Genomic DNA, 144,179 nt, shown 5'->3' with positions numbered 1-144,179 from the left:
AGGGGTCGATCCTTGATCTAGCCGAGATGATGAGGCTGTTGGAAGAGTAGTGGCGGACGGAGGAGACTGACTCTTCTTCTTCTTCTTCTTCTTTGGAACTTTGAGAAGAACCGACTTGTAAGTGGGAATGAAATTAAGCAACAAGGGGGCTCTCCATTTGTGGACTGGCAAATCCAATAGCTTCTTCAAGTCTTTGCTGGGGAAGAAAGACTGGCGAAAGTCCTTTGGTGGTTGAGGAAGAACTGCAAAAAGGAGGGCACAGACATTAGAACAAAGTATTGAGAACTTTAGAAAATAGAGTAAGAAAAAGTGACACTTAGCCCTTACCATCTCCTTCCCTGAAAACTGTTCGGCTTAGGGGATCAAGGTGGAGGTCATCGTTGGGCTGAAATTCCCAGTTTCCCGAGACGATGAAGTAGTCGTCTCCAGCACCCTTGTTTGAGTCTGGGAGGTCGGCGATGAGCTTGTGTTCAGTGGACCTCGGCTTGAGGTAATAGATATGGCCTTTTTCCGATTTCAGGCGACACATAGTGTAACAGTACTGGAAATCGGCAAGAGTAACCCTAGCATTCTCTTGTTTGACTAAGGCTATTGCACCGTTGATAACTCGATAAGAATTGATGGCAAATTGCATTGGGTTCAATTTATAGTAAAGAAGGACTTCTCGAAAAAAGGTGTCAAGTGGAAACTTAAGTCCACACTTGATAAAGTCCACTACTGGAAACGGCATGAGGTTCACATCGGGCATGATGGAGTCATCCTCCCCAGCCAACCTCAGATGAACGTCGGCTGGGATGTCAAACTCTTGCCTAAAGTGTTCTAACTTGGTCGGGGTATCTACCCTATGCTTCCACATACCCATGATGTCGGCTTGAGGAGAAGGTGAAGGATTTCGGAAGAAAGTGTTTTGTAATGGTTTTTAAAAGACCTCGGCTAAAACCTAAATGTGAGCTGGGGTAAGAATTTGTGGGGATTGTTTCAGTTTTTCCTAAAAATTTGTGGGTTCTACAAGCAAATCCCAAACCTAGATCTATGGAAACGAAGATTGAAGGCACGAATCTGGAAAGGAAACAGAAAACATGAATATAATTCAGAATCAAGAACAGTGATGGATCATCAAGAAACAGAAGACAAAAGTTTGCGCAGGTGTGCTAGGTCAAGAACAATGACAAAAACCAACAAGTGTGTGAACAGTGTGAATTCAAAAAACAGAATCATGAGACAAATATGTAGCGAAAAACAAGATACGAGTTGAAATATCAAAGATATGAGCAGGATTGAAGAGGCAGAGCAGTGGAGTTCAGTAAAGCAAAAAAGAAACTGAAACAAGAAGTTAAATCGAGAAGAAACAGTAACTCATCGAAGAAAAGAAGCCGGTATTGAGTTCGCCGAAGTTAGACGAGCGAAAGCAGCAGAAAAGACTAGCAAGAGCCTCGCCGGATGGGGTGAATGGTGGTGGTAGCAGAACTTGAAAGCTTTGAAACAATGGAGGATTTGAGAAAGTAAGAGAGAGAGTTTAAACAAAAACGATGATAAGTGAAAAGACGAGGACAGAAGAAACGAGTTTTGTCAAAAACTTGAAAAGGCGGCAAAAAGAAATTAATGAGTCTAGAACAACGTATATGTCAGACGAGGCAGGCAGGCGCAAAACGACTTGAATAGTGCGTATCGGACACAGTCCAGTAGGGGACAGACGCGTGGTAGAAACGGTTGAACTATTGTGCGTGATAGCTCATATGCGTAACAAAACTCTTGGAGTTCTTGGTTTAATGAAGCAGTGACCTTGGCCGTAAGGAATATGTCGGCTAAACGAAACTCGAATAAAACTAAGTTATTGGTTCTAAAAAGCTTGATGAGACAAACTACAGGACCTGGTTGTAAGAAGCTGGTGTATTATGACCTCGGTAAATTTATGATAGCCGGCATGAACGATATAGGTTCCATCACCTCAGGATGCTGAGGTAATAGAACCTAGGGGGCAGTTGTGGGGATATATTTTCTGAGTAGCAACACGTGGCCAAGGTGATGCCGACGTGTCATCCGAGGTGCCACGTGTCCTGGTCGTGACGTCGATGTAATCTCGGCTAGGCCGAGGTTATCTCCGCAGATATCGGAATCCGGGATAAGCGGATAAGGGACAAGAGTCCTAGAATGAGGAAGGACTTCAGCCTGGATAAGGATAAAGCTCTTGGGAGTTTATCTTTATCTATGGGAGAGTCCAAGATAAGCATTGAGCAGAAGTCCATTGAAGCTAGGCTTCTATTCAGGCTAAGATTGAGTTAAGTATAAAAGAGAGGCACCCCCATAGGTCTAAGGGACGCAATTTATATTCTGAACAGAGAGTTAAGCACTTGATTTATCTTTGAGAGATAACTGACTTGATCGTTGGAGTGCCCCTGGGTGGACGAACCACTGCCGGAATCTCTTCTTTCTGTTGTAGGCCAGTCAAGCGCCATCTATTCTGTCAGTGCTCTCTACTGAGTTGGCAGTGTAGTCAGAAATTCACTCACACAGCTTTTTAGTCTAATAAGACAAAATATCACATCCAACCTATAATCATTTCATTCTTTCTCTCATAAAAAAGTCAAAAAAGTCGAAAAAGCTTAAAGCCCTTTCCAAACTAGGTTTTTTAGCCCCAGGCTAAAATAGTAAAAAAAGTCAAAAAGCCAACCCACTTCCGAAACGACACGTAAAAATGAATATTTGATTTTTGGGTATTCTGTTGTTATTGTTGTTGTTTGTTTGTTTTTTTTTTTTTTTTTTTTTTTTTGGCTTTTTTGGTGACTTTTGACTGTTAGGCTATTTTTTTTTTAGTTGCAAACAATCCCTTACAACTACTTCTAAGTATGCTGTCATCCTCTTATCAAGATCTCTACTCGTCATGGCCCTGATAGCAATCAATAACTAATACATCAAGGTGATCTAAGTATGAATGATGTGTGAGTGGTTTTGCAAGATGAACGATTAGAGAAGAGTTTTATATTGGTGACCAAACTAATGTAATATGTTTATGCAACTTTACTCAAAGATTGGATTGAAGCACACATCGTTTTGTCAAAGGACACAAAATTTTAAAATTTGCATATGCTTACTGACATCTTCAATATTCAAACACTTGGAACACAAACTTCTACACCTAACATAAACAATTAGCACATGCTTTGTATGCGGAAATTACAAACAGACTAAATCCAATTCCAGTAACAACATTAATTAACAAGATTAAGCCTAAAGAAACAAATTGGTCTCCAATTGCTAAAAAATAAAAATTCTATCAACTTACTTATTGTCATGCATTTCAAAGAACTATATTTATCAACTCCTTTAATCATAGATATCAAAGCAATATAAGTTAACCTATGGGGTTTACATTTCTTTCTTTCCTTTTTTAAAAAAAATAAAATAAAATTGATGCAATATATACATCTGCAATGCAATATTAATCTGTTTCAGGGGGCCCTTCGAAACGGATATAGTCATACATGATTCCTTTGAAAGGGCTTGAACCTCTCGACTGTGTTAGATAGATTGTGTTGGTTTCGGAAACCAGTTGAGATCCTGATATTTCCACACTGTACAACCAATACAAACCATGAATCCCATGTCTTGCAATAGCATTGTCCTTGCCTATGAACCCCGTTGTAAAGTGAGGAGGCATTGCATCTGGATCATTGATCCGAACCTTTCCAATGTGAAAATTTAGAAGCAAAATGTTAATGAACACGATCATAACAAGGTTGTGTAATTTTGTAAAGAACCAAAATATCAAATGATCATACTTTGAAGGGGAAATTATATCATTTGTCCTCATAGTTTGATTGAGTTTAAAACTACTTGAACCCTCTTCTTTAAATATCAATTATCACTAATATTTATAACAATACGCGCTAAGCTAAAAAGACCAAAGTGAAATTCGATATAAATTATAGTGATCACTGATATAATTTATTCATTTTTAGTACTTTTAAATTCTCAAGTGAGTTGCCTGTGGCCTTTTCCAAAATGGTAACGACAGATAACAATTGACCACATTAAAATGTAAATAGATGTGCAAGATTTAAATTGATAAAATTGAATTTACAGAAACTAAAACTTTACTCAAACTAGAGGGACCAATAGTATAATTTGCCATACTTTAAAATGTATGGAATAAGTAGATGCATTTAAGTTATCAATATGCTTCAAGAGCTTGTTTCAATTGAGAGGTTTGATGATAAAAGAAATAGGAAGTGTTCAGATGATTAAAAATGTGAGAAAAGGTTAGAAAAAGAAATATCTTGAAACCTGTATCTTGTTTCTCACCCAGAATTGGTGAATTTGGTGAGAAATAAAGTTGTTCAACATAAATTTTTCAAAATATCTCATTGCCTATCTAAATACAAAGTATTAAAACTAAAAAGATACATATCTTTTATTTCTTATTCATTGATTACACAGACACTACTAGAAAACTGGTTTTTTGACATGGAACTTTTTGAGGAATTCACACTTTTTCATAACCAGCTTTCTATGTCAACTTATCTCCTATTCATTGACTTCTTAATTCATTGGAAGGTTTGGACTGCCTGCATTAATTGGTGGGGAATTCAAGCATTCAGTTCTATCAAATCTTTACTCTCAAGGTGGCAGGGGACATCAATAAAAAAGGACAGAGAGATCTGAGAGGTAATACCTGTTGCAGTCATTTGGACAATCTGAGAAATAAAATTTTGTTTGAGAATGTTTAACCTAATTGGGTGCTCATAACCAAATTGATTATGACTAGAGTGGCTCAATGGGTCAAACAAAAGCCTAAGTTTGAGGATTCTTCCATTCATGATGTGGTGTGGATAAGAGCTATGAAGTATCGACACTTCAAAACAAGTGCCGTATTCATATCGGATACAATGACACTTCAGGGACACGTGGACACTTCTAAGACACGTATGAGACACACCACATGGCGTGTCCCCCTTATTTAATTAATTTATTTTCATGAGACAGTTCGAGGACACATTAAGGGCATGCCAAGTTGTCTTTTCCCCACATTTTGTTTAGTCCTTTTGATGAATATTAAATGTTTATTATTTTTTTCTTAGATTTAAATACTAAATAGATCATCTATAAAAAATATATATAAACTAAAAGTGTTTTAAAAAAAATAAAAATAAATAGAATTAGAGTTAGTTTTTGTTAATATTGATTGTGTATGGATATAATATTAATCTAGATAGCAAATAAAAATATATCAAAACATATTTTGTTGCCGTGTCCCGTGTCTACATCCATGTCCGTGTCCACATTCGTATCCGTGTCCGTGCTTCTTAGGATACGAGCAAGCCTAAGTTTAAGGTTTAAACAATCAATGACAATCATTTTAATTTGCAGCAGATCAAAGGTGTCTTCTAAGGATTTTGATGATTAACAATTGGATGGGTTCATTTGTTTTAGCCAAGGATTTAGATTCTTACTTCTTTGGTTTTGCTCATTAGCTGATCAGTAAGAGTATGTGGCAGGGGGGCTGCTAATGGGAGGGTGTCATAGTATTCTAGAGGCTGATTTTGCTGTCGTTTATTAAATGATTGCACAGTGCCTCTTGTGCCAACCTAGTTGAGATGAGTTGAATTTGCTATGATGCATTCATGCACCTTCCTTTATCTCCTTTATTGATGTATTTACAGTTGATTGCATTAATAAAAGTTGTTTTTCTCTGATCCAAAAATAAATAAATAATAATAATAATAATCACAAATATCTTTTTAAAACCATAATATTCTTATTTCTTTTCTCACCTAGTTTACCAACTGACAAGAAATGCATAGTGGAAATTAAAGAAAGACAATAGAGTAAAAATAACAAAAAGAGAAGAAAAAAGAAAGTCATACTTCGAGCTCAGCTTCATGTGCTGATGCTAATGCTAATTGGAGTGTATAAGTTGCAGTCTCGCGCACATTGTCGAGATCAAATATGATTCGCCATGTGGTTGGTTCATATGTTTTATTTCCTATGTTCCTACAATGCAATGCCAGAACCAACAGTTGCAAAACTAACAAGCTTGACTGGTCGAAACATTGAAAAAAAGAAAAGAAGGAAACAAACACCTGTTAACATGAGCAAAGAACCAATCTGTTTGATAATTGCTAATGCCCACGGTGTAGCTGAGATCCTCATCAGGATAAACTTCTGTGTATCGATCCCACAATCCATATTGCCTAAATCTGTTACTCAAAAATGATTCATAGTGAACAAGTTTAAAGAATTAAGGAGCGTTTGTGTGATTGAGAGAGCTCACTTGTCTGGAAGGTTGACGTATAATTGGTTCATTAGAGTGGGGTTCGGGTCAGGCACATAGAATTCAGCAGCAGTGCGATCTGGGATGCCTATCTCCCATAGGGTAGGGCCTTCTCTTGGAGGGTCAAAAACAAGAACACCCAATCTGATGTGTCTTCCTGCTCATTATAAATGCACCCCATAAACTATTTCACATTGACTAAATTCGGCTTGCCTTCTCTCCTGTCACAGGATGGTCCACTCCAAGGGCTACTCTTGTAAGGGGTGGATCTCATAACAGCCTCATGGCATCATGTGGGGCCCACTCCTTACGAAAGCAACCACTGGGCTTGGTTGTCCAATAACTAGAGAGAAGTCTGAATCAAAACATTTCTTTAAACCTTCAAATTTCCGTCTCCTACAAATCGAAGCAATGAATTAAGTGTTGATACATAGATAAGTAAAAACCTGGTGTTATGTTGAGATAAACATCGTATCTATAATCCCCAACAATGCTAGGGACCCATGCATACAGGCAGTAATTTCCAGCTCGGACACCTTTGATCAAGAAGTACCCTTCACCATCAGCTTGAGTCCAATATTGATAACCCTACAAATATTTTTTTCAACGTTAATCTTTGTTGATTCATTCTCATTAATATTTCGTAGTTTGTTGACTAAAAATATATGAAAGCAGCAAAAAAAAAAAAAAAAAACCTTGTTTTCTCTTTGCCATGATCCAACATTTCCTGGTGCAGCCAACCCCACAAAAGCAAAGTTTGCGGTCATAAGTTGTTCATTAATGTACCTAAAACAAAATTTTTATATCAGATTCAATATCATTATACACTTGATAATGATGAAGAAGATAGTGTAGTTGAGCTAGTAGAGGGAGTTACTTGTCACGGACTAGTAATCGGCCACTAACTGTACCCCGTTGATCAGCATGAGGGAAGTCTTCTGAAAGAGGGAAATCATATGGCCAACTTTGGGTTTCTATCAGCATCTGAATATATGCATATGAGATGAGATTGTTAATTTTGTTTGTACTAATTAGATTTTATGTTGTCAAAAATTTCATGCCCAAAGTAGTACCTGTTCTTTGGCATCTTCCCAAAGTGTTAAGGCATCCTCTTCGACTGAAACTGAGTTTAGATAGATCAAAACAGGGCCAAACACCTTCTTCCATGGCTCGCCATCTCGTAATTTTATTGTCAGATTGTCCCCAGCATAATGAGTGCTGAAAAACATCTGAAGATAAATAACACAATCCTTTAACATTAACATCTAGTAGTTAGGAAATTTGTAAAAATTTATTTATATATAACATTTTCCATTTATTGAAAGTGCAAGGTTGTGCCTCAATAGGATAGATTTAAGTAGAAGGCTATGTGCTTAACAGGAAAGTTATGCTCTTCTCCATCAATTCCTTTTTCAGTCCAATTGTTGTGAAGTAGTTTTTCCTATGGATGTCATCATTATAATACAAAACAATGTTTGTTCTTTTAATTGATCAAGAATTTGCATCTACATATATTACTTTTTTCGTTTTTTTTTTTTTTTTTCCTTCTTGTCATGAAATTCATTTTGTAAATGAGCCACTATGTTGGGCCAGTGAATAAAATTGATGCCATTTGCAAGAGGTCACTCAATAGCAATGGATTGTGCAAAGGGAACAATATCGGATACTTACAGATAAAGTGGTTGGGCCAACATGCGAGGTGAGATCTTGCTTGACAGGGCCACCTGTACGGAACTCATCGCTGGGTGTGATCATCCAGAATCCAACAGCCGGGTTGGAGCATATCCACCCATGAACCCGATTGTCTTTGTCATCACATGAATATTGGTACTTATCATCCACCTACATGACACAACATCAAAAAAGAAAAAAAACTAGCATATCTAACTACACAAATACAATCTTTCCTCTTGTGATTGTCAAATCTTCATGAAGTAACGAAAATATCAACAAGTTAACACTCTTGATGAATCACACAAGGGCATTTTTGTCAATTCACAAAACCATTACCACAAAACTTAGGAAATAGGACTGTCTTAGCAATAACTAGTAGGTGAATGAAAAATGGTCAAGCTTACCTCCCCAGTGAGCTCTGGATTGCTTGGATTTGTCAACAGAACAGCTTCAGGGTAGTCAAGGACTAGGCCGGTTTCACGGTCCTGTGGTGTTGGCATGATCCTTTGCCTTTCATCCGATACAGCCATGTACTGAAACCTAGTCATGTATCATATCAAGATTAAATTTTCCTTAAATTACTCTGTTCATGTCAAACCTAGTCAACAATTTAGAATAACATAACCATAACAATCATATATGTCTTACAGGCTTTCTTCAAGCTTGAATACAATCCTCCCTTGGTAGATGTTAATGTCAGGCCATCCCTCGGAGTGTTCAAGTATTGCATACGAGTAGAAACCGGGGTATCCACGCAGCATTATAAACCTGCAAATAATGTTTACAAAATCAACGTTGACAGATTAAAAATAAGCAGAACTTGCTAAGATCTGTTTGGCTGCAAATTAAGCTGATGCTAAATGCTTTCAATGAACCTTTTGTCTACATTCAGGGGCATTCCTGTGTCATTTAGGGATGAATCCCATGTTCTTGTAAAAGAAATCTCTATTTGATTTTCATCTTCCATTACAACACTATAACTTGTCCCTTCTAGCCTGCATGAAAGCAGTTCAAGTGGTTTAATTCATCTTTAGTGTAGGGTTATATTGTTTTACATAACAGGTCTAATCTACTTAAGGAAAAAAAAAAATTACCAGTCATATTTGCCACCAAGATGTGCTGGATCGTCCCAAACGACATCCCAATACCTAAACTCAGTTTAATCCAATCAAACAGAGTGCAAATGAAGATTTTGAGTTAATTGTCCTTGATTAAATGCAGTAAAAGAGCTAATCTAAAGAACCAACTACAAAAAAAATTTACGCGTGTACAATCAGTGTAATTTCGTTCCTTTCACCATAAAACAGAGTTCTTTTGTCTAAGAGTTCAATGTGTTAATCCATATTGGGTCTAGAAGATATAATTGTTGTAGAATAAGGGCTGGAAACAAATCAAACTGTTCATAGCTCAAGGTCAATTCGTTTGAAGTTTGTTTGAATTCTGCTCCTTTGCATTCGTATGTGAAGCAGAATCTCAAAATCTTAACTGACAATGTCATATTAAAGTAAAGAGCTACAAAAAATAAAAACATGTAAATGTACTTACCCTCTTTTTCTTCCTTTGTTGACTTCCATTAATAAATTGTCAATTCCATTGTATTGTATTCCTGTGACCATACCCTGTGGGGTAGACAATGTGACATTGACTAGGCCATTGTCCATCACAACCTGAAAATATATGTGTAGATATTTTGAGTAAAAGTTATTTAAAAGGGGTTTGAGAGTTTAAACCTCTTGACTATCAAGAATCCAAATGAGCAACAAAGAATCTATATTGGAGTTTTGGATAAATGTTGGACAACTATTAAATATAAAGAGTAAGAGGAATTTTAAATGCAGTTTTACATGCTGATCCAGTAATTGTAGATGAACTGGTGGATACAACAATAGATCTTCACTGTTCATGCTTCCTGGAAATCTTCTGCAATTGAACCAAAAAATTTACAAAAAAAATAAAATAAAGAATGTTAATTGTTGGGTTACCAATTTAGAGAGTGTGCAAGACTGTGTCCCCAGAACTGGCCCTGGCTAAGGCTATTGAGGTCTGTACCTTATGCCTCCCAAAAATTGGCTTAAAATAGGACTTCCAAATTTAAAAAAGTATTGTAATATATTACAAATATAAATAGACCGAAATTATTTTTGTTGTTTTAGGATTAATCTAAAAGACCCAAAAATATTCAGTTGAACACATATTTGTTTATAAGTGTGTTTTGCCCCAATTGAAATTAAAATATATATAAAATGTTGGTGGCCTTTGAATGATAAACACTATATGCACATACAAAATGTTAGTGGCCCAAAATAGGACCCCTAATTTTTTTTTATTTTCTTTCTTTATCAGATTTTAGTATAATAAATAAATTTGTCCTAATTTTTTTTTTGCTTTTCTTGTTTATCAGATTTTAGTAGAATAAACAATTAATTCAATTTCAATCACATTCATAAACAACACATTCAATAAACAACAATGCAACCACACTCAACCACACTCATAAACAAAATATTTAATAAACAACAATAAATTCAATACATATCCAATACATTTTAATTGAATAAAGTTTTCCTAATTTTGGTAACTTTTTTTCTTTTTTTTTTTTTGTGTGAATACATTTTGATATCTATTTTGGTATCAATCGACGGTAGTAATACGAAATAAGGTGATTTTTTTCTTCTTTATAAATATAGACCTCTGTTTTTATTTCACCTTAGACCCCAAAACTCAGGCCCAACCCTGTGTGTCCCTATTTGTTGGGGATATATCTATCTCCATGCTGAGCTCAATAATTAAAAGCGGCCCCGCAGGTTGGATTGTCCAAGGTTAGAGCAAAATGGCTTTGCTGACGAGAGAAATTGACTTGTGATTAATTTGTGTACTCGTCATAAAGAAAATAATGGCACAAAGTTAGGTAGTGAATTGCCTAAATCGTGACCTATGTTACATGAATTCAGATACGGGTGCAGGTGTAGGTGTGCCTATTTAGAGAGCAGATGTATCAAATCTTAAATTTAAATTCTTCACGGACTTGACAAAAAAGAATTATATTTTTATATTTTTAATCTATTAACCTACAACATAAAAAATAAAAAAATATTTTATAGTAATTACATAACAAATGATACATAATATGTATAAGATAATGTTAAATACAAATATATGAGAAGTGTCCAATGAAGTATCAGACACATATGTCATACTATAGTGTCCGATATAGTTTTTCGATTTATTTTAAAGAATTCATATAATATAGATCATGACTTAAAAAATCTTGTACTCCGGCTCCGGCTCCGGCTCCGGCTCCGGCTCCGACTTGTTTTGGAAGCAAATATATAAGAAGAATGAAATTCCTATTTTTATTGGCAGGTGGAATGATTTGTTACAGGGTCTCAAGAATCACATGACCCATCCAAATAGTTTGTATTTTGTTGGTTTCTCCTCATTTTGTTTGTTTCTTTTCTTGGTGGATCACATTAAAAAAAGGATCTTCAATAATGTTTTTGGAGAGTTTGAGATCTCAGAATTAGAGTCTCAGAATTTACTCAGAATAGATATGTATGGTGGAGATTAAATTGATGAAGTGTGAGGTCCACGGGCGAAATAAATTTAAATCATTAATTGTTATTTTAAAATAAATTCTGAATTTATAATATTGCTGATATTTTTTTTTTTTTTTTTTTTTTTTTAAGAGCTCTCCTTCCTCTTAGGATAGTTTGATGTCAGAGATTCTTGGATGTAAAGAAAAACTACCACAGTTACGGATTATATAAACAAGCATTATACCAATCCATACAAGTTAAGAATATATGAAGCAAGAGTAACACATTTTCTACATGTATATAGCTCGAGTTATTTTGGAGATGCAACAATACAATAAATAGTGTTTGGTGTAATTTAGTTAAAAATTCACAATTTGAAAGTGGAAAATGAGTGAGAGCACTAATTAGTGCTACCACTAATGATGTGGCAGTGAGCCCCACCATGAATGATTTGATGTTTTGACCTTAGTGTTGTATTTTTTTTCTTTTTTTATTCAGTGTCATGTCATTAGTAATCTTTTTAGAGCTCTAAAATTAGTGGTCTCTATCATTGTTGTTTGAAAGTAAAAGCTATAAGTATTTGGGTGATGATACATAGCTCTAATATTAGAGCTCGGAGCTCTAGTGAGGTGGAAGAGAGATAGATAAAGGAGTGTGGGTCTCACCTTCACATGAGCACTCTCCATATCATTAGAGCTGCATTAGAACTCTCAAGGTGATGATATATAGCTCTAATACTAAAATTCTAAATGGAGCTCTAGTGAAATAGAAGAGAGTAGAGAGAGATAGATAAAGGAGTGTGGACCCCACCTTCACATGAGTACTCTCCAGAAAACAACTATTTTCAATTATTTTTAACTTATATATTATAAACAAAAACTCTACTAAATAATCCAACACACAGATTCTCAAAATAAAAAATTTAAAACTAATCAAATAAAGTACTTTAAACAATCCCAATAGCAGGAAGAAGTTCCATTAAAATTGAAGCATCTAATTTTTTGCAAGGACATGGTCACATGTATGCATTGCTAGGCGTGAAATGTTCTCTAGGCTACGGCTATTCTGTTCTCACTTTCAGATAAGCACGGGACAAATCTTTTTTTTTTTTGACTTTTTGATTTTTTTTTTGGGGGGTTTATATTGTAGAGTGTTGCTAATAGTATTACCTTGTTTGTTTTCACTTTTTAAAAAATACTTTTTAGAAAATTTTACTTTCTTATTTTTTGTGTTTTTTTGTTTTTATTGAATTTTTTTAATATTTTAAGTAATTTTTTTACTTTTTAGACACACCTAACATAAATACACCTAAAAAGTAAAAAAAATGTAAAAAAAATCTTTTAAAAATTCACTAAATACTAAAAATACAAAAAAAAATACAAGAATTCAGTACATTTTTTGTATTTTTATGTATTTATTAATTTTTTAAATATTTTTTCACAAATTTTTTACTTTTTAGATACATCTAAGTAAGGTGCATCTAAAAAAGTAAAAAAAACTGTTTAAAATTTAAAAAATATTCACTAAAAACAAAAAACACGAAAACCAAAAAAGTCAATTTTCAAAAAACTTAATCCAGAAAACTCAAACCAAACACACTGAATAGTACTTTACTTTTTTTTTTTTTAATGAATTTGTATCCTTTTAATTTCTTTATTATAATTTTATTTCATTATAAAATTTTAATTTTATTCCTTACTTCTCAAACTTTAATCCAAACCTTATTCCAACTCCAGCCACCCTCCCTTCCTTGCCACCTCTGCCACCCCCACCCTGACTTCATAAACAAATTGAATTTAAAAATTAAGTGGAAAATAACTTCCATTTGAGAATTAAATTTCAATACAACTCATGGTTAGATTAATAATTTCAACTTCATCTTCATTTAGAATTATCGGTCTATGATCTAAATTTGTTTCATATATGACTCCACACAATACTATTTCAATCTACATCACGCAATTATTTTCTGGGAAAAAATCTGATAAACTAGATAAATCTTGGTAACTAAGATTTCTTTTATCTTCGTATTCCCATGATTGCAGGCTATTTTTTTTAATTACCAAATCAGTTTTGGCCATTGTCAAAAAGAAGAATGTTAGCCCAGTGAGTGGTATGACACATGAATTACGGCGAAAAGAAAATTCACCTGGGTGCGCATGGCTAACATTATGCTATGCCTCCTATTGTAAAGTAAAACATATATTATTGGGGTACTTCCGTGTAGGTCTTAATAAGTAAATTTATTGTCTAATAGATCTTATGAAAAAAATTTGTCATAAAAAAGTCACTAATTAAAAATTTTAATGATAATTTATAAAAATCATATCCAAAAAAAGTCATTAGCTGTCATTTTTTAACGACGTATGTAAAAAATTGTCACAACAAAATTATTTTTAGTAACAATTTTATCAAGACTTATTTTCAATAGGACTTAATGTGAATTAAGTCTAACTATTAAGACCTATTGGTAGTTTACCCTATATTTTTATATTTATATACTCCTAATTAATTCATGGTACCTTACTATATTTTGCGGACTTTAATCGTATCCATTTTATGTGTGATGGAGAATTTTCATTACAAATTTAATCGCTATGAAGTACGAATAATTGTTTTAAATTAAAAAAAAAAAAAAAAAAAAAAATCATCACATTCACTACTAGATGATGTAATAAAATCTCACCATTATAAATATTACAATCTATATTTTGCTTCAATATAATTAGTTTATATGGAAAGCCTATCGTATTATTCATATTAATATTTTTATAATTTAGGATTTAGGATATTGGTCAGATTATATCTTATTTATATCTAATAATCTTTTCATTTTTAGGACCTCCCAATACGTAAGAATTTGTAAACAGTCTGCAAAGATAGAGGGAAAGGTTTCTTTGTGAGTTGGAGGCAGGTGTTGTTGGGTTTTGCGGAGCTCACCACAGTTCCACTCGGATTATCTGACTAATTGATTTTTGTTCAATTATGTTTAGAGATTATTTATTAAAAAAATAATTAATCTGATAACAATAGCCACATCTTTTGTTGATATTTGTTTACAAAAAACTAGACGACGAAAATAATTTTTAAAATGAACCATACGTTGCTTTGTAGACAAATTCAATAAAATTATGAATTATGATTATCAAATTAACTTTATTTTTTTTTTATTTATGAATGATTTACACATATAATTGAATAAATAAATATTCTATATCATCAAAATAGGGCTCATGGACCCCACCCACAGTACTCAACAGCAGAAGCCCATCCCTATATCCAAAAAATATGAAAAACGAAGTAAATGAGGGTATTTTGAGAAAAATATAGGACACAGAGTTGGATTCAAGCTAGAATGGTTTAAACACTACCCATCCCAAACAATATTTGAGTTTTAAATTTCTCTTTAAAACATATACACCCTTTTTAAAGCTGCCAAAGGACAAACCGGGTTCATTAACTAGAGAAACCGTAAGTGGGCTGTGGGATTGGTACCTCGGGATTAGTCGAGATACACATAAGTTGGCCTAAACACTCGGTTATCACCAAAAAAAAAAATAAATAAATAAAAAAAAGTTGCCTTCTTGTCAATCCTTAGGCTAATATGCATGAGTTCACTAATTTTCATAAGTTTTTTAGGATGTTAAAGCATAATCATTAGATGGTTTAAAAATAATTTAATCTTACAATAATTGTAATTTGTAGTCTTAAACTAGCTTTGCAAGATTATTATAAACTAGATAGTGAAACAAAGAAGCTTTGATGTTTGAACAATACCATGAAAATAAGACAAAATAACGAACATAAGACAACAATAGATTAGCACATAAAAGCCCAGTCTAGTCCATTCCAAAAGCTTCCAAACCGAAAAATAAAAATTTGTGTTTAATTTGCTTCTCACAATCGGCTGCCATGTTCCATTGACAAACAAACTGTAGCATCCCATGAACCAAAAACAAAAAAATGTACAAAAATTATTCATTTATTTTTTTGTCAAAATCTCAAAAAATAAAAATAAAAATAAAAATAAAATAAAAAAAATAAAAGAAACGTCTTCTTCACAATTTACTTTTTGTAAAAGATGGGAATAAAATGTACAAAGTGCATAGTAGACATATAAATCTCTTGTGGTGTGAATGCATTTAATTTTTTGTGCACAATTTCTGTGTTGGATTGCAGGATATCCACACAAAGATCAGTTGGATTTATCTTTTACACAGGTATGCAAGTTCAGGCACAATCAAATTTGCGTTTCACATAACTACTTACATGGCACCACATGAAAATGAGAGAGAGAGAGAGAGAGAGAGAGAGAGAGAGAGAGAGAACCTAAATGGGGTCTTCACAGAACTCTCTGCAAGCAAGAACATCTGAATAACAACTCCAAACCACCCCACCACCAAATCCCATTGCCTCTTCCATTCCACCCTCTGCATAGCTCAATCAATTCATATATAAACCTGCAAATCAACAACAATTGAGGAGAACATGGTAAAACAAAACCCCCACAACTATATATATATATAAGGACAGTCTCAGTACACAATGCTTAACTACTTCAGGGTTTAACACGGGTCAGATATACACAATTTTTCCCCAAAACACATCCAAATAGTAAGAGAAAAGAAAGAACAAAACAATACAACACAACATGCATACCAAAAATTGGGTAAGAAGGAACACTGACGGACATACCTTACTCTGTAAACCAAGGTATGTGCTTTGTAGAGTTGTATAAGGTTCTTGTTTCCTATATACTAATTTCTTGGGATTGTTTTGTTTAATCATATATCAGTATGATTCTATTAGCCTATCCAACTGTGACATTTGGGAAACAAACTTTAAAAATTGAGAAAGGTAAAGCGGCTCTTGAAAATATGGGAAGTGGAAGCACAAAGGGGGGCATGTGGGTTTTGGGCCTTTTGGATGTTCTTCTCTTTGGCTAACCGTTACTTAATCCTAGTCAATGAGTTTATTGCAGTTAACTTCGGACTTTCAAAAGAGGCATATAATAATATTGTGTATATATAGATATACAAAAGTAAGTGAAACTTTAATTAATAGTTCTTCTAAAATTTATTATCTGGATTGTGGGTTACTTGCTGGGCTAGTATTAGGTAAATTTTGGTTCACTTAAATATATATATATATATATTCCGCTATAAGCGCAGAAAAGCAATGACTATTATGACTTGCTCATCTACCATTGGAGTAGTTGTGTGGATTGTGGGGGTGGTTACATCTTTCATGAAGAATATCTTCTTGTCATGGACCTCAGAGCATCTCTATTGGTTTTTTTCCTTTTTATAGTATAAAAATAATTATATTTTACCATATTACATTGAAAAATGTCTCGTAGCTCAAATTTTGTGGCTCAAAAGTGGCTCAAATGGCCAAAACGACGTCGTTTTGAGGCGGAAAGCAATACATACAGAATGGAGGAGATGGATTAACGAAATCAAAATAAGAACATCCGATTAAAGCATAATCAAAACATTTTTAATAAAAACATACATTTTTAATAACAGAAAATAACTTACAATCGATTAAAGCATAATCAAAACATTTTTAATAAAAACATACATTTTTAATAACAGAAAATAACTTACAATTACAATTGTAGCAACTGCAAGGATCTTAACTAGATGCAAAGGGAAAATCTGAAAGAGCACTCAGCACACTCTGGTTTTTCTTACAACAATGAAGGGGAAGAAAAGTTTTCGAATCTGCTGAATGCTTACAATTGATTACAATATATAGAAATAAAAGCAAAACAGTGAGCATGTGACTGAAGAAAGCAGCTGGCAGAGCATGGGACAAAGTAGATGCTGTCGGTTGCTTTCGGTGGAGTGATTGCACAGATGATCAGCCTTTAGCAAAAGTTGATTAGTTGAATAGTGACGGTGAACAGTAAAAGTGAACAGTAACTTTTACTATTCATCACTTTTGGTGGAGCATGTGAATAATGGAATCAATATAAATACAAATTGGCAGCTTTTCTCAAAAGAGTATTGATTGAAGCTAATTTGTATCTATATGGAATCCAATGTTGATTAGACAAATGGATCCTGAGCATCTTGAAACTCGGGTCCTGAATGCTGATTAGTTGATTCTTCAGAGGAATGGATCTGATCTGAATCGTCTTCTGAACTGGTGGATTGGGTTTTAGCTTGTTCTAAAAGTCGATGGGCTAACTGGATCATGTCTTCTTTGGATGATTGGGCGTTACCTTTGGACTTGCCTTTGGGCTGAACAGGAGGTGGAATGGACTTTGCCTTGACTTTGGACTTTGATTTAGACTTTGATTGGACTGGCTGAGCAGCAACAGCTTTGGACTTGGATTTGGATGATTTGGGTTTGGAACCACTAGATGAGGGGCTTCCAAGGTTGACTGGAGGAAGACTGGGCTGACTTCCTTGAGTAACTGTAGCAGTTGGGTTCTGCTGGGCTTTAGCAAGAGCAGGAGTTGGAGCACATTGATCAAGTGGGAATTCGTCTTGAACAATTTCAAGAATTCGGGGAACATTATACTTGACCCACCATTTGACTGTATGTTGGCGAATGATGATGTTATCATCAATCCCATAGTGCCATTTGAATATCCAGGGAATTTTGTATTTGGCAATAAATATGAGGAATAAAGGAAATTGCCGTTGGTGAGTAGAAAATGGGTAAACAGAAGCAAAATAATGAATTATGTTACTAAGATCATCAGGGAGAATGTTTGAAATGGCGCCATAGTGAGTCCACCATCTCAGAAACCAAGTAGGTAACTCAGATTTGAATTTTTGATCAAATGAGATGAACCAAGAATGACTGAAAGTTTCATTTTGGTATAAGAAAATCTTGAACCAAGCATCAACGTAATCATGGTAATTATATTGAATAGAATGGCCAGGTAAATCTCGAAGTTGGTTAGGGTTTCCCCATTCAGCCATAGAAACAATATTATGAATATAAATGGAATGGTATAGGACCTTATAAGCATAGGTGCGATCTTGGATTGGCTTAATCAAAATGGAATGGTGATTGATTAGAATATCCTTGTAGTAGGCTAGGGTTTTCTCTGGATGGGAAAGGGTGAAATGGCATCCAGAGCCAAAATGGAATTTAGCAATGTCATTAATGGTTTGATTTCTTGGGTGACTGGGTTCTTTATAGAACAGGTTGGTAACATGAGAATTGGTGTATTCAGACCTAGATGATTTAACTGGGTTAACTGGGAATGGAGTAACTGAAACTGATTGGCTAGATACAAAAGGATCAGAGGCCAATGCAGATGAATAATCAGGGCGATGAATAGTACCAAGGGTTTGGTAACGGTTAATGAGGTCGAGTGAATAAGAGGGGGTAACTGACTCCAAAGGAGGAGGGACAATAAGTTGATTTGGTTTATTGGAAGAGGAGGCCAAAGCCTTTGAAGGAGGCCTTGGACGAGACATCTGTGAAATAATAAACAGTGATTAGCAACCAGAAAGAAGATCTAGATAATCTTGGTGATGATGTAAAGAATTATAGTTGTGAGCAAGTAAACTGCGGCGAGCTTAAATCTGTTGGTAATTGATGTATTGGGCTCTTTTGGTAGTTGGTCTAGCTAATTTGAGGCGGTGAATGCGATGAGTAAGTTGGTTGATGAGGGTTTTGAAATAGGTGATTCGGGATTTATGGTAAGCAGTAAATGGTGTAGTCATCTCTTACCTCCCTGTAAAAATTCCCGGGTGAGAAAATCAGGAAGGGAATTTTGACAACCAGGGATATAAGTAATATCAAAATCAAAAATACTTAAAATAGCTTGCCAACGAGCAAAAATTTGTTTACTAGCAAGATTGTGGACATCTTTTTCTAAAATAAATTTAGCAGATTTGCAATCAATACGAAGTAAAAATTTTTGGTTTAAAATATCATCCTGAAATTTTTGAATACATAAAACAGTAGATAAAATTTCTTTTTTAATAGTACTATAATTTAATTGTGCTTTATTCCAGACACCAGAATGAAAACGAACAATTTGTTCAGATGATCGAGGAGTAAGTTGCTGAAGTAGAATGCCCCCATAACCGATGTCGGAGGCATCAGTTTGAATGATTTTAAATGAATTTTCAGTAGGGATACCAAGACAAGGAAGAGACTTGACATATTGTTTGACTTGTTTGACAATAGAAGTATGAACAGAAGACCAAGGAGGAGGATTATCCCGTAGCCTATCAAATAGGGGTTGACAAGTTTTCCTAAGGTCTTGATAAAATTCAGCAATGTAATTGAGGGATTCTAAGAACCTTTGTAATTGGGTTTTATCAAGAATTTCATCAGGAAATTTGGATGCAAATTCAATGGATCGACTAATGGGTAGGATAGTATTATGATGAATATCATATCCTAAAAAGCGAACTTTAGTTTGAAATAATTTAATTTTGGGAGCAGAAATAACAAGACCATGACTTTTAATGGTGTAAAAGAATGCAGTTAAATGTTTCCAGTGTTCGCTAAGTGATTTTGAAAAGATTAATATGTCATCAATGTAAACAATGGAAAAATGACTAAAGGGGTTGAATATGTCATTCATAATATGTTGAAATTCACTAGGAGCATTTTTTAAACCGAATGGCATGACATTCCATTCATATTGACCAAAGGGAGTATTAAATGCAGTCTTGTATCGGTCTTTAGGATGAATTTAGATTTGCCAAAACCCACTTTTTAAATCAAATTTACTAAAAATAACAGCGTGACTAAGTCGTTTAATTAAATCTTTTTTATTAGGAATAGGATACCGAATCCATTCTAAAACAGCATTCAATGGTTTGTAATTGATAACTAACCGAGGGACACCTCGTTCTAATTCAGCATTTTTATTAACATAAAAAGCAGGACAGGACCAAGGTGATTTACTTGGGCTAATGATGCGATTTCTTAATAATTCATTAATTTCTTTTTTGCACATTTCAAGTAATTCATGATTCATTTGAGTAGGTCGAGATTTAGTAGGAATTTGTGATTCATTAAAATTCTTAATATAGGGTAAGGTAACGACATGTTTTTTCCTATGCCAGAAAGCAGTAGGTAATGTAGAACAAACAGTTGATTCAAGTTTTAATTTGAAATCATTAATTTGGGAAACAAGAACTGGATTAGTTAATTGTTGGTCAATGCGTTTGTGATTTATTTCTTCTTTAAGAAATTTTAAATGTCGAGTCAGGCGGTTAATCTGATGAGAAATAGAACAATCTTTTATTGGTTTAAGTGTAATAGTTCAGGAGGCGATAAAAATTTGAACGTAACAGGTTGTCCTAAAACATGTGTAGTTATTCCTGTACTAGATGTAGTAAAAGGATATAATAAATATATAAATGGAGATCCTAAAATAATTTTATCAGTCATATTGGTAACTAGGACAAAAGAAGTTTTAAAACATACATTGTCTTGGCAAACATGGACTTTTGGTAATTTATATTTGATATGCATTTTAGTACCATTAGCAAAAGTTAATTTTTCTTGACATTTTTCATAATATGTAGTAGGAAGTAAACCTTCTTGTATACAATTTAAATCAGCACCAGTATCAATTAAGGCAATTAATTCTAATTCAAAGTCATTAACAATTATTTTGATTTTAGAATACCACTTTTGAATGTAAAGTTTGTTGATTAGACTTAATCGTTTTTCGTCAGGATTGTTGGATTGAGAGTGGTGTGATTGTTTGTCAAATATCAAATTATCAGGATTAGTGGGATCAGATTCATGTTCAGATTCATGTGGGGATTCGTGTTTATTAGTTTGGAAATTATCTAAACTTTTATCAAGTTTTAGAGCAATAATTTCATCTTCGAGTGTTTTATCTTTACATTGTAATGCTTTGATTGTTTGTTTAATCTGATTGATCTCTTGTTGTAAATCTTGTAATGTGACTTCTTTTTGTTTAGTTTTAAATCTTTCTAGAGTTTTGGATAGACTGATTATTGGTTTATCAAACTTTGGTTTGGTATCCGAATGGATTAATAGGGATTTCAATTTATCAGTATATTTTTGTTTTAACTTGGGATCATCTAACTTACTAATTAGATCGATTAGAGCGGATTCTTCTTGAGTAGTTTTGGTGAGAACGGTAATTTGTTTAACTGGTTTACAACAAATATCATTACATCCTATATTAATATTATTATCAGAATCATCACTAGGGGATTGGTAGTCAGATGAAGTATTAGGATGATCGGAAGAAGAAGTACTACTGATAGTTTGATTTAATTGAAAGATTTCATATAATTGATTTTTGGAATTATCATCAAGTGAGAGTTGGTTAACTCTGTCTTTTAATTTTTGTTTGTCTTTACATTTATTTGAATAATGTCCTTTTTTACCACAATTATAACAAGTAACATCTTTAGTTGATTTAGATTTTGGATGGGATTTGGATTTATAGTATTTCTTTTTGGGTTTAGTATAGAATGTATCCTTGGATTTGGAAGGTGTATAGTCCTTCTTATACTTATATTTATTGGAATGTTTGGATGAGGATTTATGTTTGGAATATTTGTGTGATTTCCTATGAGAGGGTGCAACAGGTGGTAAACCATATTGTTCACAGAAATTGCCTAATTCATATTTAGCTTTATGTTTATCTTTATTAGCTTTCTAAGTAAGTTTAAGATCAATACACATTTTTAATCCTTCTTTTTGAATAGTGCTAATTATATCACCATATGTTAAATTATCATATTCAATAATACCAGTAGGTTGACTAAGAACATCTCTAATTTTGTGAGCAAATAAACTAGGTAAGCCATTAATAAATTTCTCTTTCCAGAAGGGTTTAGTACAGTCGTCGCGTAACATGACTCTAGAGGTGAATACATCTTTATACCATCGAAAATCAATTAAGGTTGGACAGTTTAGATTACTTAGTTGATCATGGATTCGAGAATAAATATTCGTAGGCGTACCAATAAAATGTCGAACTATGGTATATATTAGTTGATTAATACCATCAGGGTGACAACATCCAATAGATTCATCAAAAATAGGGAGACCATTTTCATCAGTTTGATTAGCATAGATGATTGTATCACGTTGTTCTTCAGTAAGGTATTTTTCCCACCAAGATTTGAGCATACCAGTAAAACCAGAGGTGAGTAAGGAAACAATTTTAGGTTGAGAATATTGGGGATAATTACTAAGGTAACTGTTGGCGACCATAGATAAATGATTTAATTTTTGCAGGATTTGATCTTCACTTTGACCATCAATATTCCATTCATATAACCTTTTAGCAGAAACAGAAAATTGATTACTAATATTAGTTTCTTCAAATTGGAGGTCAGGTGGAGTAGGTCGGGAATACCAATTTTTAGTAGTTTGGGGATTAACTTTAGGATAATGAATTTTATTAAGAGTAGAAGATTGAAACTGTTGGGCTAATTGATTTATTTCATTATCAGTAGTGTCAGTGTCAGATTGATCAGATACAGGATTGGTAATAGGTTGTTGATTCAAAACAATAAGACCTTTATCTTTAGATGTAGAAGTATCATTAGGAGCTAATTTAGTAAATAACTGTTCAATAGCTTTGACAGTAGATTGATCATTAGTAACTAGACTAGTTCGTTTAGAACGATGACTAGGGAGATTAAGTAAAGGTTGATCTAAGGTTTTAGTAGGTCTCGTAGATTGTTCTTCGAGATTAACTTCTAATTTATCTAATTGTTTACCAATTGTTTTTAAACATTGATTAGTATAATTATTTTGTTCAATAACTTTTTTGATTTCAGGATCAGTGCCAGGTAGTTTAAAAGGCGAGGCTGGGACTTCAGAACCTTGGTGATCAATAATGATATTTTCTAATGGAGGATGATTAGAGCTAACAGAAGTATTAGGAGAAGTTTTCCACTTATGTTTGGTGATTGTATTAATCTTTTTGTAATATTGATCCATATAATCAAAGAAAGATAATTCAAAACCATATTGAACCATAAAATCATACCATTTTCTAGTTATTCGAGATTGTTGAGCAGAATCATATTTAGCACGATAGGCATGTCGTTTAGTCCTATTATCTTTGGATCTAAAATCAATAAGTAATTTATCTAGATCAGGAGTAAAATCCTTTTTGATTGTCATGAGTTGGGGATTTACTGGTTGTATAAATTCTTCGAAATCAATTTGAGTTGGAGAATTATTAGAAGCAATATCTTCTTCTGGTAAATGTGTGGGAGTAGTATAAACAGGTTTACTTATTTGAGAAGTTGTAGAATTATCAATTCCTTTTAGTTTATGCTGGGAAGGTTGGTTAATTGGACCAAGATGGATTTGACTATTTTTTTGAAATAAAGGAGTATTAAAGATTTCATCTTCAGTAGTTGTAATTTCAGAAGGGACACTAGATGTACTATGTCGAGAGGATTGACTTCGATTAAATTTTATACTAACTGAGCCATCAATATATTGTTGGATATTTTGAATATCTTGGATTGAAGATTGCTGTTGATTATGTTTGTAATTTTCATTAACAGTAACCCATTGTTCAGGTAAATTAATATCTTTCCATTCAATCATGTGAGGAATATTAATATTTGATTCATTAGTACTACTGCTTTGAATTAATAAGGTTTTATCTTTAGGGCTTTTGTGTAAAGCATGAACATTTAAATTAGTTTGCATACATTTATAATGAACACGATATATTAAAGCAATATTATGTGAAGAATCTAACATTTCAGTGAATGTACCATGTAATTGAATGTTTAATGTTAATGCTTTGAGAATAAGTGGATCTCGTAAACTTAATGTAAAATCAGGAAAACAATTAAAATGTACGGGACCTTTATTAAGACCAGTTTCCATCATTCCCATTAAACTAGCATTGTAATTAAGAAAACGAGCATCACGTAAACATAGTAAAACAGAAGTATTTTGACCGACCATTGTTAATGGATTAACACCTATTTGAATTAAACCAATATGCATAAAATTGTAACCATGATCTAGACGTCGTTTGATTAATTTTTTATCAAATAGTTGACAGGTTTCTCTAGGTTTTTCCGACGTCGTTTTGGCCATTTGAGCCACTTTTGAGCCACAAAATTTGAGTTACATAGTATTGTCGTATTACATTATCTATAATGTGATGTTTCACAAGCCTACTGAAATTGTACCAATATCATTTTCTTTTTGTATTTTTTTATTTTTTTTTTCCTTCTTCCTTACACAGTGATAAATTTAGATATTGTTTGTGTGCCTCATCATAACACAATAGAGTGAAGAGCCTTAATCTGGCAAGTTATACTGAATACAACAATGATTGAGACCTTTTTTTTTTTTTTTTGAGACCCCCACAACCCCTTTTAGATCTCAACCATTGATAGTGTGGGCCCCACAAATATATGAGTGAGTCTCACATATACATCAATGGTTGCCCCTTTTAGATCTCAACCATTGATGGTGTGGGCCCCACAAATACATGAGTGGGTCTCACATATACATCAATGGTTGCCCTTTTTAGATCTCAACCATTGATGGTGTGGGGCCCATAAATACATGAGTGGATCTCACATATACATCAATGGTTTTCCTTTTTAGATCTCAACCATTGATGGTGTGGGCCCCACAAATACATGAGTGGGTCTCACATATACATCAATGATTGAAATCTAAAAAGAGTTGTAGGGTCTTTAAAAAAGGAAGTTCCAAACATTTTTCTATTGAATATTGCTGTCGAATTATTTATTTATTTATTTATTTATTTTAAACTCAATTATTACATTTTGACATTAGGAGGTGAAATAACATATACCATTGGAGATGTTCTAATCATCCAGTAATGTTATTGTGAAATTTGAGATATCATCTGTGTCAGTAATGTATTAAGAGTGTTATCTCTTGATTTTGGGATATCATGTATGTCATTGATTTATTAAGAGTGTTATCTCTTGAATTTGGGATACCATTTATATCATTAATGTATTAGTGTTATCTATTGAATTTGGGATATCATCCGCCATCAAAATATTTATCAAACACTAACAAAGTATACATCTCTCATGCGCCAAAAATAAATTAATACTACGGTGATATCACATTATTCTCAACATGTGCTACCACCATCTAATAACAAATCACCGTATAAGCATAATACATATGCAAAAATTATTATTACTGGATTGTTTTCGATCAAATAGTTACACTGGAATAACGAGCTTACCATTTCATATGTTGTTTTATTTTTTATTGATGACATCTTGTGTTAATAATGAAGTGGTAATCACCATTATGCATAATGCCTACTCATCTGTCATATACTTGGTTTGGCAACAAATTAAAAAAAGTTAAAAAGTTAGTATAAGTTATCACATCTTTTTTTACTTTTCTATATATCTTTTCGTAAAAAATCAAAAAATCAATTAAAATAGTTAATTCCTAAACCAACAATCATCTTATTGATGTGTCATTCAATAATATCATTTTAGAATAAGAGACAAGACCTACATCAATAATTGATATGGGATACATGAAAAATTTCTTATCCATGTGGACTTGATGAGAGAACTTGAGAGGTTTGTGGGGTCCACCATGAGTCTTATTTCGATAATCTGATCCGTTTATTTTGTAGGATTCTTTGTGTGTATCACTCATAAAAAAAAAAATTAAGTTTATATGATAATCGTAAATTTTTATCATATGGTGTTTGAATTCAAAAAATGAATAGTCTATTTTTTAAAATATATCCGTTGTTCATTTTTTTCAGAATCAAACGTGATAAAATAAAAATATTACCATTATTAAATTGACCTTATTTTTTATATTAATAATATACACTAAGTCCCTACAAAATGAACGATTTAAATTATCAAAACAAAATGTCATAAGAAACCTCGCCGACCCTCAATTTCTCAACTCTTTTTAAATTTTGTTAGTTTGTAAAATATTACTCTTCACAATTTGTATCTTGGTAAGAAGTCAATCAGTAATGGATGTGGGATGGATGTATTTTCCATCGAAACAAAGCCTGCTAGTTCGTCTGCTCTACTGTTTTCTTCTCGGCCGATTTGCTCTATCCGCACTACGTCGAATTTCATGATTTCCTTTCTGACTAACTCTTGGTACTTAGCCATCCTCTCATCTTTCACCTCATAGTCGCCTGAAATTTGGTTTACTACCAGCTAGGAGTCACTGTAAACCATTAGCTTGGTGGCCTTCATGAAGAGTGTTGATTTTAGGCCTGCTAAAAGCAGCTTCATACTCTGCTTCATTGTTTGATGCTAAGAAGCCAAGGTTGACTGTTTGTTCCACTATTAGTCCATCTAGTGAGATGAGGACTATGCCAAGTCCTGCACCGTGCCTGATGGATGCTCCATCCACGAAGAGTTTCCACATCTCTCCAACAAATAGTTTCTGGCAAGTAGATGGATCGGATGATGTTTTGGGATCGTGAATGTTATCGGTGTTTTCCTCCAAGTCCACGCCGGCTGTAGGTGTTGTATCTTCACTGTCAGACTGCCTCCAATCTTTGCTTTTTGATGACTCCTCACTGGGAATGGCTTGGTTTGTTTCTTTCTCCCTTTCTTCAATCCGATATGCCTTGGGATGTGGCTAGGCATCTTGTTTTGAGGGCTGCGTAATTCCTGCGGCACTTTCCATCCCCTTTTTTGTTGTACCAGTTAAGTCAACTGGGCAGATGTGATGACTTCCTGGTGTGAACTCTGCCACAAAGTCTGCCAAAGCTTGGGCTTTTATTGCGGCTTTGGGTTGAAACTTGATATCAAATTGTCCCAATTCCACCGCCCACTTCAAGATTCGCCCTGAAAAGTTCGCCCTCTCAAACAAAGCTTTTAATGAAAAAACTGTTAGGACGATTATGGTGTGGGCGTGAAAATAATGCGACAGCTTTCTTGAGGCCATCGTCAAGGCTAAGGCCAGTTTCTCCAATGGTAAGTACTTGGTTTCTGCGCCCAGCAAGGTTTTGCTAACATAAAAGGTGGGCAGGTGTTGGATTCCTTCCGCTCTAACCAACACTGCACTGACTGCGTGCTGTGAAACTGCTAAGTACAAAAAGAGCTCTTCACCAAGTATTGGGGTTACTAGCAACGGTGGAGAAGACATGTACTCGTTCAAGCTTTCTAGGGCGCGGTCGCATTCTTCATCCCACTCAAACTTGGCATTTAATGCTTGAAAAAATGGTCGACATCTGTTTGACGACCAACTTATGAACCGGTTGAGCGTGACTGCTAGGCCGGTGAGATGCTGTACCTCTTTGACTATGTTGGGCCTCTCAAGATCCTGGATTGCTTTGATCTGAGAAGGGTCTGCTTCTATACCTCGGTTGGTCACCAGAAAACCTAGGAATTTGCCTGACCCTACACCGAATGCACACTTGGATGCATTTAGGCGCAACTTGTTCTTCTTTAGAATCTGGAACATTTCACCTAGGTCCCTGAGATGGTCCTTCTCATCCTTGCTCTTGACCACCATGGCATCTATGTAAGCCTCCATTGTTCTGCCTAACAATGGTTCAAACATCTTGGTGACCATCCGTTGGAATGTTGCCCCTGCGTTTTTTAGGCCAAAGGGTATGACCTTGTAACAATACAATCCTCTAGGCGTTGTAAAGGATGTGACCTCCTGATCTGGTTCATACATAGCGATCTGATAGTAACCTCTATACGCATTAAGGAAGCTAAGTCAATTGTGTCCTGCCGTCAAGTTTACCAGTTGGTCTATCTGTGGTAGGGGAAAACTGTCCTTTGGGCATGCCTTGTTTACTGTTTTGTAGTCTACACAGACACGCCATTTTCCGTTCTTCTTTGGCACTACTATGGTATTGGAGATCCACCTGGGATAGTGCACTTCTCTGATAGCTCCTGCCTCCAGCAAGTTTTCCACTTCTTCCGTCACTATCTCGGCATGGTGGAGTGCTGATCTGCGAGTGCGCTGTATAACTAGCCTGGCAGTTGGGTGGATGTTCAGTTGGTGACAGATGAAGTTTGGGTCAATGCCAGGCATGTCATGCGGTGTCCAGGCAAACACTTTGATGTTAGAGGTTAAGAATTCCATAACCTCTATTCTCTCAGTGCTGGACAAAGACGAGCCGAGCAAAAAGAACTTTTCTGGGTCTTTTTCATCTATCCTTACCTGTACCAAGTCTTCCACTGCCTTCTGTTCAGCTGCCTTGCTAACATCTACAAATAGTTCATTGTTCTCAGGTTCTTCCACCATCTATACATACCCTTTTGGCAGCGCAGCTGCCATTTACTTTGACGAAGCACTGTTTGGACATAATTTGGTCTCCAAAGACCTCTTCAATTACTTCGGCTTCATTGGGGAACCGCAATACTTGATGATAGGTTGACGCTACCGAACGCATGGCGTGCAACCATGTCCTTCGCAAGATTATGTTGTAAGTGGAATGAACTTTTAACACCCAGAATTCCACCTGTTTCGTCATGGTTCCTGCCTTGACTGGGAGGATTATCTTGCCCACTGGCCACTCTGGCATTAAGTTGAATTCGATTAGGGAAGATATTGCAGGTGCCAAGTCTTTGTCTTCCAGTTTCAGTTGTTTGAAGGTTTCGTAATACATTATCTCACATGTGCTTCCTTGGTCAATCAAAATCCGTTTGATGTCGAAATTCTTGACGCGTAGAGTGATAACCAGTGCATCATTGTGAGAGCAATATATTCTTGCTAAATCTTTGTTTGAAAAAGATATGACATTTGTGGCCTCTGTTCTCTCATTTTTGATGGCAGGTTGTGCACTTAATACCTCCCTTAAATGCTCAGCCTTTTTGATCATCCCCTTGAGCTCACATACCCGCTCAAGTTCGAATATCCCATGTATTACATTAATTACGCCTTGAGGTGGAGCGTCGACTGGCATCTCGTTTGGGTTGTTGTGGTTCTGGGGTGCTAGCTGTGTTCCTCCTTCTATGTACTGGTCCAAGTGCCCAGCTGCCACTAACTCCTCCAAATGCTGCCTTAACAGCGTGCAATTTTTAGTGCGGTGCCCTCTTTCATCATGGAAGGTGCACCGGGACCTCTCGTCATAGTCTTTTTGTGCTTCTCCCAACTTAGCTGGCCATCGGACGAAAGGTTCATTGCGTATCTCACTGAGAATTCGGTAGATTGGTTTTTTGAACACTGTGGTAATGACAGTGCGAAATCTTAATCTCCTTTTGTCTGGGTCCTCTCTGTTGGCCCGCCTGCCTCGCCCATTCCTGTTAGGTTGCTCTACCGTGTTGACTTTTACTGTAGTCTTTTTATCTGGCATTGCTGTTGTGCCAGATTTTGCCTTAGCACGGGCGCTATCTTCCTCCACGTGAATATGTTGGTGCACTCTCTCCATTAAGGCCTCCATCGTGACGGGTGGCGTCATAGTAATTGAGTCCCTCAATTTGTTACCGACTGGTAGACCCCGTTTGTATTGTGCAATGGCGAGGTTTGTAGGGCAATCCCTAATCTGGTTGAAGGTTTCCCAGTAGCGACTGTTGTAGGACCTTAACGTCTCTTTTTCACCCATGTCAATGGAGAGTAGCTGGTCGATCTCCACTGGTGTCTTGGTGTTTGTCCTGAATCTAGTCACGAATGCTTCTGCCAACTGCACCTATGAGGCAATGCTGCCCTCTGGTAGCCTTTCGAACCAGGTTAAACCTAGGTCGCCAAGACTGGATGGAAATAGGATGCACATTAAAGTCTCGTTTCGCTGATATACTGCCATAACCTGGCGAAAGTGACTTAAGTGGGTCGTGCGCCCTAGTATCCTCCTTCCATCGGGTCCTTTCTTCAAGCACAGTACGCAAGTCAGATGATCTAGGTAACTCCGTGTGCCTAGATGACGTCTGGTGCGTGTGCGAGGGCCGATAGGTGCTTCCCTCAGTATATGACCTCTCAGTTCTCGTTCTCTCAGACCTGGAGTAATGAGTCCTAGAAGTCCTTGATTGAGTGTCACATGTTCTAAGACTTCTACTTTCTACTTGCGATGGTGTGGTACGCCTATCTCGATCCTCCGAGTGGCGAGGGGGCGTATTGCCTTTACACCCTTCTCTTGTCGCCACCCATTTTCCTTTTATCTGGCGCTTCATTGACTCCATGTCTGGCGCCATCCTCCTTATTAACTCGTCTTGTTCCTTCACGCGATCCTCCAGAACTTGAGGGTCCATCATTCGCCTCTATCTTTCAAGACTTTAAGATCGATGGGGGCTGCTGCCCCGTCTCCCCCTTGCATCCCTCCTGGGGTTCTATCGCTGGGGTTCTAAATCAGCCATGGGAGGGATAGAAGACAAACCTTCACGCCTCCCACCCCCCTCCGAGGTTTGCCCATCAATGGCTGATTGCGGCAAGTCTTCATTGTGCACCATTGCTTCTAACTAGAGAGGAAAGCTTGATCAACAGGTTTTGTTCTTTGTGGAATTCCCACAGACGGCGCCAATTGTATGAGCACGAAATAATGTTCTCGTATAATCCTGTTGATCAAGTCTGCACTCCTCCAAACGTCGTCGCTTTACTCCCTGAAAATACAAACGTGAGCTAGCCGGTGGGTGTGTGGCGGATACCTCTCCGATGCCTAAGTCAGCAAAATAGACAAATAGACAAAAGCTCTGTGTATTCGGGAATCAAAGTTGTGATACCTGTACATAGGTTCTGTTAGGGGCTTTTATAGTTTTTACCTGGCACAATCCTAGTAGGACTCTTATTTCTTCATGTAGAGTCTTCCTATGAATTACACTCCTGAAAGATAATGCTTATCCTTCAACACCCTCCTTACTGCTTGAACTAAGTGAGATGATTTTTACCATGGTTGGATAACAAAGTAACCGGGCTAACATTAACCCTTTGTCATAATCAAATCTGGTGCTTTCATACGCAACACCTTGCTCGGCCCTTATTCTCTTGTACCTCAATTTTGTTTGTTTAAACCAAGCTAACTGCAGCCGTCTCTGACCGAGCTAACAAGGACGAGGTCTAACTTGCGAAGCCCAAATACCCCGGCCCACAGCTCGGTCCGAACTTCATCTGGCCCAACTTTGTTAGTTTTTCTACCGAGCTACAGCAACTCTTATCTCGGTCCAACGCGTGGCCTAACTTCCAAAGAAACCTTTAGCTCGGCCCAATTTACTTATAAATTACCCTCTCATATAAAGGAAAAAAGTGTTAAGCCCAGATCGTTGGACCGTGCTAAGTATAAAGGCAAAAATAAATGTAAGCCTAGCTCGGCTACGTGGGATACTATCCGTTCTTAGTTCGGTTGGAGCGAAGGACTTTAGCTCGGCTAAATGAAACGAAAGGTTCTTAGTCCGGTTGAAACTTAAGGTGTGGCGTGAAGTTTTAGTTCGGTTATTATGAGAGTTATCTAGTTTGGCTGAGTGCACACCTAACAAGTTCCTAGTTCGATTGAAGTATTATTTTGGATCAAAACGATTTTCATAACAGATTGTGAATTTGGTGAAAGATCTATCACATGGTTTCTAGGACTAAGAGGTTCATCCCCATTGTTATTGGAACTATATTAATGTGTTTTGAAGAACATATATATATTATGCTATGTATTGCTACATTATACAGAATAAACGAGGAGGAAACAAGTTTAGAGTACTTACAGTTTAAAGATCAAGGGATGAAGATCAAAACGGTGAAGATGCCAGGTTAGAGCACGAGCGTTGCAGGTGCTGTGGTTGTGAAAATGGAGGTTCAGAGGAAGAGAGCGAAGGTGAACAGTAGAAGTGCCAAGTTAAAAAACTAGGGTTTTCGTATAAGGCAGAGAAAAGACGGAACTGTTTAAAATTTTCGGAGTACGAGGGCGGCGGCGACAGTTATACTTGACCAGTAGGAGCCAGTCACGTGTCCACATGAATAGGAAACGATTTAGATGTACAGAAGTGAAAGGACGTTTATGAACCAGACTAATCGGTTAGAGAAGAGTAATCCCAAATCATGTTGTGCAGATGGAATTAAGGGGCTATTGAGAGGGTAATTTATAAGTAAATTGGGCTGAGCTAAAGGCTTCTTTGGGAGTTAGACCACGCGTTGGACCGAGATAAGAGTTGTTGTAGCTCGGTAGAAAAGCTAACAAAGTTGGGCCAGATAAAGTTCAGATCGATCTGTGGGCCGGGGTATTTGGGCTTCGCAAGTTAGACCTCGTCCTTGTTAGCTCGGTCAAAGACGGCTGCAGTTAGCTCGATTTAAACAAACAAAACCGAGGTACAAGAGAATAAGGGCCGAGCTAGGTGTTGCGTATGAAAGCACCAGATTTGATTATGACAAAGGGTTAATGTTAGCCTGGTTGCTTTGTTATCCAACCGTGGTAAAAACAATCTCACTTGGTTCAAGCAGTGAGGAGGGTGTTGAAGGATAAGTATTATCTTTCAGGAATGTGATTCCTAAGAGGACTCTACATGGAGAAATAAGAGTCGTACTAGGATTGTGCCAGACAAAAACTATAAAAGCTCACAACAGAACCTATGTACATGTATCACAATTTTGATTATCGAATACACAGAACTTTTGTCTATTTGTTTATTTTGCTGACTTAGGCATCGGAGAGGTGTCCGACACACACCCGCCGGCTGGTTCACGTTTGTGTTTTCAGGGAGTAAAGCGATGATGTTTGGAGGAATATAGACTTGATCAACAAGATTATACGAGAACATTATTTCGTGCTCGTACAGATAGTTGTGCCAAATTTGGACATTAGTAGCCAATCTATATATCGTTCCAATTATTTATTTATTTTATATTTATATATATACACAGTTAAATCTTTTCAATTCTCGCGAGAACAATGGGTCTGCATATATATGATTTAAGTGGAGACTAAACGTTACAAGTGTATGTGGACAAAATTTAAGAGATCCAATGATGAGTCCGTCTCTTAAGCCATATTCATGCCCAGCTGAGTTGGGTTTGGTGTGCAAGTAATTTAATCGTGAGTAACAAATACTAATGCTAATAAATAAATAAACTTAGACCGCTGTTATACATCATTTATTTTTATTTACCATTTTATATTACTTATACATTCAATATATTATTTATCTTCATTCCGTCCTTAATTATTCGTTTTATACAAAGAATTAATCATGACTAACTATACAGTGATACAAAATGGTGACAAAATATACGTGACATTTGTGGCATGAGATTGTGAGTTTTCAAATTTTATTAAAAAAAAAAAATTTGATATTTTTGGTAATGCTTGTTTCTAATTTATTTAAAAGGTTTATTTTCTCTGAAGTTTGGGCTATGTTTTTTTTTTTTTTTGGGCCATATTGTGGAGTTAGTAGATTATAACGAAACCATAGTAGTCGCTTCATCAATTCGAATATTAAATCTACGACCTTCTCAATATCCCAAGAGATAACTAGATAGATCACTAAGCCAATTGAATATTAAATCTACGACCTTCTCAATATCCCAAGAGATAACTAGATAGATCACTAAGCCAATTGAGTTGTCTCTTGAACTATATTGTTTGCTTTAGTAAATGTTAACTTATTAATTACTTTTAAATATGTTAATTATTCAATTTGGCATAATATTTTGTATATTAATAATTACTTATATGCTGTGGGGGAAAAAACGATGTCAAAACTCTACTAATAAAATTTTAATAAAATATTTAAAGTCAATAATATTTGTAAAAATGTTTAAGGGTATTAAAAGTAAAGTTCTAATGAAAGTTCTATTTATGTGGTAGTGGGTCTCACTCATGAATAATTTAATATATGTGTTTTGTTTTGTTTTTTTTTTTTTCTGTTCCATGCTACATCATTAAATTATTGTTAGAATTCTAGATTTAGAACTATAAATTATTGCTCATAATATTTTAGTAATTTGACAGAAAATTCAATAAAATATTCACGAAGTTTTAACATTTTTGGAGTGTTTTGAATAGATGGTTAAAAATTATTTTTTGATTTTTTTTAAAAAAAATTTTATAAAAAAAAATAATGAATTAAAAGTTAATAAAATAATCCTGGTTCATGGGAAGCCACTCTCGTGATGCACTTTCTGAGTTGTGTCGTGACAGCGATTACTGTGAATGTTAGCATGACGTGACTCTCTCTCTCTTTCTCTCTCTCTCTCTCTCTCTCTCTCTCTATAGAAGGTCATGTCATGTGATACTCAAATTCCTTCCTACCAAACAATGAAAAAGAGAAGGGCCCTCCCAAGGGAGCAACACAACAATAACCTCCCGTGACCTTTACTATTTTTACATCCTTTTCCTTCCATTATATAAACCTATTTTTCTGATGGGTAAACTATTAATAGGAGATAAAATTTTATTGAAAATAAATTTTAATAAATTTGTCATTAAAAATAATATTTTGTAACGATTTTTATATGTGTCACAAAAATATGACAATCAATAATTTTTTTTGTCACGATTTTTATAAATTAACACTAAAATTTATAATTAGTAACATTTTTTGTAATGAAATTTTCAAACTCTCGTTGAAAATTAAAAATTAATAACGTTTTTTTATGATGATTTTTTTAAACTATCGCTAAAACTTATAATTAGTGATATTTTTTGTGACAAAATTTTTAAACTATCGTTGAAAATTAATAATTAGAGACATTTTTTAATAGTGTTTGATAAAAACATCATTAATTGTCACAGGATCCGTTAGACAATAAATTCACCTATTAAGATCTACACGTAAGTCTCATTTTTTTTTTTTTTGGTCAATAGGAAAAAGGGTAAATTATATCCACTGTCTATAATTTATCCTTTATATTATTTTAATCTCTATCATTTTAATTGATTCAAATTAATTTTTAATTTTATTTTGCTGATAAAAAATATGTAATTTTTAATTTTAGATTTTATGTTAATTTGGTCTAATTAATAAAAGGGGAGACTTACGTGTAGGTCCTAATAAGTGGACATATTGTCCAATAAGTCCAATAATAATTAATGATATTTTTCATTAAACATTATTAACAAAATGTCACTAATTATTAATTTTTAACGACAATATAAAAATATTGTCACAAAAAATGTCACTAATTATAAGTTTTAGCGGCAATTTAAAAAAATCGTCACAAAAAAGTGTCATTAATTCACAACTTTTAGCGACAATTTGAAAAATTCGTCACAGAAAAACGTCACTAATTGTAAGTTTTAGCGACAATTTATAAAAATCATGACAACAAAGAGTCACTAATTGTCAATTTTTAGCGACATATGTAAAAAATTGTCACAAAAAAATTATTTTTAATGACAATTTTACAAAGATTTATTTTCAGTAGGACTTGATAGGAATTAAGTTTAACTATTAGGATCTATTAGTAGTTTACCCTTAATAAAATTGTTATGGTTTTTTTATGGAAAAATTTAGTCAAAATCCCTACATTGGACCTTTATTTGGTGAAAATGACAATCCAATAGTTTTGCTTCATGAATTCCATAAGGAAGATGCATAATTGAGCAAGGATAGGGCAAATTTTCATTTTTTTTTCTTGGACAATATTACCCATGCACACACATATATATATATATATATAAATATACCTCACAAAAGTCATTCGATAATGAACACTTTTATTGTCACGCCCCAAGTTTTATTACTTGAAAATATAACCAAAACCTTCCGTACAAGTCCAGTTGTCATGCCCCAAGTTTTATTACTCGAAAATATAACCAAAACCTTCCGTACAAGTCCATTTTATTAACTACAATTATAATTACAACTACTCATTATATGGAGTAACAATAATATTATTCCTTCTCGAATAAATCCCATTGAATTACACAAGAGTCCCTCATTACAACAAACATCTCTCATTTACACTATGACAAATAAGAGAGAATAAACTCTTCAATCCTCAATCTAGCGTTCCAAACTTCGTTCTTGAAAAATGGTTAAAATAATTGGGATAAACACGAAGTGCAGTAGGAATCTTCCTTGATTCTAAACAATAAGATCCCTAGATACATGTGATAATAAAATGCTAAAGAGTGATATAAATATAAATTCGTTGTGTTCTTTTCATACACAAATTGCAATATATATAGATAATACCATTCTCATAAAAAAATTCATGAAAACTTTTCAAAGAAAAACCCCTTTTGTTTGTTTTTGTATCAGTCAAATATATTTTTCAAAAAAAAAAGTCTTCTCAAGAATCCCTTGTTAACTTTACCTAAAAGTATAAACATATCTACGAGTTATTTTCCTACATATCACAACCCATTATAATCCACATAAAAAAAAAAAAAAAAAAAACCATGCAATTCCATATATTCGACTTTACCCAATCAAGATTATTCACTTTCCATTATCTCAAACACAAGTACAAATCTCGTTATAATCATTCCATACAATCCAAATTTGACACCGGCTCCATTACCAAGCCTTAACATCATACCACATGCTTTACCGGTCACAAGCCGGAAGGAACGCGGAATCTCACGCTTTACCGGTCACAAGCCGGAAGGAACGCGGAACCTTTACACATTTCATCAACCCACACGCTTTACCGGGCGCTACTCCGGAAGGAAGGCAGAACCTTTATTAAGCGTCACGCTTTGCTGGCTCAAATACAGCTGGAAACGGACCCCAAGGCAACATTACAATCCATCAATTTCTTAAGTCATTGCTCGTTATGAATTGTGGGCAAAGCCAACACATTCATTCATCATTTCCATTACTTATTAGCTCAAGAACACGTACTCATTATTTTCCACCATTCTCTAGTATTCATCAAGTTATTCGTTGTTACAATCCCAACAAAACCAACAATGACATTCATTATTTTTTATCATAAAATTCATCCACTAAGAGCATTTGGCGCATTTTTAGAAGCATTTTCAGTTCTTATATTTCAATGGGCTTTTAACTTTTCCACAAAATTATCAAATCTTCCCACTCAATTTCATAACACAATAATCATCATAAATTATCCCCAATTAATTGATTTAAATACTCTTCTTAATTTCTTCAAAATAATCTTTCTATACAATAGTTATTTTCCAACCATTATTCATCATTATCTATTCTCATGTCTACAAAACATAAACTTAATTTCATAAATCAAATGTCAATTGAAGCTTTCTTCATTCCCAATATAGATTTCATAACTAGGGTTAAACATAAATTAGGATTTTTTACTATTTGACACAAAACCACATTCTTATAACCCAAACATTTTTATATTTCACTTAAATCATCAATTCAACTTCCATAAATTAAAAACCCTAGCTTCCTTCACATGTCTTTTATAAAAATCTCCTCAAAATGAGGGTTTTATGCAATAGAAATTATCACACATCTATCCACAAAATATTATTGAAGAGAAGTAAGGAAAATCCCTACCTTAAGCAAGGAGAGAGAGAAAAGCCAAAGTTTCAACTTCAACGAAAACACGATCCGCTTAGATGGATTGAAAGCCCTTGGCGCGCTCTACAACCTTCCTCAAGGGACCTAGGTGAGAAGATGCTTCTAGATGAGTAGATCTAGCAATCTAAGTGGGAAAAAGTTGTGTTTAGAGAGAGATGAAAGAGGCTCACGGTTTGAGAGAGAGGAAGGAGGAGAAAAGTGAAACGAAACCATGCTTGGAGCCTATTTATAGTAGTAGAGAAGTAGCCCTAAGGTCAAAAAAATAATAGGCCCAAAACCCCCCAAAGGTAGGGCCCATTTGAATCCCAAAATCTAAAAAAAACACGCAGGGATCGATCCTTCAGGCAAGGGGGTCGACCTTTTAGGTAGAAAAGATAATTTGACACAAGCAAGGGAAGGTCGACCCTTAGACAATAGGGGGTCGATCCTATTTTCCAGCAGCCAACACAAAAATTCAGCAACATAAGAGGGTTGACCCTTCCCAGACTGGTGTCGATCCTATAGAAAACTAGTAAAAACACTAAGAATTCAAACAGGTATAATTCTCTCGTTCAGATTCCGTTTTAAGTCATTTTTGTGTCCAAATTGAAGCCCGGAAAACAAGCTTTCCAATGGTTCTAGCCTCACATCCAAATTCAAAGTATGGAAAAATAAAAGGGCAAAAGAGTGAAGGCTGGTCAAAAACAAAAACTCAAATTTGGGGCTTTTGATCTAATCTTGCCTAACACTTTGTTAAGGCTTCAATCAAGGTTCCAAACATCACCCAAGAATCCTCAATTATAAGATTTAAAGTTCACTTGCCAACCCATCAATACCAATCTGATATGAACTAGAATTCGAGTCATTACATTTATTTCATTTTATACAAGTTTAAAATGTTGTGTATGTGTATTTTTAATTAGTTCATCTAGTATGTATTTTGTTTATTGTAATAGTAAAATGTTACTGTGAATCAAACTAACATATTACTGTCAAACAGAAAAAAATTTATTGGGCAATCTTCACTGTATTTAATGAAATAAATCATGTTTGTGTACTAAACAACAAACGGAATATAAAAGAAAAAATAGAAAATGAGAGATATTGTTTGATTACAAAAATTAAACCAGAAAATAAAATAAAATAAATAAAACAAATTTTTATTTTGTTACAAAAACAAAACGAAAATCTGAAATAGAAAAATAAAAAAAGCAAAAAATAAATTAATTACTTACCAAATTAATTTTCTTGAACAAATTTTCTGATCAAGTTCAGTGTTTAACACTGTGTCCTTAAGACAGATTCGTCCCCTCCACGGTGCTTTCTGAATATGTAGACGTCTATCTCCCAAGATAAAATGATCAACAGCAAACAATATCAGCACTACAAATTGTTTACACAACGAACACATTAAAGTGTTTACACTCTTTCTTACAGAAATTTAATGTAGCAAAATGCAAAGAATTATTACAGAGGAGAAGTACGAAAAATTGTGAAATGAAAAATCAATAGAGGGTCTATCTATTTATAAGAGAAAAAGTGGCTATTTGGTTTGAACTAAACAGGTGCAAACCTGTTCAGTTTAAATTGAACAGATATGGCACTGTGGGTTTGAATTTGAACAAATATTGAACTGTTCCGGTTTAAATTCAAACAGATAAAAATCAGGCAGAATTTTGGTAGAAGGGAAAACCAGACAGATTTTTTGGGGAATTAATTTGAAATTTGGATAGAAATTTTATTTTACCAAAAAATAAAATTAAATTCAAATATTTTTTACCCAAAAAGATAGGTATTGAGCTGGACAAGCCCAACCCAACCTCACATCAAGCACCCAAGCCCAAGCTCAACCCGCCCAGACAGATGGCGGCGGCGGTGCGTAAGCGTGTAGTTATTTTTTAGGCCAATAGGTCTAGCCCATTTTGCCCATAACCTCTCCATTCTACAAACTTGGGGTGCCACTTGGGGCCCTCCCCAAGTTATAATTCCAAGCTTTATAAACCTATAAATTTCTTCCCACCAAACCAATGTGGGATAAGCCTTTATTCAAACCTTTAAGAATTTTCCACCAAAACTCCATTTCCATGGAGCATACTTTGGCTTCAATTTTCCATTCACCCGATAATGGTTTTGAGCAACCAAATATACCACGTGAATCACGATGCGGCATAGAACGCGTTAACACTTTGACCCGCGAAATTCAGCACATGGGTCCCACCTAAAAAATAGACCAAAGTTTAGAAAAAATTCCGTTTTTCTAGATTTTTTCAAAACCATTTCTAACAATCCCCCACATGAATGGAATTTGATGATAACGGAAATGCAACAATATGCAGAACTTGTCGAAAGAGTATAAATCGAATGTATCTTGCATCAGGATATGTAGCTTTCGGCCTTGAACCTTCCATAGTGATAATTTATCGAACTTACTAGCTAACCAATGAACGCGATGCCTTGAATTGTTCAGCCGTTTGTGTAAGCTAAGACAATAGATTTCACACAAAATAGCTTCTGACACATCGTGGTTCTCACGGTTGTGTTCATTTTAGCCTTGAACGCTCCTGGTCGTTCATGAGTGCTTCTAGAGAATTTAGCCTCTTCATTCTCATAGAACCGGCTCCAGTTCGATACTCATATAGGTGATTCTTATTGTGAGTATCTCTTATACTCGTCTTGATTTTATGCCTAAATTAAGATATAAGTAATCATTAAAAGCAAAGCTTATCCTTAAACTGCTGTATACCACACATGTTGCAGATATCACTTTCATCATAGGAATGGATAAGGAATTTAATCCCTTGGTGATTTCTGGCGAGCCACACATAACTTAGTTGTCCATTTGAACTTAGTTCTTGGGATCTCCATTCATATAAGTAGGGTTACCATTATGATGACTCTTATGTAATAGGCTTTAATCCCATCCCCTTCGATGAACTATACACTTGCTCTTTTGTCAAACCTTTTGTTAACAGATCTGCAATATTCTCTTTAGATTTTATATAATCTATTGAGATTATTCCACTTGAGAGCAATTGCCTTACAGTAATATGTCGACGACGAATATGTCGTGACTTACCATTATACATATGATTTTGTGCCTTGCCTATTGCAGATTGTCTATCACAATGAATGCAGATAACTGGCATAGGTTTTGGCCACATTGGAATGTCTTCTAAGAAGTAGCGAAGTCATTCTGCTTCTTCTTCTGCTTTGTCTAAAGCAATGAACTCAAATTCCATTGTGGATCGTGTAATGCATGTTTGTTTCTTGAATTTCCAAGAAACAGCAGCGCCTTCCAGAATAAAGACATATCCACTAGTGGATTTTGAATCTTTAGTATCCGATATCCAATTAACATCATAATAACCTTCGAGTACTGTTGGATATCGAGTAAAGTTCAAACCATGATCACAGGTAAATCTTAGATATCTAATAACCCAAATGATCACTTTCTAATGGTCTTCTCTGGGGTTACTAGTGTACCTACTCAATTTACTGACTGCATAAGCTATGTCAGGACGAGTACAATTCATTAGGTACATTAGGCTTCCAATGATTTGAGAGTATTTTAACTGAGACACCGTATCACCTTTATTTTTTGATAAATAAAGACTAATGTCTACAGGTGTTCTAGCTATATTCATATCATCCTTGATAAATTTACCAAGAATTTTCTCAATATAATGTGATTGAGATAATACATATCCGTCAGATGTTTTAGTAATTTTCATTCCTAATATAACATCTGCAACCCCCATATCTTTCATATCAAATCTTCTATTAAGCATTTGCTTAATTAATTTGATCATATTTTGACTGCTTCCAATGATAAGCATGTCATCCACATAAAGACAAACTATGACATATCCTTGGTTAGTGTTTTTAACATAGACGTACTTGTTACATTCGTTTATCTTAAACCCATTAGTAAGCATTGCATGATCAAATTTTTCATGCCATTGCTTAGGTGTTTGTTTTAGTCCATAAAGAGATTTTACAAGCCAACAAACTTTCTTTTCTTGTCTTGATACTATAAATCCTTCGGGTTGCTCCATATAGATCTCTTCATTTAGATCACTGTTTAAGAAAGCTGTCTTAACATCCATTTGATGTATTTCTAAATTAAACAACGCTGTTATGGTAATAAGAATGCGGATGGATGTTATTCTTATCATAGGAGAATATGTGTCAAAATAGTCCAGACCTTCCTTTTGTCTGTAACCTTTTACTACAAATCTTACTTTATACTTGTCTATTGAACCATCTGCTTTCATTTTTCTCTTGAATATCCACTTATATCCAAGAGGTTTAGAACCAGGTGGAAGATCTACCAATTTCTAAGTATGATTTTGCATAATGGATTCAATTTCATTATTAACAGTCTCTTTCGACAAAGCTGCTTCAGGACCTGTCATTACTTCCTTAAAGCTTTGAGGTTCATTTTCTAATAGGTACGTCAGAAAATCTGGATCAAAGGATTTTGATATTCTTGCTCTCTTACTTCGTCTTGGTTCATCATCAGTTAAATCCTATTGGTCGAGACTATTATTAGTCTCTTGTGTTTGATTGTCATTAGTCTCTTGACTTTGTGTACAATCATGAGTTCTTTTCTGTGAACTTAATTCCTATTCTTTCTTGTAAGGAAAGACATGTTCAAAAAATACAGCATTCCTAGACTTTATAATAGTATTCACATTTATATTAGGTATTTCTGATTTATAAGTCAGAAAACCGATATGCACTACTATTCTGAGCATAACCAATAAACACACAATTTACTGTTTTTGGTCCTATCTTAGTCTTTTTAGGAATATGAACTTCAACTTTTGCCAAACACTCCCACACTTTTAAGTATTTGTAGGAAGGTGGTCGACGTTTCTACAATTCAAAAGGAGTGCTGTTAGTTTTCTTGTGGGGTATTCTGTTAAGAATATAATTAGCAGACAATATTGCTTCCCCCCCCACAAGTTTTGCGGTAAGCCTAAACTTAGTAACATGACATTCATCATTTCTTTAAGGGTTCTATTCTTACTTTCTGTAATTCCATTTTGCTGTGGAGAATAGGGTGCTGTAGTTTGGTGAATAATGCCATGTTGTGCACAAAATACATTTAATAGTGGATCATATTCACCACCACTATCACTTCTTACTATTTTAATGATTTTTCCAAGTTGATTTTCAACTTCAGTTTTGTAGAGTTTAAACATTTCTAGGGCTTCATCTTTACTTCTAAGTAAGTATACATAACAATATCTTGTGCAATCATCGATAAATGTTATGAAATGCTTTTTACCTCTTCTAGTTTGAATAAATTTAAGATCACATACATCTGTATGAATTTATTTTAGAGGTTCGTTTTTTCTTTCAACCGATTTAAATGGAGCCTTAGTTAGTTTCGCTTCTACACAAATCTCACATTTGTGATTAGGATCAATTTCAAACTTTGGTATATAATCCAAACCAATTAATCTACGCAAAGCATCAAAATTCACATGTCCTAATCTATCATGCCATAAATTCGACACAAGAATATAAGCAAAAGATGTGTTATTCTTATTCATAACAAGTTTTGGTACAACCGTCATTACATTCAATTTGAAAAGACCATCACTCATGTATCGCTTACTAACATATATACCACTCTTTGTTAATATAAATTTATTAGACTCAAAGACAAGCCTAAAGCTATTTTTACTTAACAAAGAACTAGATACCAAATTCTTCCAGATGTTAGGTACATGTAGTACGTTGTTGAGGGTCAGTTCCTTCCCTGATGTCATCTTCAAGATCACATTTCCTTGTCCAACCACAGTAGAAGTAGAAGAATTTTTCATGAAAAGTTATTCACCATTTGCAGCCTCTTTGTAGGTAGTGAACATCTTCTTGTCCGCACAAATGTGACAAGTTGCCCCAGTGTCAACCCATAATTCCTTGGCATTTCCAACCAAATTAACCTCAGACACCACAACAGAGAGATTGATTTCATTTACCCCGTTAGAAATGTAATCTAATTCTGTCACATTGGCTTGATTGATGGTCTTCTTGCTTGTACTTCCACGATCCTTCTTAGGGTAGTGGCAATCAGAAGCTCGATGTCTGGTCTTGCCATAGTTATAGCATTTACCTTTGAACTTTTTATTGCCATTGTTGTCGCCTTATTTAGGACCATCTCCAGTAAATTCCTCTTTTTGTTATATGGTTTGTGCACTTGTTCAACCACATTAGCTTTAGACTCAATGAGATTTTTTCCATTCCTCTTTTCAGCCTTGCAGTTATCTTCCTCAATTCTCAATCTTACAATTAATTCATCCATGGTCATTTCTTTGCGTTTATATTTTAAATAATTTTTAAAATCTTTCTAAGGCGGTGGTAATTTTTCCACTAAAGCAACGACTAGGAAAGACTCGCTAAGAGACATACCTTCATAATGAATATCATGCAAAATTATTTGAAAATTTTGAACTTGAGAAATTACCGTTTGGGAGTCTACCATAACAAAGTCTAGAAATTTACCGACAACAAATTTCTTCGTGCCGGCATCTTCTATCTTGTATTTTGTTCTCCAAAGAATCCCGCAATTCTTTTGCTGATTTCAGAGGGCTGTAAACATTATACAACACGTTGTCAAGACCATTGAGGACGTAGTTTCTGCACAGAAAATTTGAATGTTTCCAAGCATCTACAACAGCAACAATTTGCCGATCACTTTCATCATCTCTAAGTACTGGAGCCTCTTCACGGAGAAACCGGGTCAAATTTAGAGTTGTAAGATAAAACAATATTTTCTACTGCCATCTCTTAAACTCATTACTGTTAAATTTTTCTGTTTTTTCTCCATGATTTATTAAAACTTGAACATGGTTCTGGATAGGGACCGAAGTTGGTGTAACAATTGGAGTACCACTTCCAGTTATAGTAGTCATAATATTTGATTACAAAAATTAGAAAAAACCAAAATACAAATTAATTTTCTAGTTACTAAAATCAGAAAATAAATTATAACACAAAATAATTTTATTTTTCTTGTTACTAAAACTAGAAAAATAAAATGCCACAATAATTTTCTGTAACACAAATTAATATTCTGCAATTGTTATTGACACCAGTATATTACTACTAGTTGTCAAAGAAAATAAACAGTATATTACTATTATTTGTCAAACAGTATATTACTACTATTTGTATTTTCCAACCAGAATATCACTTTGTGAAATCACAAAAAAATTAAATACAATGAAGACACAAAAAAATATTATTTCTTAAGATTGTTGGGCAATTTTCATTGTATTTAATGAAATAAATCATGTTTGTATACTAAACAACAAACGGAATACAAAAGAAAAAATAGAAAAGGAGAGAGATTGTTTGATTACAAAAATTAAACCAGAAAATAAAATAAAATAAATAAAACAGATTTTTATTTTGTTACAAAAACAAAATGAAAATCTGAAATAGAAAAATAAAAAAGCAGAAAATAAATTAATTACTTACCAAATTAATTTTCTTGAACAAATTTTCTAATCAAGTCCAGTGTTTAACACTGTGTCCTTAAGACAGATTCGTCCTCTCCACGGTACTTTCTGAATATGTGGACGTCTATCTCCCAGGATAAAATAATCAACAACAAACAATAGCAACACTACAAATTGTTCGTACAACAAACACACTAAGTATTTACACTCTTTCTTACAGAAATTTAATGCAGCAAAATGCAGAGAATTATTATAGAGGAGAAGTATGAAAAATTGTGAAATGAAAAATCAATAGAGGGTCTGTCTATTTACAGGAGAAAAAGTAGCTGTTTGGTTTGAACTAAACAGGTGCAAACCTGTTCAGTTTAAATTGAACATATATGGCACTGTTTGGGTTTGAATTTGAACATATATTGAAACTGTTTCGATTAAATTTAAACAGATAAAAATCGGGCAGAATTTTGGTAGAGGGGAAAATCAGACATGAATTCTAGATAGAAATTTTATTTTACCAAAAAATAAAATTAAATTCAAATATTTTTTGCCCAAAAAGATAGGTATTGGGCCGGACAAGCCCAACCCAGCCTCACACCACGCACTCGTGCCTAAGCCTAGCACGGATGGCGGCACGCACGTGTTGTTATTTTTCAATCCAATGAGTCTAGCCCAAATTGCCCATAACCTCTCCCTTCTACAAACTTGGGGTGCCCCTTGAGGCCCTTCCCAAGTTGTAATTCCAAGCTTTATAAACCCATAAATTTCTTTCCACCAAACCAATGTGGGACAAGTCTTTATTCAAACCTTTAAAGATTTTTCACAAAAACTCTATTTCCATGAAACACACTTTGACTTCAATTTTCCATTCACCCGATAATAGTTTTGAGCAATCAAATATACCACGTGAATCACAACGCGGTATAGAACGCGTTACCACTTTGACCCGCGAAATTCGGCGCATAGGTCCCACCTAAAAAATAGACCAAAGTTTAGAAAAAATTTCTGTTTTTCCAAATTTTTTCAAAACAATTTCTAACAAAATGTTATTGTTTATAAATTTTATTAAAAACTGACATCTAGATCAAACGTTATATTATTTTAAAATTTAAAATATTAAATTGCTCATTAAGTATATTTTGATACAACCGTGCTGGGGACCCCCAGTGGGGGGTGACCCCCAGCACCCCCACTCCACGTGGGGCTCTGTGATTGCCAGACAGAGAAAAAAAAAATATATTTCAGCCAGTAAGAAAATAGTGGGGGTGGTGGAGGTCACCCCCACTGGAGGTCCAATGCATTTTTCATTTTGATAATAGTGATATGTGTTGAATTTTTCAAAAAGAAACTTTTGGTGCTTGTCCTTAATGCATTAAAGATTTATTATGAGTGGACCTTGACTAAATCATAATTTTTTATGAAAAACGATCGCTAAGGTGTTTAAAATTAAAGTTACTGAATTGATTAAGTTTATAAATTTTTTTCCAAAAAAATGACACATGCTGCTCATGTGTGCTTTTGTCATAAAAAAAAAAATATTAACAATTAGAATCAATTGAATCAATTTGATACAAAATAAAAAAAATTAAATCAAAATCAAGCAAATTGATATTGCAATAACCAAAATAATACAAGGGCCAAATACAAAGAGTACTAGTAGTGTAATTTGCCCATGGAAAAATGATAAAATGAATTTGTTTGTTCGTTTGTTGGATATATATATATATATATATTTTTTTTTTTTGAAAGAATGCATAAGGAGGTTTACATTTAGGGACCTTCCTAAAAAATAGTTTGGTGAATAAAATATATAAAAACTCGTTTTTTTGAAATTATTTTCTCTTTTTAATGTGAATTTTTTTTTTTTTTTTTAAGAATATATTCTCTGCATGTAATTTTTGTCAAATTAAGTTCTCTATTTTTAAAAGAAAAGCAGATTTCATTATTCTTTGGGCAAATAAATTAATTTATCTATTATTTGGGCAAATTTTACTTTATACACCTATAGTTTACTCTATGTGTGGTTTAATCTCTTGTTATTTAGAAATAAACACATAATCACATTGTGGTTTATGAATTAAAATACATAGTAAGACATTTCATTCAAATTAACAGTAACTGTGAAACGTATATGTCAAATAATATCCTAGATAATCATATTATTCCGTCCAAATAAATAATAAATTGACAATGCACTTCAATTTACAAATCATATAAATGTTATGTGTTTCATTCTAATAACAGGAGGTTAATCACAGATAAATCAAACCATAAAGGATAAAGTTAGATTTTTTTCCCCCTCATTCTTTTACTAGTTACATTAGTGAGAAAAAAATGATAGCATGAAAGTTGTAAAGATTAGATTTCAACAAAAAATTAGAGTTTATAACAAAAATCACGAGGGCAGCAGCCTCATGTTATAAACTTGCCCCATAAAAGATGAAACGTACAAACCATGAAAAGTGTGAATGTGACATAGACCTAAATAAATAATAAATGAAAGAGGAGGGCCATTTTAATCATGGGGAAAGTGGTTTTAGCTGCTCCAATTCAATTAAACTGGCGTCAATATTGACTTATTAGTTTGAAAAATGAATAAGCGAGGCGTTATAGTCAAATGTGATGAGTTTGCTTAGAAAATGTTATCCATGAATTTGTGACACAAATTCTTGTTTAAAAATGAAGTGAATGATATGAATTTTATTAGACTTAAATTCACATCAGTTATTAAATTATTTAAATTTAATTAATATAATGCAAGAATCTCTTTATTGTTTGCCAATTGATTTTGAGTTAAATATTTCAATATGATATCAGAGTTGAGTTTTAAATGGCCTCTTACATCATATGGTATAAACGGTTTATCTCTCAATCACTTCCACGCTCTCTCGGGCAACACATGAGAGGAAGTGTTAGGCTTAAACTCACATCGCTTATCTAAGCTACACAACCTTGATTAATATAATGTAAGAGTTTATCCATTCATTGTCAATTGATTTTGAATTGAATGTTTTAACAAATTTAAAATTGATGAGATTGTGGTCCATATATGTCTTTTCAGCAATTTTTTATTTTTTATTTTTTATTTTTTAAGAATTCGTAGTATTGTTGGTTTTGGTTGACAGCAAGAGGGACCAGAGGACTTGAAAAACAAATGGTATCTTTTGCACTTGAATTTTTTTTTTTAATGCAATGGGATTCATCTCTAATACAACAATGTCATTATAGTATATTGAATTTCGCGGATGTAATAGTTATTGAATTGTAGATAATATTAGTTATATTTAAATAATGGGGTTCAATTAAGGGCCACTATACAGCCATTGGTGTTGATCCCTCGAATTTATTTATTTATTTATTTACATATCTATATATAATTCATCTTGAACACTTAGACTCATTTTTCTGGACACCCCGCCAACACTTAGCCCATGAACACTCAACCCAACCCAGCCTGGCACATAGCTCTTAATCAATATATATGATTTGTGAAGTAAATGCACAACATGTTTTCGAGTTTTGCTTCCTTAGTCTGTGCTAAGTACCTCTTTGACAAAATTATGTGATTTTGCAATTCTTAACAAGTGTATCACTTGACCAATTAAAAGCTTATTTTATAACTTACTGTACAGATCAACCATAGAGAAATCAAACTCTACAAGAATAAAAAAATAAAAAATCTCATTTTTTAAACAAAATATATTTATGTAAAATTTTGTATCTATGTTTTATTTTTGGAAACAATGATATCAATATATTAGAACTTTATTTTATTTTATTTATTTGTGTGATTTGATAAGTCTAAAAAAATTAAATTTTTGAATGTCTACCCTAAAAAATTTATTAGAGTACCCATTGTGAACACCTTGAGAAAAATTTCTGGAGTCACCATTGGGTTGAACCTAGTTGTCTTGTATCGACCAAAATGTTAAATTTAATTGGTTTTTCCATAAGGCATAGTCTGTTTTGATTTTTAAAAAAAGTTTACACTAATACATGTCAAATTAATTGCAAAAATTATATTTAAGTATTAGTAATATTTTGACTTTTTGAGCATTGTTATTTTTAGAAGATACATGATCAATAATACTAGGGCTGAGTAAGGAATCCATGAAATTCGTAATTCGATCCAATCCAGTCCAGTCCAATCCGATAGATTTGAATTGGTTTTTTTAATCTGTGATGCAGTTCCGGATTGAAAAATTAAAAATTCATAATTCACGGACCGGTTCCGGATTGAACCCCACGGTTCTGGATTGGAATCGATCTGGACAGTATGCAAATACCCTATATTTATATTATACACATTTCTGCATAATATCTTCTCGTATTCCATATAAAACGTAAATCCAAACCTAAACCCACATAGTGTTTTCTTTTATGACTTTTTTTTGTTGATTTTTAGTTTTAATTTATAATAATCTAAATATTTATCGTAAAACCAATTTTCTTATGATTATTTAAATTCTAGAATAGTATATCGTTATTATGGAACTAATATGATGCTATGTTTATATTTTTATGAAATTAAAATGTTCTATATTTTTTTTTTTGTTATTTAATTATGTGAATCTGTGGTCCTAAACTGATCCAATCCGTATTTGAATGGATTGGTTCGGATTGGTTCCACGATATAAACGGATTGGATTAGTTTCAATTTTTTAGAAACCGTAAATAACGGATTGGTCCTGATTTTATCCCAATTCGAACCAATCCGGACCATGCTCACCCCTAAATAATACACATATTGTAATAAAGATTAGTAAGATACATTTATAGAATGAGAAGTTATTTAGTAAGGTTGAAATTTATCAGAGAAACTATTTTTACATATGCCAATATACTTCGAAAGGTAAATCAAGATTGTGATTCTACAAGTTCCTGTAAAATTTTAAAAATTCTTTTGAATCCCTTTTTCATACTAAATTGAAAACTAGCAAAAATCGAGTTGTAGCATGTTGTCAATTTTAGCTCCTCAAACAACAAAACCAAATGGTTCAATTATATGCTAAACTTTTCTCCAGAACTAAACTAATTATATCAATACATATGATAATTTATTATTAGATAATGATACAACGTGTTAGTGATGATATTACATCATTGTTCAATAGTTCTACACAAATGTGGATCATATTCTAAAATATTTTTTTTAGAATGCATAAAATTATTCAATTATTATCCACCCAAAAACATTATTCAATTATTATCCACCCTTCTCATGAAAAAACTAATCTCACCATGCTGGGAGTAGTCATAATTCCCTTTTATTTTTGTCAACAAAGCATAAACTATGTAAAACTCATAATTGGTAGTTGAATCCCCACCTATGGAGCATGACCTAAAGAGTATGCATGTGGACATCAGCTTTTGATGCAATTGCACATAATGAAGCACAAATTATGAGGCCAACATTACAAATAAGACAGAGATCACAGGTCAAATATGGGGTCACATGGCATCAAAGTGTTACATTCTCTACTTTTTAAAGTGGTGTCCAAAAAGAATGCTCAATTTTCTATTCAATAAATATCATTATCCTTCTAGAGATGGTTTTTTTTTTTTTTTTTTGATAAATTACAGTGACGCTACTGAAGTTTTTGCTCAATATAATTTTTTTTTTATATTTAAAAAATTATACTTACCCTTTGTCAAATTAAAATGGTATATTTATCCCTAGCCTTTATACCTATAAAATAATAAAATAATATAAAGATTTTGTTCATGTCATTTTAAGGGAAATAACAATCATCTTCTTTGGTTTAACTCACACAAATTTTTTTTTTTTAAAAAAAAAAAGAAAAATTTCTATCTTTTTTGTTTTTACTAAATTTTTTTAATATCTTAAAAAAAATTTATTTTTATTTTTTAGATATACCTAATCTAGATATGTTTAAGAAGTATAATATTTTGTGATTTTTTTTTTAAATTCACCAAATACAAAAAAAAAAAAAAACGAAAATTAAAAAAATCAATACATTATCTTATTTTGTTGTACTTATAGAATTTTTTTTTTAAAAAAATTTTTGTACAAATTTTATACTTTTTAAATATGTCTAAACTATATTGATCTAATCTAGGTATAATGGTTGAAAAAAAAATTATATTCATATATAAAAATTTATTAAAAAAAATTATAAAAATGTTGTGATAGTAATATTGTTGTAAATAAAAATCATATTTATGGGTGTTTGTTTTAAAGTGAAAGATCACCAGTATATTATATCATTGTGTTTGAAAATTCTATATAAAATTTATGTTTATATATCATCACTCAATAAAAATATGTTCAAGTAGAATTTAATAATGAAAAGTTGTAGAATGAAATTATGATGATAGAAAAAAGAAATTATAAAAAAAATCGTAAAATGATAATTTAAAAAATTTTAGGGAATGACATTAGCAATCCAAGAACAATTTATAATGAGATTATAAACCTTAGAAAGAAAAATATAATTTTTTAAATGTGAGAGATGATTTATATTAAATATAAATGTCAAAGGTGTTAGTATAATTCATCTTTTTTTTTTATTATTATTATTTCTTTCTTTTTATTTTTTAATGTTTCCGTGCAATCAAAGAAAGGAACACATTGAAAAATAGAATAACGACCACGTAACTTTTGCTCGGAGGTGACAACAAACGGAGATTCCTTTTACGCGGTTGCTTGAGAAATTTGAAAAGAAATTTAAAAAGAAAATAAGAAAATATATGTAAAGTGTGAATAAAATATATTTATATTTTGTATAATTTTACACATTTTTTCTTTTTTTCTCTCTAAATTTCTTAATTAAACACAACATTAGTGTCTCTTTAAATATGAAAATCACAATAAATAAATAAATAAATAAATAAAAGAAAAAGAGAAAAAGGGAAAGAAGAAGATAGAAAGAAGTAATAAAATTTCTTTAAGAAAGAAGTATATGTTCTTGCAGCGGCTGGATAAGGCTAGAGTAAACCATTCTTTTTACCTTTACTAGTGTTATATAGGCCCTATTTAGTAGGGCTTATTTTCAGTTTATTTTAGTTTTTAACTTAATTTAAGTTATTTGATATGTTTGGTTCAGCTTAATAGTACAGCTTATAATTTTTTGTAAGTCAAAAATCGACTTATTCTTTGAGTGGGAGAGGAGAAACTTAATTTATAAGTCAAAAATCAATTTATGTTCACAGTTATAAGCTATAAGCTGTTAAGGTATAAGTTATAATCACTTTCCCACAACTCTACCAAACGGGGCCATAAACAACTAAAATTTGCAAAATTTTCTTATAAATGAATTTATCAATTATCATCTTAGCAAATTGGATATTATTTCTCATTCTATAAAATTTAAAATTACATGGCATATCTGGTAAATGAAATTTGTTTGTGTACCATAACTCCTAAGGGAGGTATGATGAAGTTTAACACAAAATTAAATGGTTGAATCATGTGAATTCACCTCAAATCTTCGGGTTTTTTTTTTTTTTTTTTCCCAAAAACATAAAACAAAATTGATAGGTAAGTCATAAGTTCGATACAAAAAATAAGAATATATAATGAGGTTCAATATACTCTATAAGGAACTAGAAAGAGGAAGCCATCAAAGCAAAGCAATCAAATTAATGCCTAGCACTAAATTAAAACTCTTACAACTTGAGAGTAAGGGTGAGCAGCGGATATATCGATCCGTCAAAACCGACCGAATCGAACCGATCCGTCGCATTTTGGACGGATGCGTGATGACGAGCGGGCGGTTGCGGATTGATTTTCTCCAATCCGCCAATTTGGCGGACGGATGACGGATTTAAGGTCCCTTTTCGCCGCAACCGAACCACCAAACCGCGAGCACCCTTAATAATTTATAAGACTTTGTGTTTTCAATTTGTTTAAATATTTTGTTTGTGTTTTTAATTGAAAAAGAGTTTAAATATTCTGTTGAAAAAAAGTTTCAACTTAAATATATTTTTTGAATTGAAAAAAATAAACGTATTATTTATTTATATTTTTTGGTTTTTAAATCTAACTCTAAAAGTAATAAATAGAAAATAGATATATGCTGGTTGATTTTTATTTTCAAAAACATATATAAATGTAATAATATAGAGACATACAATCTCTACTACTGCTATGTTCATGGTTTTGGTGGTTTGAATTGTTTTTATATTTTAAGAACCACATATTGTAATACTTTATCTGGGTAAGGCATGCTGTGATTGTAATATGTGGATGAGGCATACAGTAATTTTGATATGCTAAAGTTTCAAACTTTCTTTCTTTGGATGAGGCATACAGTAATTGTAATACTTTTTTAAGGCATTGACGTAATACTTTTTTTTTTTTTTGAGGAAGTGTACAAGTTGAACTATGTTGAAATTTATAAAATTTCAAACCGCCAAACTGATTCGCATCCATTCGCCAAACCGCCAAACCGCTCAATCCACATCCGCCGGATTGGCGGACGGATGCGGATTGATTTTCTCCAATCCGCCAATCTGACGGACGGATGGCGGATTGGAGGTTCCATAGCCGCAACCGACCCGCGCCCACCCCTACTTGAGAGGCAGGCTACAACAAACCCTAGATAAAATTGAAATACAAGAGTACAATAATCTTGACATTGAATATTCTGAATCTAGTTGTCTCAAAACATATATAAATAAGACTATTGTCAACTAATGAAGAAATAGCCTTTTAATTTTGAAAATATTACATTGAACTGTCCCGCACTAACCACAAATTTAACAATGCTAATGGAGATAATAAAATTACTTTACTACTTTAGTGTGGGGACATATTTTCTGAATACCAACACGTGGCATGGTGACGCCGACGTGTCAGCCGAGGTGCCACATGCCCTGGTAGTTAAGCCGAGGTAATCTCGGAGAAGCCGAGGTCATCTCCGAAGATGTCGGAATCCGAAGATAAGGGACAAGAGTCCTGAAGCAAAGAGGGGACTTAATTAAGATAAGGATAAAACTCTTAGGGAGTTTATCTCTATCTCCTAAAGAGTCCAGAGTAAGCACTAAGATTGGAGTTCATAGAAGTCATACTTCTAGTGGGACTTGGATTGAGTATATTATAAAAGAGAGGTACCCCGTGGGTCTAAGGTATGCAATTTATGTTTTGAGTATTCAGTTTAGTACTTGATTATCTTTGAGAGATATACTGACTTGATCGTCGGAGTGCCCCCGGGTGGAAGAACCACCGCCGGAGCTTTTTCTTTCTGTTACAGGTCACCAAAGCCATCTATTCTGCCTGTGCTTTCCTGCTGATCACTAAACGGGCAGTGTGATCAGATTTTTACCCACACATTTAGATATTTTGTATTTATTTATGCATCAATATCAAATAATAGAATTACTTATTTTTCACTTAACGATTTTACCTTAATCATGTCATATAAACGTGATTGTCTTGATGCATATGACGTTCACACAAAAATAATGGTGACACCACCAATTTTTATCGTTTGACTAACGCATGACCAATTGTATGGGTTAAAAATATTAAGGAATTTATATTTAAGGGAGCATAATATAAATATATCAAAATTATGAGACTTATTATAATTTCTTCATTACTCAAAGAATGTTAGTGCAATTTATTTAGAAGCTTGGTAAAATATATATGTGAATTTATTTTATTTAGAGTAAATTACACTTTACTTCATTTATATTTGGTCATTTTTTCACTTTGGTCATTGAAGTTTTTTTTCCTCCACTTTGGTCCATCATATTTCAAGTCTTTTCTAATTTACCCCAAAAGTAAACTTATGTCCCAAATTAGACACAAAATGACACATTGACAACCATGTGTCATAAAAATATTTTATTATACATAACTCATACATCTAACATAAACTCGAAAAAAAATGCTAGAGACCCAAAAGTTTTATTTAAATTTCTACTAAATGTTTCATATGAGGTGTGGATCCCACACCTATGTGAAACATTTGATAATAATTTTGATAAAACTTTCAAGATTTTTAGCATTACTCAAACTCGAATTCTAATATAATAATTTGTTTTATGTAATATGGCAACTAACGTGCCATTTTTATATCATTTTTAGGGATGGCAATGGATAACCTATCCTGTGGGTATCCATGGAGACCCAACCCAAATACATGGGTTTTTCCCTCTTTTTCTTATCCATTGGGTAGGGTAGGTGATATTCTTTAAATATCCACAGGGGATGGGTTGGGGATGGGTACCCACTAATTTCCCCATATGTTTTTTTTTTTTTTTTTTTTTTTTTTTTTTTTTTTTTAAATTTAAATTCACAACTAAAACTAAATATACATTCAATCTTTTTTTCTATTTTTTATTTATTTATTTTTTCAGATTCACAACCAATTTTTTTTTTTTTTTTTTTTTTTTTAAAGATCCACAACCAAAGCTAAATATATCTCCAATCTTTTTATTTTTATTTTTAAGGTTCACAACCATTTTTTTTTTTAATTTTTAAGATTCACAACCAAAGCTAAATATACATTTAATCTTTTTTCTTTTTTTAATTTTTTTTTAAGGCTCACAACCAAATTTTTTTATTTTTTTTTTTTAAGATTCACAACCAAAGTTAAATATACATTTAATTTTTTTTTATTTTTTTTAAATTTTTTTTTTTAAGGTTCACAACCATTTTTTTTTTTTTAAGATTCACAACCAAAGCTATACATTCAATCTTATTTTATTTTATTTGGCTCAACAATAAAATCAAATACACATTAATTAACATTGTCACACTATTCTTGTCAAATTTTATGCATATCTAGAATTTTTTAAATTTATTTAAAAAAAATTAAGGACACTGTCTAGTGTAGGTTTCGGTTTGCTTTTCTATGTTATTTTATTTTGTTGTGTATTGTAATTTTCAGAATGGTTTGCTTGTTCTGAAATTTCAATTAACGAATATGAATCTATTTGTTTTATGTTATCACACAATTTATACAACATATATATATATATATATATGAATGTATTTGAAAATAAGGAAATTGTAGAGAATCAAAACAAGCATGAGTTGTGATTGGTTAGAAATGATGGGTACATAGATTTATTTGCTAGAAAAACAAAAAGAGGATACAAAGTCATACTAAATAATTTTTTTTAAATTAAAAGAATTTTTCTTAGTTATGAACAGATTTAACTGAAATCAGCTTGTTTCCCAATGTTATGCTTCATTTATTTAGATAGAAAATATTTTTTAATGAAAAATATTTTTTATAAAAAAAATTCAAAATATATTTTTTTATATTTGGTGGTGGTGGTGATGGAACGAAGGTGAAAGTAGAAATTGTTACATAGTGGTGGGGTGATGGCGGCAGTGATGATGGTAGTGGTTATGGTGATGGTAGTGTGACAGTGAAAGTGAGAATAGTGGTGATGGTGTTGTGAAATTAGTAAAAATTTAAAAGTAATAAACAACAAAATTCGTGGGGGACTAAAGGAAGAAGATGGAGGATGGATTGGGTGTGGTAATGCATAGATATCTTAAAATGAGTGGTTCAGATTTGTTAAAGGTATAATTAAATTTTGGATAAATTAAAATGAATTGTTCAAATTTGCTAAGAGAAAGATGGTTTAACGTCTAAATTGTCCGTGGCTAACAATTCCTTATTTATGTCCTGATGCAATTTAATATGAGTCTTATAACACTTTCTTCAAACAAACTTTTTGATTGTCTCAAAATTATATATTTGATTATTATAAAACAAACTTTTTAATTAATTAATTAATGTGTATTTGATTTTGTTGTTGAACCAAATAAAATAAAATAAGATTGAATGTATATTTAGCTTTTGTTGTGAACCTTAAAAAAATAAAAAAATAAATAAAAAAATAAGTTGTTAACATTAAATATATTAAAAAAGAAAAAAAAAGATTGAAGGTATATTTAACTAAAACCTTTATAAAAAAAAGACAAAATAAAAACAAGAAGGTTGTTAACATTAAATATATTAAAAAAGAAAGAAAAAAGATTGAAGGTATATTTAACTTTTGTTGTGAACCTTAAAAAAAAAAAAAAAAAAAAATGTTAACATTAAATATATTAAAAAAGAAAGAAAAAAGATTGAAGGTATATTTAACTTTTGTTGTGAACCTTAAATAAATAAATAAATAAATAAAAATTGTTAACATTAAATATATTAAAAAAGAAAGAAAAAAGATTGAAGGTATATTTAACTTTTGTTGTGAACATTAAAAAAATAAAAAATAAAAATAAAAAAATGTTAACATTAAATATATTTAAAAAGAAAGAAAAAAGATTGAAGGTATATTTAGTTTTTGTTGTGAACCTTAAAAAAAAAAAAAAAAAAAAAAAAAAAAAAAAAAAAAAAAAAAAGTGGTTGTTAACATTAAATATAAAAAATAAAAATGGGGATTAAAGTGGGTTGGGGAAAATCCATACCCATTAAAAAATGGGGAGGGTGGTACCTATGGGGAATGGGGAATGGGGAAAATTTATTATAGGGGAATGGGGATGGGGAATTAATATCCACCCCATTACCCCCATTGCCATTCCTAATCATTTTAAACTTAAAATTAGTTGTAAGAGTAAATTGAAAAAAAAAATAAATAAATAAATAAATATCAAGGATAAAGTGAATTTTTTTTTTCAAAAACCAAGATGAAAAAATAGTAAAACATAAAGAGGCAAAGTGTAATTTACTCTTCTAATTTTACCACACAGCCCATATGCAAGTTCCCATCTTTTTAAAATCCTATTTTAGTGGTGACTGTTAGCCCAACAATTCTGTGAAGGCACTAAACCCAACCTGTAATTTATTGGACGATAGGCCTGAAAGATTGGGCTGGCCAGAAACTTTTGGTTGGTTTATATTTTCGGCCCAAAGATTGTTTCTACACAAAGTATGGACAGTATTTTAGATGACCAGCCCAACTCCATAAGTTTTCTATCCATTCTTCTCTTTTCAATTGTCCCTCATCCTCATCCACCTAACATTGCAAGATAAAATATTCATTGATGGAGATTAGACAAATACAATACCCCTAGGGCGGCGAGTCGTAAACTTGGGGCTCTTCATTTATAAATAATAAAAAAATTATTTATTTAAATTTTTTCCTCTAAAGGTATATAATATAAATCTAAAATTAGTATAATGTGAATATACCTAGGATAAAATCTATAAATATATATTTTTTTAATTTGCATTTTAAGAGAGAAACATTTTCTTTTATTCAATTTAGAATTCATCATATTTGAATTTGATGAAATTTAAAAAGATATTGAAGAAATTTTTTTTCCCACCAAAATTGATGAAAAGGGAAATTTTGAATATGAAGAGAATTTTTAGAAAGATTTTCATCAAAATTTGATTTAGTTAGAGTAATTCATATGAAATCAAGTTTTTTACTCAAATCTATAATCAAATTAAATCGGAAAAAAATGAATAATTGGAGATGCTTTAAAAACCTTTAATTTAGATTGTGAAATTATGAGTTGGTTTGGACTTTTATTTCTAAATCTACTAATACCATAAGAGTTAAAATTACTTAGGAACGGTTAAGATTTGCCAAAATTTGGGGGACCAAGGCAGCAGCCTTGGGTTAGGGCCGGCTCAATCAATAATGTAAAGGTGTTAATGTGTTCAAATTGTAAAATTGGATAGAGATTTAAAAAGGAAAAAAAAAAATATCGGTAATGACAATATGAATTAAATATAAGTTAAGTTCTCCTCCCCCCCCCCTCCTCTATTTCTCACTCATTCTCTTTCCAAATTTGTATCCAAAACTATAATCCAAACTTATTCAAATATATAATCCAAACACAGGTTAAAATTTGCTTAATAAGCTTTTGGCGACAAAGGAGTAAATCTCACGTTTGAACTCACCAAGTTTGGGGGCCTCTCCATTTTTTAGGAATGGTATGGATGCCATCCCAAAGAAAGCCCAATGAATCTCCACAGAATCTCCAACGGAAATGTGACTCAATTCATCTTTCACAGCTTCGGCTAATTCCAGAGAATTTTCAGCACTGTTAGATTGTCTCTCCATCATAGGCAGCCCAATATATACACATGACATAAATTCCTTAAATAAATAAATTGATGATTTTTTTTTTCTTATCCTATTCATAATTTAATTTTCTAACATCTAAATTTATTAACTAATTATGCTTCTGTATAAAAATTTCCTTGTACTATTCTTGACCCTACCTAAAATGAAATCCTAGCCTCATCCCTCAACGGAGATGATATTTTGTAATTTTCATTTTACTTTTGAGAAAAATGGTTACAATACATGGATATATATACATATATATATATATATATATATTGATTTACAAGAACATGCATCTAATTAATTACGTGTATCAACGTGTAATATAATGATTATTCCCACGATGACTTTTGATCTAATCCATGAATTGATATGTAAATGCATAACCTTTCAATACACCGATTAATGTACTAACTAGTGTATCAATTGATGACGTTGCATAATTTAAGATGTTTTTTATATTTGTAATGTGATTAACGAGTGAGATTATTAATAATGTCATAACTAGTGCTGATACACTAGTTAGTATACTAATTGGTACATGTAACACTATCGTGCGAATAATAATGTAGACGCACAAGTTCACTCTCCAACAATGGATTCAATCGTGACATTAAGAAACAACACGTGTTTATTCATGATTCATGAACCAAAATTAGATAGGAAATTAAAACACATTCATATACCATTGATATCTTTAATGTAATTACAAGGCATACAATACAATACTGTATAAATATTTTTTAAGTTGTTCTATTTAGGACCTTCTAAACGAATGTATTCGTGCATGACACCTTGAAAGGGGCTTGACGCTCTTGACTGCATTAGAAAGATTGTGTTTTTGCCATTGTAAAGCTGACTTCCCGGTACACTTATGCTGAACAACCGGTACAAACCATGAATGCCATGCCTTGCTATCGCATTGTCTTTGCCGATCAACCCACTGCTGAAGTTAGGAGCACCAGTTTGATTGTTGGTTCGGACCTCACAAGGGACTGGCAAAGAATCTTTTGTTTGGAGTGATATTCTGAGTGTGTTAAGGGCTAATGCTGAGCTTTTTGAATTTTTTACGTCTAATTGCAAGCTTGTGATAGGATATGGGTGTAGGATTCACTTTTGGCATGATAAGTGGCTGTTGAATGTTTAATTGAAGGTAGAGTTCCCAAGGTTGTTTAGATTATCTGTGGATAAAGAGGGGAATCTGAGCTCTTTCATGCAGAGGAGGGATATCTCAGGAAATTGGAGGTTTCTGTTTTCAAGATCACTTCTTGCTTGGGAGGAAGAGGAGGTTCAAAGGCTGCAAGACTTGACTGGAGATGCTCCCAGGATAATGAGGAGCTGCCAGACTTAGTCAGGTGGACTGCATCTCCTTCAGGTCAATTCACTGTGGCATCAATGAGGAAATGGTATGAGGTGATTCAAGGCCCAAAATTGCAGGTTCCCAATCTGTTATGGAGAGGTGTGGCCCCTACAAAAGCTCAATTTTTGAGCTGGTTGGCATGGAGGGGCAGGGTTAAAACCATTAGTCTTTTACAGAGGTTTAGGGCCTTAAGTAGTAATGTGGAGAATCTGTCCTTTTCTGCAAGATGGAACCAGAGTCCGTGGATCATTTGTTCCTGCAATGCTCGGAGATTTGGAAGGTTTGGTCATCTTTGCTTCAATGGTGGGGAGTATCTTGGGTCATTCCTACTACAGTTGATGGTGTGCTGTTATGGTGGCTGGGAACAAAATTTAAAAAGTCAGTTGTGAGGATTTGGAGGCTTGTTCTAATTGCAATGTTATGGTCACTATGGAGGTTAAGAAATGAGTGTGTTTTTAAAGGAAATTAGCCTAATATGGATGAGCTTGGTGAAATAGTGAAAGTTAGGGTTGGGTTGTGGGCCAAGTCTGGGCTGCCAGAGTTTCACTATTTAGTGCATGATGTAGTGGCTAATCTGAATCAGGTGACTTGTTGTTTATAGGGATTTGCTGCTGGGTGTATGTGCTTCTGGGGTGTGTGTGCTTGGTATGTTGCCCTCTATGTAGTCTGCTTGATGCTAGATGAGGTGTGTATGCTTCTGCTCTAGTCTGCTTTAATCAGGGTAATCTGCTTTAATCAGGGTATGTTGCTGGCAGATCTGTTTGAATCAGGTATGATCAAAGGAAGTCTGCCTTATGCTGTGTAGCCAGGTATGAATCTAGGAAGTTTGCTACTGGTTTGCTGCTGTTTGTTGCTTCTATGCTGTTGTTGGTTTGGCTGTAGGCTAATTCGGGTGTGACAAGCTGTAGTAGTGTAACTCTGTTCTGTGTTCTTTTCTTTTCTATTCTCTTTTGTTTCCTTTATTGGTTTCTCACCAATTTAGGGTCTTGTGCTATCTGCTCTTCTCTCTTTGTTGATGTTAGTTTTGTATGTTATACTTTCTTTATCAATAAAGTTTTCTTTTGTTGATCAAAAAGTTATAACCCACACAAACTTCATCAGCATAAATATTCCACCAAACAAAATGTTTGATTGATAGGGCATGCAGCACTTGAGGAAAAACGGCTTCTAGTGACCTCAAATTTAGGTTAGAGAAGTGCTTAATTTTGTTTATTTTTATCTCAAAAAAAATTATGAGCTTTTAGTGATGAGGATAATTGTTTAATATTTATGGAGTTCCAACACATCACATAGACTTGTTGCTTATCAGACTAATAAGGGCAATAGTTATGGAATAAGTGGAGCCGACCTAATTAGTCTTTTGATTGAAAGACAAGTACAGCTCCATCCATTCCTTTTGTGCTCTTTCATAGGTTCAAGAGCATTACATTCACATGCTACGGTGGTGCTCCCAAACTGTTAACAAAAATGTTGGAAAAAGTTATTGTAATTTAAAATATGTGAATCAAATAAATTAATATATCCAATATGTGGCCCAAAGTCACGCAAAATTAAAATCTAAATTCTATCTGTTTTTTTCCCCCTTCAATTTAATCACTAGTTTAATGAAGTCATTAGTTGGAATTGGTATGTCTTGCTATGATACTTTTTGCACTCATTTCTTTTCCTTTCTTAATATAATGATTTCTTTATTCATCAATAAAGATATTTTGCCGATTAAAAAAATAAAATAAAAAATGAAGTCATTAGTAGCAATTATTCCTGAAGCTGCATCCAGATGGACTAAAAACAATTAAAAAATAATGGTAATGGAATAAATGAAAGTTGAAAATTCTTTACATGCAATTCAGCTTCATGCGCCGACGCCAACGGAGTGTATAATTTGCAGCCTTATTAACAGTCTTGATGTCAAATAAGATTTACCATGTAGTTGCTTGGTATGCTTTATTTCCAGCATTCCTGCATTGCAAATGCAATACCTCTATTAGATCAATAAACAAAGGACTTGCAAAATTATAGACAAACAGACAGACAAACAAACACCTGGTAACATGAGCGAAAAACCAATCTCGCTTATAGTTACTGACTCCTACAGTGTACACGAGGTCTTGGCGAGGATATATTTCTGTGTAGTGGTTCCACAACCCGTATTGCCTAAACCTGCAATCCAAACATATATGTACATTTTATTGATGTGTTTGAGCATGTAGTTGTATGGATTGAAGCCAACTATGGTGTGTTCAAGAGCTCTAAACTTGTCAAAGCCATTGTACAAATGGTTCACCAACGATGGGTTGGGATCAGGGATGAAGAACTCAGTTGCTCCACGGTCTGCAATGCCTATCTCCCATACAGTTGGACCGGCCCTTGGTGCCTTGTACACCAGATTATTCAGTTTTATATTAGATCCTGCATTTGAACATGAAATAATAATAATAATTTTAAAAAATAAATAAATAAAGGTACTTATTCAAATGGGTTAATTGGTAAAAAGTGCAAATCCTATGGGGTTATATGTTATTTGGTGATAAGGACATGAGTTGAAAGTCGCCGACACTAGGAAAGTCACTGGAAAGTTTCCAAATGAACAGCGGTAGTTGGTGGAGGTGACATCAACAAATAAGTGAATAGGTAGTTGACAATTGGATAGATATGTGATATTTGGACATAAAAAAAAAAAATGTTACATTTGAATAGATAGACAAATAAGTAAGTTTTATAGACAAATGTATGTCCATTTAAACATATAATATCATTTTGGCCTAAAAAAATTTAAAAATGCTAGGAATCTATCTTATGAACCCATAACTTATCCCGAATGTATTTATGTACTGAAAATCAAATTGATGAAGTGTGACGTATACGAGTAAAATGAATTTGAACCATTAACTTTTTTTTCTAAGTAAATTTTAGGTTGATAAGGATGAATTTGTAGTGTTGTTGAAAAAAAAAATTAACTCAATATTTCAAAAATGAACCTCCAAGTCTGATTGCTCTTTTCAAATTGCGTTTATAATGTAGAATATAAGGCGCTATACTTGGAGTTCTTTGAGTGTTTGGATTGACAAAGAAAAAAAACAAAACCCCAAGTTTATGGGCTTTGATAAAAAAAAAAAAAGTTACTTGGGTCGATCGCTAGAATTGGATTCGAATATGATAGTCCAATCCAATAAGGTCCAACTAGAAAAACTCGTTTTGGGCTGAATTCCAACATTCAAGGCCTAGAATTGTTGTTTTTATTATATTTCGAATGTTTTGATTAGTTATCTTTATACGCGAGTATATGATGCTGATGCCATTTATTTTGGCATTTTAAAAAAAATATTTAGGGTAAATTACATTTATCTCTCTTAAGGTTTCTGACAAATACATGGATATTTCTTGTAATTTGAATAATTACAGTAACTTCTACTTCTTTACCTGACAATATCAAAATTCCCCCCTGTTATCAAAAATCACTAAACGGTGTTACTTTTTCCTTAGGAAATTACCTTATTGTCCTTCTCTTGAAAATATTAAAAAATGTTTTTGAATTGGAGGGTAGGTTTGGAGTGTTTGGAACAATATTTTTGGATTTATTTTTTTAAAATATTAAAAAATATTTAATAAAAAATTATTTTTTATTTTAAATATATAATTTTTATTTAAATATTTTATTTTATTTTGTAAATATTTTAATTTATTAATTTTAATATTTTAAACTCAAAACACAATTTCATACTCAAATCGTAACCAAACACATAACTCAAAACTCAATTCAAAAATTATTTTCAAACCTCATAACCAAACACATAACTTGACACTCCACACTACTTTCAAAACTCTACATTCAAATCGTAATCAAACGCATAACAAAAAAAATTAAAATATTTAAAAATATATTTATAAAATAAAATAAAATATTTAAAATAAAACTATATATTCAAAATAAAAATAAAAATTTTAAAATTTTTTAATATTTAAAAAATATATTTAAAATATTTAAAAAAATACAACACATAGATGTATGAAATATAATGCACATTAAAATAAATAAACAAATAAATATTTAAAATATAAAATATTTACCCTAAAAAAATAAATTCAAGAAATTATTTCTAATTGAATTGTGATTCTATGAGTTTTGAAAAGATTTTTGAAAATTTCTAATTGGAATTGTGTAATTGGTTAACACTCTATGAGTTTTGAATTTTTTTTTGAAAATTTCTAATTGGAATTGCGATTCTAAAAGAGAACCAAACATGTTTCTAAAAAAATCTTTTTTCGGAACATGTTTTTACTCAAAACTCAATTCAAAAATTATTTTCAAAACTCATAACCAAACACAAACTTAAAACTCAATTCAAAACTTTTTTTAAAACTCAAAACTCTTTCCAAAACTCAAAACTAAACATTTTCAAAAACTCTATTTTAAAAGAAAAAAAATTTCAAAAAAAGTTTATTTTATTTTTTAAAATTATTTTTAGAATCATGATTTGAGTGTGGAGTCGTATTTTGAGTTATGAGCTTTGAAAAGAAAAAAATTGTTTGGTTATAAATTTTGAAATTTTTTGAATTTATTTTTTTAGGGTAAATATTTTATATTTTAAATATTTATTTATTTATTTTAATGTGCATTATATTTCATACAACTATGTGTTGTATTTTTTTTTTTAATATTTTAAATATTAAAAAAATTTTAAATTTTTATTTTAATTTTAAATATATAGTTTCTATTTAAAATATTTTATTTTATTTTATAAACATATTTTTAAATATTTTATTTTTTTGTTATGCGTTTGGTTACGATTTGAATGTAGAATTTTGAAAGTAGTATGGAGTGTTGAGTTATGTGTTTGGTTATGAGATTTAAAAATAATTTTTGAATTGAGTTTTGAGTTATGTGTTTGGTTACGATTTGAGTGTGAAATTGTGTTTTGAGTTTAAAATATTAAAATTAAAAAATTAAAATATTTACAAAATAAAATAAAATATTTAAATAAAAAATATATATTTAAAATAATTATTTTAAAACATTTTTTAATATTTTAAAAAAATAAATCCAAAAATACTGTTCCAAACACTCTAAACCTATCCTCCGATCCAAAAATATTTTTTAATATTTTTAAAGGAAAGGGCAATAAAGTAATTTCTTAAGGAAAAAGTAACACCGTTTAGTGATTTTTGACAGCATGGGCGAATCTTGATATTGTCAGGTAAAGTAAGGGAGGTTACTGTAATTATTCAAACCACAGGGGAAGTCCCTGTATTTGTTAGAAACCTCAGGGGAGGTAAATGTAATTTACCCAAATATTTATTACCCAATTTTGAATTTATCTCAAATTTGCTACAATTTTTTTCTATTTCTTTATCATTTCGAGTCGGTTACAAATATGACTATTGTATTGTATATAGGACTGTATTCTTGTATTTTGATTAATTCAAAACTAAACTAATATTATCAGTTTCTCTTTTATGGATTGAAGGGTTTCTACTGCCAGAACTGGCAATTTTCGTTGGTTTTTTTGAAAAATTAAATTAAAAGAAGTAATTATTAGCAATAAAAACCTGGAGAGATGTTGATAGAAGGAACATATTTGTAATCTCCAATAGTTCCAGGGACCCAAGCAAACAAATTATAATTTCCAGGTCGTACTCCTTTTATCCAGAAATTCCCTTCACCATCAGCATGACTCCAGAATTGATAACCCTGTTACCAAACACAAAATATATTTCTTTTCTTCTTCACTAGAGCTTTACTATTATTATTCATTGATGGTTTACAAAAAAAATTAATACTAACCTTGTTTTCATATTGCCATGATCCTTCATTTCCTGGTGGTGCCAAACCCACTTGAGCATGAGCTGCTGGCATGGAATTTTGCCCACTACAATTAGAAAATAATTTATTTCAATTACGAGTAAAATTTGATTAATTTTTCTAAGTATATAACACAACTGGTAATAGAAAGTGTACCCATCACGAACAAGTAATTGACCACTGACAGAGCCCCGTTGGTTGGAATGAGGGAAATCTGGTGATTGTGGAAAATTGTATGGCCAGCTTCCAATTTCTTTCAACATCTAATGAATATCAAATGTGAATGCAATTAATGGATATTATCTTTCATTAAATTGTTAATTGTCAATTCATCTAAAAGTTTAAGTCCTGAAAAAAGTTTATAAAAACACGGCACATGTCCATTTATGTGCATTTTGGATCCAATTCTTGACAGATTTCTGTGTTCATAGTAGAACTGTTTGGTTCCCTATAGACGGATTCTCTCTTCCATAAACGAGTTAAATACGTGTACATATAATAAAAATGTAAACACAATTTAAAAACTTGAATTGAGTTGAGTTGATTGTCAACTATTAATCATTAATAATTTGCATTGCTCTGACTTAGATAAAAGATGTAAACAAATACCTGTGATTTTGCATTTTGCCAAAGTGCAGATTTCTGGTTGTTAGAAGCAGAGTTGAGATATATAAAAACAGGGCCGAAAACCTTTTTCCCTTGCTCTCCAGCTTTAAATTTCATCCCCACATCTTTCCTAGCATAATGGGTACTAACAAACATCTGTACACAGTTCACCCTCAAATATAATAATCACACACATACAAATAAATAGGAGTCAAATGAGAGCCAGCATCACTTTGGACAAATTTATGTTCAAAATTTCTGCCATAGTGTTCCCAGAAAGTACCTAAAAAATTACTCAATAACACAAAATATCTGAATCAAAATATTTATTTTGACCGTAACTCATACCACGTCAAAGTTAATTGATGCCATGTATATCATTTTAGTGGTTTATTTTTTTATTTTTGAAGGACACTTTTTTTGGCGCATATAAATTTTCTATAAAATTTTGGTTTTGCAATAACAATACAAACACATAAAATAATTCAAGATTGGCCTACACTCCATCCAGAAAAATGTGAAGCGATAAAGGCAATATTATATGTTTTTCTAAAAAAAAAAAATATGCTCAGTTTAATTAACATGATTAATAGTAAAAAAATAAATAATTAATAAAATTAGTGTAATTTTAATTATTTAACTAAATTAATACAATAAATAATTTTATTTCATTCACGTTTATAATACATATAAAGAATATATTAATTCAAATTATATATATTTTTATTTTGCATTATTATGGATGAGATTAATAATAATTTGTGAATTTGGATCCTCGGTCGCACTCCCCTGCCGTCCTCCCTGTCGCCCTCCAAAACGACGTCATTTTGAAAGTTTTTTTTTTTTTTTCTTTTTGCCTTCTTCTTTCTCTTGACCCTCCTCTCCAACACAGAACCAACCCATTTTTGCTCTGAATTGCACAGCTATGATTTGAACCCATTGCAATACCTTCAAATTCGAATGGTAAATGAGAAGGAACATCAAGCTGTCCACTTGAATTGCTTCCTTTGCAAATCAAAATCCCAGTCTGTGTCAATCCACAAGCATGAGACACCCCAGCTGTCCACTTGTTGGGTTGTCGGAAATCCAACTTGATTATCTTTGTATTCACATGAGTATTGATACTTGTCGTCCACCTACATCAAGATCACTATTACAAATGACACAAGCAATTTCTTTACTTGAGTTACAAATTTAAATAAAACTAACAAATAAGTTTTACAATTAGAAAAATGCTTTGGAACTCTAATTTTTGAGCTCTAAAGGTAGCTCTAATGAGTTGGCAGTGAGCTCCACCCACAATGATGTGATGATTTGGTCTTGGTTTGTTTTTATTTTTATTTTTTTTGTTTATTTCCATATCATTAGTGCTCCATTAGAGCACCAAAATTAGTGGTCTGAATCATTACTGTTACAATTACAGTTTAAGTTCCAATTAAATACAATACAATACATATTATTAACAATTATTAAAAAAATATTTTAAAAAAAATATGTAAATTAAATTTATTTTAAATGTGACCGCACTGCATTTATAGTCGGCCTCGAGGAACATTAAACTCCCCAATTATAAGAAAAATTTAAGAGATTTCAAATAATTTAAACCTTTATAATATATAATAGGTTAAAAAATGATGTATCAAATTTATTAGAGAACTGCTATATATTATTTTTTGTTTTAAACATTTTTTTATATCACTGATCAATACATGCATGTTAAATATAATATAATCTATTAGTATTTGCTTTTTCTAATACTTATCTCTAAATAAAAACGATTAGAAATAAAACTACCCAATAGTCACAAACTTAACTTTTTTCTAAGTATAAAAAGTTCCATTTTAAAAGTAGACTACCTACCTCCCCTTTGAGGAGTGAATTCGTTGGGTTAGTCAATCGAACAGCCTCTCTGGGTAGTCAAGTGCCACACCCCTTATCTGATCTTCCGGCATTGGCATCTCCGTTTGCCTCTGCTCCGATATTGCCATGTAATGAAACCTGTTCATTATCCATTCATTCATTATTTATCAATCTAGATATATAGATTAAAAAATATAGATACATATTTCTCTTCAATTAAACTCGATGTTCACCTCAAAATTCTATGAGTAAAGTTGCGGGTAGAATTTAGATTGACATTGAGTCAAATTGAAGAGAAATTTTTTAGCAAAACAATTTTAGGTTTATAGTGATAATCATGATTTCAATGAACTTATTCAACTCAAATTACTTGTTTTCTTATATTCACTTCAGGCATTCCATTTGGGCGATCAAATATTCCATAAGAATAGAATCCCGCACTGTCTTGCAGCATTATAAACCTGAAGAGTTATTACAAGAAATAATAAATATAATATAACATAAAAATATGATAAGTGTAACATTATTAATACTTGTATTCAAAATATAGAAGTTATAAGGATTTACATTGCACCTTTTATCCACATTTAATGGAACTCCATCATTATTCCATGTCTTTATAAATGAAATCTCTACTTGATTATCATTTTGCACTATCACCTTCATACTTTTTCCCAATAACCTGAACAATAGTCGTTTAAAGGATTAATTCATAAATGTTCACACCTTTTAAAACCAAGCGTACATAATTTGTCTTTTATTCTATGAAAATCATTTGTGATCAAAGCATTACTGTTACTATATAGCAATTCATTTATTGAAAATCATAATTAAGCCAAGAAACTTTAAGAATAAGAGTTGCCTATGACCCTTTTTTTTTTTTTTTTGGGAAAATGTTAGGGACCCTAAATATTTTATCAACATTTTTATTCATGTGAGACATTTAGTAAAAGTATTGACAAAATATTTGAGACCTCTAATATTACTCTTTTATATATAAATATATCAGGTAAGCATGAAAGCAAGTTCGAATCTTCCCATTACACAATGTAGCTTCCTCTTCACTGGTTCCATTCATACTAATTTGTTTTTACAAATGTAAAAATTTAAATAAAAAATTAAGCCAAAAACTTACTTGCTGTAGATAATATTAGCTCCAAGCTTTGCCCAAACAACATCCCAATACCTACTGTTAGGTTTTATTATTGGCAATCCCGTTTGACAAGGATTTCTTTAAGAAGTTGATTTTCTTCCAAAAGTAATTGGATTTCTTCCAAAACTAGGATTACTTTTGGATTTTCTATAAATAGTTAGTTTTCTCCCAAAACTATTTAATTCCTCCAGATCTTCTCTTTGGTTCTTAAGGTTTATATCTGGGGATATTTTGTTAGTTTTCTTTGATGTTTTATTGAGTATTCAACTCATGGTTTAAAGAGAGTACATCAAAGGTTTTGTTTGTTATACATAAGAGAGAGAGAGTTGTTCTTCGGTGGATTCTGAAGAATTCGAGCCTGAAGCTTCGGTGGATTTTGGAGTGGCTCATCGTAAAGACAATTCTGAGGTGAAGACGGGGTTGGAAGAGGCGCATAGAGGTTGGTTCAATTAGGCGTGGATTCGTTAGCTAATTGAAAGTATACCTGTGTAATTCTTTTAAATCTTCTTAGTGGATTGTTTTGTGGCTGTTGCCCGTGGTTTTTTAATCACAGTTGGAGGTGTCCAATTGTGGTTTTTTCACGTTAAAATCGTTATGTTGATTTGTCTTGATTGTTTGATTGGGATTATTATATACTGCTTAAAATTGTTACATAATCACAAATCAATATCTAGGGGATTTCTAGATTTTTCAATTGGTATCAGAGCAGGTTGTTCTATTTTTTTTTTCAAAAAATTCTTTTAGAACGAGATCTTGTTTGATTTGTGATAATGGATTCAATTCGTGAGGGAAATTCTATGGTTCGACCACCTCTACTTGATGAATCCTCGGGGAGTGAAGATGAAAAACTTCAGCAAGCATATCAAAAGTTGTATAAGGAGTCTCTTAACTTATTTAAATTGAATGACAAACTCACAAAGAAACTCAAAACATGTGAAAGTGAGAATGTCAAGTTAAAAAAAGAGATTTCCGAGGCTAGGAATGATGCCCTTAAGATTTCTAATGATCGACAAGCTCTTTGTGCAAAACTGTTGACTTGTGAGACAGAGAGGAATGAGCTACTGCAAACCCATGCCATGTATGAAGAAAAGATTGAATCTCTCTAGATGTCACAAGTTGCTTTGGAAGCACTAATGATCAAGAAAGAGGAAGAGCTCAAGTGTGCTATGGCTACCATTGGTCTTTGGAACAAAGGATCAAAGACTTTGGAGGATATCATTGGGTCTCAACAAATAAGTTGTGACAAGCGTGGCATTGCTTTGGTGGTAAGAAAGAGCAAAAACAAATTGCTTCCACATCTCATGATACAAGAACTCAAGGAAAGGGGGAACAAAAAATTCAACATAAGGATGGACTTCTCAAACTTCCTAGAGTTGGTAAGGTAAAAGAAAACAAGGTGCACCCTGTTTTTATTTGTTATCATTGTGGTATGCATGGTTATATTCGCCCTTATTGTTATAAGTTGTATGGGAAAGTATATTTGCCTAGACCTAGGAATAGGAAGTTGGAAACCATGTCGAGACGGGTTCCTATTGCAGGGGAAAGGAACCACAATGTCAAGACACCACCCAAGAACTGCAATTCTCACAACTTTGTTCGTACTAAAGCAGTTTGGGTGAGAAAACTTGACTTGTGTTAATTTGTTTATTTGTTTTAGCTTTTGGGTTTTTGTGTGTTGTTTTTAATGAAAAAAAAAATGTGTGCTTGTTCATTTTTTTGTCTTGCTTTATTTTTGAAAAAAAAAAAGAAAAAAATCTCAAAAAGATTTTCTTAGTATAGTTTTGCAAGCTTGAAATTTTTAAATGGTCCTTGGTGCATATTAGATTTGATGAGAATATCCATTACATGTTAATATATGTGTGCTTTCTGTGGTCATTATTCATTTTGGAGTGTGTGTTTTTTGATTAGTATGTCTCATTCTGTACACACTCTTGGATTAGCAAATTTTGGAGTCTTCCGTCTTAGTGATTATTTTTTTCTCTATGGACTTCTGTCATTGATTTTTTGCGTTTCTAGAGGAATTGACCTATACTAGCATATCTTGGGTGATGTTGAGTCTCTTAACCATCCTCCATCTTTTTGCAGCTCCACGGCTTTCCCCTCTATTCTTTGTAGTCCAGCCATGAGGAAAAGGCTACATCAGAGTCACCAACCAGGCCATCCTTATTATATCCATGCTTCTCTAGTTCGGTTTCCATACTCTTGAGCGTGTCAGCCGCCAATGATTGTGCAAAAAAAAAAGTAAAAGAAAAAGAAAAAAAGAAAAAGAAAGAGAAGTAGAAAAAATATGCAAAACAAAGAAAAAATGTGCAAAAGAAAGAAAAAAAAAAGATTCATTGATTAAGGGGGAGCCTCCGCCTTTACTCACCAAATACCCCTTGATTCCTAGTGGTTTGACTTTCCTTTGTTGTGCTTAGATTCTCTTGACGGAGGTCTAACTTTTAGATCACTATTAGGATTGAATCTAGTGTTTGTCGAACTCCAAGAGTCACACACATACTTTTATCATGGGATCTATGCTTTTCACATAATGCATCACTTTCTTTCATGAGGAATTTTCTACAGACTGTGCACATTGTATTTACTAGTAATTGTGCTTCTTGGATAATCTTGTGTGTTTTAAAGTACAAATATGAAATTCCTTACTTGCTACACCATATTATTTTTTGTCGTTTTCTTCTTGTTCACTGTATTCAGTGTTTGTGGTTGCTTTTAGTGGGGGGAGTTTGGTTTATCTTGACTTGGGTTGATTTATGATCTTGCTTTTGTTGTTTGAGAGTTGTTTTTCACGAGTCTTAGTTTTCATCTATTCATGTTTTTCATGACTATACTGGCTATTCTTTTTTTTTTCTTTTTTTTTTTTCCTGAGACTAGGAGTTTTTCAAAATAAAAATTGATTATTTTCGGTCACCATGTTACAACAAATATTAAATGAATTAGTTTTGTCGTTCATGAACAAAAATTTGATAGATGAGTTAGATTATAAAAGTCTAATTAGTAACTTTACAGCTAAAAGTTCAAGGATGGTAATGTTTAAATAATATTTTTCTACAATTTGTTTAATTTTTATTTTATATTATAGTTTTAAATTGTCTTAATGTTTAATTTTATTGTAAATTAGATTTTGCTATCTGTATAAATAAATTTTATTATTTAAGTTTGGTATGAAAACAAAATTTGTGTGCATGTGAAAACAATAAAGATTGGTAGCTCTAATTGAGTTTGCTTGAATGGATCAAATTTGGACTTGCCAGTCGATCTCCTGGAAAACCATCCTGATGACCGATACAATATTTGTCTACCGCAGTTGTCATTTTATCATCTGCGACTATCAACTTTCTTTCCAGACAACCTGCAAGATGATCGGTCAGTCGATTGACAAGCCAAAACTCGAGCCATTCAGGGTAAGATGAAATTCGAGCTACCACAAAATATTTAATGCCTCATGTTAGGGCTTCACACAGTGTATATAAGGTATTATCGGCACATCTAAGGAAATCAAACAACACTCCTAAATTAGACAAAGTAGATGTAAATACCCTCTGTCATCTTCTTTGTTGATAGTTTCAAGTACGTTATTAATCTCGTTATATTGTATTCCCGTGACCATGCCCGCTGGGTTTGACAAAGTGACGGAAACGATGCCATTAGACATCACTACCTGAAGATCATATTCCATCAAAATAAATACAAACCCTAAAATTTTCATACAACAGAATGTATGATGTTCTAAGTACTATATTATCTTGAATAAGGCCCACAATCCATGACGATGATTTGTGCACTTTTTTTTGGGGAGAAAGTTTCTAAAATCAAGAAGTTTCTCAATTTCTATACAGAAAGTGTGCACTTTTGCGGTATCTTAAACATTGTAATTTTTTAAGTTTTTCAATTTGAGAAACTATGAAATTCGACATTTTTTCAAACAAAAATTGTGAAATTTTCTAATTTCACAATATAGGAACTGCAAAATTTCTCCCTTTTTAAAGGACAAAAACTAGTTTCACAATTTTATAAATAATTTTTTTGGAAGCTTGAAATTTTCATTTTTTTAAACATAATTTCATATCCAATATTGATATCTTCTAACAAATCTCAACCAACAAATTTTAAAAATATGACTGTTACAACAAATTGATGTATACAATGAAAGTTATGACATTTTTAAAACTTGAAACTAAAAAAACTAACCAACTTGCTGAGCAACAAGATCAACATGAGTTCCTGAGCTTATAAACTAAGGGCATGCACACCCCATTAAATGACGAGTTAATTTGAATCATCACCCATAAATAACTAATTAACGGGATATCTTAAGTAAATAAAAAGTGTTGATGCCTAATATATCATAACCCTAACCGCAAGACTTGCCACCAAAAACCCCTAATTTTAGTTGCACCAACATACAAAAGGCTTTTATTTATTATTTTATTTTTATTTTTTAGGCAAGAAAGTGATTGCACTAGATTAATGTCTTGAAAATGAGTTCTTTAGAGCACAATCTTTGAACATGTACATACCGAATGCTACAAACACAAAAAGTACACTAGAAGAGAAAACAATTGGCTGGGAGACTACACTTGTGCCTAAAAATTTTATTTATTTATTATTTCTTCAGTCCTTGGACTCTTCATATGAAATCAAAATATAGAGAGAAATAAATAACTAAATAGTTGAAGTCATACTTGGTTAGCCTGTATTTGCAAAGTGACCCCACCAGCTAGGGCAAGTTCTTGTCTGGTTTCATTCCTTGAAATTCCTCTGCAGTTTGAAGAAAGATACCCAACTCACGGACAACATTAATGAACAAGTCACCATATATAACTCAACTACATTTTTGTATAGAGAATAGAAACAGCTACAGATTATACAACATCCTTATCTAATTGGTTTTTTATGAATGTCAATAAGAGATTTAATCTACATTAGTAGCTAGTGATGCTCATTTAAAATGACTACAGGACTCAGAGGGCTTCTATGTTTAGGATTGCTAACAAGAACTAAAGTATCATTCTAGAGTTCCTTTTTTTTTCTTTTCTTTTTCTTCATATTGAAATTACTACTTTAGCCTTATCTACCGGGAGAGGAATGGTTGGGATGAATCAAGCCACATTAGCTGGAGCATCATTTTAGGGTGGTGTGGATCTTGATAAGGATTGAATACTAACCATTTGATCCTGAATTTTAGAGTAAGGATATTTTGATATTTTTACGCACTTGTTGCTCTCATTTCTATATACTCATAATTGAAGAGAGAAAAGGCTAGCTCTAGATATTATAGCTTTTTGATCATATTACAAACCACAACTAGTTTTGGGAAGAATCACGTAAATTTTTTGTGTTCTTTTACATTTGATCTTTGTTTCTTATTCTTATTCATGTTTGTATTTTGCATTCGCACTAATCCTGTTTATTAGGTGTATCAATTCTTAATGCATCAAGACACTTATGGTTTCACCATAAGTGGCATTAAAGTGAATGAGCAAAGGCAACACCTTCAGTAACATTTAACACGGCCAAGCTTCATAAACCACTTGTAGCAGTTTCACTTGTAAACTTTGCAACAAATAATCTACAGTTTTAATGGTCAAACATTGTAACTGAAGTTAGGAAACAATATAAGAGATTATCATAATAACACCAATAGAAAAGCAGTGAAAAAAAGTTCACAATAAAATGCTTCGTTTAGTTTCTCACCCATTATGTTGACTACAATTTGCAGCACGAATGAAAAAGATTTGAACAAGCAATGTCGACCATGCCACGAGCAAACATGTTAGCCTCTGATGCCCCAATTTCTCCATCCTAAATCAGTAAACCTGTTACAAAGACATGCATGAACAGAATTTCATAATGAAACTGTTTTTAAAAACCTTAAAAGGAAAATAATTTTTTTTTAAATAAAACATATATATGTTACCAGCTAGGTGTTTAAGTGTATTTCACACATACTATCATGACTAATTGTGAATTTTGATCCTTAAAAAATATTAGAAACCAAAGGAGATTATGACCTTGTCATAGAGCTTGGTACCAGAATTTAAATTAGTTCATGAAGACGAAAAACAAAGGACAGATATCACTAATCGAAATAAAATATGAAAAAATGATGACATTGAATTACAGAAAGCACAATGATTTTAAAACAACTATTAAATTCTATATAAATTTTGTAGAAGAGTTTACTTTCTGTAAAATTTTTGATTTCATTTCACTGTCTCATTTATTATTTAAATTTAATTACCTTCTATTAATGCTGACAAAATGTCAGAAAGAGAGCCAATTTTTAGTTGCATGAATGTAGTTGTGACATAAATTCAATGACCTAATAGTAAATACAAATAAATCATCTCTCCAAAGCATTTCCTGAAACTTGCATGAGAAGTAAGAAATGTAAATTAAACGGAACAAGAAAAACTAACCTACAATTGATGGGTGCTGGATTTTTTGCCTCTGATTTGCTTGATTAGTGCATTCTTAAAGTGACAGAGAATAGTGAAAGCAAGGTCTGTTTAACCTTTTATAGATGGGTTTGGAGTGATTGAAAGATTTAAATTACAATCACACTAAAAGAAAGACACAAAATGGAGCATATATAAGTTGACTTGAAAGGGGAAAAATCTATAACCACAATATCATATCTATAAAAAAGTAAGCTGAGTAATCTTGAGCTAATTCACTTTTTTTAAAATTTACATTATATGTGTTAACTCATTCCCCTCATAGAGGGTATCAGTCTTTTTAACTTTGAATTTATAGTTTTCAATCAATTTTGAAAGCTATATAAAATTCAAGTCGTTCAGACGTAGTCTTTGCATGAAGTATACAGAACTGCACTTATTGACATTGCCCTCTTTTTGTAGTTTGTTAATACATATAATGTCTCTATCTCATAATGAGGTTAGCAAGTTTATATTGGAGGTTCTATTTTCCATCTATTATAGGCCAATTTGCACTTAAACATTAGTACAATTAATTTGTTTATAATATCCCTTTTGTATTATGTGTGTGGCTTTATTTCATGATAGAACATAATGATTTTTTAGTGTAATGCGGTGGACATTATTCAGTGTGTTTTGTTTGAGTTTTTTAGATTAAGTTTTTTGAAAATTAAGTTTTTTGATTTTCATGTTTTTTTGTTTTTAGTGAATATTTTTAAAATTTTAAATATTTTTTTTTTTACTTTTTTAGATGCACCTTAGTTAGATGTATCTAAAAAGTAAAAAATTTGTGAAAAAATATTTTAAAAAATTAAAAAAATATACATAAAAATACTAAAAATGTACTGAATTTTCGTATTTTTTATTTTTATTTTTGGTATTTAGTAAATTTTTAAAAGGTTTTTTTCACAAATTTTTTACTTTTTAGGTATGTTTATGTTAGCTATGTCTAAAAAGTAAAAAAAAAAATTACTTAAAATATTAAAAAAATTCAGGTAAAACAAAAAAAATGAAAAACAAAAAAGTAAAATTTTCTAAAAAGTGTTAGTTAAAAAACTTAACCAAGCAAGCTAATTATAATTATAAATTTAGAAAAGTAAAGGATGACTAATAAAATAATGGGGAAATTCATCCCTAAACATTACACGTAGTGTCATTTTAGTTTGCTTGATTTTTAACCTTCATTTTAAACTTTTTGTCAATTTAGTCTAATAAAAAATTGACAGTTAAGAGTTTTGACAAAAATTATACACATAAGCGGCAAATGGCCACTTTTCAAGGGCATAATGATCCATTCAAGTATTTCTCTCTCCATCAACACAACCAACAACTATTATTTGTATTCTCTTCGGCAATGCCGTACTGCCACCTTCCCACACAATCTTCCACCGCCAAAACCACTACTTCCGCCAACCAAACCCTCTTCTACCCACAGTTGGCCCTGGTCTAAGACGAGCAAAGGTTATTGCCTTGGATCTCCCAAATTTTAACAAAAATTAAGAGCCCCAAAATGTTTCGGGAGATTCAATTTACATCCAAAAAATGTTAAGTGAGCCCAAGTTACTTTTGAAAAACTTTTTTTTTTAATTATTCATGTACATATATGGAATACGAACAAGAAGCCCAACACCGGCGATGGCAACATCGGTGAAGAAAGACGACGAAAGAGAAGGAGGACGATGAAAGAGGACAACAAATATTCAACTTATTTTTCGTCATTATTGTTCAGACTTTCAGAACCGAATAAAGTGAATTTGTTCAGACTTGTAGAACTGAACAAATTCACTTTGTTTGGCTATACCCTGCCGAACAAAGTGAAATTGTTCGGATATGAAAAGTCCGAGCAATAATAATGAAAACAAGCGGAATATTCACTTTTATATAACAAAAAAACACAGAAATCAATAATTGTACTTTGATATTTATGTGAATATTTACCTCTTCTTTTATGAGTTGTTTCAAAAAACTGTTTTGATTATTACTTTCATCCATTGTTTGATTTTATTCAAACTTTCTTCTATTTGCAATTAACAATACGTGATAATTTTTGGTGAGGTGAATTGGAGTTTTGGAGTGAAGTAAAAAAATATATATATATATACATGAAACTTGAGAAAGAAGATGAAGATTTGAATAGGAAGAATACATATAATTGATTAGGGTGTACCGTGAGGGAAAAAAAAAATTATTTTAATATTTAATACGTTTTATCCTTATTAATAAATGGGAAAATTATCCATAAGTCCTGTTTGAAATATGTGTATGTAGACGTCCCCGAACGTCCCGGGAGGGTGAGTCCCGTTCTGTTCGTATTGGGGTGAACTACAGTTCGGACTCTCGAATTGTCACGGTTCTAAATCTGAACCAAAGAGTCCAAATCCGGCAAATCGTTTTGAGAAAACAGATTTTGAAAGAAGTGCCAAACATGGACTGTTTTGCCAGATACAGAGTCGCCACCTAAATGTTTTATTTTGAGAAAATTTTGAAAATACTGACTCGTTTGCCTAAGGCCACGTGTCCGTCATCACCAAAGTTGCCTCGGCTCGGGAACTTGGGTATGATTGGGGAAGGTCACTTCATGAGCACCTCCAAAGATCGGCCTCTACTAACCATGATATCTATTTTTGAAAACATTATGCGTTCTTATTTCGGTTATTAGCCTAGATTTACTATGTGATGCGCACAGCATACAAGTATAGACTGGATCGCCTGAATTGGAACAAAACATTTCATGTTTGTTTATTTGAAAATGGTTTGATGGTGTTACCCGCAAGTAGGCTAAGACGTGGATTTGCCACCCTCGGGTGGGCTTAGAAAACATGATTTTTGCCACTATCTAGTGGGCTTAAAACTCACAATTAATGAATTGTTCCAATCCAAATAACCCAACCTTCACCCACAAGCATTCAGGCAGATATATCACATAAGCAATTAGCCTCATGGTAAGCATGCTATCATGGCAGTCACTCACACGCATGCACGGATGCTAAAGCATAAAACTTACCGAGTACTCCAAGCCAAAACAGAAGCTAATTAGAAATCTATGCATGATCCTAATTATACAGAAATGCCTAATGCAACACATGCAAAAGTGCAACTATAGCAGGCTCGGCTATTCTAGACATGGCATATGAAATGCTACAGCTAACATATATTCAACTTGGAATTGAAAATACAATGCAGTTAGTATGATGCGCCGAGCCCGGTGCATGCAAAACAGATGAATGAATGCAAACATGCTATCATACTGTATGCTAATTGAAACATGCCCTAATCTAACCATTATAAGCGGGTAAATAAAAGGGAGAAAGACGTGGGGTTGGAAGACATACATCACACACACGCACACTTATTACAGTTGTGCCCTCGCTCGGGGGGTCCGAATAAATAATATACAGTCCCAAATGAATAATTACAGTCCAAATATGTACAAAACCCTAATTAATTAACAAATTAAATTAGGAAAGCAATAAATTGGCATGCAAGCCAGGGACTGCCTCAAATCTGCTCCGGATGATGAATGATGCATGTTTGGGTTGCCTTATGCGAAGAACCCCTCGCGATGCCTTGGTTTGCCTCTGTTTGCAATTGTTCTTGGAATGCGTGCCAAGCTCCGGAAGGCTGCTGATTTCTGATTTGCTGCAACAGAGAGCAACAAAGGGGCATGGCAAAGTATTTTCACATATGTATGCATGACTACTCTTCGGGGAGTGTAGTCCTCGATCCTCGTGCCACCAATTACGCATATCGATGCATGATGGCCGAGAAGTCGAATTGCACGACTCAATATGAAATGAATGCACATATAAACACAACAAGACCTAAACTCCATCGTGAATTATCCGGAGTGTTGGTGACTGGGATTTGAGACACGTTCCGTCACTCGAAGTACGAAACGTCCCTCGTTTCCCGTGCTCGGGCTAACTCCTATCCCAAACACAATACAATATGCATGACATGCATGAATGAATTCTAACATGCAACCTAGCATGCACGATGCTATGAAATGGCATACACGATGCACGAGGTAACATGGCATACACAATGCGCTAATATACAACCTAGTATACGCAATGTTATGAAATGAAATGGCATACACAATGCACAATGGGTTTACACCAACATGAGTGGACCTCAGCCACACTCTCATCAGTAGCCATTAGATGAAAATGAGACACTCGAAACGTGTGCACGCATGCACGCAAACCGAGGACCGAACCTAAGGCATAGAAATGCCACTCTACCAAAGCCTGGCAAGGCATGGAACATGGTATGCAAACATGAAAATTTCAGCGCTGAAATGTGATACAAAACAGCCCCGAATCATGGAAACATGGCACCCAATGCATGGAATGAACCCCGAAATTCGAAACTAGGCACATGGAATGACTTACAGCTATACAAAGCATGCATTATTTGATCATGAAGCATGAAGACAGATGAAAGAAAGTCCCAAAATATGCATATTTCCAGTTTATAACAAGTCCCAAAAATGAATGCAAATAGGGCTAATCTATCATGCAAAAATGACCCTAAAAGAGAGATTAAACACAAGGGGACAGAAAATGGCCCCAAATGGAAAATAGCCCTTCAAAAAAGTTGAAGAGGGGCTCAAAAAAGGCACTTTACAGTTTATATCAAGCCACAAAAATAATCACAAACAAGGCCAAACTATCATGCAAGAAAAGACCTAAAAGAGGGGTAAAGAGACAAGTGGCAGCTGCTGTTCTCAAACAGAGGAGAGCCCTTCAACAATATTGAAGAGGGGCTCAAAACATGATATTTCACATTTTATGAAAAGGTCCAAAACAGCTCACAAATAAGCCTAAAATACTATGCAAAAGTTGGCCTAAAAGAGAGATAAAGAGGCAAGTGATAGCAGGAGGCCTCAAACAGAGTAGAGTCCTTCAACAATGTTTAAGAGGGGCTCAAAACAAGTTATTTTAAAGTTTATGACAAAGTCCAAAACAACTCACAAATAGGCCTAAAATACTATGCAAAAATTGGCCTAAAAGAGAGATAAAGAGGCAAGTGGTAGTAGGAGACCTCAAAAAGTAGGAGGTCCTTGATCAAACATGAAAAGGGGCTCAAAATATGACTATTTATAGTTTGGGTCGGAGCCCAAAAAAGCTTGCAAGTATGGCTTAGATAGAAAGAAAAACAAGGCAATAAAGAGGGAAAATGGGACTCACCCTTGTAGACCAATGAACCAGCAGCTCTTGGACCAAGTTTGGAAGCGCTTCACCTCTGGAAAGAAGCCTCAAGTTGCTGGAATGAGGGATGGAGGCCTTGTGCTATGAGGTGTAGGGTAAATAGTGTAGAACTTAAGGGGTTTTGAGGGTTGGAATAGAGAGAGAGGGAGATTTAATGCAAGAGCTCCAAAACAAAATTTTGTAACCCTCTAAAATGCAGCTGAGGGGCTGGTTATATAGAGGGAGAGAGGCAAGGAAAGGGGGGGAAAATGAAATTCAAATTTCCCCCCCAAAAGAGCCCCCCTCGGATACAGGATCTGGGGGGAAAAAGAGGGCATATCTGTAAGGAACCAGGTGAGGGGGTCATGGCCGGCCAGGTTTTGAGGGTTCAGGGGGTCAGCCGACCACCTCCCATGGTCGGCCGACCAAGGGTCAAAAAGGTCAAATACAATTACTAGTCGGCCACCTCAAAAAGGTGGTCTCCCATATGTGCACAACACAACTATGTGGTCAAAACCCAGAAAAAGTGAACCAGGAGAGAGAAAAGATCATTTTTTAGAGGGGTTCAAAAGGGTCAGGCACAATTACTGGTCGGCCACCAAATATTGGTGGCCTCTCAGGTGTGTACAACACAAATATGGGGTTTAAGGTTCAAGAAAGTGGCCCCGGGGTGGTCAACATTGGCTTTTAAGTGAGGAAAACGGGCGTCGGAGAGCGATGAAGAAATAAACCTGGTTTTTCAGAACAATTGCTGGCCTTCCACCCTCCTACAAGCTTCCTAACAATGAAAATAAGGTCTCCACCAAAAATGAACCAAAACGGATGCAAAACGGAGGTTCGGGGGACTGAAACGTGTGGCCCGGGGCCCCGAAAATGGGCTGTTAAGTACCGGAGGTGGCGTTCGACCACGAAGTTGGTCTCTCGCGCCACAGTGTTCCTCAAAAGGGAGGAAATAAGGTGTATACCAAAAACCGGAGCAAACGGAGGTGGTTAGGTGGTCCCGAACCGAGGCACACGGCCGTTGGCTCCGAAAAACCGAAAACCAGGCTCCAAATGGGAAAAATGGCCTACGACCACGAAATGTAGCCTGCGGCTACTGAGAGATGATCTACGAGACCTCTCTCTCCCTTCGGGAAGAGAAAAAGAGAGAAAATAGAGCTTGGTTCGTAAACCGAGGCAAGGCACGAAAGAGCCCGGAAGTCCAGATGCAAGGCTCGCAGCCGAGACTCTGAAACTTCTGAACGAGCATAATATACAATATCACCGAGCGCTCAATCAGTGACGTATGAGTCTTAAGGTCGGTCAAAAATGAGATGTCTACAGTTGCCCCTCTTTGACAGAACTCAAAAGTCATAAGTGACGGGAGTGAATGTCAAAGCCTAGAGACGACCCATTTTTGACAAGGCCGAAGACTTAGACAAACAGGCAAGACAAATAGAGATGTGCCCGCAGGCATGCCCGTAGGCAGGGGCAAAATGCAACCGACAATGCAAGAAGCCGAAGGTATTTCAATGATCATGCAAATGCAGCAAGCTGTAATGAAGCGCATATTTACAATAGATGCAACAGTTTTAAGCAAGAATGCAAAGCAACAACTACATTTCATGCAGTTAAGAATGCGGAGAATTGTTCGATTCTCGCCACGTCTCACACGGAGAAGATACAATACTTGCGCGGTTCGTCTGGTCGTACCAGCCTCAAATGAACCGTACATACAATATCGTGCCTGCAAAAGAAAGAAACTTGACAAGCACAACATAATTAGCAACACATGTTCAAAGCGATATTGAATGCAGACACTCGCGGCGTCGATAGAAAGGTGTATCACAATGCAAGGAGTAACGCGTGTGACTACACGGGTATAGCATGAGGATTTGACAACACCTGTGAAACGTGCACAATAGTATGAGTGGTGTGCATGAGAATGCAAGTGACGTGCATAACAATGCAAAATAAATGTGAATTTGAACGTGAATTTGTCGTAAAACGACAAGCAAAGAAATGTGAGTTTTTGATGAGGGTGACTCCATTGCGACCTCCGGTTTACCTCCCGAAGGGGTCGCAACATGTTCGAAAAGGATACATCTCACTTTTGATGAGTAATGATGAAAAACGCATCGAAAGTTGGAGTTGAAGTTCCGGTAGAGCGATTTCGCGACGGAAAGTGCACTTCTCTTGTACTTTTTTAGGTCTCGGGGACTCCAATCCTTCCCAAAATTTGCAGAGAGCTTGGTGGACATTTGGGGAACACCACCGACCAGGTCTTGTCCCATGGAGAGGCCACCGACCAGCATTTTGCAAAGGGGGTGGTCGGCCTGCCACAAAAGGTGGTCGGCCGACCACCTAGCCCAAATCCGGGGCAATTCGGTCATTTTGCTCTCATTTCTTTAAGTACACTCGGCCAAAGCCTCATTCCTCACAACCTCAGCTCCGAAAACACTTTCTCCACCTTCCTAGACCATTTTCCCCTTCAGATCTGAGCTCTATACGCGTTTTCCAACGCCCCACGCAAGTTATTTTCGCGAAATCTTTCAGTTTTCATCACTTTGGACCGATTAAATTTTGATTTCGGTGCTTCTTTTCTCATTTTCACCACTTGAGGTAAGTTTGTCTCAACATTTGGAAGATTTCCTCGGGGGCTGACTTTTGTTGACTTTTTCATTTCCCGAGAGTTGACTTTTGTTGACTTTTTCCAACTTTGGCTCATTTTGCTCATTTTTTGCTCCTTTTTACAGATTTTCTGAAATGGCCAGTCATTTTCCTCACGGTGGAGGTCCTCCGGGTGCTGGGGATGATCCTGATATTATGGCTCTGCCTCCGAGGGTTCGACCTTTCATACCCGAGAGGTACGCCCCTCGGGCACATATCCTTCCGCGGGCTATTTTTTATCACTTCACTGACTTTGACGATCGAGCGCTTGGGGATCTGCTCTTGCGAGAGCCGGAGTCTCACCTCTCTCATGAGGCATGAGAGGTATTTACTTCGCCTTTTTTACATTTCTGCAACGTATTCCGCATTTTTGTATGTTTCATGCTTCTTGTTATGCATATCTGCTCCTTTTAGCATGTAGCTTGTTCCGACGCTTAGCCCATGATATAGTATTCTGTTTGCGTTTTGAACGCTTAAATTTCTGATCACGTAGCCCATAACCTGATGGTGAACACACAACACACATATATGTTGACAGATGAACACACAGCCCAAACTCTGAATTTCTGAACACGCGGCCCAAGTTGAAGTGAACACACAGCCTACACTTGTTGAGAGTAGGACACACAGCCCAAACTCTGAATTTCTGAACACGCAGCCCATTGTTGAGGTAAACACACAGCCCACTGATTGAGAGTAGAACACACAGCCCAAACTCTGAATTTCTGAACACGCAGCCCAAGTTGAAGTGAACACACAACCCACTGATTGGTTGAGAGTAGAACATACAGCCCAAACTCTGATGTTGAACACTCAGCTCGAACTTTGAGGTGAACACACAGCCCACTGGTTTTGAAATCTGAACACACAGCCCAAATTCTGATGTTGAACACTCGGCTCGAACTTTGAGGTGAACACACAGCCCACTGGTTTTGAAATCTGAACACACAGCCCAAATTCTGATGTTGAACACTCGGCTCGAACTTTGAGGTGAACACACAGCCCACTGGTTTTGAAATCTGAACACACAGCCCAAATATTTTGATGTTGAACACCCGGCTCGAACTTTGAGGTGAACACACAGTCCACATTAATTGAGAGTTGAACACGCAGCCCGAACACTTGAATTCTGATTTGATTTTGCATATAGCTTATACATTTCATTTGCACGCAGCTTATATATCTCATTTGCACACAACTTGTTTATTTCATTATGAGACTGAATATATGTATTCACCGTGAATGCAGGTGTCCTCCCGTGTTACACGGGGATACGGCTCCATTGTTGCGAGAGATTGGTACGCGGAGCTCCCAGAGGCTGTTCGCGATTGGGTTGATCTAGCAGGATTCGGGCCTTTTTGTGCCGGGATATCTCGTTATCCAGCTAGCAGGACGTTGATGGGCGCCCTGGTGGAGAGGTAGTGGGACGCCACCAACTCCTTTCATTTCTCATCCGCCGGGGATATGACCATGACCCCTTTTGACTTTGCCGTATTGACCGGCCTTGACGTGGGAGGCTGGGCGATCCCATATGATGAGGACATGGGCCAGTGGGAGGCCGCTTGGATATATTTACTGGGAGCTCATCCACTGGTCGACCGATCCTTGGGCCGAGTCCGGTACACTTGGTTTTCTTCACATTTTAGGCATACTGAGCCCGAGACTTTGGAGGAGATTACACAGTACGCCCGCGGGTTTCTGATGTTCCTCTTCGGGACCACTCTGTTCTCCGACAGGGGGAACACCGTTGGTCTATATCTGCTGGGTGCCCTGGCAGACCTCACACAGGTTAGTCGGCATGATTGGGGTGGCGCCAGCTTGGCTACCCTCTATTGCTATATGAGCGCGACCTCCCGCGGACGGGGAAACATAGTTGGTGGCTACTAGAGAGCATGGGAGGTACTTTCTTCCCTCTTGATTTACATTTCTGCTTTTCAATGTATGTATATTGCACACACGGCACACTTTATACTCTGTCCTGACATCCTACACTCAGCATTCTGTATTCTGATGGCTTTTGCCTCGTTTTCCGCAGTTATGGGTATTCACATATTTTTCCATACTAGCGCCAGAGCTGGAGGTGGAGGCGCCCCGTGTGACCCCTTCTGGCCAATCCCGGTAGGTTTCCACCATATTCTGCAATATGTGTTTAATATTCTTGTTGGCAGCCTCGACCGCTCCGTTGGTTTGCGGCCGGTATGTGGATGACTTATGGAAAGCCACATTGTATTTCTCCAACAAGTCAATCATTTCCTTCTTAAAGTGGGAACCGTTATCCGAAATGACCTCGTTTGGGACCCCGTAGCGGCAGATGATGTTGTTTCTGATAAATTTCGCAACGTGTGACGCCTTCAACACTGCATAAGACTGGGCCTCAACCCACTTTGTGAAATAATCTATCGCGACCAGAATGAACTCATGCCCATTCGATCCCTTCGGAGTGACAGCCCCGATCACATCGATTCCCCAAACTGAAAATGGCCATGGTGAAGTCATGTTGTACAGCTTCGACGGCGGGATGGTCATGCAGTTTTCATGAATCTGACGCTTGTGGCATCGCCGAACAAAACCGATACAGTCCTCCTCCATGGTGGACCAGTAGTAACCCTATCTGAGGATCTTCCGTACTAGCATTACTCCGTTCATATGTGCATCGCATTCTCCTCCATGGATGGCCTCTATCAGGCGCTTCGATTCCTTGGCTTCAACACACAGCTTATGCATTCCCAGATAACCTCTCTTATACAGCTTACCCCTACAGATGATGAACTGAACGGCCATTCTTCTGATTGCCCTTTTATCCTTGGCATTTACCCCTGGCGGATATGCTTCCTTCTCCAAGAAATTCCAAATGTCGTAATACCAGGGGTTTTCGTCCTGAACTTCATCTATAGCAGCAATCGACTCATAGACTGGCGCAAATTTATGGTCAATGATGACTGGACGCATCCGGACTCCAAACGGGATGTCTATCATGGAAGATAGAGTTGCTAAAGAATCTGCGAACCTGTTGTTCTCTCTTGGAAGATGAGCAAAGTTTAGCTTTTCAAACCGAGGAATTAACAAGTCCAAGGTTTGGTGATACATCATCATCTTTTCTTCTTTGACCTTCCAGTCTCCTTTTGCTTGAGACATAACAAGGTTTGAATCCCCGATGACGTCCAACCGTCTTGCTCCTAGTTCTAGGGCCGTTTCTAGACCGGCAATGCATGCCTCATATTCTGCTTCGTTGTTCGAGACTTTGAACCGGAGTTTGAAGGCTAGAGGGATACGGGAATTATCGGGTGCTATCAGCAACACTCCTATCCCATACCCGTACTGATTTGACGCTCCGTCAAAGTACATCGTCCAATACTCGTCGTTGATGTGCAAAATGGCTTCATCTGGGAATAAGTATTCAACTGCTTCACCTCCTTCCACTAGATGATCGGCTAAGAACTCTGCCACTGCCCTCCCCTTGACTGACTTGCGTGTCACATATTTCAGGTCGAATTCGGAGAGCAACAACAACCAACGAGCTAGCCTACCTGTAAGTGCCGGTTTCTCGAAAAGATATTTGATGGGATCGAGTCGTGAAACCAACATTACAGAATGAGCTAACAGGTAGTGCCGCAGCTTCCTAGTAGCCCATACCAAAGCTAAGCAAGCCTTCTCCAATGGCGTATAGCGAGTCTCATACTCTAGCATTTTCTTGCTTAGATAGTAGAGGGCTCTCTCCACCTTGTCCTCTGACTCTTGTGCGAGCATACAGCCCATTGTGGTCTCGGTCACTGAAAGGTATAATATTAACGGTTTCCCCAGCTTTGGCGGTGACAACACGGGTGGGTTCTGCAAGTATTCTTTGATCTGTTCAAAAGCAGCTTGGCATCGGCCGTCCCATTGGAATTTCTTGCCTTTCTTCAGGAGACCAAAAAGTGGTTCACAAGTCAAGGTTAATTTTGAGATAAACCGTCTTATGAATTGCACTTTACCCAGAAAGCCTCGCACCTCCTTTTCAGTCCTTGGTGGTGGCATTTCTAAGATGGCCTTGATTTTTGAAGGGTCGACCTCGATGCCCCTTTGTGTAATCAGAAATCCCAGCATTTTTCCCACTGTAACACCGAACGTACACTTCTGAGGATTTAGCCGCAATCGAAATTCTCTGATCCTTTGAAAGAACTTTTGCAAGGCGGTGTAGTGGCCATCTCTTTCTTTGGACTTGACAATCATGTCGTCCATGTACACCTCAACCTCTTTGTGGATCATATCATGCAATATTGTAGTTGCGGCCCATTGATATGTAGCTCCAGCATTCTTTAACCCAAACGGCATCACTCTGTAGCAGTAAGTCCCCCACGGGGTGGTGAAAGCAGTCTTTTCCCGGTCTTCTGGTGCCATCACTATCTGATTATAGCCTGAGAAGCCATCCATGAACGAAAGCAAAGCATGCCCCGCTGTGAAATCCACCAACTCGTCAATATGCGGCAAGGGAAAGTCATCCTTCGGATTAGCTCTGTTCAAATCCCTGAAATCCACGCACACTCGGATCCTGCCATCCTTCTTTGGCACTGGGACGATGTTGGCCAACCAAGTCGGGTATTCGGATACCAGCAGGAAGCCTGCGTCGATTTTCTTGGTGACCTCTTCCTTAATCTTGAGAGCCCAGTCGGGGCGGATCCTCCTGAGTTTCTGCTTGACAGGTCAGGCCTCGGGGTCAAGAGGGATCCGGTGCTGTACAATCTCAGGATCGATTCCAGGCATGTCTTCGTAGGACCACGCGAAAACATCTTTGAAATCTTTTAATAAAGCGACTAAGCGCTCGCGTTCCTCTGAAGACAACGTGGACCCAATCTGGACCAGCCGCGGGTCCTCCTCAGTACCAATATTTACTGTAGTGATTTCATCAACCAAGGGTTTAACAAATCTTTCTTGCTCTTGTTCAATTAAGCGTTGCAAAATCGGAAGAACTTCGTCCTCGTCGTTTTCATCAAAATTTTGAAAGTCTGAGTTAATGCAATAAATCAAGGGCACAGAAAAGTACTCAGAAACCATAGCTACTTGATTCTCATTAAGCACATCCAAATCGTCCGATTCCTCGGTTACAACAGACTCAAAAGAGAAAGAAAAAGACGACCTGGACAAGACTGTGGCATCTGGGCTATCATCCCCAGGATTACCAGACTCAGACTCAGTCGAGCTGGAACCTGATTCCGACTCACAAGACTCGGTGGAATCAGATTCCGGCTCACTACCTGACTCGGTACTGCTGGACAAAAATCCCTCTTCATACTGCCAAATGAGAGATGGTGCGATAGATGCATCCAAAATAGTTGCTGGCGGGCTTGCAGCCGTTCCATTCCCGATCACGCATACCGAGAAGTTATCCCCCAAGCACTCCTGGTCGATCGGAGGATCTGAAAGTAGACACGCCAGTGCTACCCCCATTTCAAATTCGGTGTCCTCAGACTGCACTATCTTACTCTGTTCAACCTCAGCCGATGGGTCTGTGTGCTCTTCGGCAACGTCATCCCCGGATAGTTGCAGGTCGAAAAAGATTTCAAAACCAGGCACGCGCTTCCTCTCCGCATTCAGCCACGGCTCTGGGAAGTCGCAAAATGGAAAGTCCTCCCCCTCCCGGACGAAGCGTCCGTTCAGGGTACCCTGAATGGACCTATGCATCAGCTCAAAAGGCTTCCCAGCCTGCTTTGCTCTGGCTCTTCCAGCCATCTCTTTACCCTTCCTCACCCAGTCCTCTTTGGTGGGCAGATAACCCAAGCCAAAGGTATGCGGATTGTGCGGCACTTCGGCCAATGCCGCGGCGCCCTTCCGGCCGCTCTTTCCCAATCCCATCCCGGGGATGTGTTGTAGCTTGTTCATGAGGTATATAGATTGAGCACTGACATACACTCCCTCATTAACAGCCATGATGTTCTGCACAATTCGGGCCTCAGCCAAAGTAAACCCTGATAAGAACAAATCCTCCGTGCCATGTTCAATTTCCAAGACTGGCGTAGACACTTCCGGCGGCATATGGATTGACGAATTCCCAAAAACAATAGCTACCTCTTTCTCGTGAGGGTACTTCAGCATTTGATGCAAAGTGGAAGAGACTGCCTTGACCTGGTGCAACCACGGTCACCCCAAAAGTAGGTTAAAGGTTGCGGGAACGTCCAAGACATGGAATTCAATGTTGTGTTGTCCTGGACCAACCTGGGTCTGAATTTTGACAGTCCCCATCACCTCTCTGCTGGTGTTATCATAGGCTCTAATCACTTGAGTAGTTGGTACGAAGTCCGCGGGCTTCAACCCGATTGCATATGCCGTCTTTGACGGGCACACGTTAATAGCGGATCCTGTGTCAACAAGAACCACCGGTACCCATTTGCCTCTACATTCCACCGAGATGTAGAGAGGTTTGTTATGATTTGCGCCCTCAGGCGGTAGTTCTTTATCTGAAAAGGTTAGTGTCGGGGAACCTCCTCCCGGAAAGACCAATCCAACCAGTTGCTATGGTGTGGTATCTATAGAGAGTTTGGCTTTGTCCATAGCAGATAGGACAGCCTGTCAGTGTACTCGTGAAGCCATAAGCAGTCCCCAGATGGAGATGTCTGCTTGTATCTTCTTTAACTGTTTGAGTACAGCCTCCTCCTCAAGCTGTTTTTCCTTCTGTTTCTCAGCTTCTTTATCCTTCCCAGATGCCTCTGGCTGGTCCAGGTGCGGGGGCTTGAAATACCGTCCGCTTCTCGTCATATGGTCGACCTCTCCAACATACCAAGTGTCGTCTGGCTGATGGTTTCCCCAATCCTCATCTGTGTGAGCAAGACATAAATCATCGTCTTCCCACCACATTCCGTCGGCGGCCGACAGACACCTGTCCGGCCCTGGTATGACCGTACTCGCAGTACCTTCAGTCCACATGCCTGCAGCATCTTCTGTTCTTGTGCCCACAGCACCCTCGGCCCCTTCATGGGCTTTTGCCTTCCTAATTCTCTCGGAATCCCAAAACTTTTCTTGTTCTGCCTGTGTCAGCGTGGTTTGTTGTTCAACTTTCTGTGCATCCACAATGCTCAGGTCCCGAGCGAAATTCTTCATACCGGCGCTCTCCGACAATGTAATCTGACTTCTGGCCCTTCCAGCCACAGCTAATATTCCTGCCCCTGCTGGGCTCTGTTCTAGTTGGGCCTCTTCCACCACATCTGGTTGATCATCCAGCCATCCAGTGACCTCTGCCGATTCCTCATAATCAAACCAGTTGACTGTCGCGCCCCCTGATTCTTGGTTATCGAAAAACTGTAGGTTGGTAAAGTCCTCCTCCACAGCCATCAAATCATTTGCCCCTTGCTCAAATCCATCCCCCCGGATCACACACAGCTCTTCCTTCTCTGGCAATTCTATACCCAGCCCAATTTGGCCTGTTGACAAGATGTACTCACTCGGATCGTAGGCTTCCCCAGCAAAACTCTCAGACTGTTCAATCCCAGACTCATCAATTCCATTCTTTTCTGAAGTCTGCCCTGTCCCATCTTCGATGGTCACCACCGTCGGCTCTGGTTGGGTTGTGGAGATGTCCAACATGCACAAAGAGTTGGTGCAGTCAGGAAGGAGCACCTCCGGCTTGGGTAGGTGGGATAGGGTGATATAGATACTAGGATCGTAAGATGCGACCCCAGTTTGGATAAAATTGATTCTATTGGGAGGGGGAGCTTGGTTATGCGGTGGGAGAGGATTGGTTGTGACATTGGGTTTGTCGGGAGGCGCAATCACCTGCTGTAACAGCGCCCGCGTGGGACCTCATGCTACAGTTCGGACTCGATTTGTGTCACGGTTCTTAATCTGAACCAAAGAGTCCAAATCTGGCAAATCGTTTTGAGAAACAGATTTTTGAAAAAGTAGTGCCAAACATGGACTGCTTTGCCAGATACAGAGTCGCCACCTAAATATTTTAAAATGGGAGAATTTAGGAAACCCTGACTCGGTGCCGAAGGCCACATGTCCGTCATCACCGGAGTTGTCTCGGCTCGGGAGCTTGGGTACGATCGGGGAAGGTCAGCTATGAGCACCCCCTTTCGCCCGGTCCGAAGACCGGCCTCTACTAACCGTGATATCCGTTTTTGAAAACTTTATGTGTTCTTATTCCAATTATTAGCCTAGAATTACTATGTTATGCGCGCAGCAAACAAGTATAGACCAAATCGCCCAAATTGGAACAAAACATTTCATGTTTGTTTTGAAAATGGTTTGCTACTCGCAAGTAGGCTAAAATGCAGATTTTGCCACCCTCAAGTGGGCTTGTAGAGAAGATGATTTTGCCACTATCTAGTGGGCTTAAAACTCACAGTTTTAATGCATTATTCCAATTTAGGTAATTCAACCTCCATCCACAGGCATTCAAGCAGTTATATCACATAAGCAGCTAGCCTCATGGTGGTCATGCTATCATGGCAACATTCACACGCATGCGATATGCTAAAGCATAAAAGCTTACCTAGTACTCCGTGCCAAAACAGTAAACTAGTTAGCAAAATGTGCGTGTCCTAGTTCATGTTAAATTGCCCAATGCAACACATACAGGATGCAATCTAAACAGGCTCGGCTATCCTAAAGATGGCATGTGAAATGCTGCAACTAACAAGTACTCAACTTGGAATTGAAACGTACAATGTAGTTTGTATGATGTACCGAGCCCGGTGCATGTCAACAAATGCATGAATGCACGCATGCATAGCATAAGGTATGCTAAAATAAATATGCCCTAATCTACCATCATAAGCAGGTAAATAAAAGGGAAGAAAGAAGTGGAGGTTGGAAGACATGCACACACGCACCCACACTTATTACAAGTTTGCCCTCGTTCGGAGGGACCAAATAAATATTACAAATTAATTAACTACGCGAGCTAATTAAATATTACAAATTAATTAACAAATTAATTATTCTAAGAAAACAGTAAACTGCCTCGGGAAGCGCGCCGCCATGCGTAGGCTGCCTCTGTTTTCTTTCCTGTGCTCCTCTGGAGGCTGCCAAAATTTCAGGACTGCTTCCTTGGATGCTGGGAGACACCACCGGCTGGGTGAAATTGCCACCGGCACTGAGATGTTGCCACCGGCACAAAATTGAAGCTGTCGGCAGACAAAAGATTGCCGGCCGGCACCTTACACTGCCGGTCGGCAGAGTATTCCTGCAGAACCTGCAACCCACAGCAACAGAGGACAAGGCAAAGCATGGCAGCACATTTCAAGGCATATATGCACCAACCATGTCTCTTATCATTGTAATGACTCAAAGGGACATGTGCCTCGATTCTCGGACCACCAATCACGCATTTCCATGCATGATGGCCCAAAGAACCAAGTATGCAACTTTGATTTCAAATGCAATGCAAACCAAATAAACACACAAGGAGGCCTAACCTCTATCATACTCATCTCAAGAGGCAAGGTGATGCATGCAAGATGCAATGCAACTTAGGCATACGAGTTAAGGATGCAACATGCCGATACAAGCAAATATGCAAGATGAGCATGCAAATAAGCAAAGGATGGTCTTAAACATGAATTAGGCAGCTCTAGTTAGGCCCAAAACAGTGGCCATAATATGAAAATGAAGTGCCTCGAAACGCGTGCACACGGGCACGTAAACCGAGGCAATGGCATATGCAATGCAATGGCTAAAACGGCATATAGAATGCAACATGGACTTATACTAACATGAGAGAGCCTCAGCCACACTCACATAAGAGGCCGATGAATGAAAATGAAGTGCCTCGAAATGCGTGCACACGGGCACGCAAACCGAGGCAATGGCATATGCAATGCAATGGCATGGAAAATGACATGCAAATATGCTAATCGGATTTCAGCACTGAAATATGGGGGAAAACAGCCCCGGAATGAGGCGAAAACACACCCGATGCATGGAATAGTCCCGAAACATGGACTTTTGGCACCCGAAATGGCTTACAGCTATACAAAGCATGCACAATATGGACATGGAGCATGAATACAGAAGCAAAACAGCTTCAAAATAAGCATTTTACTAGTACAACTCATGGCCAAAAAGCAAACAAAGATAGGGCAACAATGGCATACAAAAGCGGCCCTAAACATGAGATTATGAAGCAACTCACAGCTGCTGTCCCCAAACATGTTAGGGCCCTTCAACAACATTGAAGAGAGGCCCAAAACATGCACATTTACAGTTCATGGCAGCCCCGAAATCAGTATACAAACATGCTAGAAATACAATGCAAAATGAGGCTCAAAAAGTGGCTATAACATGAGGTATACAAAACATTCGCCAAACAAGAAAATGCCCTTAATAAAACATGTTTAGGAGGTCAAAATAAAGCCACTTTTAGTTCGGACCAAGGTCCAAAAACAGCAACATCAGGGGCTGCCAAGACATACAAAAATGGGACCAAAAAGAGGATATAAAGGGAAGTACAACATGGAAGTCCCAAACAGGGTTGAGCCCTTCTTCAATGTTGAATAAGGGCTCAAAATAAGCCTATTTTCAGTTTACATCAGGCTCTAAAACAGATCACACATGGGCCAAAGATACTATGCAAAAATGATGGCATACAAAGGTGTAAAGAGGCAAGTGCAAGCTACTGTCCTCAAACAGCAAGAGGTCCTCAATCAAACATGAAGAGGACCTCAAAATATGATGATTTGAAGTTTGGGTCGGAGCCCAAAGATGTAACCACAAGGGGCTAAGATATGAAGCAAGAAAAGGCTAGAAAAGGGAAGATGAAGACTCACCCTTGAAGACCAGCAAACCAACACCTCTTGGACCAAGTTTGGGAGCTTTTAACCTCTGGAGGACAGCCTCAAGCTGCTGGAATAGGCGTTGGATGCCTTGTGCTATGAGTTGATGAAGAAATGGCCCAAGAACAAGGGTGTTTGATGGTTGAATGGGAGAGATAGAGGGAGGTATATGGATATATGTATGTATATATCAGATATATCTATATATCTCTGGTCTTTTGTTCCAAAAATCCCCAACCTAAACAAAGGAGGAGAAGAGGTGCTTATATAAGGCAAGGGAAGCCTTTAGCTTACAAGCTAAGTAAAGGGAAAGGGTCAAAGGGGTTCAAGGGGGTGCAAGGCTTCTAGAGGAAGCTAAAACAGCTGGCCAAAGCTTGGCCAAAGGGTTCAAGCTTCTAGAAGGTTAAGGGGTTCAAAGGCTCACAAGGTGCAAAACAAACACACATGCACGTGGGGGATCAATTCTGTGCATTCCAGCTGGCACAGCTGGAATCCACTCAATTTGTAGAATGCTCCGGAAGGTCGTCGGCTAGCAAAAATTGCCGGTCAGCACAATAAAGTGCCGGTCGGCACAATAAATGGCCGGTCGGCACAATAAATTGCCGGCCGGCACAAACAGAGTGCCGATGGGTGGCCGGTGAGGTCAAAAAAGTGCCGGTGGATGTCCAGATTGAAGCCCCGGAAGTTCGCTTTCCAATGGCGCAAACCTTGCATTAAAATTCCTTCTGTGCAAAAAGTTATGCCCTTTTCCGTGAAGCCGCGCAGATTCGATCCAACCGGGATGATGCCCGACTTCAACTGACCATATCTCCCCCACCCGGACTTGGCTCTAGGAGATTCTTGAGTGAAAAATGAAGCCCCGGGAGTAAGCTTTCCGACGGTGGTGGCCCCATAGCTAAACTCCAAGTGTACAGACAGATAAGCCCGATTCAGCGAGGGCTGCTCAACTCGCTTCTATCCGGATTCATGCCGAACTTCTCCCAAACTAGTTTTCTCCTCCCCTTTCCTCTTTTCTTCAACTCCAAAACCCTAAACAAAGTGTTTTGAAAGATTTTCCTCTCTTCTTGCCGAAGAAACTGAATCTTTGCCCTGCACATCTCTCAACACCGAGCAAACCATCAGTAACGCCCAAGTCTTAAGGGCGGTCAAAAATGGGGTGTCTACACCTGCTTGTCAATAAGATCCTGGATCTCGTGACGCAATCTAAAACAACGGTCGGTGTCGTGACCGCGTTGTTAGTGATACGCGCAGTATTTTGCTGGGTCATGAAAAGGAGGGAGTGGATTTGGTAGTGGCCTCGGCTCTAGGGGTTTCAAATGTTTTTTCCTGAGTAATACCCCTAGAGCTTTGGACAGGGGCATGTATAAGGGTATGAAGGTTCTTTGGCCTCTGGGTTGGTATTTGGTGGTCTGCGTGTTGCTTCCGGATGCACCGGGGAAGGGCGTGGCTGCCATGGGTCTTGAAAGGGGAGGGGAAATGGTGGTGACCATGCTCACCTCTGAAGCTCTTGCAGTTGCAGCGCCACTCGGGCCTGCATTATTGTTACGGTTGAAAGTCCTCCTTGGTTGCTCCCTATCTTGGTCGATCAGACCCTGTTTCATTGCATCTTCAATCTGTACCCCCATCTCGTGCAGATCTGAAAAAGTGGGGAAGGGGAGTATAATCATCTTTTGCATTAATTTTGGCTGGAGATTGCGCACAATCATCCTGATTTGGTCTTTATCGGTGGGCCTTAAAGTCATCATCGAGGCCTTCGCCCTCCACCGGGTTACGAAATCCGAGAAACTCTCCTTGGGCTCCTACCTTGTTGTTTCGAGATCACGAGTTGTAATCTCAATTTAGGTGTTGTAAGAGTATTGCGCAACAAAGGCCTCGGCCATTTCATCCCAACTTCGCTTGACATCATCCTCCAACTTCGTATACCAGATAGCGGCCACACACGACAGGGTCCGGTCGAATAGCGAAAGCTTCTGGGGTCTGGTGAGGTCCATTGGCCGTAATATATCTGAGAATAGCTGGAGGTGGACCATGGGATCCCCAGATCCGTCAAAGCGATCAATTTGCGGCATCTTGAACCTATCTAGCAACGTTACAGCCACGTCGGTTTATCCGTCCTCGATATCCGGGATAGCCTTTACCCCCTGGGATTTTTTGAATAGTTTCTCGAGCTTGCTCAATTTCAGTGCTGTATGGTCTACCTCGAACTCGAAGGGAGAGTCCGGTTGATTGACAGGCGTGGGTGCCTTAGATAGCTGGGGCAGAATTGGGGGCAGAGCTAGCCCTGTTGGTATGTCCGTATCTGCCTGGACATTTGTGCCTCCTCGGGTGCTGGGATTCCCGGTGGGGGAGGGACCGGTTGTGAAACAGATTCTCCGTTTTGTTGTTGCAACCTGGCAATTAATTCTGCTTGCTGGGCCATGATCTTGGCCTGTTGTTTGGAAAACTCATCCCGGCGAACAGCGTCCTGCTGCATGGCTCTCATGGCCTCTTGCATCTGACGCATCATTTCCTCAACTCCTGTCGGTACCGCCATACTGCCCTGATTTGTCTGAACTATTGGCAGGTCTATTTCTATAGCAACAATCGGGATCTCAATATGACTGTCCACTGATGGGGTGATCCACTGCTCTGGCAACCTCTGCTCGGATACACTGCGTTTTCTTGGCCTCCGTTTGGTAACTGGGGGTAGAAAGTGAAACACTGGCTGTCCGTCAACCAGATCCTCGGATCGATTGAGTAGGCGACCTCTGGTCCAGGGTGCTTGGGGAATATCTACTTGGTCGGAAGCAATTGTGCTAAAAATGCCCTAGTAAAAAGATAAATAAAGCAATAAGGAAATAAATAAACAGATAAACGGACAGCATATCAACTTAAAGTAAATGCACAACACACAGCCGGGCATAACAACACACGGTTGGTAAGCTGAACACACGCTGTCCTCAATCACTGATCATTATCCCTGAATCACTGTCCCCAAAGACTGAATCTGATACCCGCAGATAACTGATTCTCAAACACTGACTGATGCCCGCAGGCCTGATGCCCCAAACTCGCAAACTGATACATGCAACCCCTGTAGAGACACACTCTGACAGCACATAACAGATAATTGAGAGCCAAAACACCCCTATGTTGGGGGAGGGTTTCCCTGTCCTATTTTGTCAGGAGCTAGGGTTTCACTACGCACACAGTGGTTTCAAACAACCTATATTGGGTAAGCAACCTGTCCTAGTTTGGAATGCTCACTATGAATCCGAATATGCACTAGGTCGAATGGTCAAAAAGGGTGCCCCGGTAAAACTGGGGTTTGTGTTCCCATACTGGCAGAGCCCATAACCGGTCAGCCTTATGGTCATGCCTTGACAAGACAAGCCTCCGGCAAACCATTCAGGAATAGCAGATGGCAAACACGGTGTCCTAGGCGCACCAATGCAAATGCAATGCAAAGAGACACATAAGTGTAGTCAAAACTAGATATCATGAGTTCGAGTCAAGTTCTATAACTCTCCAGCAGAGTCGTCAGAAACTGTAGACATCCCCGAACGCCCCGGGAGGGTGAGTCCTGTTCTGTTCGTATTGGGGTGAACTACAGTTCGGACTCTCGAATTGTCACAGTTTCAAATCTGAACCAAAGAGTCCAAATCCGGCAAATCGTTTTGAGAAAACAGATTTTGAAAGAAGTGCCAAACATGGACTGCTTTGCCAGATACAAAGTCGCCACCTAAATGTTTTATTTTGGAGAAATTTAGGAAACCCTGACTCGTTTGCCTAAGGCCACGTGTCTGTCATCACCAAAGTGGCCTCGGCTCAGGAACTTGGGTACGATTGGGAAAGGTCACGTCGTGAGCACCCCCGCTCGCCCGATCAAAGATCGGCCTCTACTAACCATGATATCTATTTTTGAAAACATTATGCGTTCTTATTCCGGTTATTAGCCTAGATTTACTATGTGATGCGCACAGCATACAAGTATAGACTGGATCGCCTGAATTGGAACAAAACATTTCATGTTTGTTTATTTGAAAATGGTTTGATGGTGCTGCCCGCAAGTAGGCTAAGACGTGGATTTGTCACCCTCGGGTGGGCTTAGAAAACATGATTTTTGCCACTATCTAGTGGGCTTAAAACTCATAATTAATGAATTGTTCCAATCCAAATAACCCAACCTTCACCCACAGGCATTCAGGCAGATATATCACATAAGCAATTAACCTCATGGTAAGCATGCTATCATGGCAGTCACTCACACGCATGCAAGGATGCTAAAGCATAAAACTTACCGAGTACTCCAAGCCAAAACAGAAGCTAATTAGAAATCCATGCATGATCCTAATTATACAAAAATGCCAAATGCAACACATGTAAAAGTGCAACTATAGCAGGCTCGGCTATTCTAGACATGGCATATGAAATGCTACAGCTAACATATATTCAACTTGGAATTGAAAATACAATGCAGTTAGTATGTGTAGACGTCCCCGAACGCCCCGGGAGGGTGAGTCCCGTTCTGTTCGTATTTGGGGTTACAACAGTTCAGACTCTCAAATTGTCACGGTTCTTAATCTGAACCAAAGAGTCCAAATCCGACAAATCGTTATGAGAAAACAGATTTTTGGAAAAGAAGTGCCAAACATGGACTGCTTTGCCAGATACAGAGTCGCCACCTAAATATTTTATTTTGGGGAATTTAGGAAACCCTGACTTGTTGCCTAAGGCCACGTGTCCGTCATCACCAAAGTTGCCTCGGCTCGGGAACTTGGGTACGATTGGGGAAGGTCACTTCGTGAGCACCCCCGCTCGCCCGATCAAAGATCGGCCTCTACTAACCATGATATCTATTTTTGAAAACATTTTGTGTTCTTGTTCCGATTATTAGCCTAGATTACGATGTGATGCGCACAGCATACAAGTACAAACTGGATCGCCTGAATTGGAACAAAACATTTCATGTTTGTTTGTTTGAAAATGGTTTGATGGTGCTACCCGCAAGTAGGCTAAGACGTGGATTTGCCACTCTCAGGTGGGTTTAGAAAAACATGATTTTGCCACTATCTAGTGGGCTTAAAACTCACAATTGATGAATTGTTCCAATCCAAATAACCCAACCTTCACCCACAGGCACTCAGGCAGTTATATCACATAAGCAATTAGCCTCATGGTAAGCATGCTATCATGGCAGTCACTCACACACATGCGAGAATGCTAAAGCATAAAAACTTACCGAGTACACCAAGCCAAAACAGAAGCTATGTTAGAAATCCATGCATGATCCTAACTATGCAGAAATGCCTAATGCAACACATGCAAAAATGCAACTATAGCAGGTTCGGCTATTCTAAACATGGCATATGAAATGCTACAGCTAGCATGTATTCAACTTGGAATTGAAAATACAATGCAGTTAGTATGATGCGCTGAGCCCGGTGCATGCAAAACAGATGAATGAATGAATGCAAACATGCTATCATACTGTATGCTAATTGAAACATGCCCTAATCTAACCATCATAAGTGGGTAAATAAAAGGGAGAAAGACGTGGGGTTGGAAGACATACATCACACACACGCACACTTATTACAGTTGTGCCCTCGCGCAGAGGGTCCGAATAAATAATATACAGTCCCAAATAATTACAGTCAAAATATGTACAAAACCCTAATTAATTAACAAATTAAATTAGGAAAGCAATAAATTGGCATGCAAGCCAGGGACTGCCTCAAATCTGCTCCGGATGATGAATGATGCATGCTCGGGTTGCCTTGTGCGGAGAATCCGTCGCGATGCCCCGGTTTGCCTCTGTTTGCAATTGTTCTTGGAATGTGTGCCAAGCTCCGGAAGGCTGTCGATTTCTGATTTGCTACAACAGAGAGCAACAAAGGGGCATGGCAAAGTATTTTCACATATGTATGCATGACTACTCTTCGGGGAGTGTAGTCCTCGATTCCCGTGCCACCAATCACGCATATCGATGCATGATGGTCGAGGAGTCGAATTGCACGACTTGATATGAAATGAATGCACATATAAACACAACAAGACCTAAACTCCATCATGGATAATCCGGAGTGTCGGTGACTGGGAATTGAGACACGTTCCGTCACTCGAAGTACGAAATGTCCCTCGTTTCCCGTGCTCGGACTAACACCTATCCCAAACACAATGCAATATGCATGACATGCATGAATGCAATTCTAACATGCAACCTAGCATACACAATGCTATGAAATGGCATACACAATGCGCGATGTAACATGGCATACACGATGCTCTAACATACAACCTAACATACGCGATGTTATGAATTGAAATGGCATACACAATGCACAATGGACTTACACCAACATGAGTGGACCTTAACCACACTCACATCCGTAGCCATAAGATGAAAATGAGACACTCGAAATGCGTGCACACATGCACGCAAACCGAGGACCAAGCAAACGGCACAAATGCCACTCTAACAAGACATGGTAAGGCACAAAATATGGCATACAAACATGCAAGTTTCAGCACTAAAATGTGATGCAAAACAGCCCCGAATCATGGAAACATGGCACCCGGTGCATGGAATGAAGCCCGAAATTCGAAACTAGGCACATGCATTGGCCTATAGCTATACAAAGCATGCATTATTTGATCGTGAAGCATGAAGATAGATGCAAGACAGTCCCAAAACATGCATATTTCCAGTTTATAACAAGTCCCAAAAATGAATGCAAATAGGGCTATCTATCATGCAAAAATGGCCCTAAAAGAGATATTAAACACAAAGGGACAGCAGCTGGCCCCAAATGGCAAAGATCCCTTTAACAAAATTGAAGAGGGGCTCAAAACAGGGCACTTTACAGTTTACATCAAGCCACGAAAATAATCACAAATAAGGCCCAACTATCATGCAAGAAAAGGCCTAAAAGAGGGGTAAAGAGACAAGTGACAGCTTCGGTTCTCAAACAGAGGAGAGCCCTTCAAAAATGTTGAAGAGGGGCTCAAAAAAAGATATTTTACAGTTTATGGAAATGTCCAAAACAACTCACAAATAAGCCTAAAATACTATGCAAAAATTGGCCTAAAAGAGAGATAAAGAAGCAAGTGATAGCAGGAGGCCTCAAACAGAGGAGAGCCCTCCAACAATGTTGAAGAAGGGCTCAAAAAAGCTATTTTACAGTTTATGGAAAAGTCCAAAACAACTCACAAATAGGCCTAAAATACTATGCAAAAAAATAGGCCTAAAAGAGAGTTAAAGAGGCAAGTGATAGCTGGAGGCCTCAAACAGAGGAGAGCCCTTCAACAATGTTGAAGAGGGGCTCAAAACAATTTATTTTATAGTTTATGTCAAAGTCCAAAATAGCTCACAAATAGGCCTAAAATACTATGCAAAAATTGGCCTAAAAGAGAGATAAAGAAGCAAGTGGTAGTAGGGGACCTCAAACAGAAGGAGGTCCTTGATCAAACATGAAAAGGGGCTCAAAATATGACTATTTACAGTTTGGTTCGGAGCCCAAAAGTTCTATCAAGTATGGCTTAGATACAAAGCAAAATAAGGCACAAAAGAGGGAAAATGGGACTCACCCTTGTAGACCAATGGACCAGCAGCTCTTGGACCAATTTTGGGAGTTCTTCACTTCTGGAAAGCAGCCTCAAGTTGCTGGAATGAGGGATGGAGGCCTTGTTCTATGAGGTGTAGGGCAAATGGTGTAGAACTTAAGGGGTTTTGAGGGTTGGAATAGAGAGAGAGAGAGATTTAATGCAAGTGCTCCAAACCAATTCTTGTAACCCTCAGAAATAAAGGGGAGAGGTTGGTTGTATAGAGGGAGAGGGGTGGAGAAAATGGGGGAAAATGAATTCAAATTTCCCTCCAAATGGGAAGACCTTCGGACAGTGGGTCAAATGCAGAATAGCTGGCACAGCTGGAACACACTCAGGAGGGAAAAATGGCCGACCAGGTCAAAAGGGCCAAAGTGGTCGGCCGGCTAGGCAGGGTGGCCGGCCGACCAGTTTAGGTGTCCGGCCGACCAGGTCAAAAGGGTCAAGGTGGTCAGCCAACCCCTAGGATGAAGCCCCGGAAGTTAGCTTTCCAATGCCGCAAACCTTGCATCAAAATTCCTCTTGTGCAAAAAGGTATGCCAGTTTTCGTGAAGCCGCGCAGATTCGGTCCAAACAAACTTCAACCAACCATATCTCCTCCACCCGGACTTGGCTCTAGGAGATTCTTGAGTGAAAAATGAAGCCCTGGAAGTAAGCTTTCCAATGGGGGTAATCTCATATCTTAAATCCAAGTATGAAAAGAGCTATGCTCGTTTCGGTGAAGCCGCGCAGTGTTTTCCTCCTTCCCGGATTCATGCTGAATCACTTTTGACCAAAAAAAAGCTGGTTTTTCAGAAAAATTGCTGGCCTCCCACTCTCCTACCTTTCTAACAATGAAAATAAGGTCTCCACCAAAAATGAACCCAAACCGATGCAAAACGAAGGTTCGGGGGCCAAAACATGCGGTCTGGGGACCCGAAAACTGACTGTTAAGCACCGAAGGTGGCGTTTGACCATGAAGTTGGTCTCTCGAACCCCAGTGTCCCTCAAAAGGGAGGAAATAAGATGTATGCCAAAAATCAAAGCAAACAGAGGTGGTTATGCGGTCCCGAACTGAAGCACACGGTCGACGGCTCTGAAAAACTGGAAACCGGGCTCCAAACGGGAAAAATGGCCTACGACCACGAAACATAGCCTACGGCCACTGAGAGAGATCTACGAGACCTCTCCCTCCCTTCGGGAAGAGAAAACAGAGAAAAACAGGACCTGGTTCGCAAACCGAGACAAGGTACAAAAGAGTCCGGAAGTCCGGAGGCAAGGCTCGCAGCCAAGACTCCGCAACCTCAGAACGAGCACAATATGCAACATCATCCAGTGCTCAATCGGTGACGTCTGAGTCTTAAGGTTGGTCAAAAATGGGGTGTCTACAGTTGCCCCTCTTTGACAGAACTCGGAAGTCATAAGTGACGGGAGTGAATGTCAAAGCCCAGAGACGACCCATTTTTGACAAGGCCGAAGACTTAGACAAACAGGTAAGACAAACAGAGATGTGCCCGCAGGCAGGGGCAAAATGCAATCGACAATGCAAGAAGCCGAAGGTACTTCATGATCATGCAAATGCAGTAAGCTGTAATGAAGCACATATTCACAATAGATGCAACAATTTTAAGCAAGAATGCAAAGCAATAACCACATTTCATGCAGTTAAGAATACGGAGAATTATTCAATTCTCGCTACGTCTCACACAGAGAAAATACAATACCTGCGCGGTTCGTCTGGTCGCACCAGCCTCGAATGAACCGTACATGCAATATCGTGCCTCATGCTGCTGGGGATCTCTCGCTTCTTCTTGATTGAGCCACAGGTACTACTTTTCTCCCTAACTATGGTCGCAGCTTTCCTTATTCTCCAACAGGGTGATAGACTAGGTTGGTTCAGTATCCAGAATTGAGGCGCATACACATGCTATCTCAATCTATGGGGCTGCCATACAGATTTCAAGCCGAGGATATACCTCTGGGTATTTAAACCAGACTTTAGTCTCGGAAATCCCGAACCTTTGCGTTCTAGGCAAGAGCCATTCGAACTCTAGTTTCCACCGTCTCAGTTGATCTCTTAGGAACTCACTGCTAACACAGGCAGGTGGTTATACCAGACCACTGGAAGTCGTTCGGGCACGACAAACACCAAAGGAATTGCACCTTTAGAGGATTTAAGGTCTCCTAGACCCGGGAGTGCACAAGATGGTGCGAATAAAGATGCAGGATTTAAGGTCTCCTTAGACCGGAGGATTTAAGGTCTCCTAGACCAGACAGTAAAATAGATACGATGTAAATAGATGTGATGTAATAGATGCAAAGGGTGAACACACGCCAACCACGCTGGACTCGTGAGTGGAGGAAGAACAAAGAAAATCAATCAGAAGCGCGTTCCATGCAACCTAAGATAAATTCCAAACACGCTGAAATCGTGTGAGGAAGGGGAGGCTCCAAAAACAACCCGCCCAGTACGTCTACAATGCAACCTGGGATAAATTCCAAACACGCTGAAATCGTGTGAGGAACGGAACACTCTAACCATGCTGAAAATGTGAGAAGAGGTCCGAAAACAATTACTTAAGTGCGCATACAACGCAACCAGAGATAAAATCCAAACACGCTGAAATCGTGTGAGGAACGGGACACTCAAACCACGCCGAAATCGTGAGAGGAGGTCCAAAAACAACCCGCCCAGCGCGTCTACAACCCAACCTGGGATAAATTCCAAACACGCTGAAATCGCATAAGGAACGGGACACTCAAACCACGCTGAAATCGTGAGAGGAGGTCCAAACAACAACCGCCCAGGTGTGCGCACAACGCAACCTGAGATAAAATCCAAACAGGCTGAAATCGTGTGAGGAACGGGACACTCAAATCACGCCGAAATCGTGAGAGGAGGTCCAAAAACAACCCGCCCAGCGCGTCTACAATGCAACCTGGGATAAATTCCAAACACGCTGAAATCGCATAAGGAACGGGACACTCAAACCACGCTGAAATCGTGAGAGGAGGTCCAAACAACAACCGCCCAGGTGCGCGCACAACTCAACCTGAGATAAATTCCAAACACGCTGAAATTGTGTGAGGAAAGAGAGGCTCCAATCACGCTGAAATCGTGGGAGGAGGTCCAAAGACAACCCACCCAGCGCGTCTACAACGCAACCTGGGATAAATTCCAAACACGCTGAAATCGTGTGAGGAAAAGAACACTCTAACCACACTGAAATCGTGAGAAGAGGTAAGCAACTCGGGAGCGCAACCTAAGTTGAGTCCCGGGGGACAACGATCCTAAACGCTGCTCAGCGTAAAAGGATAAACAATAAGAGAAAACACAAGATGCAAATAAATGCAATAAGTGCGATGATACGATACATGTTGCAAGCAATGCGGAGCGTAATGTTTAAGGAATGCAATAAACAAGCAAAGCGGCACTTTAGAAAGCACCTCATGGAGTGTGTGGCGGTAAACCGCTTTACTCTAACGAGGAATGGTACTCAGAGAGAGCACTTCTAATCGCCATTCTGGCTAGAAATAGTGAAACAGTCAACATAGTATTCTGTTCACTTTGAACACACAGCTCGTATCGGCATACTGCTTATTCTGAACACGCAGCTCATAACACAATATTCTACTTATTTTGGAACATACGACTTACGCAGGACACCGCTGATTCTGAACACACGGTCCGTTCTGAACACAACTCATTCTGAACTCATAGCCCATAACACAGTATTTTGTTTATTCGGCACACAGCTCATACAAGACACTGCTCATTCTGAACATACGGGATGCAATGACGAAACTTGCCGAAGTTGAAACAATCTCGGATGCCCGACATTTTTCCTCTTTTCTTTTGTTTTGTAGCCCGAAACTTTCATAGCTTCAGATGGGTCCTGGTTTTACTATTTTCACATGACCTGGGTTGAATCCCGCGGTTTTATGAAAGAACTAATCCTGATTTGCACAAATGTGGAGAACGACACGGCACTCTGAGCACAAAACGATTTTTGAAATTGAAATGAGAAAAGGGTTCTCAACCGGGTATTAAGCCTGCAACTGACCACAGCCAAAACGACTCAACAATGGAAAACAAAGGTAGAACAACCTAAACATATCTATTGACACTTAAACGACTCAAAACAAGAATCGAGACAAACAAACCACACAAACACAACACTCAACTGTGTTATAAAGACAAGAGACCTCTTGGTGCACGAGGAGCCAGAGGAGCCAGTTTCTCCGGGTATTATTTCCCACCCTTTTCTTATTTGTGATTCTCACATCACTCGGCCCTCAGGCTCTGTTTTTCTAAAAAGGCCCTTTCCTCACTTTTTCTCTCAGCGCACATCTCTCTATTCTTCAATCTCTCATTTTTTTTTATCCCTCCCCTGGGTGGTTAATGGATAAACAGAAAGTTGCGGGCTCTTGCCCAATATAATCAGTTCGCGGCTATTTTCTCCGGTGACATCTGTCGATGCGCCGGATGAGGGAATGGAGTACCTTGATCCATTCCAATCTTGTGCTTCGCACTTGGCTTGATATCTCGCTGCTTGGAGGATGAGAGAGCTTTCAGCCCTTTTGTTGTCGCCCTCAGTTGTGCCTTTTCTGGCAGGTAGAGTGCCCTTCTTGGCAAGTATGGTGTCTTTTCTAGCATGTATGTTGACAATGGGGAAAAGACAGAACACCTGACTCAACTGTGCCCCTAGTTCATCATTTTGACCATTTTTTGTTGTTGGCTTTCTACTAAAACAATTTTAACCAAAATGAGAGTTAGATTAACACGCTTGTTCGATTTTCTGATTCAAAATCATGCAAGTTAGGTTATGAGCACTGAAAATTTTCCCTTTTTGGGTCCAAGAAAAGGGTCCAGTTTTGAAAAAATGGAATAGTTTTCGAGAGAAGATCAGTCAACCTTAGTAAAAATTCTCAAAAACAGTTTTTTTTTCAAATGACCACTGCTCAACAAGCATAGAACCCACTCTCGAGATGCACAACCTCAGATTCGAAGGAAAATTGCTCCTTGCTTGAGGGGAGCTGCATGGCAACGGACAGTCACCCCTTGTTTGAACGGCACTGCAGCGCATTGAATGGCAACGGAAAGTTGTCCCTTGTTTGAACGGCACCACAGCGCATTGAATGGCAACGGAAAGTTGCCCCTTGTCTGAATGGCCCCGCAGCGCATTGTAGTCAGTCCTCAGAGTGACGAACACAACCAAATTCTCGGATACAAAGAAAGCGAAGATGATCAAAACCATTACATGGGCACAGTCAATTTGAAGTGTTTTACGGCTAGACTTCAGAATGAAGTTGCCTACGTATCCCAAAGATGGGAATCAAGCCTTACGCAGTTCGGGGTTAAGGTACACTCGGGTATTTAACCTCTCCTTTTGCGCTCTAACTTTTGCCAAGGCCGCCCTTCCGAGTTTTCAACCTTGCGAGTTATGTTCTTCTTTTCTTTTCAATTCTTTCCATTTCTTTTCTACTTTGTTCATTCTTTTTCAGAATTTTTCATTTCTTTTTCTTCATTTCTTTTTTTTGTTCTTTGCATTTTTCTTCTTTTTTTTTTTGTTCTTTTTCTTGCTCTAACTTTTGCCTGGGTCGCCCTTCCAGGTTTTTGGCCCAGCGAGCCTCTCAAGGGTAAAAGTGTAGCTTGGTCCATGTCAAATGGTTCTAAGATCTTGAATCCGTCTGAATCCAAGAGAGTGGCTGCTGTTTGCTGACGATGCAGGTGTCCATCCCGTGGAGGCTGAATTCGCCCCTAGTGTTGTAGATCGGAACTCAATTTTTCTTCAGCAATATTTTTTTCTTTCTTCCCCTCTGGGATTTGGCATTCTTGCCGATCTTTGTTAGCTTGAGAAACATCCCAATTTTTTGACTCTTCGAGCACATCTGACAGTTTTGCCCCTAGTTTGAGGGCTTTTGATCTAGCTTCGCAAGCTTCCTTTGAAAACACTTGATCTTCTTGATCTGACTTTTCTTGCCCCTAGTTCAAGGGCTGCTTCGAATCTGGCCACGCAGGCCTCACATCATGGTTGACCTTTGAACTTTCTGAGTCCGAGTTCGAGGTTTGAAAGCAAGGGGTCGAGTCTCGAGGCTGAGAGCGATCCTAGGCTACACAATCTCAAGAGCGATTCCACACAGGTCTTCGCAGGACTGCACAAAACATTTTTTGAAATCTTTTAAGAAAGTGATTAGTCGCTTGCACTGAAAACAATGTAGAACCAATCTGGATCAAGCCAGGATCCTTCTCAGTACTTACATTAACAAGCATGATTTCATTAATTAAGGGCTTAGCATGCCTCTCTTTCTCTCAATTGATCAAATTTTTGCAAAACCCGAGGAATTCCTTCCCCTTCGTTTTCACTGCAGTGTTCAAAAAAAAGTTTTGAAAAACTTAGGTCAATGCAATAATTTCAAGGCACAAGAGAGCAGGTGGAATGAACTGCCGTTTCATTCAAATCTCGACACAACTAGCACACGGCAGAAGAAAACACAAGAGTGCGAAAATCACTGCTATTTCAATCAGAGTCTGTTGGCACAACTAGCTCCAAGGCAGAAACAGACTCAAAAGAAAACGAAAAGACAAACACAAAACAAGCAAGTGATGTCCAAGGTAACACCCCCTAAATCACTCGACTCCAACAAAACAGGACTGACTCGATACACTAAGACAGACCCAAAATAAAAAGACTGACTCTATACAAAACAACAAGACTGATTCTATACAAAACAACAAGACTGACTCAATACCCAAGTTAGAAAGCACAAAAACTGGTGTTTGCATATTGCTCAGAACAGTGCGTGCCATTCCCACGTCTGGAGTTAATCGAGCGCCACCCACAGCTGGTTCATCCCCTGATCACATCACATTATCCCCCAAGTTCACCGATCTAGTGCCGATAGACTTTGCTGAGCTCGGCGGGAGGATGACCCCGTTGTCAAACAGATCCTGTACTTCGTGGCGAAGACGAAAGCAGTTGTCGGTAGTATGGCCAGTTTGCTGATGGTACGCGCAGTACTGGGTAGCATTATATGTAGTCGGAAGAGGGTTCGGGAGAGGCTGAGGCTCCAGGGGTTTGAGATGGGCTTATCCAATAAGGATTTGGAGAGCTTTGGACAAAGGCATATAGAGGGCATGGAAGACCCTCCGACCTCGGGGTTGGTACTTCAAGGTTTGTGGATTTTTGCTAGGCGTACCAGCAGAGGGATTAGCAAGTGCTGGCCTGGTTTGCTGATCTCTGAAAGGAACGTTTCTGATACAACGACCCTTCTCATGGCTTGCCCCTTGATTCAAACTGCCCCCAACTTGAGTGGCGAAAATGTCGTCCACAGTTTTTGCAACAACTACGAGCACTTGCTCTTTGTTTAGTCCCTCGGCTTTCAAAGCCTCAACAGCCAACAGAAGATGTTCATGGGGATCCATGTCCGCCCCTATCTTGTTCTTTCCACTCGTCTCTACTTTGCCAAGGGATTGGCATTCCTCAAATACAGCCCGTTCCAAGACTGGAGAGCCTTTTGACATGAACTCCCTAGTATGTGATGTGGTTGATGATGGAGCCGATGTCCCGGAGGCCAAATCTGTCACAGTTCTCTGAAGATCTTCGATCATTCTCTTCAGCTCAGAAGTAGTGGGCTCACGGGTTTGAGATGATTGGGGTCCAGGTGCATCCATCATGCATAAGTCCATGCTTTCTGGAACGAACACCTCAGGCTTGGGTAGATGGGCTGGGGTGATGTATATGCTGGGGTCGAAGGTGGATGGTAGTGTATGAATGAGGTTGAGATGGGGAGGTGACGAATCAGTACTAACCTGAGGTCCTTTTGGTAGAGCTAGGGTCTCTTCGTCAATAAGATCCTGAATCTTATGACGGAGGCGGATGCAACGGTTCGTATCATGACCGTGTTGTTAATGATAGGCACAGTATTTAGCTGGGTCATATCTTGGTGGAAGAGGATTTAGAAGGGGTTGGGGTTCTAGGAGTTCTAGGTGCCCTTCTTCTTGCAGCTTTTTCAAAGCTTGGGAGAGACTCATGTAAAGAGGATGGAATTTTCGGGCTTGGGGCCGAGTTGAAGTGGTTGGCTTTTGGTCATTAAGGGAAGTGCTGATAGTGTCTACTTCTGAGCATTTCGCAGCTGTGCTACCATCAGTAGTAGCATTGGAACTGCGAGCAACATTCCTCTTTGAAGGCTCATTATCTTCTGCAAAGATCCCTTGTCTGATGGCATCCTCGATTTGAACCCCCATTTCATGAAGGGCTGGAAAGGTAAACAGAGGTAGAACGACCATCTTTTGTAGCAACTTGCCATGCAGATTCCGAACAATCATCCTGATCTGATCTTTGTCGAAAGGCCTTGTAGTCATCATTGAGGCCTTTGCTCTCCATCTTGTCACGAACTCTGAGAAACCCTCCTTTGGCTCTTGGCGGGTGACTTCGAGATCACGAGTTGTGACCTCGATCTGTGTGTTGTAGGAGTATTGAGTAATAAAGGCCTCAGCCAGCCTTTCCCAGTTCTGTTTCACAGAGTTCTCCAATTTTGCATACCAGATTGCGGCTATCCCAGACAGGGTTCGGCCGAATAGTGACAATTTCTGGGCTGTGGTCAAACCTATTGGCCTCAAGATATCAGAAAACAGTTGGAGGTGCACCATTGGGTCTTCAGAGCCATCAAATCGATCGATATGCGGTATTTTAAACCGCTCCGGCAAGGTCACCACTGAGTCGGTATAACCATCCTCTATATCAGGAATAGAGCGGGCCCCCTGAGACTTTTTGAACAATTTCTCAAGCTTGCTCACTTTCAATGCTGTGGGGTCCATCTCGAACTCAAAGGGGGAGTCTGGCAGGTTGGTGGGTGTTTTAGACAGCTGGGGTAGCACCGGCGGTGGAGCTGGCCCGCCTGGAATATCCGTATCATCCTGGACGTGGGTTGCCTCCCCGAGTATGGGAACTCTTGGTGGGGGAGGAGCGTGGTGTGAAGTAGAAACTCCAGTTTGCTGCTCTAACCTGGCAATTGTCTCTGCCTGTTGGGCTATGACCACGGCCTGTTGCTTGGTGAATTCCGCTTGACGGACAGCATCTTGCTGCATGGCTTTCATACTACCCTGGAGTTGGCGTACCATCTCTTCCATACCCGACATATTGTCCTGATCTAACTGAGCAACTAGTATACCCGTGTTTGCAGTAGGCTCAAAAATCTCAACCTGGCTGTTCAAAGACCACTGAGCTGGTAGCTGCTGTACTGGTGGTCTATGCCTAACCGACCTTTTCACCCTGCCTTTGGTAAAGGAACACTGATTGCCTTTGAACTGAATCTCTGACCCGACAAAGTCTATCAACACAAGTTCGGTGTACCCGGGGGATATTGGAGCCCTCTGAAGCTATGGTTCCCAGACTACCTAGTAAAAGAGAAAACATGCAGCATCTCAGCCCGATTTCACGATAACCCATATGAGCAGAGCTGAATGACTGTGCCTCCTACAAAATTCTGCCCAAAATTCTCCCCGTAAACTGATACCCTCAGGTGAACTGAATCCCAAAGTACTGAACTGGTGCCCGCAGCCCTGATGCCCAAACTACTAAATTGGTGCCCGCAGGCCTGATGTCCAAACTTGTAGACTGATATATGCATTCCTATAGAGACGCACTCTAAAAGCACATAGCAGACAAGTGAGAGTCAAACACCCCTATGTTGGGGTAGGGTTTCCCTGTCCTATTTTGTCAGGAGCTAGGGTTTCACCACGCACGCAGCGGTTTCAAACAACTTATAAACGGGTAAGCAACCTGTCCTAGTTTGGAATGGTCACTACGGATTCCGAATATGCACTAGGTCGAATGGTCAAAAAGGGTGCCCCGGTAAAACCGGGGTTTGTGTTCCCATACTAGCAGAGCCCATAACCGGTCAGCCTTATGGTCATGCCTTGACAAGACAAGCCTCCGGCAAACCGTTCAGGAATAGCATATGGCAAACACGGTGTCCTAGGCGCACCAATGCAAATGCAATGCAAAGAAACACATAAGTGTAGCCAAAAACAGATATCATGAGTTCGAGTCAAGTTCTCCAAACTCCCCAGCAGAGTCGCCAGAAATTGTAGACGTCCCCGAACGCCCCGGGAGGGTAAGTCCCGTTCTATTCGTATTTGGGGTCACTACAGTTCGGACTCTCAAATTGTCACGGTTCTTAATCTGAACCAAAGAGTCCAAATCCGGCAAATTGTTTTGAGAAAATAGATTTTTAGAAAAGAAGTGCCAAACATGGACTGCTTTGCCAGATACAGAGTCGCCACCTAAATATTTTATTTTGGGGAATTTAGGAAACCCTGACTCGTTGCCTAAGGCCACGTGTCCGTCATCACCAAAGTTGCCTCGACTTGGGAACTTGGATACGATTGGGGAAGGTCACTTCGTGAGCACCCCCGCTCGCCCGATCAAAGATCGGCCTCTACTAACCATGATATTTATTTTTGAAAACATTATGTGTTCTTGTTCCGATTATTAGCCTAGATTACGATGTGATGTGCACAGCATACAAGTATATACTAGATCGCCTGAATTGGAACAAAACATTTCATGTTTGTTTGTTTGAAAATGGTTTGATGGTGCTACCCGCAAGTAGGCTAAGACGTGGATTTGCCACTCTCAGGTGGGTTTAGAAAAACATGATTTTGCCACTATCTAGTGGACTTAAAACTCACAATTGATGAATTGTTCCAATCCAAATAACCCAACCTTCACCCACAGGCACTCAGGCAGTTATATCACATAAGCAATTAGCCTCATGGTAAGCATGCTATCATGGCAGTCACTCACACACATGCGAGAATGCTAAAGCATAAAAACTTACCGAGTACTCCAAGCCAAAACAGAAGCTATGTTAGAAATCCATGCATGATCCTAACTATGCAGAAATGCCTAATGCAACACATGCAAAAATGCAACTATAGCAGGTTCGGCTATTCTAAACATGGCATATGAAATGCTACAGCTAGCATGTATTCAACTTGGAATTGAAAATACAATACAGTTAGTATGATGCGCTGAGCCCGGTGCATGCAAAACAGATGAATGAATGCAAACATGCTATCATACTGTATGCTAATTGAAACATGCCCTAATCTAACCATCATAAGTGGGTAAATAAAAGGGAGAAAGACGTAGGGTTGGAAGACATACATCACACACACACACACTTATTACAGTTGTGCCCTCGCGCAGAGGGTCCGAATAAATAATATACAGTCTCAAATAATTACAGTCAAAATATGTACAAAACCCTAATTAATTAACAAATTAAATTAGGAAAGCAATAAATTGGCATGCAAGCCAGGGACTGCCTCAAACCTGCTCCGAATGATGAATGATGCATGCTCGGGTTGCCTTGTGCGGAGAATCCCTCGCGATGCCCCGGTTTGCCTCTGTTTGCAATTGTTCTTGGAATGCGTGCTAAGCTCCGGAAGGCTGCCGATTTTTGATTTGCTGCAACAGAGAGCAACAAAGGGGCATGGCAAAGTATTTTCACATATGTATGCATGACTACTCATCGGGGAGTGTAGTCCTCGATCCCTGTGCCACCAATCACGCATATCGATGCATGATGGTCGAGGAGTCGAATTGCACGACTTGATATGAAATGAATGTACATATAAACACAACAAGACCTAAACTCCATCATGGATAATCCGGAGTGTCGGTGACTGGGAATTGAGACACGTTCCGTCACTCGAAGTACGAAACGTCCCTCGTTTCCCGTGCTCGGGCTAACACCTATCCCAAACACAATGCAATATCCATGACATGCATGAATGCAATTCTAACATGCAACCTAGCATACACAATGCTATGAAATGGCATACACAATGCGCGATGTAACATGGCATACACGATGCTCTAACATACAACCTAACATACGCGATGTTATGAATTGAAATGGCATACACAATGCACAATGGACTTACACCAACATGAGTGGACCTCAGCCACACTCACATCCGTAGCCATGAGATGAAAATGAGACACTCGAAATGCGTGCACACATGCACGCAAATCGAGGACCAAGCCTAAGGCACAAATGCCACTCTAACAAGACATGGTAAGGCACAAAATATGGCATACAAACATGCAAGTTTCAGCACTCAAATGTGATGAAAAACAGCCCCAAATCATGGAAACATGGCACCCGGTGCGTGGAATGAAGCCCGAAATTCGAAACTAGGCACATGCATTGGCCTATAGCTATACAAAGCATGTATTATTTGATCGTGAAGCATGAAGACAGATGCAATACAGTCCCAAAACATGCATATTTCCAGTTTATAACAAGTCCCAAAAATGAATGCAAATAGGGCTAATCTATCATGCAAAAATGGTCCTAAAAGAGAGATTAAACAAAAAGGGACAGCAGCTGGCCCCAAATGACAAAGATCCCAAAATTGAAGAGGGGCTCAAAACAGGGCACTTTACAGTTTACATCAAGCCACGAAAATAATAAAAAATAAGGCCCAACTATCATGCAAGAAAAGGCCTAAAAGAGGGGTAAAGAGACAAGTGACAGCTGCTGTTCTCAAACAGAGGAGAGCCCTTCAACAATGTTGAAGAGGGGCTCAAAAAAAGATATTTTACAGTTTATGGAAATGTCCAAAATAACTCACAAATAAGCCTAAAATACTATGCAAAAATTGGCCTAAAAGAGAGATAAAGAAGCAAGTGATAGCAGGAGGCCTCAAACAGAGGAGAGCCCTTCAACAATGTTGAAGAGGGGCTCAAAAAAGCTATTTTACAGTTTATAGAAAAGTCCAAAACAACTCACAAATAGGCCTAAAATACTATGCAAAAAAATAGGCCTAAAAGAGAGTTAAAGAGGCAAGTGATAGATGGAGGCCTCAAACAGAGGAGAGCCCTTCAACAATGTTGAAGAGGGGCTCAAAAAAAGTTATTTTACAGTTTATGTCAAAGTCCAAAACAGCTCACAAATAGGCCTAAAATACTATGCAAAAATTGGCCTAAAAGAGAGATAAAGAAGCAAGTGGTAGTAGGGGACCTCAAACAGAAGGAGGTCCTTGATCAAACATGAAAAGGGGCTCAAAATATGACTATTTATAGTTTGGGTCGGAGCCCAAAAATGCTATCAAGTATGGCTTAGATACAAAGCAAAATAAGGCACAAAAGAGGGAAAATGGGAGTCACCCTTGTAGACCAATGGACCAGCAGCTCTTGGACCAATTTTGGGAGTTCTTCACCTCTGGAAAGAAGCCTCAAGTTGCTGGAATGAGGGATGGAGGCCTTGTGCTATGAGGTGTAGGGTAAATGGTGTAGAACTTAAGGGGTTTTGAGGGTTGGAATAGAGAGTGAGGGAGATTTAATGCAAGGGCTCCAAACCAATTCTTGTAACCCTCAGAAATAAAGGGAAGAGGCTGGTTATATAGAGGGAGAGGGGTGGAGAAAAGAGGGGGAAAATGAATTCAAATTTCCCTCCAAAAGGGAAGACCTTCGGACAGTGGGTCAAATGCAGAATAGCTGGCACAGCTGGAACACACTCAGGAGGGCAAAAATGGCCGACCAGGTCAAAAGGGCCAAAGTGGTCGGCCGGCTAGGCAGGGTGGCCGGCCGACCAGTTTAGGTGTCCGGCCGACCAGGTCAAAAGGGTCAAGGTGGTCAGCCAACCCCTAGGATGAAGCCCCGGAAGTTAGCTTTCCAATGCCGCAAACCTTGCATCAAAATTCCTCTTGTGCAAAAAGGTATGCCAGTTTTCGTGAAGCCGCGCAGATTCGGTCCAAACAAACTTCAACCAACCATATCTCCTCCACCCGGACTTGGCTCTAGGAGATTCTTGAGTGAAAAATGAAGCCCTGGAAGTAAGCTTTCCAATGGGGGTAATCTCATATCTTAAATCCAAGTATGAAAAGAGCTATGCTCGTTTCGGTGAAGCCGCGCAGTGTTTTCCTCCTTCCCGGATTCATGCTGAATCACTTTTGACCAAAAAAAAGCTGGTTTTTCAGAAAAATTGCTGGCCTCCCACTCTCCTACCTTTCTAACAATGAAAATAAGGTCTCCACCAAAAATGAACCCAAACCGATGCAAAACGAAGGTTCGGGGGCCAAAACATGCGGTCTGGGGACCCGAAAACTGACTGTTAAGCACCGAAGGTGGCGTTTGACCATGAAGTTGGTCTCTCGAACCCCAGTGTCCCTCAAAAGGGAGGAAATAAGATGTATGCCAAAAATCAAAGCAAACAGAGGTGGTTATGCGGTCTCGAACTGAAGCACACGGCCGACGGCTCTGAAAAACTGGAAACCGGGCTCTAAACGGGAAAAATGGCCTACGACCACGAAACATAGCCTACGGCCACTGAGAGAGATCTACGAGACCTCTCCCTCCCTTCGGGAAGAGAAAACAGTGAAAAACAGGACCTGGTTCGCAAACCGAGACAAGGTACAAAAGAGTCCGGAAGTCCGGAGGCAAGGCTCGCAGCCAAGACTCCGCAACCTCAGAATGAGCACAATATGCAACATCATCCAGTGCTCAATCAGTGACGTCTGAGTCTTAAGGTTGGTCAAAAATGGGGTGTCTACAGTATGATGCCCCGAGCCCGGTGCATGTAAAACAGAGGAATGAATGCAAACATGCTATCATACTGTATGCTAATTGAAACATGCCCTAATCTAACCATCATAAGCGGGTAAATAAAAGGGAGAAAGACGTGGGGTTGGAAGACATACATCACACACACGCACACTTATTACAGTTGTGCCCTCGCTCGGAGGGTCTGAATAAATAATATACAGTCCCAAATGAATAATTACAGTCCAAATATGTACAAAACCCTAATTAATTTACAAATTAAATTAGGAAAGCAATAAATTGGCATGCAAGCCAGGGACTGCCTCAAATCTGCTCCGGATGATGAATGATGCATGTTCGGGTTGCCTTGTGCGGAGAATCCCTCGCGATGCCCCGGTTTGCCTCTGTTTGCAATTGTTCTTGGAATGCGTGCCAAGCTCCGAAAGGCTGCTGATTTCTGATTTGCTGCAACAGAGAGCAACAAAGGGGCATGGCAAAGTATTTTCACATATGTATGCATGACTACTCTTCAGGGAGTGTAGTCCTCGATCTTCGTGCCACCAATTATGCATATCGATGCATGATGGCCGAGGAGTCGAATTGCACGACTCAATATGAAATGAATGCACATGTAAACACAATAAGACCTAAACTCCATCGTGGATTATCCGGAGTGTCGGTTACTGGGATTTGAGACACGTTCCGTCACTCGAAGTACGAAACGTCCCTCGTTTCCCGTGCTCGGGCTAACTCCTATCCCAAACACAATGCAATATGCATGACATGCATGAATGAATTCTAACATGCAACCTAGCATGCACGATGCTATGAAATGGCATACACGATGCACGATGTAACATGGCATACACAATACGCTAACATACAACCTAGCATACGCAACGCTATGAAATAAAATGGCATACACAATGCACAATGGGCTTACACCAACATGAGTGGACCTCAGCCACACTCTCATCAGTAGCTATTAGATGAAAATGAGACACTCGAAACGCGTGCACGCATGCACGCAAACCGAGGACCGAACCTAAGGCATAGAAATGCCACTCTACCAAAGCATGGCAAGGCATGGAACATGGTATGAAAACATGCAAATTTCATCGCTGAAATGTGATACAAAACAGCCCCGAATCATGGAAACATGGCACCCGATGCATGGAATGAACCCCGAAATTCAAAACTAGGCACATGGAATGACTTACAGCTATACAAAGCATGCATTATTTGATCATGAAGCATGAATACAGATGCAAGACAGTCCCAAAACATGCATATTTCCAGTTTATAACAAGTCTCAAAAATGAATGCAAATAGGGCTAATCTATCATGCAAAAATGGCCCTAAAAGAGAGATTAAACACAAGGGGACAGCATCTGGCCCCAAATGGCAAATATCCCTTCAACAAAGTTGAAGAGGGGCTCAAAACAAGGCACTTTACAGTTTACATCAAGACATGAAAATAATCACAAATAAGGCCAAACTATCATGCAAGAAAAGGCCTAAAAGAGGGGTAAAGAGACAAGTGGCAGCTTCTGTTCTCAAACAGAGGAGAGCCCTTCAAAAATGTTGAAGAAGGGCTCAAAACAAGATATTTTACAGTTTATGGAAAGGTCCAAAATAGCTCACAAATAAGCCTAAAATACTATGCAAAAATTGGCCTAAAAGAGAGATAAAGAGGCAAGTGATAGAAGGAGGCCTCAAACAGAGTAGAGCCCTTCAAAAATGTTGAAGAGAGGCTCAAAAAAAGTTATTTTACAGTTTATGAAAAAGTCCAAAACAACTCACAAATAGGCCTAAAATACTATGCAAAAATTGGCCTAAAAGAGAGATAAAGAGGCAAGTGGTATTAGGAGACCTCAAACAGCAGGAGGTCCTTGATCAAACATGAAAAGGGGCTCAAAATATGACTATTTACAGTTTGGGTCGGAGCCCAAAAAAGCTTGAAAGTATGGCTTAGATAGAAAGCAAAACAAGGCAATAAAGAAGGAAAATGGGACTCACCCTTGTAGACCAATGAACTAGTGGCTCCTGGACCAAGTTTGGGAGCTCTTCACCTCTGGAAATCAGCCTCAAGTTACTGGAATGAGGGATGGAGGCCTTGTGCTATGAGGTGTAGGGTAAATGGTGTAGAACTTAAGGGGTTTTAAGGGTTGGAATAGAGAGAGAGGGAGATTTAATGCAAGAGCTCCAAAACAAAATTTTGTAACCCTCTAAAATGCAGCTGAGGGGCTGGTTATGTAGAGGGAGAGAGCCAAGGAAAGGGGGGGGGAAATGAAATTCAAATTTTCCCCCCAAAAGAGCCCCCCTCGGATACAGGATCTGGAGGGAAAAAGAGGGCATATCTGTAAGGAACCAGGTGAGGGGGTCATGGCCGGCCAGGTTTTGAGGGTTCAGGGGGCCGGCCGACCACCTCCCATGGCCGGCCGACCAAGGGTCAAAAAGGTCAAACACAATTACTGTCGGCCACCTCAAAAAGGTGGTCTCCCATGTGTGCACAACACAACCATGTGGTCAAAACCCAGAAAAAGTGAACCAGGAGAGAGAAAAGACCATTTTTTAGAGGGGTTCAAAAGGGTCGGGCACAATTACTGGTCGGCCACCAAATATTTGTGGCCTCCCAGGTGTGTACAACACAAATATGGGGTTTAAGGTTCAAGAAAGTGGCCCTGGGGTGGTCAACATTGGCTTTTAAGTGAGGAAAACGGGCGTCGGAGAGCGATGAAGAAATAAAGCTGGTTTTTCAGAACAATTGCTGGCCTCCCACCCTCCTACAAGCTTCCTAACAATGAAAATAAGGTCTCCACAAAAAATGAACCAAAACGGATGCAAAACGGAGGTTCGGGGGACCGAAACGCGCGGCCCGGGGCCCCGAAAATGGGCTGTTAAGTACCGGAGGTGGCGTTCGACCACGAAGTTGGTCTCTCGGGCCACAGTGTTCCTCAAAAGGGAGGAAATAAGGTGTATACCAAAAACCGGAGCAAACGGAGGTGGTTAGGTGGTCCCGAACTGAGGCCCACGGCCGTCGGCTCTGAAAAATCGGAAACCGGGCTCCAAATGGGAAAAATGGCCTACGACCACGAAATGTAGCCTGCGGCCACTGAGAGATGATCTACGAGACCTCTCTCTCCCTTCGGGAAGAGAAAAACAGAGAAAACAGAGCCTGGTTCGCAAACCGAGGTAAGGCACAAAAGAGTCCGGAAGTCCGGATGCAAGGCTCGCAGCCGAGACTCTGAAACTTCTGAACGAGCACAATACGCAATATCACCGAGCGCTCAATCAGTGACGTCTGAGTCTTAAGGTCGGTCAAAAATGGGGTGTCTACAGTGTATACTATTTAATTCAACAATTTTTTGAGTAGATCCAAAAGTATACTTTTCGTCTCTCTCTCTCTTTCTCTCTCTCTCTTTGCTTTTTGCCTCATTCTTTACGTTTTCCTCTCTCTCTCTCTCTCTCTCTTTTCTGCGTTTTTCTCTCATTTCCTTTGTCATGGACGACGACCGGTGATCACACATTTCTTATTCTCTTTCTCTTTTTAATATATAGTCACTGGTGATTGACGACCACCATTGGTTGGGGTTCACCGGCAACCACCAATTGTCAACATCAACTCGTGACTTCATCCTCACCGACAGAGAAGAAGATGAGTAGATCTACTCAAATATGATGAGTAGATCTACATGAGATCTGACTAGATCTAAACCAAAAATAGTTGTCGAAATACAATATTCTTTCTATATCTAGTCTTTCCTTCGATTTCTCAAATTTTCTACCTTTTCTCTGTTATACAAGTCTTTTTTTTTTTTTTAATGGAGAAAATTTTCAAATTCTGAATAAGTTGTTTTCGAATATTAGTTACAGGCGGTGAAAACTGTAAAATTTTGCAGTTTTAATTTTTTTTGGTACTGGAATGAATTATGGTTTAAAACTGCAAAATTTTACAGTTTCATAACATTCTTTAGAATTGTAAAATTTTACAGTTTCATAACATATTTATCAGTTTGATTAATAAGGATAAATACTTAATAGATTTTTTCTCTGAAACTGTAACATTTTACAGTTTCAAAACTTGTTTTTTCAGTTTGATCAATATTGGAGATTATTTGCTTAAGTCCTACAAAAATTGAAAAATAATATATGTTTTCCCATTGTTGCTATTTTTTGTCGTTACATTTTTTTTTCTTTTTTAGTTTATCAATATTTAGCACATTTTGTTATGTTTTTTCGCTCTAATTTCTACATTTTTTTTTCTGGACAATATTTTGGACATTTCAATAAGTCTCCAAGGATGTTCTTAACGTCCAGTGAACGTTCTGGACATTCCGGTGACCTCTATTGGTGTTCATAACAGTCCGGTGAACTTCCGACGACTTCCCAGCAATACTCCGACGACTTTCCAGCGATACTCCGGCAACTTTCCGGTGATGTTGTACATTCCGGCAAGTCTCCGGTGATCGTTTGATGGAAGTCTGACAGTAGTGGGATGTAACAATATCTGTAAATTTAAAATAAAATAAAATAAAATTTTTTTGGTAACAATTAAAAATGTATAAAACTAATTGGTACAAGTATTTTGTTTTGAGATTAAACGGGTTTTGAACTTTGTATATTGGACTTAATGGTAAGTTCCCCTTAATAAATTTATATTAAAATATAATAAAAATTAAAATTTTAAAATTTAAATTTGACGTACGAAGATAATTTTTGAATTAAAAAAAATAAAATGACATAATAGTTTTTAGTCTTTGTACTAATAGCCAATGTTGAAGCCTAGCCCAATATTCATTAATTTCACAACCGAACACAAATGGCCCATTACAAGCTTAACTCATTACATGTTACATTAAACAGAATACAACAGCCCATTATAAATTTGACCCATTGTAGCAGTGACTGTGAGTCCTGCCTTTCTCTCTCTCTAAATTTATTTTTGTGACCTAATTACTTTTTAAAATTCATTGCTTTATTTATTTATTTTTTATTTGAGGACTTTGCTTATTAATATAGTATCTCGTTTTTACTTCTTCTTCTTCTTCTTTTTTTTTTTTTTTCATTGTTCTTTTTTTTGTTCGAGGACTTCATTTAATTTTGGTTTGTACCTCAAATCTAATTTTAGGGCCCTAATTTTTAATCTAATTTTTTGGCGATAATTTTGTTAATTTTTATTTAATGGAAACTTTTTCATGCATTTGTTTTCTTGAATAAGATATTCTCTTCATTTGTTCCGGAATTTGTATAGATGTTCTTTGGATTGTGAATTAAATTTCTGTAGCCTTTCAGATAATCTATTTGGATCAAATTTATCTTCAATTTGAAATGATTTTACTGCAATCATAACTCCTAAAAAGTATATTTTTAAGTGTAAAAAATTAAAAAAGAAGCAAAAAGTCAAAAAAAATAAAATAATAATAATCTTAATAAGCGAGGGCTCTTCATAAGTTTTTTAGTCGCAAAAACAAATAAAGAGTTCAAGTTCAGTTGATAATGAAAATCATATTAATAAACAATTAGCAGTTGACTTATGTAATGCACGTGTTATTTAAAATATATATATATATATATATATATTTGATGGCACAATGTGTGTTACAAAAGAATTAAAATTAAAATTAAAGAATGATTTTAATTATTTATTTTGATAATATTGAAGCTATTGTTCTATAAAATTGTTACTTGAATATTTATATATAGTAATTTTCGTTAAATTATTTGTGTCTTTTGATAATTTTAGTTCTATTGTAGTATAAAAATATAATTATCATATAATAATTTTGTTTGATATATATTAAATTATAAAATAATAAAATAAATGCTCATTTTGATATTAAAAATAATAGTTAAATTAGAAGAAGAGTTAGAAACACAAAATTAAAAGTAATTCTAACTATTTAATTTTCTTTTATATTCATTTGGAAAATAAAAATATGTAGAAATAGAAATTATATAAAATTTATTAAAAAAATTAAATATAAATATGTTATAGTTAGATTATTATATAATGATTTTATATGATATATATATATTAAATAATAAGATTGTAAAATAAACGCTCTTAATTATATTAAAATATCAATTATATATAATAAAAAAAAATCAATAATGACTAACCAAGAAAGAATCATATAACAACATCTAAATCCAAAAAATAAAAATAATAAAAACATCTAAACGATAGATACATCTCAGTATGTAAAGTGATTAATGCATTGCTCATGGCTATAGAATAATGCATAGGAAAAAAAAAAGAAGGCAATTTAGCATTAAAAAAAATCGTATTACCCCTTGAAAGAATTAAGAAGAAAAACGTGAAACGCAAAATTGGTATTAGGTTTGTGGATTATCTATAACACCTCAAAATAAATGATAATAAACTCTTTTCTCAATAATAAATAAATGACAAGCGTTCTGATTATAATGTCCTTCCATTTCATATGATTCAGATATACAAAAGATAACACATGCAATTATACATTCATAAGTCTTAACTTTGAATTTATAGCATGTATCATAACAGGAAATATGAAATAAAAATTAAATATATAATAAATGCCTTAAAGGCTTACGACTTCCCACAGTAATACTTAATTACAACAAAGATGGATTTAAAAGCCCTTGGCTTGTACAAAACAAATACATCAGATAATCAAAAAGAAGCATTCAGTTCTAAGTTCCTCCCAAGCTATGACCTCGGTGAAGGCATATCATCAGCACCTGAAAATGGTTTTCCATATAAGGTGAGCCAAAGTCCAGTAGAAATAATCCAGCACGATATATAAATCTTAACAAAGATATAAGGTGAATGCATATGCAATGTTCGTGCCAAAACATTTTATATCTCTTTCCAAACCATGCAATGCCAGGTCGATACCACAATTCATAAAATCATTTTCATTATAATAAAAAATAGGGCAGTGAATCACACTTTAGGAATCTCTAGGTATGTGTCTGCGAGTAGACTATTGTAGACACCCCATTTTTGACAGCTCTTACGACTTGAACGTTATCGCTTGCACACCCGATGATGAGTGTATATGCCTGTTAAGTACTCGAAACTCTCAACGGAATGCTACAACTTTGAGCCTTTCAAAACTTGCACCCTGCTGTCTTGTTTCTGAACCAAACCTAGTATTATCCAAGCATGCAACCTTTGGTGGCCTGCCGGCCACCTTTATGCGCTGCCGGCCATCACTTTTGGTTGCCGGCCACTGATGTGGCCTGTCGGCCACCAGTGATGGCCTGCCAGCTAATAATGTCTTTTGCAGATATTTTGTGACAACTGTGCCAGCTGTTTGCATAGATGCTTGCATCTGCTCCCACGTGTATGGCTGGATGTTTATGAGGGAGATTCATATTTTGTATATATAGAGGGCCTCCCTCTTATGTTTGGAGGTTAGAAAAATTTTGGAGCAAAATTTTTCGTCTCTCTATACAATTCTCTCTCTCTTTCTCTCGTGCAAATTTCTTAGTCTTTGCCTATACACTCTTAACCAAACCTCTTAATCTTTGAGTTGAGGTACCTTCGAGCATTGTTTGACTCCAAGAGGTATTGCTTGGAATTGGTTCTTCTCTTCAAGAGGTATAAAGCTTTGCCTCTTTAGTTGTTGTATTCACTTTTTTTCTTGCTATTTTCCAACTGTTTTTGAGCTGTAAAAACTTTGTATGTTTGGGCTAAAACTTTGGTTTTAAGGCCAATAAAGGTTGAGGGATGGTTCATCCTTCTTTATACCTTGCTTTCAAGGCCTTTACCCTTGTGTTTCCCACCTTTGCACTATCTCTTTTTGACCTTTTAAACACTGATCTTCAAAGTTATTTCAGTAGCTAAAATCATGTTTTGAAATCCAAAATTAGAGGGGTTAGCTTTCCCTCCTTGTGTTTTGCTTACTAGTCTAGCATGATCCATGTTTTAGCTTATTAATCTATCTATTTTTGTCTTAATTCCAGCATGTTTTAAGATTATTTTTAGACTGTTTTAGGATTGTTTCTAAGTGTTTGTTGCATTTGAGCTTTGTTTTACATGCTTATAGTATAATTATCCTCATGAGTTTGGTGTTTTAAGCATTAGACACCATCTTATTTGAGTTGATTGTGTTTATTTATGAATTTTCATATTTGTAATCACTTTTAATCACCTCTGCAACCTCCTTCATTTCTTGGCTTTTGTTTTGCTTTGAAAATGGTTTCAAACTACTTGTTTGTTTAAGCATGAGATTGAGATGTCATGCTTAATGGTTTAATTCCTTTGGGGGCTCATTACCAACGATATGATGTCTTTTTCATGCCTAAAGGAACTCTTGGTTTGAGCCCTCTTTCCATTAGAGGACTTAAATTCACCTTTTGGACTCAATTGGTTAAGGAATGGATAGTAATCTAAAATAGAGTAATTAAAACTTAGAATTAAAAGTGAGAAAAATAATAACTTGTTCGGGTTCAATCGGACGTTAATTAAACCCTTGAGTCTTGGCTCGTTTCATACTCATCAGTGATGAAAACGGTTCAAGATTCATTGTCAACTATTTCCCTTGATCTTGCATGATAAGGAGGTGGTTTTGAGAGTCTTATTTTGTTGCATTCATTAAACTTGCACACTTTGGTTCATAGGCCATCATGCAATGAAATTGCATAGATTGATGGTTTGTGAACCAAGTTTACTACTCCTTTGAGCTGTTCAAATGATAAGGAGGGGTAAATTGTGCAAACAAACCATTGAGAATACACTGTCTCTGCTCAATTTGCTCTCTGTTGCAGAAGGGAAGTTCTGCCAACAGTGGCCGGCAAGCTCTCTGCCGGCCACCAGTGCAAAATCAAGCAATGTTCTTCTAAGGCAAAACAGAGTTAGTTTGGAGGAGGAAATTAGTGCAAATGTCCTACTATGCAACAGAGGCATCCAGCAGCAGAAACAGTGGCTTTTTCGAGAGGAAATCGCATCCATGCATGAACCCTTCTATCAATCCTCGGGATCCGTGCTATTAGTATATTAGTGTTGTGCTTAGCATAGTAGTTTTATAATTAATTAGTTAGAATAGCTAATTTGTCTTATGTTGTAATTATTTTAATTAGCTAGATTAGTTAATTAATTAGTTCATTCGGTTTGTAATAATTAGTTAAGTAGTTTAGCTAATTTGATTTGTTTTGTAATAATTAGCTTAGCTTTAATTAGTTAGCTAGTTAGTTCATTCGGACTCTCTTTCGTGAGAGCGAAATGTTGTAATAACGTATATGTCTTCCAACCCCACGTCTTTCTCTCTTTTATTTACCAACTTATGATGGTTAGTTTAAGGACATCATTTTTTGTTTAGCATATTCCATGTTTGCATCCATTTGTATTGAATGCACCGGGGCTCAGTTCATCATTCTAACTTACAGTTTAAATACTTCTTTGAATATGTGCTTAGACCGCATGTTATCAAATTATTTCATATGCTATATTAGTAGCCGAGCCTAGTAAATTGCATATCGCATGTGTTGCATTAGTCATATCACCTAGGAATCATGCATTTTTCTAACTTATTTCTCTTTTTGCTTGGAGTACTAGGTGAGCCTTACTCGCTTTAGCATATTGCATTGAAGGTTGATGTTGCCATGTCTAGCATGCTTGCCATGAGGCCAAGTGCTTAATTGATAAACTGTTTGAATGCCTGCGGATGAAGGCTAGTTGCTTGAATTGGAATAATTTGAGCAATGTGTATATGCAATCACTTTTTCAAATGGTGCATATTCGAAACAATTTTCAAAATAAACATGAATCAAAATGTTCTAATTCTTGCCAATTAGTCTATACTTGTGTGTGTGCGTATCACATAGTAATGCTAGCCTAATAAAACCGGAACAAGAGCATATAATTGTAGATAAGATTCGTATCATGATTAGTAAAGACTAATCTTTGATCGGGCGAGCGGGGGCGCTCAATTCATGACCTTGCCCTCTTGTTCCTGAGTTCCTGAGCCGAGACAATCTTGGTGATGATGAACACATGGCCTTTGGCACAAGTCATGGGTTTCCTAAATTTCTCCAAAAATATTTAGGTAGGGACTCTATATCTGGCAAAGCAGTCCATTTTTTGGCAATTTGATTCAAAATCGATTTTCCATAAGATTTGCCGGATTGGGACTCTTTGATGTCTATCTATTTCACATTGCACATGTGAGATTAGATTCAGAATCATGGGAGTTCGATACTATAGGGCTTATTCAAACTTCCAAAAGGGAGCGCGAAAAAGTCGAGCTACAACTATACAAGTATTACCACTTGTCATTTTTACCGGTATTAACCGGAATGCTTAACACCTATTCGCGCGGATTTTTGTCTTTCACCAAGGACACACAGGTCAACTTAATTTTCGTAACCACGCCCCCTATCCAGATTCACCAAGTTATTCACCCCATTTTTCTCAAAACAACATATATTTCAGATATGTAAATATGTGACAATGCTCAATGCAAATGGATGAGAAAATAGTTTCGATTTACCTAATTCTCATGCAATTTCTACAACAATCATAGTTATCCTCCACTGATAGCCCAAAATAGATATCTCTAAACAGATAATTAATTTCCATAAAGATAAATTTTCCAAATTCTAAGATGTGAGTGATAATACATACCCAACTCCATTATCCTCATCAATATCTATCCAATTTCACATTTCTAACATCAATGCCAATTATTTATACAAAATCAACATTTGATATATTTAGGGAAAAACCTCATTTTTTTTCCAAAATCAATTCCAAGTATCAATACCAACAATTTGATCACAACTCAACCTTATTTCCAATCCCATAACAATTTTCAAGAATCCATTTGAATACCCCTCTTTTGAGTTTTAACCTAAAACCCTAGATTTGTCCAAAAATCTCCATATCACAATATTGTTTTAGAAATAGAAAATAACTAAGTTAAAAATCATAAGAAAGTACGAAGAATCGCTACCTCAAGCTTAGAAAACGAAAGAGAGAATGGAGAAATTTCAAAAACATCGAAACCCAACTTTGTTCATATTAGAATGAAGCTCTACATGAGCTCTACCTTTTTATCAAAGGGATACGAGTGAAGAAATCAATGGATCTAGGTGTATTTATAGAGCGTGTGATTTTTAGAGAGAGTGTGAGAGAAAATAGGGTTTTGAAATGTTTAGAGATGAAAAAGTGACTAAAAAATGTGACTTTACGATATGATATACGTGCATACCGCTCGAGCGCAAGAAGTGTTGCACGAGCGACCATACACAATAAGTGAGACTGCTCGAGTGAAGAATTTTACTACTTAAGCGAAGAATTTTACTGCTCAAGCGAAGAAATTTACCGCTCGAGCGAAGAATACAAACTCCTAGAAGTTTTACAAACAGAGGACCATTGCTTGAGCTCAAGAACGACAGCTCGAGCCAACACCTCTCAAGTATAAGAAAGTCCGCTCAAGCGAAGAATACCATCTCTTAGTGTCTCCACAGACCTGCAAAAGTACTAGGAGTTCACAAAGACCAATCGAGCGCAAGAATCACCACTCGAGCGAAGAAGCAAAATTATGGGCAACAACAGTTTTGAAAAACAAGTTACCAACCTGTTCCAAATGCAACCGAGACACTCCAATAACCAAACTCAATAAGGAATAAGGAGAAACAAAGCATGAACAACCATATAAGACAATAAAACTCGAATTCAGAACATCAAATGGGTCGGGTTTAAACCAGAAACACTATATTATCTCAATTTACCATGAAAAATATATGGACAATAAATATTTGTCAAATAGCGTCTATATAAAATAGGTAAAGTTAGTATAATTTAAATTAGGTTTGGATTTGTGCAGAACTCAATATGTAATTAAAAAATTACATGCTGACTTGACTCTCTTAGAAAAAAATAAACTCTTATAATATGTCACATAAGTATGAAAAAAACACTACTTTTAATAATATATATATGATTTGAATATTTTGTGAGTGATGGCATCTTACCAAAGTAAAGAACTTTGTCAATGATTAAGAGGTCCATTTTAATAATTCGCCTTAAACCCACAAAAACTCAAGGTCGACCCTGTTTCTACCTCTACCACTACCACTACCACCTTCCACCATTCAAACCACCCAAACCATTGCAAAATCCCTCATTTTGCCAAACCATTGTGGACTACCACCAAACCTTTTTTTTTTTGTAACACCCCAAAATAATTACAATAAACCACTCACAATATTAATTACATAATAACATATGATGAAATAGTCATTTTCCATTAATTCTATTTACTTGTACAAAAGAATAACATATGCAGATATACATTCACAAGTCTAACCCTGAATCTATAGCCTATGTTACGACAAGAAATAAGATATGAAAATAAAACAGATAATAAATACCCTAAAAGCTTACAACTTTCCAAGACAGTTCTTGGTTACATAAAAGTGGAATTCAAGTCCAATACAATTAAAGGCCCTTGGCCTGTATAAAACATTCACAAAAAGAACCAACAAAATGAAGCTCTTACTCCAAGTCCTCCCAAGCTATTGCCTTAGCAGAGGCATATCATCGGCACTTGAAATGTTTTTCCCACATAGGGTGAGCCAAAGCCCAGTAGAAATAATTCAACATAGTATATAAATCTTAACAAAGCTATAAGGTGAATGCATATGCAACGCTCATGCCAAACATTTTATATCTCTTTCCAAAACTATGCAACACCAAGTTAATATCATAATTCATAAATCATTTCCTTCACAACAGAAAATAGGGCAGTGAATCACACTCTGGAAATCTTAAAACCAATGCAACCTTTCACAGAAATTTCGTCCGCAAGAAACTGTGAACCAACGCCCATGTAAATGTGGGTTATACAAGCATTACTATTGCCATTTTATGGATATTTCGTCTACAGGATCGACACCCATGTATACGTGCAGTTTTTAAGATTTTCACCATGGACACTTAGGCTAACTTGTTTCAACGAGACAATACATGTTTCCCAGATTCACCCTTTTTTTCTTAAATGATAAACATTTTCAATGTATAAGTGTAAGATAATGCTCAATGCAAATGAATGAGAAAATAGTTTTCATTCCCCTAATTCTTATGCAATTTTTACAACAATCATAGCTATCCTCCAACGATTGCCCAAAACAGATATTTCTAAATAGATACATAGTTCTCATTAAAGATAAACTTTCCAAATTTTCAAAATGTGAGTGATAATAAATATTCAACTCCACCATCCTCATCAAAATTAATCCAATTTCATATTCCCAACAACAATTCCATAATTTATATAAAATCAACATTTAACATAATTTGGGCAAAACCCCATTTTCTTCTAAAATCAATTCTATACAACGAAACCAACTATTTTATCACACTCAATCTTATTTCCAATCCCACAACCATTTTGCAAGAATCCATTGTAAGAAAACCCCTCCTTTGATGTTTAACCCAAAACCCTAGATTTGTTTCAAAATCTCCAAAATCACAATATTGTTTAGAAATCGCAAATAACTAAGTTAAAACTCATAGAAGGTGCAAAGAATCCCTACCTCAAGCTTAGAAGACGAGAGAGAGAGAGAGAATAGAGATGCTTCAAAAATGTCGAAACCCAACTTTGTTTGGATCAAAAGGAAGTCCACGGCGTGCTTTACCTTTTTAGCAAATGGACACAGGTGAGGAACTCAATAGATCTAGGTGTACTTGTAGAGAGAAGTAGAGTTTTACAGAGAAAGAGGGTATGGATATAGGGTTTTGGAAAAGTTTAGAGAAAGAGAGAGAGATATGAAAAAGTGACTCAAAAGTGGCTTTTCACGAACTGATATACGCACAGATCGCTTGAGTGACTAGACACAATAAGATGCACTGCTCGAGTGCAAGAAGCTTTGCTTGAGCGAAGAATACAAACTCCCAGAAGTTTTACAGACAGAAGACCAATGCTCTAATGCAATAAGGCCTACTTGAGCCAACACCGCTCGAGCGCAAGAAGCTTCGGTCGAGCAAAGAATACCATTTCCTAGTAGTTTTGTAGACCTACAAAAGTACTGAGAATTTACAAAGACTGCTCGAGCGCAAGAAGTGACGCTCGAGCAAAGGAACAAAATTATAGGCAACAACTGTTTGAAAAACAAGCTTCTAACCTGTTCCAAATGCAACCAACACATCCCAATAGCCAAACTCAAAGAGAAATGAGGGGAAACAAGACATGAACAATTGTATAAGATAATGAAACCCAGATCCAAAGCATCAAATGGGTCGGGTCTAAACCAAAATCGCTAAATTTTTGCCATGCAAACTTTCTTCCAGTTGCCCCAAACCCACCTCACCACTATCACCTAACAATCTTAACGTCTTCTATAGCAATCTTACCAAAACCACTATCTTAATTGAAGAAAACAAAGAGAAGAGACACAACAAACGATCTAAGGAGATATGTGGGGGAAAAACTAACAGAAGGAGTGTGTGCTATCGATGCCTCTTTCAATCGGCACTATTGCCTTTCTCGCGATCACCTTTATTGCCACTACTATTCGTCACTTTGCTCCCCTCCCCCTCTTGGTTGCCTGAAGCCTGGCGTTTCCATTTTCTTGCCCCTTCACCTAAATCCCTCATTCACTTTCCCTTCATATCCTAGCCTCCGTACTCTATGTTTAGTTAGGGGATTTGAAAAGGGATTTGGAAAGAAAAGGGAAAAAGGTGTGTGAAATTAGGTGAAATATAGGTATATGTTATTCATATTTCACTTACATTTTTCCTTTTTCTTTCCCAATCCCCTAACCAAACACATCGTTAGTCAAATCCTCTCCTCTTCCATTTCCTTCCCCAACATCATCGCCGGAGGCCCTTCCCATTCTCTAGTCCCATTGCCTAAAGCCCTCATTTTTCCCCATCTTGCGCCAGCTACCTCCTCATCTCTTCTCTCTCTCTATATATATATATCGAGAGAGAGAGAGAGAGAGAGAGAGAGAGAGAGAGAGAGAGATTTGAATGAATTAACTCAAAGCAATTCACAAAGTTAGATGGAGGCCATGTTTGGGAGGTTGGTTATTTTAATTGGCTATTTAGTTTTTTTGATTATTTTAGTCTATTTAAAAAAGTTGTGTTTGAGAAGTTGGTTGTCTTTTTTCGTAGTTGATTTGATGGTTATGTGAGAGAAAAGTGAAATGATTATACGTTGGATATGATATTTTATCTTATTGACTATTTTAGCTTATTTTATTTTTCAATGAATTATTTTAGCCCAACCCTTTTCCCAAACAGGGCCAGACTATGGAGGAATGGATTATTTTACCTTGGAAAACACATATGCCACTTACACGAGTGATTTCTATTAAAAACTCTAACTAACTCTTTTGATTAGACTAAAAATTGATGTAAAATTTAAATTTGAATATTAAAATGAAATCAATTGAAACTGCAACAACCAAAATGATATATGGGGCAAAGTATAAGGACTACCATCATAATTGCCCTCAAATGATTCACCTCATTATCAATAATATGAAGTAAAAAATCCATACAATCTTCAAATTCAAATTTATTTATTTTTATATACACAAAATTTTAAATATTGATTGGCTATTTGATAAATTATTTGTAACCTTACAACTCATTTTAACTCAACAAGTCATTATTCTAATTGGTTGTACATATTTGTTTGAGAACGGAAATTTCTTTGTCGAATTTGTAGCGCTAAAGAGGTAATTTGTTTTTTTAAAATAATGCATGAGGGAAATTATAATGGGAAAAATTAATTATACCTTACTTAATATAGGTTAATATTAGATTCAATCTATGTAAAAAAACCTTTCAAAAATCCCTCAATTTTAAAATTTTAAAGCAAAAGCCATGTTACATTTTTATAATTTTTTTGATTGATTTACCCCAATAAAACTATGTGGCTTGTATGGAAAACGGTAAGCCCCCTTTATAACATTTCACAAAATCATCACAACTTCCCTCTCCCATGTCTTCCATGGCTATCCAAAACAAGAACAAAGTGCCCACCCAAGGTGAACCCAATATATTTTTATATTTTTTTGTTTGATTGGGTTTGATATGTGAAGTTAAGTGGATGGAGGGTTTTGATTTCTTACCTACAAAAATATTGGTGTAAATTATCAGACTGCTTATAACTTTTTATATTTTGAAAATCTGTGTCAAAATATTTAATGCAGTATTTGCTTACAATTTACGAGGTATAAATAACTTAAATGAGGTTTTTTTTTTTATTTTTTTATAAAAAAAAAAACTCATTATTGAAATCATATGAATGAGTGTTTTTAGCCTCTTATGATTATCTACTTTTAGGCCTTAATACATGATTGGAGAAGTCAAATTTGTTTGATTTGAAAGTACAAATGAAGGAATCAACCTCAATGAGTTGCATATGGTTGTGTAAGGATGAGAAAATACAATTTGCCTTCCAGGAGAATAAACTTGAATTACCAAAATTAATGTCCTACCTCATGTATGCCTATATTTATATACTAATAAACTAGATGGTTATTATATCCATGCATATGTATGCCTACATATATGATGGGTAAATTATACAAATGGTTCATGTATTTTGACGTGTGTTTCACTTTAGTCCCTGTGTTTTCAAATTAGACTCTTTAACCCCTGAAGTTATGGAGTTGTCCTACAAATGGTCAATTCATAATAGAAGTCGCCTTTTCCATCCAAAATCGCTCGCATGCAGTGCGCACACACAAGATTCAAGGGCAAAGTGGTCAATTTACCCCTTCCTGTCATTACACGAGCCCTAGGTCAATAGATACATACATATTATGTGCATCTCCTTCACTGGTTCGGTGAAGAAGAAGAAAGAAAAATCGAGCCATTGGCGTAGAGAAGGAAAGGGAAAGGAAGGGAGAAAAAAAAAGAAAAAAAGGTTATTGGAATAGAGAAGGGAAAGGAAAGAAAAATGAGCTAAAAATAGATTTTGTGAACTGCTATTGTGGCAAGAGAAATCGATTGAATACATCATGGACCAACAATAACCCTGGGATGAGGTTTCTGGGTTGTCCTGATTATGGGGTAAGTCTGTTCCAGTACTAACCTTTGCCCATAATCTGTAATTTCTACTTCTTTGTATATGTTTTTTTTTATTTTTGTATTTTTTATTTTCCAAAATTTCATGATTAAAACCGAAAGTATGGTTATAGAGGTTTGGTGCATGTGGTTTCTTTTTATAGGTTGATCCCTCAATGTGTACTCGTTGTCACGATGTCATACTTCGGTTACTTCGAAGAAACAAAGTGCTAGAAGATGAAGTACGAGTGTGCAAGGCAAGAGAGAGGTGGGTGATTACATGTCTTGCTTTGTCATGGTTTCTTTCTTCTTGTTAGACTGTAGTTGCTGATAGTGGCAATAGAAATGCTAAAAATGGCAGTTGATTGTAAAAGTGAAGATGGATGAATGCATGACAATGGTTTTGGGGGAACTGTAATAGGGAAATTGGGACAAATGTGTGGTGGCAGTGATAATAGAAGCCTAGAATGTATGTATGATTGGTACTGAAAAATGTTTTCATATGGTTTGTGATGTTTATCTGACATATGTATTGATAACATGGTTTGTAAGTTTGAACCTTTTTGATAAGATGGTTTGTAATATTATTAGCAATGGTTTGATTCGGAGATGGTTTGTAATGTTATTAACAATGGTTTGATTTGGAGATGGTTGTACCCATCCACCAAGACAAAACAAGCAACAACACCTTGGTTAATTTATCAAGGCATTAAGAAGCCCCAAAAGCATGTAAAACATTGGTATCCATTCCATTCCATTCATAAAAACCATTGCAATCCATTCTATTCACAAAAACATCCATTCCGTGTCAAGCACAATCCATTCACAAAACAAAGACCATCCATTGACATCCATGCCATTTCAAGCACAATCCATTCACAAAAAGCACCATTCTATTCCAAGCACCATCCATTCATAAAAACATCCATTCAAAAAACAACACCATTAACAAGCACCAAAAATATCTTTACTGATCTGAATTTAGACATTATGTACTTTACAAATGATTAACATCATCAATATAAATTCCTAAAACAATTAACAACATGAACATGTGTGAAGATAACATCAAAACAAAGTGTGTTAGCAACATTCACATCCCAAAACAAAGATTTCAATGTTTTCATACACTTACAAAAGTCTAACAGTGCCCAAAAGTGAAACAAAAAACAAGTGCCCAAAAAGTCATCCTGCCATGGCATGACTACTGATTTCCATCACCTTGTTGTCCTCTTTTTGTTGTTACAACTTCATAGAGTGAAGATAATGTCACAAACTTTTTCCCCTTGGACATGAAAGTGGGTAGGCTTGCAGATGAGGATGGTGCAACTTCCATTGGTTGTGGCCTCATGAGTGCATCTGGTGGTGACCTTATGTTGACACTTTGCCTGCTTATCTTGTGTTTGATGCACCAATGTTGATAGCTGGCCTTGGCTGCTCCCTCATTAGTGGTGGCCTTGGTTACTGCATCATTAGTTGTGGCCTTGGTTGCTACATCATTGGTTGTGGCCTTGGTTTACTACCTCTTGTGCTACTTGCCACTAGTTGACTACAACATTGATTGGTTGTAGGTAGCCTTTGCCTGGTGTTATTCATAGGTTGGTTGCAACTTTGATTAGTAATCGCCATTAGTGTTGGCCTGCTATCCTTATTTGATTGATTCACACTATGTTGACTTCCAATAGGGGTTGAACTCCTCATTCTACTAGAATTTAGATTAAAAAGAAATTACATAATTGAATATAGCTAATCAAACCTTACAGGGTTTTTTGGTCTCTTGTTTCCTTCTCCCACTGGTTGGCTTTTGCAACTTCTCTTGTTGTGACCAAGCTTCCCACAAATGCTACAAGATGTAGTTGTGTGCTGTCTCTTTAACTTGGTGGGATCCTTTGGTTTATGTCTTTGTCTTTTCCTTAACTTTTTTGGCCTACCTAGTTGTCCCTTCACTTTTGGAGACAAAAGTCCAACCATTTCTGTACTTGGCCACATCTCGAAACCATTAATAGGATAAACAATTGGCTCATAGCTAGCCATGTAAGTATTATTCCTATACCAATGTGCCACATAATTTTCTTGTTCTTCATGTTTGTAATATATTGTTGATTTGGCATGTGGGCAATGTATACTAGTTAAATCCCATTTTCTACATGAACAAGTGTGAGCTTCAAGATCAACCACAAACTACTGACCATTGAAATAGTTGATCTAATATGCATATGCACATGTCCACATAGTAATGCGGTTGGTTGATTCCTCTTTCTTCTTATCAAGCTTGTTTTGAATGTTTGGACACAGCACACCTACATGTTTCCTCATTACTTCTCTTCTCATTTGTATCATCTTCATTATAAGGCACCTTATACCTTCCAACACGGGGATTATAGTCTTTCCCCTTGCTACAACAAGCAATCTATTAAAGCTCTCACACATATTGTTGTGTACTACATCACACTTAGACAGAGGTATGAAGTGAAACCTTAGCCAAAAGCTAGGTGGCTTCTTAATCAACCAGTTGAATACTTCCTCATTAGTATCCTTTATTTGTTGCAACTGGTGATTAAAGTCTTAAACATAAGAGGCCTTGGCTGCACCCCATAGCAGGTCCTTCAATAACACCCCCTTAAAATTGTCTTGGAAATTCTGTTGCAAATGTCTAACATAGAATTTGTGGTCACTATTGGGTATGACCATTAAGAGCTGGTATTAAGCCTTGCAAAATTTAGTAAATTAGTTGAAATATTTAACATTTACAAATAATAATATTTATATAAAAGATTTAACAAATCAGTTAAAATGAGAAGTCAATAAAAAAAACTATTACTTTTTGTTTGTCAGACATAAATGTGAAGCCTTGTTGGTGGACAATTCCAATATCTTCTTGCAGCAGCTCAAAAAACCATTTCCAAGACTTTTGTCTCTCCCTTAACCACAACATATGCTAGAGCATAGCTATTATTGTTTCCATCAACTCCAATAGCTATTGGCAATTTCCCCTTATATGGACCTCTAAGATGGCATCCGTCTACGCCAATGTATGGCCTATTCTTGCCAAATACCCTTGCTTTATAGCCCCAAGACAAACATAAATCCTTTGAAACCCTTCCTTCCTTACATTATCTACATCTAGATCATCATCCACATCCTCATCATTTGCAGCCTTTAACACAATGGTGGTCCCAAGATTAGTTCTTCTAATCTCTTCACAGTAATCCCACAAGCTGGCATATTGCTTTTTAAGGCTTCATTCAACACACGTCAATAACCCTATTAAACTTATTCACATACTTCAATATGTTTACTACATCTTCGTCATTCTACAATGGCCTTAATCCATGATTTAAATCCATGCCAGTTATTAAACATTGGTAACTTATAAACCCTACATAATCTAGTTTCTGAAAAATCATTTTTCCTATCTCAATCATGCTTATTTTTTCAGCACTACAGTAGTTAAAGTAGTTTACTTTACCCCGTTGTATGCCCTGTTTGGTTAAAGTACAAAATGCCCTACCATGGTGCATCTTTATCGCGAAAAGGTCACTGTCTGGGTTTGTTTAAAAAAATGCAAATAAATAAATAAATAAATAAACAATTATAATGGTTCCAGTTTAGATCTAACCCATTTCATGCTCTTAGATTTGGGATTCCGTGTCTTTAACTGTTGTCTGTGCCCTTTATCATCTTATTGATAGTTGAGTTGAGTTGTTGGTTATGTTTGAAATAGGTTGGAAGTTTATTTTTCAAAAGAGTAACTATCTAGATTTCTTCTTGTTCGCTCGAGCGGTATTTTGGTCGCTTGAGCTGTTTTTGAGATCTCCTAATATTTTTGCAAGTCTGTAAAACTTCTAGGAGTAAGGTATATTTGCCCGAACGGTCTCTCTTGCGCTTGTGCAATCTCTGTTGTCTGCAAAACTTCTGGGAAAGGATCGTTGTGCACTCAAGCGGTGTTTTGGTCACTCAAGCGATCTTACTTATTGTGCTTGATGCTCGTGCGATGTTTTGGTCGGTCTAGCGGTCTGCGCGTATATCAGCTTAAAGAAAGGAGTTTTGAATCACGTTTTCATTTTTCTCTCTCTCTAAAACACCCCTAACCCTAATTTTTTCACTTTCTCTCTCTAGTTCTTGTCTTAAAACCTCAAATACATCCTCACTCATTGATTTCTTCACCATAGTCCTTTAGAGAAAAAGGTAGAGCTCATTGAAAGTTTTGTTTTAGTTGGAGAGGATCTTGTTTCTAGCTCTATCAAACTTCAGCTCTTGTTTTCTTCCTTTTCTATTCTTGAGGTAGGGATTTTTTTCAACCTTTTGCATGATTCTTGGCTTAGTTATTTGTTCTTTGAAAAGGTTTTGGGATTTGGGATTTTGGGTTGAATCTAGGGTTTGATTGTGAAAGGTAAAAGAGGCGTTTTTCAAATAAATTCTTGAGAATGATAGTGGAAGTGTGTGTGTGGTTGGGTTGTGTTGGAAATTTTTTTACTTAATGTGATTTTGAAAATAAAGGAGGTTTTATTTGAGAAATCATAGATGTTTAATTTATGAAAGAAAAGAGAAGGATGTTGGGTTTTGAAAAGATATAGAGAACGTATCTGTTGATAATGAGAGTGGAGATGGATAATTATTATCACTCATATTTTAAAATTTATGAGATTTTATCTGTTATTGGGAAATTATCTGTTGAATAGATATACTTGTTTTGGGCTATCGATGAAGGATAGTCTTGATTATTGTATAAATTGCATGAGGATTAGGTTAATTCAAACTAATTACTCATACATTTTGCATTGAGCATTGTTTCATACTTAAACATTAAAAATATATTGTTTTGAGAAAAATGAGTGTATACTTGGTGAATCTGATTAGAGGGTGTGGTTATGGTTTATATTGTTGGCTTGTGTGTCCTTAGTGAAAGTCGATAAACCCGCGCGGTTAAGTGATAATCCTTCTGGTTAGTACCAGTAAAATGGTTTTAGTAGTTGTGGACACCCCATTTTTAACGGCCCGTAAGGCTCCAACGCTTTACTCGAGACACTAAATGATGAAAGTGGTATTGTGCGTGCTTCAAGGTTTCAACGCAGGAGTCTTGTTCAAGCTTCGAAACAACCCCAAACTTTCCATATTCCCATTGATCATACCCAAGAAATCTCTTTTTACACCTTGTGTTAAGGCTGAAACAAAAAACAGGAGAACTTAATTGAGGCCCAATCGTGCCTCATTGAGGACTGATCGTAGCTATTAAGGGCCGGCCGGGCTTCAGTAGTGAGGAACATTGTTTTGGGCAGGAGGCCGCCAGCTGTCCATTTTTTAAGATATTTATCACCTTTTGTGCTAAAATTCTATAAATACAACCATATACCTCTGTTTTGGGGGTTGAACAATTAAAAAAAAAGCCTATACATATAGAGAGAGCTTCTCTTTCCTCCTTCTTCCATTGCAAGTTACCTTTGAGCTGACATACCAACCTCGTGTCATCTATATACACCATACACAACCTTGATTCATCATCTTAGAGCCTTGTTTGACCCTTGAGAAGCACAATTCAAGCTTGAGAGTGTGTCAAGAGTGAGTTTGATCATCAACCAAAGCTTACTCTATTTTGAGAGGTATAAGCTTGTAACTTTTGTTCTCACTTTTACTTTCTTCATTTCTACTTATTTCTTGTGTTCTTGGACTGTTTTATGCCTATTCTAAGAGTTGGAACTTGGGTTTGGACAAGCAACCAAAGGTGGTAAGGTTAACACCCTTACTTGCACCTATTTTTGTAGCTCAACCCTTGATTCTTTTACACTTTTTTTCTTTGGTTTTTGAACTGATTTTCAGAGTTAAACTAAGGCCAAAAACATGATTTGAAGTCTTGAAATTGGAGGGGTTGGCCATTTCTCCTTGTTTTTGCTTGCATAGCTTCATTACCTTTAACTTTTGATTAGCTTTTTGAGCTCTTATCTTACATTTTCAGCCATTGTTTTGGGCTTATTTTAGACTGTTTTAGGGCTGTCTTACTCTATTTAATTGGTTCAAGCTTTGATTAGTTCATTTGGTGTAGCATTGGTCTTTGTATATAACTTGCACCATGTTGTTCTTAGCATTTCTTTGTTTAATTTCCATGGTAATAACCTCATTTTAAGAATTGACTTACCACTTTCTTTCATATAAGAGTTGTTTCAAACGGTTGATGGTTATTCAACACATGAACTAGAGATTTATGCTTAATGGCTTAATCTCTACAGAGATACATTGTCAATGGCATAATGTCTTTTTTATGTTGAGAATTACTTCCCATGTGATGCTTCTCTGCTTTTAGAGGACTTGATCATCACTTCAGACAAATGGACTAAAGAATGGAAATGACTAAAAGAATTGGTTTAAAAGCAACCAACACACTTAAAGAAAAAGAGTCATCTTGCTTAGGCTTGGCCGGATGTTATGCCAAGTTTATCGAGTCAAGAATGATCATGCGCTAATTCATGGCATTTTGATGATTCTTGAAGCGTCTCCACCACCCTCTTTGAGTTCATTCTATGATAAGAGGAAGGGATGGTCATATCCATTGCATTTCATTGATTTTTGTCCAAAATTGTATCCGGAATCATCAAGCAATCAATTTTGCCCATTGATGGTTTTGGAAACAATTATAACCTTCTCTCGAGGCTTTTCCCTGACAGAGAAGGAAAGAAGGGACAAATAGAGCTTGAACAACTCTGTCTGCATTGTTTTCACTTCAAAACACAAAATAGAGTTTTGCACAAAATTGTGGCACGACCGGCCTTCTCTATGCCCGGCTAGGCTTCATTGAGAGCCGGCCGGCCCTCAAAGTTTGGTCAACTGTGTATTTTTGAAGAAAATAGAGGGCAGTGGCCGAGGTGAAACAGAGCAAGCTTGGGGCAGACAGAGCTGTTCTTGAGCATCGTGCATGTGCATGCATGCAATTCTTGCGCATATATATTACGATTATTGTAATTAATTTAATTTAATATTGTTTATTATAATTGGTCTCGTTAATTATTAAGTGTTGTAATTAGTTTTTTGTTTATTTGTAATTGTTGTAATTAATTAGCTTAGATAGCTAGTTTATTTACCTTGGTTATCCATGATATAATAACATAGTTAGCTAGTTAATTAGCCTAGCTTATTCATTCATTCGGTTTTGTAATAATTAGTTCAATTCGGATTTTTGGACTTTGATTTGCACCCTTTTGCACGAGGACAATATTGTAATAAGTTGTATGTCTTCTAATCTCACGTCTTTCTTCTTTTTACTTACTTGCTTTCGATGGTTGGTATAGGGCATCACGTTTCATTAGCATTTTTATCTTTCGCATCCATTTGTCTTGCATGCATATAAGGTTCGGCTTACCATGCTAACCCGATATCAATGTCCAAATTCATTTACTTGAATACATGTTCTCTCGTATTTCTTGAGTGAAACCATATGCCATGTTCATAGCTGAGCCTGTAAAATGCATAATATGTGTGTTGCATTAGCCATAATTGCTTAAGTTAGGAGCATGCATATTTCTCTAACTCTTTCACCTGTTTTGGCTCAGAGTACTAGATGAGCTTTTATGTCTTAGCATCTTGCATCGGATGTTTGTGTTGTTATGTCCAAAGCATACTTCAATGAGGCTAATTGCTTAAATGATATAATTGCTTGAATGCCTGTGGATGAAGGCTAGTTGCTTGGATTGAGATAGTTTGATTAAATGTCCATTTTAAAGCCCACTTTTGCAAAGTAACAAACTCACAAAAGCTATTTCAAATAAAACATGAAATCAAATGTTTCAATTCTTGCAAATTAGTCTATATTTGTGTTCGCATCACATAGTAAAGAATAGCTAATACATCGGAATAAGAGTATTTAATGTAAATAAAAAATATATGATGATTAGTAAAGGTCGATCTTTGTTCAGGCGAGTGGGGTGCTCAATTCATGACCTTCCCCTCTCGTACCTAAGTTCCCGAGCCGAGACACTTCGGTGATGACGGACTAATGGCCTTTGGCACGAGTCTTAGGTTTCCTAAATTTCTCAAAAATATTTAGGTGGCGACTCTGTAATCTGGCAAAGTAGTCCATTTTTGGCATTTGATTCAAACATTGATTTTTCAAAAAGAATTGCCGAATTTGGACTCTTTTTGTGTTTTCACTATTTCACATTGCACTTGTGAAATCAGATTCAGAACCACAAGTGGAGTCTAAACTGTAGGGCTATTCACCTTCTAAAAGGAGCGCAGAAAGTCGGGCTACCATTTCTGGCAACTCTACTGGGGACTTAGAGAACTTGACTTGAAACTCATGATGTAAATTTTTATTTACACTTATATGTTTTTTGCATTACATTTGCATTGGTGTGCTTAAGTAATTGTGTTTGCCGACTGCTATTCCTGGACGGTTTGCCGGAGGCTTGCCTGAAAAGATTGCCAAAAGGCTGATCGGTTATGGGCTCCGCCATGTTGGGAACACAACCCTTGGATCTGGATTGCTGCCGTACCGCTTGATCCACCTTTCACTTTTCGGTGTTAGGTATGAGAGGTATGTTAGGTATTCTTGCTGAGGTGCCCTTTTGACCATTCGACCTAGTTGCATATAGTGAAGCTATAGTGACTATTCCAAATTAGGATAGGATGCGACCCATTCGTAGGCTGTTGTGAAACTCGTTGTTTGAAATAGTGCAGCCTAGATCATGCCAAAAATCTAGGGCAGGGTAACCCTACCCCTTCATAGGGGTGTTTTGGTTCTTTTACTTGATATGTGTTTTTATAGTGAAGCTGTACATGATGGTTTATATCAGTATAAGTTTGAGAAGAGAGTCCAGTGAGGATTACAGTTCATCTGTGTGTCTTGACTGTTATGAATTGGGGCCGAAGTGCTGTCTGATTTTTTATTTTGTTTTTCTTTTTTCTTGCTAAGTAGTTTACCATCATAGCTTTAGAAAGACCCGATATTTCCCAAGTTGTGTGGACTCGTTTTGGTAGGCTGTGCAAAACTCGAGACCTTATTGGTGGTCACTCGACGGTCAGTAGTATCAATACAAAGCACTCCACAAACACCTACCCATTCTTAGTTAATCAATTCACCAGTATCAAGTTCACCCAGATTAGCAATGGCACAGAACACAGTACCAAAGACAGAGGAATTCGCTGCCATGATGATTGTACTCCAAAGAACTATGGATATTGTAAACCAGAGGATGGCTGCAAAAGATGAAGTCATTGCCAATCTACAGTGTACATCTGGGGCATCAGCATCAACCGTGTATCCGGTCCTTACTGTTCAGTCAAACGCGGATCTACTCTCGCCAGGAGAAAATCTGCCAGTCCCAGATCCTTAGGACATATTTTCCCCGGCTCTAGCTTATCGTCCTCCTGTTCAACCTCCTCCGGGGATTTTTTCTTTCGATATCAATGAAATTTATCCAACCTTGGTTAAGATTGCTAGATTGGAGAAAGCGTTAAAGAAATCCTAGGGCTTCAACTCCATTCCAGATATCAAAGATGGATACATTGAGGCTTCGGTCAGATTGCCATAGAAATTTAAGATGCCCCACATCGACAGATTCGATGGGAATGGGGATCCAATCATGCATGTCTGGTTGTTTTCGGATGTATTGAGGCCCATGGGTTTGTCTCAGGCACAGAAGCTTTCGTTGTTTGGGAGAACCCTGTCTGATGTGGCGGCCATCTAGTACGCTAAGTTGGAGGACTCTACAAAGCGGAATTAGGAGGATTTATCTGAGGCATTTGTCAACCAGTATTCATATAACACTCAGATAGAGGCAACGATTAGTGAGCTGAAGGCTACTACCCAGAACCCTAAAGAATCGTTCATCAATTTTGTCATCTGGTGGAGAGCCAAGGTAGCTCGAATGACAAATAGGCCTGACAAGAGAGAACAAGCCCGACTAGTGGTCCAGAACCTAGAGCTAGACATGCTGCAGAGAATGATAGTGGCTTTGTTGTCCACATTTGCTTCCTTATATGAGTTGGGAGT

At 36.8% G+C, this 144,179-nt stretch overlaps 1 protein-coding gene and 1 pseudogene across 3 annotated transcripts; both read right to left on the bottom strand.

The window, feature by feature from the left end:
- Positions 1-3,296: 3,296 nt before the first annotated feature.
- LOC114260244 (uncharacterized) lies at positions 3,297-16,478 on the bottom strand. 3 transcript variants are annotated; one of them, XM_028200325.2, is made up of 17 exons: positions 16,177-16,478; positions 15,811-15,941; positions 9,790-9,865; positions 9,491-9,612; positions 9,040-9,093; positions 8,821-8,940; positions 8,594-8,713; positions 8,350-8,485; positions 7,943-8,113; positions 7,345-7,500; positions 7,149-7,255; positions 6,967-7,057; positions 6,718-6,859; positions 6,272-6,428; positions 6,081-6,197; positions 5,865-5,991; positions 3,297-3,682 (listed from the first exon to the last, which is right to left on the bottom strand). In XM_028200325.2, the coding sequence occupies exons 2-17, from the start codon at positions 15,915-15,917 to the stop codon at positions 3,440-3,442; spliced, it is 2,046 nt and encodes a 681-aa protein (XP_028056126.2). In that variant the 5' UTR covers positions 15,918-15,941; positions 16,177-16,478; the 3' UTR covers positions 3,297-3,439. The 3 variants fall into 3 exon arrangements, with proteins under 3 accessions (XP_028056126.2, XP_082744107.1, XP_028056127.2); XM_082887981.1 differs by lacking the exon at positions 9,790-9,865; XM_028200326.2 differs by lacking the exons at positions 8,821-8,940; positions 9,040-9,093.
- A 43,532-nt stretch (positions 16,479-60,010) lies between these two features.
- Positions 60,011-139,185, bottom strand: LOC114293338 (uncharacterized; annotated as a pseudogene).
- Positions 139,186-144,179: the final 4,994 nt, after the last annotated feature.

The sequence above is a fragment of the Camellia sinensis genome, chromosome 1 (genome assembly GCF_055761805.1).
Source record: "Camellia sinensis isolate YWXY chromosome 1, ASM5576180v1, whole genome shotgun sequence".
NCBI lineage: Eukaryota > Viridiplantae > Streptophyta > Magnoliopsida > Ericales > Theaceae > Camellia > Camellia sinensis.
The sequence above is the reverse complement of the archived record's forward strand: the minus strand, read 5'-3'. Positions and strand labels throughout refer to the sequence as shown.

Bases quoted from the DNA above. Each gene is read 5' to 3' on its own strand.
- LOC114260244 (XM_028200325.2), bottom strand. From the start codon at position 15,917: ATGCAGAGGGTGGAATGGAAGAGGCAATGGGATTTGGTGGTGGGGTGG. The intron at 6,860-6,966 runs GTTTTTTTTTTT...AAATATTTGTAG, and splicing joins CATGGCAAAGAGAAAACAAG to GGTTATCAATATTGGACTCA. The intron at 5,992-6,080 runs GTGTTTGTTTCC...ATTGCATTGTAG, and splicing joins TTCTTTGCTCATGTTAACAG to GAACATAGGAAATAAAACAT.